General features: G+C 44.2%; 1 protein-coding gene across 4 annotated transcripts; it reads left to right on the forward strand.

The window, feature by feature from the left end:
* Window positions 1-39,164: 39,164 nt before the first annotated feature.
* AP1S2 (adaptor related protein complex 1 subunit sigma 2) lies at window positions 39,165-119,179 on the forward strand. Of its 4 annotated transcripts, none has more exons than XR_003942027.1 (6): window positions 39,165-39,272; window positions 44,968-45,146; window positions 55,108-55,216; window positions 57,629-57,766; window positions 72,932-73,027; window positions 117,775-119,179. XR_003942027.1 is itself a non-coding variant. In XM_030202311.1 (5 exons), the coding sequence occupies exons 2-5, from the start codon at window positions 44,968-44,970 to the stop codon at window positions 117,820-117,822; spliced, it is 474 nt and encodes a 157-aa protein (XP_030058171.1). In that variant the 5' UTR covers window positions 39,165-39,272; the 3' UTR covers window positions 117,823-119,179. The 4 variants fall into 4 exon arrangements, 2 of the variants coding, with proteins under 2 accessions (XP_030058171.1, XP_030058172.1); XR_003942028.1 differs by lacking the exon at window positions 117,775-119,179 and adding an exon at window positions 85,553-85,808; XM_030202311.1 differs by lacking the exon at window positions 72,932-73,027.
* Window positions 119,180-121,396: the final 2,217 nt, after the last annotated feature.

Raw genomic sequence — 121,396 nt, forward strand, 5'->3', positions numbered from 1 at the left:
GCTAAGTGGCTCATTTTCAAAAGAGAAAAATGTCCAAAAAGCGATATAAATCTGTATTTGGATGTTTTTCTCACAAGACCGTCCAAATTGCTATTTTGGAAACTAATTTTTAGACGTGCGTTCAAATCACAAGGAGGCGTGTCAGGGGCGGGATCTGGGCGTTCCTTACACTTGGATGTTTTTCTGCCATAATGGAACGAAACAAAAACAACCAGGGCTGTAAGTTGGATATTTTGGTCTAGACCTGTTTTATTAACGAACTAGTGGAACCATGCCCGTTTCCTCAACAATGAAACGGGCCCTAGGAAGGCTGTCATGTAAGCTTTTTTTTTTTCTCTCTCCCCTGCCCTCCCCTCCATGTCCAGTGATTCTTCCCTCCCCTCACCTCCATGTCCAGAGATTCTCCTCTTCCCTGCCCTCCCATCTGTGTCCCGCGATTCTCTCCTCTACTGTCCTCCCATCCCATCCATGTCCATCAATTCTCCTCTGCCCTTCCCTTCCTCCCTTCCCTAGATGTCCCGCGATTCTCTCCTCCTCTGACCTCCCATCCCATCCATGTCCATCAATTCTCCTCTGCCCTTCCCTCCCTCCCTCCCTCCCTCCCTCCCCTCGATGTCCCACGATTCTCTCCTCTACTGTCCTCCCATCCCATCCCTTCCCTTCCCTTCCTCCCTCCCTCCCTCCCCTCGATTTGTACCTGAACGTTCTCTGGCTGGCTGGCACTGGCTTCCCTTTCCTCTCACTGTTCCGCCCTCTGACGTCATTACATTTTGACGCGAGGGCGGGGCAATGAGTGGTTATGGATGTTACGAACCCAGGCATCCAGACGTAGAACGCTGGAGGTGCAAATTATTATATAGGATAAGCCACAAATTCTGATTTAGACGTCATATCGAAAATGCCCCTCTATGTACGTAGTAATTTTTAAAAGGAGGGGCAAGTTGGGGGTGGAGAATGGGAGTGAACATGCTAATCCGCTAGCACATCTATATTACCACTTCGCTAACTAGTTCGCGCATTCATAATGCTGGAGCCCTTGGTGATTCCTAAATAGGAGGGGGTAAGTCCCGTGGTCATTGTTTAAATGGCCGCATGCTAATGCTAGAAATGCAAACGAAAACAAAAAAATTCTCTTATAGAATAAATTGTGAACAGTGTTAGAAAATAAGGAGGAAAAAGCCTCAAGAAGCTCCCAGCTAGAAAAAGCAGGAGCAGGACAACTTCATCATTGGCAAAAAAAAAAAACCTCCCTAAAAGTGACAGCATATAGAAAATAACAGTCTCTTCTAAATTCTCTTCAGTAGTGTATAAAGCAAATCTTAAGCCATTATTTGTACTTAGCTGTATAATCCTTCCTTCCTCCAAAAAAAACAGACCGAGACCAATGGAAGCCAGCGTTTCGTCTAGCTGCATCAGGGTCTAACGGCCAAAAATGTTAAACTCCTTTCTTCACTCCAGTGGCGCAGCTACATGGGGCCACGGGGGCCTGGGCCCCCCCAAATTTCCTCCCGGCCCCTGGTTTTGCTGGCAGACGTCCCCAACCCCCACCAGCTGAAGCCTTGTCCAGCGCCGGTCTCCGGCGCTGCTGAGTTGCCTGCCCTGCTCTCACTTCCCTCTCACGTCCTGCACGCTCCTTTCAATTAAATTGAGCATGCTCAGTTTCACTTAAAGGAGCGTGCGGGACGTGAGGAGGAAGAGAGAGCAGGGCAGGCAATGCACAGGTGCCTCAACCCAGGCCTAAATACCTGCGCCTGTGAGGAACAGATCGGATGTATTCCATAATAGAGTGCATAGTTTTTTTTTTAAACGCCCATTCCACACCCATGGCCACACCCCTTTTCAGCTGCATGCATTCAAATTAGAGGAGTAAGGGAAGGTCACCCTGATTCCCTCCAGCAGTCATCTGGTCATTTAGGGCACTTTTTGTGACTTATTTTTTTTACTAAAACAGGTCTAGGTCAAAATGTCCAACCTACATATGAGTTTATCTTGTTGGGCAGACTAGATGGACCATGCAGGTCTTTTTCAGCCATCATCTACTATGTTACTATAGCCCTGGATGTTTTCGTTTTGTTCCATTATGACAGAAAAACGTCCAAGTGTTAGGAACACCCAGATCTTCCACTTAACACGCCCACGACACGCCCCTTGTGAGAACGCACTTCTGACGGACTTCATAGAAAAATGTCTAAAAACTGGTTTCAAAAATACCAATTTGAATGTTTTTGTGAGACAAACGTCCAAATGCAGATTTATGCCACTTTTCGGACGTTTTTCTCTTTTGCAAATGAGCTCCATAGTAACTTATTATTATTATTATTATTAACATTTGTATAGCGCTACCAGACGCACGCAGCGCTGAACACCTGACATAGAGAGACAGTCCCTGCTTAACAGAGCTTACAATCTAAAAATAATACAGGCAGACAAGACAATTAAGGGCGAGGGAAGTACTGGGTGAGAAGGAACACGGATAGGGGAATTGAGTAGTGGTTAGGAGCCAAAACATTCCATCTAGAATCTCCAATAGTAGCAACATTCCATGTAGAATCTCAATAGTAGCAACATTCTATGTTCCACTGCACTAACCACTAGGCTACTCCTCCACTACCAACATTCCATGTAGAAGCCTGCCCTTGCAGATCAGCAATGCAGGCGCGCAGGCTTCTGTTTCTGTGAGTCTGACGTCCTGCACATGGAACGTTATTATTATTATTAACATTTGTATAGTGCTATCAGGCACACGTAGCGCTGAACACCTGACACAGAGAGCCAGTCCCTGCTCGATAGAGCTTACAATCTAAAAATACAGACAGACAAGACAATTAAGGGCGAGGAAAGTACTGGGTGAGAAGGAACAAGGAGAGGGGAATTGAATAGTGGGTAGGAGCCAAAATCTTCCATCTAGTATCTCCAATAGTAGCAACATTCCATGTTCCACTGCACTAACCAGTGGGCTACTCCTCCACTAGCAACGTTCCATCTAGAAGCCTGCCCTTGCGGATCAGCAACGCGGCCGCGCAGGCTTCTGTTTCTGTGAGTCTGACGTCCTGCACAGAAACAGAAGCCTGCGCGGCCGCGTTGCTCATCTGCAAGGGCAGGCTTCTACATGGAATGTTATTATTATTAACATTTGTATAGCGCTACCAGACGCACGCAGCGCTGAACACCTGACATAGAGAGACAGTCCCTGCTCAATAGAGCTTACAATCTAAAAATAATACAGACAGACAAGACAATTAAGGGCGAGGGAAGTACTGGGTGAGAAGGAACAAGGGGAGGCAATTGAGTAGTAGCTAGGAGCCAAAAGCAGTGGTGAAACTTATGGAACTTTATAGGTCTAAGTACTTTGAAAACGAGCCCTATAGTATGTCCCATATTCTTTCTGCTTGTCCTTCATTTCTCCTTTGACCTCCTTTATTGTTGACTTAATACGATCCTCTGTAATTCTTAAGAGCTGAGAACATTTCCTTGAATAGGTATATTATCAGGTTCATCGAGTTCCTTTCTGTATCAGGTTTCTCTTTATATATATTCATTAAATGCAAATTTAAAAAAAAAAGAAATATATCCAGACTTAAAAGTCATCCTTTATAAAATCCATTTACATTCCCTCTTCCTTCCTTACTTTGGAAGCAATATTATAAGGTATCTTTGCACTTAAAACAGAATTTGATATGCAGAAATTATCTTTCATAAAATTGGCTGGGGTATAGGTGCCTATATTTACATTAGATGTGAGTTTCTCTGATCTGGTCAGAGGCATTCCTGGGGACAGGGTTTGCATTTATACATATATTTCACAAAATATGCATAGACATAAACTAAAAAGGCAAATGTCTGTGTGCCTCAGAGCAGGTGTAAACCAAGTTCAAGTTTCACGCTTTCAAACAGTACAAAGACCAGGGGACACTCAATGAAATTACATGGAAATACTTTTAAAACAAATAGGAGGAAATATTTTTTTCATTCAAAGAATAGTTAAGGATCTAAGAAAAGCCATACTGGATCAGACCAATGGTCCATCTAACCCTACATCCTGCTTCCAACAGTGTCCAGGTCACAAGTAGCTAGCAGAAACCCAAATAGTGGCAACATTCCATGTAGAATTTCAGATAGTAGCAACTTTCCATGTAGAACCCCAAAGAGTAGCAACATTCCATGTAGAACCCCAAAGAGTAGCAACATTCCATGTAGAATCTCAAATAGTAGCAACATTCCATGTAGAACCCCAAAGAATAGCAACATTCCATGCTACCAATCCCGGGGCAAGCTTCCCCCATCTCCATCTCAATAACAGACTATGGACTTTTCCTCCAGGAACTTGTTCAAACTTTTTAAAACCCAGATATGATAACTGCTGTTACCACATCCTCTGGCAGCGAAGTTCCACAGCTTTGAGTGAAAAAATATTTCCTCCTATTTGTTTTGAAAGTATTTCCATGTAACTTCATTGAGTGTCGCCTGGTCTTTGTACTTTCTGAAAGAGTAAATAATCGATTAAATCATGATTTTGTAGACCTCAATCATATTCCCCCTCAACTCTCTTTTCCTAGCTGAAGAGCCGTAACCTCTTTAGCCTTTCCTCATATGGGAGGAGTTCCATCCCCTTTATCATTTTGGTCACTCTTCTTTGAACTGTTTCTAATTCTGCTCTGGAACTTGTTGTTGGAGAATGTGGTATCAGCAGTTAGAGTATCTGGGTTTAAAAAAAGGTTTGGCCAAGTTCCTGAAGGAAAAGTCTATAAGCTGCTATTAAGATAGAAATGGGGAAAGCTACTGCTTATCCCGGGATCGATTGCATGGAATGTTGCTACTATTTGGGATTCTGTCAGGTTCCTGTGACCTGGATTGGCCACTGTTGGAAGTAGGATCCTAGGCTACATGGACAATTGGTCTGAGCCAATATGGCTATTCTTATGTTCTTATGTAACTTTATTTAAAATTTGATATGACCTTCTGAGCAGTTTACAATACAATAATCAAAAAGTAAGAAAAGAACGCCAAAAGCCAAAATAGGAAAGAATAGGTATAAAAACAGAGACAGATATGCAACATAAAACCAACCATATCATAGCATCTCATCTCATTTCATATCGTATCATATCATATCATATCTGGTGCTAGGCAACCTGGCCCTATCTGATGAGCCAATGACCTCTAAGGGCCCCTTTTACAAGGGCGCAGTAGGGTTACTGCTCGGGTAGTGCGTGCTGTGATGAGATTAGTTCACAAGTCCCTAATAAGACGCAAAAGCCACCAAGACTACAATACCCAGAACCCCTTGTGAGACTGGGCATGGAATCTTAGCAAAGAAAAGGGGTGGCCATTTTCCACAGCCTCCACTAGAGGGAGTAGGAGGGAGGAAGCTCAGTACCCCTGGCTGAGAAAGCAGTATTTGATTCCTCCGAGGTGTGGTGAGCAGAGGGAGGAATTCCTTAAGGCTCTCAGGGGTCCTTTTACAAAGGCACTGCAAAATGGCTTGCGGTAGTGTTGATGCGGGTGTTGATGCGGGTTTTGGGTTTTGCCAAAAATGGGATGTGCAGCGAAAAAAACTTGCTGCGCATCCATTTTGGGTCTGAGACCTTACCGCCAGCCATTGACCTAGCGGTAAAGACTCACTTGGTAATCGGGCAGTAATGACTTGCATGCGCCAAATGCCACTTGGCGTGCATCCGTTATGCGCGCCCGAAATGAAAAAATATTTTTCAGATGCGCGTATCGGACGCACACCAAAAATGAAATTGCCGCAAGAGCCACGCGATAGTCAGGCAGTAACTCCATTTTGGCGCATGTTGGGCGCGCATAGATGCTTACGCGGCTTAGTAAAAGGACCCCTTAGAGAACAAGAAGCACAGAGAGATGGCTCTGAGGGAGCAGAACCCATGGAGTACTCGGAGGAGGGGAAGGATGTGCCTCGGGAACTGTCAGAGGAGCCGGCAGTAATGGATTGGATAACTACAGAACAAGAGAACTCCAGCAAGTAGAGTTGGGGGGGAGGGGGGGCACAGGAGAATATATGCTCTGTAGTGGGAGGTGATCTGCCAGCCCTTGTTGCTGAAGGCCTACTGGGGTGAACTGGAGAAGTGAAAGTGATTGCTTGTTACTATTCTTGCTGACTTGATGAACTTACTAAGATAAACTGTTTGAACGCACTGAGAAAAATGGGAATTGTGTGAATTGTCACCAGGGCCCCAGCAGCCCAGGAGCTTATAAACTGTTGGAAAGAAGGAGCTCTCTCAGATAATTACTTGTGAACTTTTTGTTTGTGCATAACCCATGACAATCGCGCGAACAAGTGGAATTCAACTCAGGTGGAACCAGTGGCGTTCCTGGCCTGGATGGCACCCGGGGCGGAGCGCCGATGCGCCCCCCCTGGGTGCAGCGCGCCCCCCACTAGATGACACCTCCCCCCTCCGGTGAAATGACACCCCCCCGGGTGCACGCCGCGGGGGGGGGGGGGTGCTGCGGCGCGTGCCTGCTCCTCTGAGTTCGTTAAACTTCGTTCGTTCGCTGCAGCTCCCTCTGCCCCGGAACAGGAAGTAACCTGTTCCAGGGCAGAGGGAGCTGCAGCGAACGAGCGAAGTTTAGCGAACTCGGAGGAGCAGGGGCGTGCCGCAGCACCCCCCCCCCCCCGCGGCGTGCACCCGGGGCGGACTGCCCCCACCGCCCCCCCCCCCCTTGGTACGCCACTGGGTGAACCCTGCCCTGAGGTGGCTGGGGTCAATTCCTTTGTCTTGCATCAGCCGGATTGCCATTTTAACAATAATAATAGTGTCATAATTTTCTTTTTTCTGAAAGGCATGCCTGGACAAGTTTTAAAAGTAGCATTGAGTACTGTATATTCTGTACCACAGGCCTGGCATAATTATTTATTTATTTAGATTTTGTTCACACCTTTTTCAGTAGTAGCTCAAGGTGAGTTACATTCAGGTACTCTGGATATTTTCACAATCTAAGTTTGTACCTGAGGCAATGGAGGGTTAAGTGACTTGCCCAAGATCACAAGGAGCAGCAGTGGGATTTGAACCAACCACCTCTGGATCGCAAGACTGGTGCTCTAAACACTAGGCCACTCCTCCACTATAGTAATGGCCCATGTAGAATCTCAAATAGTAGCAACAGAATTTCAAATAGTAGCAACATTCCACCTAGACCAACATTCCATGTAGAATCTCAGATAATATCAACATTCCATATAGAATCTCAAATAGTAGCAACATTCCATGTAAAATTTCAGATAGTAGCAACAGAATCTCAAATAATTTATTTGGATTTTGCTCACAACTTTTTCAGTAGTAGCTCAAGGTGAGTTACATTCAGGTACTCTGGATATTTCTCTGTCCCAGGAGGACTCACAATCTAAGCTTGTACCTGAGGCAATGGAGGGTTAGGTGACTTGCCCAAGATCACAAGGAGCAGCAGTGGGATTTGAACCGGCCACCTCTGGATCGCAAGACTGGTGCTCTAAACACTAGGCCACTCCTCTACCCCAAAGAATCTTGTTACTCTTTGGGGTTCTACATGAAATGTTGCTACACTTTGAAATTCTGCATGGAATCTTGTTATTCTTTAGAATTCTAGAATCTTTATTTATTTATTTAGATTTTGCTCACACCTTTTTCAGTAGTAGCTCAAAGTGAGTTACATTCAGGTTCTCTGGATATTTCTTTGTCCCAGGAGGGCTAACAATCTGTGTTTGTACCTGAGGCAATGGAGGGTTAAATGACTTGCCAAAGATCACAAGGAGCAGCAATGGGATCACAAGCAGCAGCAGTGGGATTTGAACTGGCCACCTCTAGATTGCAAGATCAGTGCTCTAACCACTAGACCACTCAAGCACTGCAATGCACCAGTTATGTTGTGGCAGGGACTTATACCCCTACGGTGAGAACGTATATGTTGTGTGTGTGTGGGGGGGGGGGGGGGTAAATTATCTATCCAGTGAACACCTATTTTAAATTTTGTGTACTGGGGGATGTTGAATTGGTGTTTACTAGTTAAAACCGAAAATCAGAAGCCATAATTATTGCTTAAGAAAAAGTACTCATCCGAATTTACCATCCACTTTTATCCGCACATGTATGTATGTAGTTTTCATTATGCAAGACTACACGTGTACTTCCTCCTCCACTCTCCCACCTATGACCCCTAATCCTATGGGTAAATTACACATTGTGGGGCAGCAGGAATGCTGTTATCCTCATACAGGGTTGATAATAATAAAAGCTCATTCCCGCCGTAGCAAAACTGCTTTCAGTACAGAAATGGTTTTGAAAATTGTCCTCCCGGAGGGTTATTTTAAAATTCATTTCTATGGGTGACACAGTGCTGCATCTGTGGAAATGGACTTTGTCAAGATAGCGTAGCCTGTATATGGGCAAAAACATGCTATCCTAGAACCAGTGGCATTCCTAGGCTGGCTGACACCTGGGGCGGATCGCCGATGCGCCCCCCCCCTGGCGAAATTACACCCCCCCCCCCGGATGCAACGCGAACCCCCCCCCCGGCGAAATTACCCCCCCCCCCGGGTGCAGTGCGCCCCCCCCTGGCGAAATTACCCCCCCCCCCGGGTGCAGTGCGACCCCCCCTGGCGAAATTACACCCCCCCCGGGTGCAGCGTGACCTCCCCCGGCGAAATTACCCCCCCTGGTGCAGTGCGACCCCCCCCTGGTGAAATTACCCCCCCCCCCTGGTGCAGTGCGACCCCCCTCTGGTGAAATTACACCCCCCCCGGGTGCATTTTTACCTGCTGGGGGGAGAGTGCCGCGTGCTTATTGGCCGAGTCCGCTCGTTCCCTCCCTGCTGCTCCCTCTGCCCCAGAACAGGAAGTAACCTGTTCCGCGCAGAGGGAGCAGCAGGGAGGGAACGAGCGTACTCGGCCAACAGGCGCGCGGCACCCCCCCCAGCGGCGTGCACCTGGGGCGGACTGCCCCCACCGCCCCCCCCCCCCCTTGGTACGCCATAATTTTACCCAAAGGGTTGAAGAGGCCTTTTCAGGGCAGCACCACCAGACATCCCCAATTTCAGACCTTAGTCCCTGATTTCTTCGTGTTTGGCAACCATCTACCCTTGAGTTTAGTAATAGGGACAGAGGTGCCATATTGATAGTTTGCCATTGCTCCATTTGCCTCCCCTAACGTGGTCCAGCATATCCCCTTTCTCTGATGTCAGCCCCTCCCCTCAAACGTCCCTTGCGGCTCCCGGCTCCTATCCTCTGCTCAAGCACAGCTAACATAGTAACATAGTAACATAGTAGATGACGGCAGAAAAAGACCTGCACGGTCCATCCAGTCTGCCCAACAAGATAACTCATATTTTTGATTTGTACCTGTGCCCTTCAGGGCACAGACCGTATAAGTCTGCCCAGCACTATCCCCGCCTCCCAACCACCTGCCCCTCCTCCCAACCACCAGCTCTGGCACAGACCGTATAAGTCTGCCCAGCACTATTCTCACCTCCCAACCACCAGCCCTGCCTCCCAACCACCGCTCTGGCACAGACCGTATAAGTCTGCCCAGCACTATCCCCGCCTCCCAACCACCAGCCCCGCCTCCCGATCTTGACTAAGCTCCTGAGGATCCATTCCTTCGGCACAGGATTCCTTTATGCTTATCCCACGCATGTTTGAATTCCGTTACCGTTTTCATTTCCACCACCTCCCGTGGGAGGGCATTCCAAGCATCCACTACTCTCTCCGTGAAAAAATACTTCCTGACATTTTTCTTGAGTCTGCCCCCCTTCAATCTCATTTCATGTCCTCTCGTTCTACCACCTTCCCATCTCTGGAAAAGGTTCGTTTGCGGATTAATTAATTCCTGTTGGGTTCTTCTCCTATGGCAACAGGAAGTGTACATCAGAGGGGGCGGGACCCAGCAGAGGCGCACATTGTGCTTGAGCAGAGGATCTGCATCATACCGCTGTACTTTGTAATGCTGACACAAGAGAAAAGGATCTGGGAGCCACAAACAGAGGGACCAGAGACAGGGGACTGGAAGCGGGTGGGGGTGGGGGGGGGGGAGAGAATTAGATGCTGGGCCAGAAGTGGGAAGAGAGAGAGGTGCAAGTGCTAGACTGGGTTGGGAAGTGGAGGTAGAGATGGAGATGGCTGGACAGGAAGGGGGGAGAACAGAGAACTACTACTTATCATTTCTATAGTGCTACTGGACGTACGCAGCGCTGTACACTTGAACATGAAGGGACAGTCCCTGCTCGACAGAGCTTACAATCTAATTAGGACAGACAAACAGGCCAGATAAGGGACAAGGACAAAGAGTAGCAAGATTCCGGAATCCCAAAGACTACTACTACTACTTATCATTTCTATAGCGCTACTAGACGTACGCAGCACTGTACACTTGAACATGAAGAGACAGTCCCTGCTCGACAGAGCTTACAATCTAATTAGGACAGACAAACAGGACAAACAAGAGATAAGGGAATATTAAAGTGAGGATGATAAAATAAGGGTTCTGAACAAGTGAATAAGGGTTAGGAGTTGAAAGCAGCATCAAAAAGGTGGGCTTTTAGCTTAGATTTGAAGACGGCCAGAGATGGAGCTTGACGTACTGGTTCAGGAAGTCTATTCCAGGCATATGGTGCAGCAAGATAAAAGGAACGGAGTCTGGAATTAGCGGTGGAGGAGAAGGGTGCAGATAAGAGAGATATACCCATTGAACAGCATTCCTGGGGAAGAATGTAGGGCGAGATGAGAGTGGAGAGTGGAGAGGTACTGAGGAGCTGCAGAGTGAATGCACTTATAGGTCAATAAGAGAAGTTTGAACTGTATGCGGAAATGGATAGGAAGCCAGTGAAGTGACTTGAGGAGAGGGCTAATATGAGCTTAACGACACTGGCGGAATATTAGTCGTGCAGCAGAATTTGGAACAGATTGAAGAGGAGAGAGATGGCTAAGTGGGAGACCTTTGAGAAGCAAGTTGCAATAGTCTAAGCGAGAGGTGATAAGAGTTTGGATGAGGGTTCTGGTAGTTTGCTCAGAAAGCAAAGGGTGAATTTTGCTGATATTATAGAGAAAGAAGCAACAGGTTTTAGCAGTCTGTTGAATATGTGCAGAGAAGGAGAGGGAGGAGTTGAAGATGACCCCAAGGTTACGAGCTGATGAGACAGGAAGGATGAGAGTGTTATCCACAGAAACAGAGAATGGGATAACACTCGCATCCTTCCTGAGAGAGACGTGTAGATGGATGGACTGAAAGGGGATAGGAGAGAGAGAGGTGGAGATGGCTGGGCTTACTGGGAGGGCAGAGAAAGATAAAGCTAACTGGACTGGAAAGGGGTAGTAAGCCACATTGAGCCTGCCGTGAGTGGGAAAGCGCGGGGTACAAATGTAACAAAAATAAAAAAAAATAAAAATAGAAGAGAGAGAGAGAGAAGGGGGGCTGGCTGAACTGAAAGAGAGGAGAAGGAGAGAGAGAGGTGAAGATTATAATTTTTATGGTGGAAAATTGCCATGGGAAGGGCCCCCCCCTTACCTAACACCAGCCTTCCCTGCACAGGTTTCCCAGATTAGCAAGCCAAAAATCTGGTAATCGTCATACTTTACCAAGAGTAGAGGGAGACAATAGGGTAATGTTTGAAAATATATATGTATCAGTGGGTGTTAATTATGTGTAGATACTTTTCCTTTGGCCAATGCCGTAGCGAGGGCAGCTGACACCCGGGGCGGGTTGCCGCTGCGTACCCCCCCTCCCAGGTGCAGCATGGCGCAGCCCCCCCCATCAGCGCGCACCACCCCCGGAGCGCATTCTTACTGCCATACGAAAGCAGGGGGCAGGTGGGAACGCCGATCCGCCCTGAGTGCACGTCGCTGGGAGCTGCATCGGCTCCGCTGGTTCCCTACTCTTTCTGCCCCGGAACAGGAAGTAACCTGTTCCGGGGCAGAGGGAGCAGGGAACCAGCGGCGCCGACACCCCCCCCCCCCCCAGTGGCGTGCACCCAGGGCAGACCGCCCCACCTTCCTATGCCACTGCCTTTGGCATCTTTCAGAGTGAAGGTATGCATATATTTTCACTTTGAAAATTAGCACAAAATATGCACGTGAAAAGTACTTGCAGTCTTGCGGACATTGCACCTATTTCGGAATCACGTGGAGGGGCATAATTGAAAGGGGCGCCCATGTTTTCCTGAGGACGTCCTCGCAGGATGTCCCGGTTAAGGGGCGGGGAAACCCGTATTATCGAAACAAGATGGGCGTCCATCTTTCGTTTCGATAATACGGTCGGGGACGCCCAAATCCTGAAATTTAGGTCGTCCTTAGAGATGGTCGTCCCTAGACTTGGTCGTTTCTGATTTTCGGCGATAATGGAAACCGAGGACGCACATCTTAGAAACGACCAAATGCAAGCCTTTTGGTCGCGGGAGCAGCCAGCATTCGTAGTGCACTGGTCCCCCTGACATGCCAGGACACCAACCGGGCACCCTAGGGGGCACTGCAGTGGACTTCAGAAAAAGCTCCCAGGTATATAGCTCCCTTACCGTGTGTGCTGAGCCCCCCCCCAAAACAAATCCCCCCCAAACCTATTACCCACAACTGTACACCACTACCATAGCCCTAAGGGGTGTACATGTGGGTACAGTGGGTTTCTGGTGGGTTTTGAAGGGCTCACATTTACCACCACAAGTGTAACAGGTAGGGGGGGGGAATGGGCCTCAGTCTGCCTGCCTGAAGTGCACTGCACCCACTAAAACTGCTCCAGGGACCTGCATACTGCTGTCATGGAGCTAGGTATAACATTTGAGGCTGGCAAAAAATATTTTTAAAAGTTTTTTTGAGGGTGGGAGGGGGTTAGTGACCACTGGGGGAGCAAGGGGAGGTCATCCCCGATTCCCTCCGGTGGTTATCTGGTCAGTTTGGGCACCTTTTCATGGCTTGGTCATAACAAAAAAATGGACCAAGTAAAGTCACCCAAGTGCTCGTCAGGGACGCCCTTTTTTTCCATTATGGGTCAAGGATGCCCATGTTAGGCACGCCCAAGTCCCGCCTCTGACACACCTCCGGGAACTTTGGTCGTCCCCGCTATGGAAAGCAGTTGGGGACGACCAAAACCGGCTTTTGATTATGCCGATTTTGGCGACCCTGGGACAAGGACGCCCATCTCCCAATTTGTGCCGAAAGATGGGTGTCCTTCTCTCTTGAAAATAAGCCTGAAAGTTACCACAGGGAAGACAATTTTATTAATAAATCACCTTGGAAAATATACACACATATTTACACCTGCATACATTCATTGTTCATAAAGCATATATATAAATCTCTCCCCTGCCCCATTCCCCCCCCCCCCCCCCCCCCCCCCGGGAACACCTTCATTCAGGTCAAATAATCTTCTACATGCACAGGGCATAAGTTTAAGAATGTATTTATCTGTTGAAAAGGGGTGGGGGGGGTTTCAAATTACTTGCCTTGCACCCTCATGATCAAAAGCCCCGCGCTGTTCCAAACAGCGCTCTAAAATAGCGCTGGAACTGCACGGGGCTTTACTGCACCGATGATCAGAGATAATGCATGCAAATTTAAGCAGCGCAATTATCTCTGATCATGGGGTAGAAGTGGGGGCAAATTGTGCCTGAGCATGCGCTCAGCACAATCCTCCCGCACTTGTTTGACAGGTCTGGGCTGCCAAAATCCCAAACCTGTCAAACACAGGGTCTGGAGGTCCATGGGACCACCAGGCCCTGACTACCCCTGCCCCGAACCCCACAAACCCCCAGAAAAAAAACTCCCTGGTGGTCCAGTGGCCATGGCCGCCGACGCCGCCGGTCAGCCGCCCCCCTTCCTCCCTCCCAGCGAGTGACAGGGGTGGGCGGACCTCCAGACCACCCCAACTCCCAGAGTTGTCTGCCGCCGAATCCCTGGTAAAAATAACCCCGAACCCCCTCCCGGCCCCCCCTACCTTAGTGGGAGGAGGGACGCAGCCTGCCTCCCTCCTTTTCCTTCGACGCCGCAAAATAGTGGCACCCAGCCCTGCCCAGTGCATCCTGGGATGCGCTGGGCGGGGCTACACACCATATAAGGGAGAAACTCCCTTATATGGTGTGTAGCCCCAAGTCACGAGTGCCTAATTTTCAAAGGAACAGTAAGTTTCGTGGAATATAATGTGCAGATAGTAGATTTGAAAATATAAAGCTGTGCACGTTATTTCCAAACCTCTCCAAAACGCATTCTCAGGAATCCCTCTCCTCAGTCTGGCTGAAAATACCCGTTGTATGGGACCCTTTGCATATGTCTAGCCTGTTTGAGTGAGGGCAACTTTCAGTCAGTTTACCTGGTGAAATCACTGTTTACCCTGAAAATGGCTTTGAAAATTGCTTCGTGTAAAACAACAGCAATGCTTCCTTCCAGAACTATAACACTATTCTTAAATATTTCATTTATGCACTCCTGGCAGACTTCAATTCATGCTAAAATGCATTGTGCTGTACTTCCAATATCAGAGACACATTTCAGTGATTCGTCATCTGGGGGTTGCAGAAAAATAATCATCTCTTTTCCGCTCTCCCTCCAGAGGCCTGGATATCAAGAAACCGATGAAGTTTGCTTCTAGCAAGTCCTTGGAACTTTTGAAATTTGTTTCTGCAAGGAATTCAGAGAAATCGTTTTATCAGCTGCATAATATCGCTTCCGCCATCCACCTTCTCAGCTCCACTTCTCTCAAGATCCTTATTCATGCTCCGGCTTCGTGTCTTGATAATTGAAATTCTATGTTATCGTCTTCACAAAACTTTCATTCTTATTTGTACCCAGACTGCTGCTGTTTATCGCCTTACCTCTTTCCAAAATCAAGCCACCTCACTTTCGTTCCCTGCGTACTTCATTCACCACGTCTTTCATTAAATATCTCATTCAAAATGATTCCTCCGTTTTTGCAAAACTCTGTGGACTGCTTACGATGAAGCTCTCCAACCATTTCGGTTCATTATCCTTCCTGTTCCTTTTAGCTTTCTAATATCTTTCTTCCCTCAGTCCCAGTTTGTAACTGAAATAGTAGGTAGGTGGCAGATGCTTCTCTGTTGCTGCATACCTGCACTTTCTGTCGGAAATGACCTTGTAGTAGGGAAAGGACAAACTCTTTCATTCTATAAGGCTGCAGATCCCTAACTAGCCTGAAAACCCCAAATAAGTATTGCCACACTGGGTCAGACCAAAGGCCCATTAAGCCCAGGATCCTGTTTCCAACAGTGGCCAATCCAGGTCACAAATACCTGGCAAGATCCCCAAAACGTTCAATACATTTTATGCTGCTTATCCCAGAAATAAGCAGTGGATTTTCCCCAAGTCAATTTAATAATGGTCTATATGGACTTTTCCTTTAGGAAGCCGTCCAGACATTTTTTTTTAAACCCCGCTAAGCTAACCGCCTTTACCTCATTCTCTGGCAACGAATTCCAGCGTTTAATTACACGTTGAGTGAAGAAATATTTTCTCCAATTTGTATTAAATTTACTACTTTGTAGCTTCATCGCGTGCCCCCTAGTATTTTTGGAAAGCGTAAACAGACGCTTCATGTCTACCCATTCCATTCCACTCTATCATATCTCCCCTCAGCCATCTTTTCTCCAAGCTGAAGAGCCCTAGACGCTTGAACTGCTATGGATTTACAGCCTGTCTCACTAACACAGACTGCCCAATAATTACCGTGGATTCTTTTGGATTCGTAATAAGTAAATGAAAACCTTTATTAGAGGAGCTAAATTCTACAATGATTAGGATATATACAATGGTTAGCACATATGCAAACAATGATTAGAGACAATCATAAACAATCATTACATCACTGGTCTAAGCAATGCAAAGAGTTCTTAGACCAGGAAAGAAACAATAATTACAAGATACATACAACATCACTGGTCTCCATCATCCAGGCTCTTATCATCAGCTGGGGGGGGGGGTGGGCGTTATAGCGTCCTCGGCCGATAATGGAAAGAAGAAGGGCGTCGCTGACGAACACTTGGCCGACTTTACTTGGTCCTTTTTTTTTTACGACTAAGCCACAAAAATGTGCCCTAAATGACCAGATGACCACCGGAGGAAATCGGGGATGACCTCCCCCTAGTCCCCCAGTGGTCACTAACCACCTCCCACCCTAAAAAAATGTTAAAATATTTTTTCCAGCCTATATGCCAGCCTCAAATATCATACCCAGCTCTATGACAGCAGTATGCAGGTCCCTGGAGCAGTTTTAGTGGGTACTGCAGTGCACTTCAGGCAGGCGGACCCAGGCCCATCCCTCCCCCTACCTGTTAAACTTGTGGTGGTAAATGTGAGCCCTCCAAAACCCACCAGAAACCCACTGTACCCACATCTAGGTGCCCCCCTTCATCCCTAAGGGCTATGGTAGTAGTGTACAGTTGTGGGGAGTGGGTTTTGGGGGGGCTCAGCACACAAGGTAAGGGAGCTATGTACCTGGGAGCTTTTTCTGAAGTCCACTGCAGTGCCCCCTAGGGTGCCCAGTTGGTGTCCTGGCATGTCAGAGGGACCAGTGCACTACGAATGCTGGCTCCTCCCACAACCAAAGGGCTTGCATTTGGTTGTTTCTGAGATGGGCGTCCTCGGGTTCCATTATCGCCAAAAATCGGGGACGACCCTCTCTAGGGACGACCATCTCTAAGGTTGACCTAAATGTTAAGATTTGGGCGTCCCCAACCGTGTTATCGAAATGAAAGATGGCCGCCCATCTTGTTTCGATAATACGGGTTTCCCCGCCCTCAGGAAAACTTGGGCACCTTGTTCGATTATGCCCCTCCACGTCTCTTAACTAGAAGAAATATGTGGTGATGACAATATCTTTGTTTTATTTACATTTAATTTCAAACAGTTTGCTTTTCATCCAGCTAATCACAACAGTCAGAATTAAACTCAATTTATCAAAAATATTTCTAATCTTATTAATTGGTAATTATTTTTTCCTTCTTGAGTTTGCAGGAAATTTAGGGGACCTTTTTACTAAGGCATGCACAAACGTGGCCAGTGCTGGTGCATGTTTTGGATGAGTGCTGGTCCTTTTCCTGAGTGCGCCTGGAAAAAAAAGGGGATTTTTTAATGTGCCGGAAAATGGATGTGCGGCAAAATGACAACCAGCATGCGTCCATTTTCGGCATCAGACCTTAACACCGCCCATTGAAGGTCTCATGCGCTAACCGGGCAGTAAGCGTGCAGCATGCACCAATATTTTCTACAGCGTGTTTTGGGCGTGCGCCAAAAATAGAATTACCGCCCAGGGAACATGGTAGCCAGGTGGTAGTGCCAATTTGATGCGTGTTGGACACGTGTAGGCCAGGGGCGTAGCCAGACTTCGGTGGGAGGGGGGTCCAGATCCTGAGGTGAGGGGGCACATTTTAGCCCCCCGCCATTGCCGACACCCCCCCGCCGCCGCTGACCGCCCCCACAATTACCGACACTCCCCACCATTGCTCACCCCTCCCCCCACCGCCGCCGCCACCACCAACAAATTTCACCCCCCCTGCTGATGACCCTTTTGACCCCCCCCCGCCGCCAACCCTCCCCCGCCGTCGCCATTGCCCACCTTTGCTGGCGGGGGACCCCAACCCCCCCAGCCGAGGTCCTCTTCTTCCTTCGTTCTGTTTCTGAGTCTGATGTGCTGCACGTTGTACGTGCAGGACGCCAGACTCAGAAACAGAACAAAGGAAGAAGAGGACCTCGGCTGGCGGGGCTTGGGCGTCCCCTGCCAGCAAAGGTAGCAGACAGCGACGGCGGGTTGGCGGCGGGAGGGGGGTCAAGAGGGTCATCGGCAGGGGCGGGTCCAGGGCCAAATCTATGGGGCCCCAGGCCCCCGTGGCCCCACGTAGCTACGCCCCTGGTGTAGGCGCCTACGTGCTTTGGTAAAAGGGCCCTCAATCATTACTTAAGAAACAAGTTTCAAAACTGTATAAAAGAAAACTGATTTACAGTTTTCTTTATTATTATTTTTTTAACCTAATCCTTAAACCTGGCCTAGGGGTTCTGGTGTTAAATGAGTTGTGCCATGAAATGGGAGGAAATGCTTTAGAAAACAGACCTTTCTGTGTCTCTGAGAATATAGTCCAGTGAAGCAAATCTAAGCCCAAAATACATCAATTACTACCCAAAAATGTATCTGTTGAAGATGTACTGTAAGATTATTAAGCTTCAAGCACTGCTGGAGCTCTTCGTGCAGAGCTAATTCTTATCAATTGCTCTGCAAAGCTAATTAGTATTAGTAAAGCAAAAGCAAACCAAGGGGATATCAGGACCCAGCAAATAAGATTTCTTATTTATCAACAACGTAAGTAGATTCTACCACATTTATTTGGCTTAAGGTATTGCTACTTTAAAATGCCATGCTGTAATTAAATGCTAGATTTGCTGACTGCATAGTACATCAGCCAGCAAAACATCCTTTCTCAATCACTTTTAAATAATTTAAGGGCTGAAATGTCTGTTGTTCCTGCTCATTGCGTCTTGGTGTTACACTCCAAGGATGCCCCGTCCTTGACACTTAATTATCAGCTCGGTTTTGAAAGGATTTTCAATGGAATTATACCTTATTAATTGCAGCCATGCTGTTTTGTTTTACTAGAAGCATTTGCAACACTCCGGTCTGATAAACTTCTACAAGAAATAATGGAAAGTTGAACATGTCTCCAGCATTCAGCATTAGAGAATGGCACGGGGACAAAGTTTGTTCCCGTCCCTGTGGGTTCTGTCTCCGTCCCCACAGGTCCTGTCTCCATCCCCGCCCCGTGGGCTCTGTCCTCATCTATAGAAGCCTTAAACACTTATGATTTTATATTTAAATCTTTTTATAAAAGTATAAAAAGGAACAATATGCTGTGCAACTGTTGTGTATAAATTACAAATAGAAAACAATAATAACCGTAATACTACTACTACTTAACATTTCTAGAGCGCTACTAGGGTTACGCAGCACTGTACAATTTAACAAAGAGAGACAGTCCCTGCTCAAAGAGCTTACAATCTAATAGATAAGAGTGAGACAAATATAGGACAATCAAGCCATTGTGACATCACTGATGAGGTTGGCTCTTAGGCATTGGTGGAATGAGGCATTATGACATCACAGTATCAGAAGTGAGTCAAATACAGGCAATCAAACCATGTGACATCACTGGAGGTTGGCACTTAGGCATTGGTGGAATGAGGCATTATGACATCACAGTATCAGAAGTGAGTCAAATACAGGGCAATCAAACCATATGACATCACAGTATCAGAAGTGAGTCAAATACAGGCAATCAAACCATGTGACATCACTGATGAGGTTGGCTCTTAGGCATTGGTGGAATGAGGCATTATGACATCACAATCTCAGCTCTGGTTAAATCACTGCTATATGTAATACTACTACTACTACTACTACTTAACATTTCTAGAGCGCTACTAGGGTTACGCAGCGCTGTACAATTTAACAAAGAGAGACAGCCCCTGCTCAAAGAGCTTACAATCTAATAGATAAGAGTGAGACAAATATAGGACAATCAAGCCATTGTGACATCACTGATGAGGTTGGCTCTTAGGCATTGGTGGAATGAGGCATTATGACATCACAATCTCAGCTCTGGTTAAATCACTGCTATATGTAATACTACTACTACTACTTAACATTTCTAGAGCGCTACTAGGGTTACGCAGCGCTGTACAATTTAACAAAGAGAGACAGTCCCTGCTCAAAGAGCTTACAATCTAATAGACAAGTGAACGGTCGGTCCGATAGGGGCGTTACAATCATTAGTACTCAGTCATCTAGACTACTGCAACTCACTCTACGCTGGCTGCAAAGAGCAAATACTCAAAAAACTCCAGACAGCCCAGAACACGGCAGCCAGACTCATATTTGGAAAATCAAAATACGAAAGTTCAAAACCCTTATGAGAGAAGCTACACTGGCTCCCACTCAAAGAACGCATCACGTTCAAAGTATGTACCTTAGTACATAAAGAGGCATATTTTCAAAGCACTTAGCCTTCCAAAGTTCCATAGAAACCTATGGAACTTTGGAAGGCTAAGTGCTTTGAAAATATGCCTCACAATCATCCATGGTGATGCCCCAGCCTACATGTCAGACCTGATAGACCTACCATCCAGGAATGCTAAAAGATCATCTCGCACATTCCTTAATCTTCATTTCCCCAACTGTAAAGGCCTAAAATATAAATTAATGCACGCATCAACCTTTTCCTATATGAGCATGCAACTCTGGAACGCATTGCCACGCAACCTAAAAGCGACCTATGAACTGACCAACTTCCGCAAACTACTAAAGACCCACCTCTTCGACAAGATATACCACAAAGATCAAAACATGTGAAACTCCCACATATATCCAGAAATGTCAATAATGCCTTCTATTATATTACTATATTACTAGTAGTGGATGCTTGGAATGCCCTCCCGCGGGAGGTGGTGGAAATGAAAACGGTAACAGAATTCAAACACGCGTGGGATAAACATAAAGGAATCCTATTCAGAAGGAATGGATCCTAAGGAGCTTAGCCGAGATTGGGTGGCAGAGCCAGCCGGTGGTGGGAGGCGAGGATAGTGCTGGGCAGACTTATACGGTCTGTGCCAGAGCCGGTGGTGGGAGGCGGGGCTGGTGGTTGGGAGGCGGGGATAGTGCTGGGCAGACTTGTACGGTCTGTGCCAGAGCCGGTGGTTGAGAGGCGGGGCTGGTGGTTGGAAGGCGGGGGATAGTGCTGGGCAGACTTATACAGTCTGTGCCAGAGCCGGTGGTGGGAGGCAGGGCTGGTGGATGGGAGGCGGGGATAGTGCTGGGCGGACTTATACGGTCTGTGCCAGAGCCGGTGGTGGGAGGTGGGACTGGTGGTTGGGAGGCAGGGATAGTGCTGGGCAGACGTTTTACGGTCTGTGCCCTGAAGAGGACAGGTACAAATCAAAGTAGGGTATACACAAAAAGTAGCACATATGAGTTTGTCTTGTTGGGCAGACTGGATGGACCATGCAGGTCTTTTTCTGCCGTCATTTACTATGTTACATTACCATGCAACCCAAAATCCTTCTGTAACACTAAATGTCTATTCTCTTCTCATTTCCTCTATCCATGATGTACTGTAAGCCACATTGAGCCTGCAAAGAGGCGGGAAAATGTGGGATACAAATGCAATAAATAAATAAATAAAATAATAACCCTCCTTCCCACCACCACCCTATACCCTTCCAACTAGAAAATGACACGGGGACAAAGTTTGTCCTAGTCCCTGTGGGCTCTGTCTCCATCCCCACCCCATCCCTGTGGGCTCTGTCTCCATCCCTACCCCATCCCTGTGGGATCTGTCCCCGTCCCCATCCCCGCGGTTACTGCGGTTCCCCGTCCCCGTGTCACTCTCTATTCAGCATATTAAAAAAAATTTCAAAACAGTGTGCAAATATGTATAAGAATAAACATACACAGTGCATAAATATTCATGGCTGAGAGCAACGAATATGTAAAAAGTCATGAAAGCTATTGCAAATGAGTTTCTTTCCTATTGTTTTCCTTTAATTGAAGAGAATGAATTTGGTGAATGATAAGAAAGCCCTTATCTTCATGAATAAAAGCTCTGCCTATTAATAATGGATCATCATCCCATTCTTTCTAAATATTTTTCTACTGCTCCAATCTGTTGAATGTATTTTTGATTAACGACACATTAAGGGGTCCTTTTACTAAGGTGCGCTGAAAATGGCCTGCGATAGTGTAGGCGCATGTTTTGAGCGCACACACATCCGTTTTTCAGTGCGCCTGCAAAAAAAAATGCCTTTTTAAAATTTTTTGATGGACGTGCGGCAAAATCAAAATTGGCACGCGTCCATTTTGGGTCTGAGACCTTACCGCCAGCCATTGACCTAGCAGTAAAGTCTCATGTGGTAACCGGGTGGTAATGACCTATGCGCGTCAAATGCCACTTGGCGTGTGTCCAATAAACGCATCCGAAAATAAATAAATATTTTTCAGACACAACCGCCAAAAATGAAATTACTGCAAGAGCCACGTGGTAGCTGGATGGTAACTCCATTTTGGCACACATTGGGCGCACGTAGACGCTTACGCGGCTTAGTAAAAGGGCCCCATAATGAGTTACTGCTTAAATTACAGTTAATTTACAGTTTTATAATAGTTTTCAGGAATATTTACTGGAATTCCACTAGAATTGCTGCATGATTGTATTATTTCTGCCTAATCAGAATTACTGCTTACCTTGACTATATATATATATATATATATATATATTGTAAAGTGGATCCTCTTTCCTCCTGGGTTGCAGCTCTTCCAAGAAAAAACAAAACAAAAAAAAAACACACTCCTGTATGGCTCCCCTTTTCTCAAAAACAAATATAAGGAAGCTTTTTATTGAATAGGAGGAACGTCCTTCCTTCTCTCAATTGCTTCTCCAACACAACAAACACTGCTACACCGTGCAGACTTCAACCGCTGCTTTCTCTCCCGGTCCCCTGGAGAGTAGCAGGAAAAAGAAAAAAAAAACACTCAGCGCAATTCAGCCCTGGTTTGCAAACACAGTTCAATTTTTAGCCAAGCTTCAAAACACAGCTCAGTCCAGCTAGGCTTTAAAAAACACAGTTCAATTTGAGCCAGGCTTTTTAACCACAGCTCAGTCCAGCCAGGTTTTCCAAAACACAGTTCAATTGGAGCCAGGCTTTTTAACCACAGCTCAATCCAGCCAGGCTTTCCAAAACACAGTTCAATTTGAGCCAGGCTTTTTAAACACAGCTCACTCAGTCCAGCCAGGCTTTTAAAACACAGTAATGGCTCTGCGCGGGCTCAAAGCCTAGGGTCCCACCCTCTTGGTCAGTCATACTCCTACCTGACCTCCTCCCGCTTGACCCGGCTTGGCCCCGCTACTTCCTTGGCTTTCGCTGAGCCAGAGCTGAAAAGTCCATCGGCTCTTCCAGGGTGTTCTCCAGTTCAGTCAACTCCATAGGGCAAGGCTCACTCTCCCCCTCTCGCTCCTCAGGAGCCCAATCCATATTCTCCTCGCCCCGCCCTTCTCCCAGCTGCTCACCCTTTCTTTCATTAAAGCTCTTTTGTGGCTCTTCTTTCTCCACCCACCTGTTCCACCACCTCTTCCACCAGGTTGGAGAATCAGCCTTATTCCTTCCCCTGCGGCCCTCCTCTGGAGACTCCTGGGAATGCACATCATTTCTCTTATCCCCAGGCTCCCTTAGGGCATGCTGGGAGTTGTAGTTCTTTATTTCTAGTTTTTTTCTCGGGAATGCCTGCCTATAACGGGGGTATTCTGGCCTATCCCAGGGTTCCTTTGGGGCCTGTCCTACATACTCTTTACAATATATATATATATATATAAACTTTCAGCAGAACTGGAGAGAGATCACGCTGCATTTTTGAGTTACTGCCCACTTCTCATTGATGTTTCTGTCTACACTTTTTCTTCATTCTCAGAAGACTTGCTGAGACCAGTTAACCATCCAGAAAATCACCTGGAGAATCTGCACAGCCTGAGCCACCAGTCAGTGGCAACAAAAAGCTTTGCCTTTCAAATATTTTATTTTGAGGAAATCTTCCTGAGGCACAACAGGGAGGAATCCACAATCAGATAGAGGAGAACTAGTTTATTTTATCTAGACCACAAACATGGCACACAACTTTAGCAAGTCACTGAAGGAAAGGGGAAAGGGAAAAGGGACTTGATATACCGCCTTTCTGAGGTTTTTGCAACTACATTCAAAGCGGTTTACACTAGCAACATTCCATACGTGCAGGACATCAGACTCATAGAAACAGAAGCCTGCGCGGCCGCGTTGCTGATCTGCAAGGGCAAGCTTCTACATGGAATGTTGCTAGTGGAATAGCAACATTCCATGTAGAATCTCAAATAGTAGCAAAGGAATCTCAATAGTAGCAACATTCCATCTAGAATCTCAACTAGGGAAAGGGAAATGGGACTTGATATACCGCCTTTCTGAGGTTTTTGCAACTACATTCAAAGTGGTTTACATATATTCAGGTACTTATTTTGTACCAGGGGCAATGGAGGGTTAAGTGACTTGCCCAGAGTCAGAAGGAGCTGCAGTGGGAATCGAACTCAGTTCCCCAGGATCAAAGTCCACTGCACTAACCACTAGGCTACTTCCTCCACTAGCAACAGTCCATGCAGAAGCTTGCCCTTGTAGATCAGCAATATGGCCGCGCAGGCTTCTGTTTCTGTGAGTCTGCGCAGCTGCGTTCTGCAAAGGCAGGCTTCTACATGGAATGTTGCTGGAATGTTGCTAGTGGAACATTAACATTCCATGTAGAATCTCCAATAGTAGCAACAGAATCTCAATAGTAGCAACATTCCATCTGGAATCTCCAATAGTAGCAATAGCAACTTTCCATGTAGAATCTCAAATAGGGAAAGGGAAATGGGACTTGATATACCGCCTTTCTGAGGTTTTTACAACTACATTCAAAGCGGTTTACATATATTCAGGTACTTATTTTGTACCAGGGGCAATGGAGGGTTAAGTGACTTGCCCAGAGTCACAAGGAGCTGCAGTGGGAATCGAACTCAGTTCCCCAGGATTAGGGTTACCATATTTTGTCCTCTCAAAAAGAGGGCACATCATGCCCCGCCCTCGTCCCGCCCCTTTCACATCCTCACCCCACCCCCTGTCACATATTCCCCTCCCCCCGGTTCACATATTCCCCACCCCCCCATCACCTCCCCTCCCCCGGGTCACCTCCCCTCCCCTCCCCTTCCTTACTATCTACTGCCCTGGTGGTCTAGTGACCTCTTCGGGGCAGGAAAGAGCCCCCTCTTTCCTGCTCGGAGCTCTGTCCTTGCCCTGCATCCTGTTGCTGTGATGGTCTCAGGATTCAAAATGGCTGCCGAGAGTTGAAGTCTCGCGAGGCCGCTTCAACTGTCGGCGGCCATTTTGAATCCCGAGACTGTCACAGCAACAGGATGCAGGGCAAGGGCAGCAGTCCAGGCAGGAAAGAGGGGGCTCTTTCCTGCCCCAAAGAGGTCACTAGACCACCAGGGCAGTAGATAGTAAGTAAGGGTGTTTGGGAGGCGGGGCTAGTGCTGAGCAAGACTTCTACGGTCTGTGCCCTGAAAATGGCAGATACAAATCAAGGTAAGGTATACACAAGAAGTAGCACATATGAGTTTATCTTGTTGGGCAGACTGGATGGACCGTGCAGGTCTTTTTCTGCCGTCATCTACTATGCTACTATGTAAAATGGAGTCTCTATATTAGAGAAAGACAAAAGGTACTAGAAGCATAGATCTGGACATTATTTCATCTACTGAACTTCCGAGTATTTCAGTAATATTTAAGAAATCAGAAGGTAAATCTACAGCAGAGACCTCACAAGGCAAATCCACCTTAGCAGGAATATAATACATCTTTTGAAGGGGAGGTAATGCAGCATCAGAAAAATGAAATATTTCTTTTAAGAATCTATAAAATAGATCCTTCGGAGATACTGTCAACATCTGAGGAAAATTCAAAAGCCTTAAGTTCCATTGTCTGGTGTAATTATCAAAATTTGCTGCCTTTTCATGAAGAATCACCTTTTCCTGAATAAGAGAACAGGTTTGTTCACCTGTTGGACTTGAAGACCCAAATTCTCAGTTTTCACCTTGGATGCTGTAAACCCCTCCTCCAAAGTCTCATCCTCCTCGATCTATCCGCCGCTTTTGACACTGTCAATCATGACTTACTTCTTGCCACACTGTCCTCATTTGGGTTCCAGGGCTCTGTCCTCTCCTGGTTCTCCTCCTATCTCTCCCACCGCACCTTCAAAGAGTGAACTCTCATGGATCTTCCTCCACCCCCATCCCCTTATCTGTTGGTGTTCCCCAGGGATCTGTCCTTGGACCCCTTCTCTTCTCAATCTACACCTCTTCCCTGGGCTCCCTGATCTCATCTCATGGTTTTCAGTATCATCTTTATGCTGACGACACCCAGCTATATCTCTCCACACCAGACATCACTGCGGAGACCCAGGCCAAGGTATCAGCCTGCTTATCCGACATTGCTACCTGGATGTCCAACCGCCACCTGAAGCTGAACATGTCCAAGACCGAGCTCCTCGTCTTTCCTCCCAAACCCACTTCTCCTCTTCCTCCACTCTCTATCTCTGTTGATAACACCCTCATCCTCCCCGTCCCATCTGCCCGCAACCTCGGAGTCATCTTCGACTCCTCCCTCTCCTTCTCTGCGCATATCCAACAGACTGCCAAGACCTGTCGCTTCTTCCTCTTCAACATCAGCAAAATTCGCCCTTTCCTCTCTGAGCACACCACACGAAGTCTCGTCCACGCTCTCATTACCTCTCGCCTCGACTACTGCAACTTACTTCTCACTGGCCTCCCCCTTAGCCATCTATCCCCCCTTCAATCCGTTCAGAACGCTGCCGCACGTCTTATATTCCGCCAGAACTGATATACTCATATCACCCCTCTCCTCAAGTCACTTCACTGGCTTCCAATCAGATACCGCATACAATTCAAGCTTCTCCTCCTTACCTACAAATGCACCCGGTCTGCGGCTCCTCACTACCTCTGTACCCTCATCTCCCCCTATGTTCCCGCCCGTAACCTCCGCTCACAGGACAAATCCCTCCTTTCAGTACCCTTCTCCACCACTGCCAACTCCAGGCTACTACTACTACTACTATTTAGCATTTCTATAGCGCTACAAGGCGTACGCAGCGCTGCACAAACATAGAAGAAAGACAGTCCCTGCTCGAAGAGCTTACAATCTAATAGACAAAAAATAAAGTAATCAAATCAATTAATGTGTACAGGAAGGAGGAGAGGAGGGTAGGTAGAGGCGAGTGGTTACAAGTGGTTATGAGTCAAAAGCAATGTTAAAGAGGCTCCGCTCATTCTGCCTTGCCTCACCCTTTGCCTGGAACAATCTTCCTCAACCCCTATGCCAAGCTCCCTCCCTACCCATTTTCAAATCTCTGCTTAAAACTTACCTCTTCAATGCTGTGTTCGGCACCTAACCTTTCGTGAAATATAGTATTCCCTATCAGACGGACTCCACACTTGTCTTTAGATTGTACACCTGTCTTTTAGATTGTAAGCTCCTTGAGCAGGGACTGTCCTTCTATGTTAAATTGTACAGCGCTGCGTAACCCTAGTAGCGCTTTAGAAATGTTAAGTAGTAGTATGCTGATGACACCCAACTGTATCTCTCCACACCAGACATCACCGCGGAGACCCAGGCAAAGGTATCGGCCTGCTTATCCGACATTGCTGCCTGGATGTCCAACCGCCACCTGAAACTGAACATGTCCAAGACCGAGCTTATCGTCTTAGTAGTAGTAGTTCATCTGAACAGTAGGGACAATTCCAGAACAGACTTTGTAAACAGATTCCAAAGCTTGCCAAATAGAGTTGAGTGTCACTTGTGCAAGTTTAACCAAAGAGGGGACAGTAACCTCCACCATCCCTGCTTGAAGCACGTTTTGAGTCTCTGAAACTAATGCCACTTCAGCTTGCACCGGAGCTGTCTAACCCACAGCAGAAGCACTAGGCGGTAGAGGCCCACCCACAGTCACGCTCTCCAACGCCACTCTCACGGGGATGCACATTACAACTGCCATCGTACCTTGCTGACTTGGTGGCTCTCTCTGACCTATGGGGCTAAGTGAAACATCACCCCCGAGACTTGGCTCTTCCCTCACACCCAAGTCAGCCGGGACGACCCATGAGGCTGCCTGCATGAAGCCAGTGATCTCTGGTTGGCTAGTCGGGAGGGTCTGAGTCAGACGAGCAGATGCAGATATCTTTCCTTTCCTCTTCAGCATAAGGCAAGATATTTTTATTGCAGATAGAGGTAGAAAATTCACTAAGCAAACTGGAGTACTCAACCACGCTTACCACTAGGACGCCAGCTTGCCTCACTTGTGACCCTGTCAAAACTGTCAAGATGGCAATCCAGCTGATGCAAGATAAAGGAATGTGAGCAACCATGATAAGGGGAAAGGGAAATGGGACTTGATATACCGCATTTCTGAGGTTTTTGCAACTACATTCATAGTAACATAGTAGATGACGGCAGAAAAAGACCACGGTCCATCCAGTCTGCCCAACAAGATAAACTCATATGTGCTACTTTTTGTGTATACCCTACCTTGATTTGTACCTGTCCTCTTCAGGGCACAGACCGTATAAGTCTGCCCAGCACTATCCCCGCCTCCCAACCACCAGCCCCGCCTCCCACCACCGGCTCTGGCACAGACCGTATAAGTCTGCCCAGCACTATCCCCGCCTCCCAACACCGGCTCTGCCACATCGGCTAAGCTCCTGAGGATCCATTTCTTCTGAACAGGATTCCTTTATGTTTATCCCACGCATGTTTGAATTCCGTTACCATTTTCATTTCCACCACCTCCCGCGGGAGGGCATTCCAAGCATCCACCACTCTCTCCATGAAAAAATACTTCCTGACATTTTTCTTGAGTCTGCCCCCCTTCAATCTCATTTCATGTCCTCTCATTCTACCGCCTTCCCATCTCTGGAAAAGGTTTGTTTGCGGATTAATACCTTTCAAATATTTGAACGTCTGTATCATATCACCCCTGTTTCTCCTTCAAAGCGGTTTACATATATTCAGGTACTTATTTTGTACCAGGGGCAATGGAGGGTTAAGTGACTTGCCCAGAGTCACAAGGAACTGTAGTGGGAATGAACTCAGTTCCCCAGGATCAAAGTCTACTGCACTAACCACTAGGACACTCCTCCACTAGCAACATGTAGAAGCCTGCCCTTGCAGATCAGCAATGCAGCCGTGCAGGCTTCTGTTTCTGTGAGTCTGATGTCCTGCACGTACGTCAGACTCACAGAAACAGAAGCCTGCGCAGCCACATTGCTGATCGGCAAGGGTAGGCTTCTACATGGAATGTTGCTAGTGGAATAGCAACATTAACATTCCATGTAGAATCTCAAATAGTAGCAAAGGAATCTCAATAGTAGCAACATTCCATCTAGAATCTCAACTAGGGAAATGGAAATGGGACTTGATATACCGCCTCTCTGAGGTTTTTTGCAACTACATTCAAAGCAGTTTACATAGTATATACAGGTACTTATTTGTACACTGTGACTGCACTAACTATTAGGCTACTTCTCCACTCCAGATTTATTTTACCTGGGTAAATGGCATTGAAAACTGTCCTTTCCCTTGACAATTGGCTCATTCATTCTGTAACATTTAGGAATAATGTTTGTTGATTCTGTCTCTCTGCAGACATTCAGAAAAGGGGAACCCTATTAGAAAAACTATCACAACATTTGAAAAGAAGTTTTATATAGCATTTCAATCTGTAAATAGTGCAAGTAATTCACAATGGGTCTGACAATGGATACCAAATTACATTTTAAATGCTCACTTGTAGTCATCAGCCTTTTTTGTGTGCATGAAACACAATGGAATAATGGCTGTGGCTTATTTATAGATCGGCTAGGAAATAAAATGTGCAGGGAAAAGCACAGAGTAAATGCAGTTTCATCCAACTGGCTGGTATTCTTTTAAATGCAACATAATTACAGGTTTTTAGTCCATTGTTTTTAGAGGTCAATATTTAAAACGCATAAGTGCTGTTCACTGTCATATCTGTTCATAAAGACAGTTAATAAATCCGAAAAGATTGTACATGAGAAAGAAGTGGTTATGATTTTGAAAATGATAATAGACCAGAAATTTTGAATAATAAAATTAATATTATTATAGATGATTAATATCGAGATTATTGTTTTTCCCAGAGTTCCGGGTATGACTCCTAAAGTTTTCCTCAGAAATATTTCCTCAAATTATTACTTTAAAAGGAGTGAAGCCTGTGAAAACTGGGATTACTTTAATCAGTGGGATCTGAATTAGAGACTTAAGTATATGTATTGTTAAATAACTTCTGGTTTTTAAAAGAGAAACAATGTAATCAGATGTATTAATTGGATGTATTATCCAGATGTAATATTGGATAATAAGTATGTTTTCAATGAAATGATTTGACTATACACCCTATTGGCCTTGAAGAAGCCAACCAGATGATCAATGTGGAATAATGAATTAGACGAGTAATATCTGGGGATAATCATGTTAATACCACGGGGGTTTTTTTTCTGTTTACTGTTTAATTGATCTCCTTATCTTGTTTCACTCTCCCTATTTAGTGGTCTAAGGAAGAGAATTACCTGACTGAAATAATTCCTACATATTACTTTCTCTGTATTTCCAGCAAGTTATTTTATCGCTTGTAAAAATTGAAATGGTTATAAATAAAAAATTTTAAAAAATAAATCCAAATAAATAAATACATTTTCAATAGTGAGGGACAGGCAAGCTGTGCAGGACTCCAGGGAACCTGCCTTCCCCTAGCCCAGTGGTTCCCAAGCCTGGTCCTGGAGGCACCCCAGCCAGTCAGGTATTCAGGATATCCACAATGAATATTCATGAGAGAGATTTGCATGCACTGCCTCCACAGCATGCAGATCTCTCTCGTGAATATTCATTGTGAAAATCCTGAAAACCGGACTGGCTGGGGTGCCTCCAGGATGAGGTTTGGGAACCACTGCCCTAGCTAATGACTGAAAACATATTATTGAAGCACCACCTCCCACTGGTAGCAATGCAGCATTGCAGCCTGAGGACTCCTGCTCAGCTTCAAGGGAACAGTGCTACCAGCATTGAATATCTGGGGCTAATTTGGCATGGGCTAGTTGCCAGAGCTTTTGCAGGCCCCAGCTGATAAGTATATGGTCCCTCTTTTGATGTCTGCTCTCTCTTCCTACCCTCCAAAAACAATGACAGACACAATTACCCCCACTTCCCCATGAAAAGCAAGCCCCCCCCCCCTCCACAATATTGAGAATACCTGCCCATTCCCTGGTACTCCAGTGGAGAAATGGGCAGCAGCTATATCCATTTACTCCTGCTCACTGTGGCAGCCTCCAAAAAATGGCAGCCTTGAATTCTATCAGCAGCCTCATGATACATCGAAGTACCGCAAAGATGTGGTGGCCATTTTTGAGAGGGACCACCAGGGAATGGGCAGGTAAGCTCGATAACATTCGGTGGGCTTGCTGTTCCGGGGAGGGAGGCTGGGGAAGGAAGAGGATTCAATGGGGGGGGGGGGGGGAGTCTTGCCTTGGATCTAGGGGGTGGGAGGGGGAGTAGGCATCAGATGGGGGGGGGGTCTCTGACATTATTCCGGGGTAGGAGTGGGGGGTAGGAGAGGTATTATGCTGTGCTGCTGGGGATGAGGGTGGGAGGGAAGAAGAGGGGATTGGAAGGGGTGGGTGTACATGTTCTTTGGGGTTGTGAGAGAGGGAGGAGGGATCGGAAATGGAGTTGTCAAGATCCAAAAGGTTAACTGGATACCGGCAGATATTCGGATCGGTGTCCGGTTGCTTTGCCCGCATAAAGTTAGGACTGCCTTTTTTTTTGGCCTAATTATATGCAGTTCTTCAGCTGGTTATTAGATTAAAAATCTCTGCTAACCAGTTAGCTTTCCGCTCTGCCCTGACTCCACCTCTGCACTGCGCCATCCATAATCTAGCTGGTTTCGGCGTGGGTGGTTAGAGGAGATATTCAGAGGCACTGTCCAGTTACTGGACAGAAAACAGGGGGTAGGGTTAAATGGCCATTTTTCTCAATCAAGGATGGTGAATAGTGCAGTGTCGCAGGGATCCATACCGGGACCAGTACTATTTAACACATTTATAAGTGATCTGGAAATTGCAATGACAGGTGATTAAATTTGCAGATGAAATAAAACTACCCAAGGTCGTTAAAATACGTGTGAACTGTGAAAAATTGCAGGAAGGCCAGAGGAAATTGGAAGACTGGACATCCAAATGGCAGATGAAATTTAATGTGGACAAATGCAAAATGATGCGCATTGGGAAGAATAACCCAAATCACAGTTACCTGATGCTAGGATCCACTTTAGGAGTTAGAACTCGAGAAAAAGATCTAGGTGTCATTGTAGATAACCACTACTAAACATACAAAAAATCCACTGCCGCAAAATGACAATCATCAAACTGCATGTAACACAATATAATGTACAGCAGGAAAAAGGCCTCAAAGAGCTTACAAAGAGCTTCTCTGTGCATATCCAGCAGATAGCCAAGACCTGTCGCTTCTTCCTCTATAACATTAGCAAAATTCGCCCTTTCCTCTCTGAGCACACCACCCGAACTCTCATCCACTCTCTCATTACCTCTCGCCTTGACTACTGCAACCTACTCCTCACTGGCCTCCCACTTAGCCATCAATCCCCCCTTCAGTCCGTTCAGAACTCTGCTGCTCGTCTTATCTTCCACCTGGACCGATAACGCTCATATCACCCCTCTCCTCAAGTCACTTCACTGGCTTCCGATCAGGTACCGCATACAGTTCAAGCTTCTCCTACTAACCTACAAATGCACTCGATCTGCAGCCCCTCCTTACCTCTCTACCCTCATCTCCCCTTACGTTCCTACCCGTAACCTCCGCTCTCAAGACAAATCCTTCCTTTCAGTACCCTTCTCCACCACCGCCAACTCCAGGCTCCGCCCTTTCTGTCTCGCCTCTCCCCATGCTTGGAATAAACTCCCTGAGCCCATACGCCAGGCCCCCTCCCTGCCCATCTTCAAATCTTTGCTCAAAGCCCACCTCTTCAATGTCGCCTTCGTCACCTAACCACCATACCTCTATCCAGGAAATCTAGACTGCCTCAATCTTGATTGACTGCACTTTTTGTCCTTTAGATTGTAAGCTCCTTTGAGCAGGGACTGTCCTTCTTTGTTAAACTGTACAGCGCTGCGTAACCCTAGTAGCGCTCTAGAAATGTTTAGTAGTAGTAGTTGTTGTTAAAGCTATAACGAATCAAAAGATCCTGCTTTCATCATTGGCCAAAAAAACCTTCTGATATAACGTATTTCCTGCTGTTTTAGCTAGTCTCAGATCAACTAGTCAATTTTGTAAATAATTTCCAATATACAGAAATGTAATTAGCACCATCACTTATCTTTCAAGTTGGTGCTTCTGGACCGCGTTGCCCAAATTAGTGGAGTATCAAAAGGTTTTTTTTGGCCAATGATGAAAGCAGGATCTTTTGATTCGTTATTGCTTTAACAAAAACTACTACTACTTAACATTTCTAGAGCGCTACTAGGGTTACGCAGCGCTGTACAAATTAACAAAGAAGGACAGTCCCTGCTCAAAGGAGCTTACAATCTAAAGGACGAAATGTCAAGTTGGGGCAGTCTAGATTTCCTGAGTAGAGGTGTAGTGGTTAGGTGCCGAAGAAATAATGAGATCATCAATATTTACTTTAAAGATAGTCTCATTCCGTTGCAATATGGTTTGAGCCTTAATAACATCTGAGTTTAGGGAGTTTAGAATGATGCAAGACCAAATTCTAGTAGTGAAACAATGTTACCCAACAAAGCAGGTAACAGAGAAGGGTTAACCTTAAACTGGTCAATATTCAAAGCGATTTAAATGGCCAGGAGAGGCTCCTGGCCCTTTAAATTGCCTCTCGGGCAATAATGATCTCATTATTTCTAAGGTACAAAGACAAATGCAGTTCAACACCTATCCACGAGATGGCACCTAATACTTGGGAAAATCTATTGCACAATTTTCTGAAGTTGAAGCATCTATTTGAATGGACCAAGCAGTGAAGTGCAATTTTTTTTTTGTTACATTTGTACCCCGAGCTTTCCCACTCATGGCAGCCTCAATGCGGCTTACATATACAGGTACTTATTTGTACCTGGTTTGGCCATGTTCCTTTATTTCCATTTATACATGGAAAACACCTCCATGAGAGGCTGGTACATACAACACTGACAAAAAAATATGTGAGACGACAGGACAAAGATAACAAATAATGGTGCCGTTATCCGTATCAAACATTCTAATTGCCAGATTTCTCTAAGTCTGCGTTTTTTAACCAGTGTGCCTATAGCACATTGGTGTGTCGCACGTCTTATCTACCGCGTGAACCGATACTCTCATATCACCCAGTTCAAGCTTCTCCTATTGACCTTCAAGTGCACTCAATCTGCAGCCCCCCATTACCTCTCTACCCTCCTCTCCCCGTATGTTCCCATCCGTAACCTCCGCTCTAAGAACAAATCACTCCTATCTGTACCCTTCTCCACCACTGCTAACTCCAGACTCCGCCCCTTCTGCCTCGCATCACCTTATGCCTGGAACAGACTTCCCGAGCCCATACGCCATGCGCCCTCCCTGACCATTTTCAAGTCCTTACTCAAAGCCCATCTCTTCTCCCTTGCTTTTGGCGCCTAACCACCTTCCCCATTCATGATACCTACACTTACTATATAGTTTGTTACCTTTAGATTGTAAGCTCTCTTGAGCAGGGACTGTCCTTCCCCATGTTTAAACTTGTACAGCGCTGCGTAACCCTGGCAGCGCTATAGAAATGCTAAGTAGTAGTAGTAGTAGTGCTGCAGGAGTTGAGGCTCATTTATTAGTAGGGCTAACTTAATTTGTGCCGGAACAGAGCACGTCTTTTAAAAGTTTCCTTGTCTCTTGCGGTCGGTGCCAGCGAGCAGCGATTCACACAACCTGCTTGCGCCAACCCTGGAGCCTTCTCTCTGATGTGACTTCCTGCTTTCACATAAGTAGGAAGTTAGGTCAGAGAGAAGGCTCCGGGGGTTGGCACGAACAGGCTGTATGAATCGCTGCTCGTTGCTGCTGACCACTGGAGACAAGAAGGTACATGGGGGGTGGGGGGGGGGGAAGAGAGACAAGGGAAGATGCTTGATCGCTGGCTGGAGAGGGAACAGGAGGGAGTAATACTGAACTATTTGTGAGGGTGGAAGGGGGGGGGAGAAAGAGAAGGTAAATGCTGGACTGTGGGGAGGGGGAGAAGGTAAAATGCTGGACCATGTGTGGGTGGGGAGGTGTGGGGGGAGGGGAGTAGAAGGTAAAATGCTGGGCCACTTGTGGAGGTGTGTCTTGACAATTTTAGCGCCATGTAAGTGTGCCGTGAGATGGTGGACATTTTTTTTCTTTTTACAGTTTTTTTTTTTTTTTTTTTTACTAATTGCAATACATCTTGTGGTTCAATATGCCTTTAAATCCCCTAGAGCTTTCTCCCTCTCTTAGGGGACTTTGACTTTTCAACAAGAACGTTGTATGTCGGGAGCCTGGTTAGACTCATTATTAACTTTCAAACCTCAGATTTGTGCCATAGTTAAGCGGTCACATATTACCAGGCATAGGATTCGTTCTGTTAAGTTATCTATCATCAGCAGTTTTGAATGCCCTCTTATATTTGTTGATCTTGGCCAAGATTAATGATTATAACTCTCCATATAACGATCTTCCTAATTTGTCAATCTCTCAGCTAAAATTAATTCACAACACGGCTGTCAAGTTGCTTATGGGAGTTCATAAATATAATCATGTCTCCCTCCCTTCTTACCAGCACAACGTTGACTCCCGGTCACCTACCATATGAAGTTCAAAATCCTTTTTTCTTTCGTTTATTTACTTACTGTATTTATTAGACTACTGTTTGTCAGAACAAAACAAGGGCAGTGTAAAGATCCAAGCAATAAGCTGTAAACAACAGGGAGAATGTATATAAAATTGCAACCAAAGGGGAGCTGGCCACAGAGGACTTCGCTATGCATCAGGAAATAACAAGAGAATACTCTGGAAAAGAAAAAAAAAACACTTGGGACTCCAGAATTATAATTACTCCTGGGAAAAAACCAGGAGGTCACACCTTTTTAAAATTTCTTGCAGGAATTTTCAAGATACATATCGACCAGAAGGCAATTCCACAATGAAGGTAGCCAGGCAGCAAACAGCAGAGTTGTGAGAGTAATCCAGGTGTAATTTAAATATAGAAGGAATAACAAGGTAGTTTGCATGAGAAGACCTGAGCATCTGTTGAGGACTGTAAGAAATGAGAGAAGATACCAGCAGGTTCATTTTTGAAAGAAATGGACGTCCATCTTCCGACATAAATCGGAACATTGATGTCCATCTCCCAGGGACATCCATATCGATATAATTGAAACCTGATTTTGGACGTCTCCAACTGCAGTCCTTCGCAAGGACGTCCAAATTTTAATGGGGCATGTCGGAGGCATGGTGAAGGCGGGACATGGGCATGCCTAAGACTTGGACGTCTTTGAGCCATAATCGAAAAAAGCAAGGATGTCCTAAAATAAAACTTGGATGTTTTCACTCGGATGTGTTTTTTTTTTACGAATAAGGCACAAAAAGGTGCCAGAAATGACCAGATGACCACCAGAGGGAATCGGGGATGACCTCCCGTTACTCCCCCAGTGGTCACTAACCCTCTCCCACCCTCAAAAAACATCTTTAAAAATATTTTGTGCCAGCCTCTATGCCAACCTCAGATGTCATACTCAGGTCCATGACAGCGCATGCAGATCCCTGGAGCAGATTTAGTGGGTGCAGTGCACTTCGGACAGGTGGACCCAGGTCCACCCCCCCACCTGTTATATTTGTGGAGGAAAGAGCGAGCCCTCCAAAACCCACCACAAACCCACTATACCCACATCTAGGTGCCCCCCTTCACCCATAAGGGCTATGATAGTGATGTACAGTTGGGGGTAGTGGGTTGGGGGGGGGGGTTGGGGGGCTCAGCACACATGGTAAGGGAGCTATGTACCTGGGAGCAATTTATGAAGTCCACTGCAGTGCCCCCTAGGGTGCTCGGTTGGTGTTCTGGCATGTGAGGGGGACCCGTGTACTAGAAATGCTGGCTCCTCCCACGTCCAAATGGCTTGCATTTGGACATTTTTGACATGAATGTCTTTGGTTTCGAAAATCGCCGAAAGTCAAAGACGTCCACGTCTAGGGATGTCCAAATTCAAGGACGTCCTTGGTATTTTCAAAATGAAAGATGGACGTCCATCTTTTTTTTTAAATACGGTTTTCCCGCCCCCGGATCTGGACGTTTTATAAAGACGTCCAAATCCAAACATAGACGTTTCTTTTGAAAATGCCCCTCCAGGTGTGCTTAAGGAGAGAACAGGGTGAAGGATACACATTATCCCCGTCAACTTCTAAGCAGCTTGTAGATGCAAGAGAAAAAAAACACAGTTTGAAGTGCCTGTATACAAATGCTAGAAGCCTAAAAAATAAGATGAGAGAGTTAGAGGATTTAGCACTAAGGGGGTCTTTTACTAAAGCTTAGCTCGAGATATGTGCAGCAGGGCCCAAAGGAATCAAATGGGCCCTGCTGCAGATAACTCAAGCTAAGCTTTAGTAAAAGACCCACTAAATGATGAGGTAAATATAGGTATCTCAGAGACTTGGTGGAAGGGACACTGTGTTAACAGGGTACAAATTATATTGCAACTAGTAAAAAAGGCCCATTTCTGACACAAATGAAACGGGCGCTAGCAAGGTTTTCCTCGGAGTGTGTATGTTTGAGAGAGTGTATGTGAGAGTGACTGTGTGAGAGAGAGAGTGTATGTGAGAGTGACTGTGTGAGAGAGAGAGTGAATGTGCGAGTGTGTGTGTGTGAGAGAGAGAGTGAGTCTGGGTGCGAGTGTGTCTGTAGAGAGTGTGTGTGTGAGAATGAGAGTGTGTGCAAGTGCGTATGTGAGACACAGTGTGTGAGAGAGAGAGTGTGTTTCACACAGATACAGTGTGTGCGAGAGAGAGAGTGTGTGTGAGACACAGACTCTCTGTGAGACTGAGTGTACGAGACCAAGAGAGTGTGTGAGTGACTGTGTGACACATAGAGAGTGAATGTGATACAGTGTGAGACATTCAGAGTGTGTGAGAGACAGTGTGTGAGAGTGAGAGAGAAAGACATTGACTGTGTGTGTGTGTGAGAGAGAGAGAGAGAGAGAGAGAGAGAGAGAGAGAGAGAGAGAGAGAGAGAGAGAGTGTGTAACAGAGATACCTCCCCCCCTCTGGTGTCAGCCCCCCCCCCCTCTCTCTCTGGTGTCTGAACAGGACGCTGAGCTCTGGCTGTGCTTCAAGGAACTGACCAATCCTATTTAATAGAATGCACCTCCAACATTCTGAAGCCGAGAAACCTCGTGTGGTTGGTCACTTCTGCTTATGACGAACCCGGAAGTACGTGATGTCAATTCAGGAGATGGATACAGAGAGCAGGAATGCCTCAGCCATGCAGTCAGCTTCAGAATGTTGGAGGTGTGTTTTATTATACAGGATGATAGAGGGGATCAAATTATTACTATTTCACAGGGGAGTGTTGAATAATGAAAGAAGGGCTTCCTTTATGCAGAAGTTCTGTCCAGAGTCTAAATGTGCCAACATTGTATGAACTTGGTGGCTATAGTGTACTGAACTCAACTGGACAAAGTTGATTATGTTGAGTGGAAAATAAATCTGTTGGTTCAGGCTGTTTGCTATGTGAATATTCCATCACTGTTATATTATTGCTACCAAGTATTACATATTAAGGGCATTCGCGTTAAACTTTGTTTTAATTGTTTATCCAGCCCTCACATGCACAGGGTTTTGCTTTATTAAACCCAAAGGTGAATTCTATACTTCCTCTGTGTATGTTGCACAAGCCGGCATGTTTGAAAATATAAGTGAATCAAATAAAAAAAAATGCTACTAACAACAAAGAACAACAACGTGGCTAGAGCAGCTTATAGCTCTTTTGAGCAGGGACTGTCTGTCTTCATGTTTGAATGTACAGCGCTGCGTGAGGCTGGTAGCGCTTTAGAAATGTTGAGTAGTAGTAGTAGTAACTACTGAAGACCCATATAATCAGAACTGTCTTACAATATTCTGCTTGCTCTACCATTATCAAGTTTTATCCTTATCATATTGCCCAAGATCCTTCTATAACACAAAATGTCTATTTTCTAATGTATTTCCACCATTCATGATGTATTGTAAGCCACATTGAGCCTTCAAAGAGATGGGAAAATGTAGGATGCAAGTCCTTCTTTGTTAAACTGTACAGCGCTGCGTAACCCTAGTAGCGCTTTAGAAATGTTTAGTAGTAGTAGTAGTAGTAGTTTGCTTGCTTTGTTTTGGGTGAACGGGGCTGACGGCTGCGCGGAGGAGAGGAAAAGGGAGATTGGCCGATTGGCTTCAGCTTCTCGACGTCATGGCGGCTCCTGTTCTAGACTCAATCTACCCTCCTCAGTGACGTCACCCGCGACGCGTACGTCGCCTAGCGGTCGTCGCCGCCGTGGAAGCCAGCTGATTGTAGTCAGTGCAGCAGCTGCAGCAACAACGGACGTGTCGCGCGGCCAGCGACTCCCCCGCTCCCCACAGCAACGGCAGCGCGGTGAGTTCTTTCTTGCCGCTCGGTATTTCCCCCCCGGCCCCCCTCACTCTGAACCCCTGCCTGCGGTCGTTTGTTCCCCCCTCCGTCTTCTTGAGTCGGGACCACCTCGTTGGCTCCCGTCAGCCTCCTTTGTTTCTGGCTGTGCCAGGCCCCACCGAGGCAGAGAAAGGGTCGGCGGGTTTCCCATAAGACTGTGCGAGGGGAAGGGGCGCCGGCGCTGAACTCGTCCGCCTGGAAGGAGTAACATAGTGACATAGTAGATGACGGCAGAAAAAGACCTGCACGGTCCATTCAGTCTGCCCAACAAGTAGATGACGGCAGAAAAAGCCCTGCACGGTCCATTCAGTCTGTCCAACATAGTAACATAGTAGATGACGGCAGAAAAAGACCTGCACGGTCCATTCAGGCTGCCCAACAAGTAGATGACGGCAGATAAAGCCCTGCACGGTCCATTCAGTCTGTCCAACATAGTAACATAGTAGATGACGGCAGAAAAAGACCTGCACGGTCCATTCAGGCTGCCCAACAAGTAGATGACGGCAGATAAAGCCCTGCACGGTCCATTCAGTCTGTCCAACATAGTAACATAGTAGATGACGGCAGAAAAAGCCCTGCACGGTCCATTCAGTCTGTCCAACATAGTAACATAGTAGATGACGGCAGAAAAAGACCTGCACGGTCCATTCAGGCTGCCCAACAAGTAGATGACGGCAGATAAAGCCCTGCACGGTCCATTCAGTCTGTCCAACATAGTAACATAGTAGATGACGACAGAAAAAGACCTGCACGGTCCATTCAGGCTGCCCAACAAGTAGATGACGGCAGATAAAGCCCTGCACGGTCCATTCAGTCTGTCCAACATAGTAACATAGTAGATGACGGCAGAAAAAGCCCTGCACGGTCCATTCAGTCTGTCCAACATAGTAACATAGTAGATGACGGCAGAAAAAGACCTGCACGGTCCATTCAGGCTGCCCAACAAGTAGATGACGGCAGATAAAGCCCTGCACGGTCCATTCAGTCTGTCCAACATAGTAACATAGTAGATGACGGCAGAAAAAGACCTGCACGGTCCATTCAGTCTGTCCAACATAGTAACATAGTAGATGACGGCAGAAAAAGCCCTGCACGGTCCATTCAGTCTGTCCAACATAGTAACATAGTAGATGACGGCAGAAAAAGACCTGCACGGTCCATTCAGTCTGTCCAACATAGTAACATAGTAGATGACGGCAGAAAAAGACCTGCACGGTCCATTCAGGCAGCCCAACAAGTAGATGACGGCAGATAAAGCCCTGCACGGTCCATTCAGTCTGTCCAACATAGTAACATAGTAGATGACGGCAGAAAAAGACCTGCACGGTCCATTCAGTCTGTCCAACATAGTAACATAGTAGATGACGGCAGAAAAAGACCTGCACGGTCCATTCAGTCTGTCCAACATAGTAACATAGTAGATGACGGCAGAAAAAGACCTGCACGGTCCATTCAGGCTGCCCAACAAGTAGATGACGGCAGATAAAGCCCTGCACGGTCCATTCAGTCTGTCCAACATAGTAACATAGTAGATGACGGCAGAAAAAGACCTGCACGGTCCATTCAGTCTGTCCAACATAGTAACATAGTAGATGACGGCAGAAAAAGACCTGCACGGTCCATTCAGGCTGCCCAACAAGTAGATGACGGCAGATAAAGCCCTGCACGGTCCATTCAGTCTGTCCAACATAGTAACATAGTAGATGACGGCAGAAAAAGACCTGCACGGTCCATTCAGTCTGTCCAACATAGTAACATAGTAGATGACGGCAGAAAAAGACCTGCACGGTCCATTCAGTCTGTCCAACATAGTAACATAGTAGATGACGGCAGAAAAAGACCTGCACGGTCCATTCAGTCTGTCCAACATAGTAACATAGTAGATGACGGCAGAAAAAGACCTGCACGGTCCATTCAGGCTGCCCAACAAGTAGATGACGGCAGATAAAGCCCTGCACGGTCCATTCAGTCTGTCCAACATAGTAACATAGTAGATGACGGCAGAAAAAGACCTGCACGGTCCATTCAGTCTGTCCAACATAGTAACATAGTAGATGACGGCAGATAAAGCCCTGCACGGTCCATTCAGTCTGTCCAACATAGTAACATAGTAGATGACGGCAGAAAAAGACCTGCACGGTCCATTCAGTCTGTCCAACATAGTAACATAGTAGATGACGGCAGAAAAAGACCTGCACGGTCCATTCAGTCTGTCCAACATAGTAACATAGTAGATGACGGCAGAAAAAGACCTGCACGGTCCATTCAGGCTGCCCAACAAGTAGATGACGGCAGATAAAGCCCTGCACGGTCCATTCAGTCTGTCCAACATAGTAACATAGTAGATGACGGCAGAAAAAGACCTGCACGGTCCATTCAGTCTGTCCAACATAGTAACATAGTAGATGACGGCAGAAAAAGACCTGCACGGTCCATTCAGTCTGTCCAACATAGTAACATAGTAGATGACGGCAGAAAAAGACCTGCACGGTCCATTCAGGCTGCCCAACAAGTAGATGACGGCAGATAAAGCCCTGCACGGTCCATTCAGTCTGTCCAACATAGTAACATAGTAGATGACGGCAGAAAAAGACCTGCACGGTCCATTCAGTCTGTCCAACATAGTAACATAGTAGATGACGGCAGAAAAAGACCTGCACGGTCCATTCAGTCTGTCCAACATAGTAACATAGTAGATGACGGCAGAAAAAGACCTGCACGGTCCATTCAGTCTGTCCAACATAGTAACATAGTAGATGACGGCAGAAAAAGACCTGCACGGTCCATTCAGGCTGCCCAACAAGTAGATGACGGCAGAAAAAGCCCTGCACGGTCCATTCAGTCTGTCCAACATAGTAACATAGTAGATGACGGCAGAAAAAGACCTGCACGGTCCATTCAGTCTGTCCAACATAGTAACATAGTAGATGACGGCAGAAAAAGACCTGCACGGTCCATTCAGTCTGTCCAACATAGTAACATAGTAGATGACGGCAGAAAAAGACCTGCACGGTCCATTCAGGCTGCCCAACAAGTAGATGACGGCAGATAAAGCCCTGCACGGTCCATTCAGTCTGTCCAACATAGTAACATAGTAGATGACGGCAGAAAAAGACCTGCACGGTCCATTCAGTCTGTCCAACATAGTAACATAGTAGATGACGGCAGAAAAAGACCTGCACGGTCCATTCAGGCTGCCCAACAAGTAGATGACGGCAGAAAAAAAAGACCTGCACGGTCCATCCAGTCTGCCCAACAAGATTTATTTATTGCATGTGTGTCCCACATTTTCCCACCTCTTTGCAGGCGCAGTGTGGCTTACAATACATCATGATCAGTGGAAATATAATAGGAAATAGGCATTTAGTGTTATAGAAGGATCTTGGACAACATAATAATGAAAAAACATAATAGTTGTATAACTACTACTTAACATTTCTAGAGCGCTACTAGGGTTACGCAGCGCTGTACAGTTTAACAAAGAAGGACAGTCCCTGCTCGGAAGAGCTTACAATCTAAAGGATGAAATGTCAAGTTGGGGCAGTCTAGATTTCCTGGATAGAGTTAGAGTTAGAAAATAGACACTTAGTGTTATAGAAGGATCTTGGACAACATGATAATGAAAAAAGCAGAATAGTAGTATAACAAGAAGGATTTTGGGTAACATGATAATGATATAACGTGATAGTAGTATAGTGGGTTGGAAATAGAGAGCTGCATGGCTTCCGTCCCCGCGGGAATCCCGCGGAACCCGCAGGATTCCCGCGGGGACGGAGGCAGTTCCTGCGGGGTTCCCGCGGGGATGGAAGCAGTTCTGCGGGGTTCCCGTGGGGACGGAGGCAGTTCCTGCGGGGTTCCCGCGGGGATGGAACCAGTTCTGTGGGCTTCCCGTGGAAGTGTAAGCTGCACCTGCACCAGCCTCTCATCTACCGAATACCAATTTATTTGAGTGCTGTCTCCTCCTCCTCCTTCTCTTCTTCCTTGCTTTACTAGCATAAATGTGGAAAGTCTTCCATTAAGGAGGTGGTAGAGTCACAAATGATGACGGAATTCAAAAAGGCGTGCTAACCTTAAATGGCTGCATGTGTGTGGATATTTCAAGTGACAGATGGTGACTCTGGCTGTGATGAACTAGAGCTGATACCTGGCAGACTTGTATGGTCTGTGTCTCATACATGGCAATCTGGTGTAGGATGGGCTGGAAAGGGCTTAGACAGCAACTTCAGTGGCTGGAACATGAAGACAGTGCTGGACAGACTTTTATGGTCTGTGTCCCACAAATGAGAACATGAATAGGCTGGAGTGGGCTTCGATGGCAACTCCAGCAGTTGGAACATAAGGTTGGGGCCAGATAGACTTCTGTGGTCTTTGTTCCAGAAACACGAAAGAAAGACCATAATCAAGTATATAATATCACACTCGTTGATTTAATGATGAATTGATCATGAGTGTGACTATTGGGCAGAGTGGATGGACCGTTCAGGTCTATTTGCTGTCACTTACTATGTTACTATTAATCCTCTTTGCTCCCAGGCTGGTGCACAGACCTCAGCTCTGACACAGGCACGAGAATCAGTTGTCACCTGACCTACTGGTGTGTGCATGTGGCGACCTCTCAGCACACACTGCCAGTGAATCAGAGACAAATCTTACATGTGCGCACCAGAGTGTTCCAAGTTCCAACTTCCGTTCCTTCCTTGCCTACAGTGCTGTGGCTCAAATCCAGAGAGAGACTGAGGGAGCTGACTGGAACTTTCTTTTATGTACTATTAAATTCTTACGGGGATGGGTGGGGATGGGCTAAATTCTTGCGGGGACGGGTGGGGACGGGTTAAATTCTTGCGGGGACGGGTTGGGATGTTTTAAATTTTTGCGGGGATGGGTGGGGATGGGTAAGATTCCAGTGGGGATGGGTGGGGACGGGTAAGATTCCAGCAGGGACGGGCGGGGATGGGTAAGATTTCTGTCCCCGTGCAACTCTCTAGTTGGAAACTAAGAATGTTGTACTGGTTTAGCTATATGTTTATCTATTTATTTATTCAATAGGATTTATTTTACTGCCTCTTTGAAGAAATATATGACGGCAGAAAAAGACCTGCACGGTCCATCCAGTCTGCCCAACAAGATAAACTCATATGTCAACCGACAACACCTCGATGCTCTACCGAGAGTAATAGTGACCTCCAGGGAATGGATCCTCAGAAGCTTAGCTGAGATTAGGTGGCAGAGCCGGTGGTGGGAGGGGGGCTGGTGGTTGGGAGGCGAGGATATTGCTGGCCAGACTTATACGGTCTGTCCCAGAGCTGGTGGTTGGGATGCAGGGATGGTGCTGGGCAGACTTATACGGTCTGTGCCAGAGCCAGTGGTGGGAGGTGGGGATAGTGCTGGGCAGACTTATATGGTCTGTGCCAGAACTGGTGGTTGGGAGGCGAGGATATTGCTGGGCAGACTTATACAAATCAAAGTAAGGTATACACAAAAAGTAGCACATATGAGTTTATCTTGTTGGGCAGACTGGATGGACCGTGCAGGTCTTCTTCTGCCGTCATCTACTATGTTACTATGTTACATCTGCCCTCCTCCCCCACCCCCTGGTATTGGCGTATATGTATTATTTTTCCAACGTTTAAATGTTCCTCTCCCTTTGCCCCTGTTGCAGATGCAGTTCATGCTGCTTTTCAGCCGTCAGGGCAAGCTGCGGCTTCAGAAGTGGTATGTGCCCCTGTCGGATAAGGAGAAGAAGAAGATCACCAGGGAGCTGGTCCAAACAGTGTTAGCCCGCAAGCCCAAGATGTGCAGCTTCCTCGAGTGGAGGGACCTCAAAATCATCTACAAAAGGTGGGGGCTGTGGGTGGCCTGGGCACAGTGAAATGGACCTTTAAGCTCATCATTGATCACTTGTAATACTACTATTACTAATCATTTCTATAGCACTACTAGAAGTATGCAGCGCTGTACACATTATATGCAGCTATGTTCTGTGTCCCTAGAGGGCTCACAATCATAAGTTTTTGTACCTGGGGCAGTGGAGGGTTAAGTGACTTGCCCAGAGTCACAAGGAGCTGCAGTGGGACTTGAACCCAAGTCACCAGGATCAAAGCCCACTGCACTAACCATCAGGCTATTTCTCCACTAAGCTGCAATCGTGTGAGGCAGATTTATTGTTTATCTATGTGTTTGGATTGTGTTTAGATATTATCAGATGTAACAATAGCAGACACAAAATCCTTTCACCCTGTTTTTGCATATATCCATTTGTTTCTGATATATTATGCTTTGTTACCACCGGGTGGCTACGTTTAGCTTTTCTCCTTTCAGTTAGTGTTCACAAATGCACTTTTGTTTGGCAGCCTTTTTTTAAAGGGGCAGATGCACCAAAGTCCTGCTAAAAGCACCTCAGTAAAAATTACCAAGTTGGAAATAGCGAGTGATGCTCAAAAGAAACGTGATGCAAATGAGCTGCTTGGAAAAAACAGCCAGCAGCTTGGCAAGAGGGAAGCAAATCGATCACCCGATCATGCACAGAACAGCTAGTGTGGCTGCTCTTTGCATGCTATAGACGTCTTTCATGCATGCATATAAGCTGTGTGTATGAAAGCAGTATGTAACTTTTTGGTTTTTTTTCAAACTTTTTTTTTTATCGCCACCACAGCTCCAGAGCTTGCTGTATTGTGGAGTTCAGTACTGCCTATCCCCTGGATTCTATACTGTAAACGGGACCGCTGCGCCAGTAGGGGGAGGAAGGAAGTCTCCTCCCCAGGATTAATCCAAGCCCCACAAATTGCCACCAGCAGATACTTTCAAATATTCTTTTCTTTTTATTTTTGTTTCCAAGTTACAACCAAAAGCTTCAGTCCAGCCCTGGGGTTAGGGCTGCCCCAGGCAGGGTAGTGCTGCCCCTCACCCAGCAATCCAAAGTCTCTGACCGTTCTTGAGGGCTGCAATAGTCCCCTTTGGAAATACTTCCTTTTCACAGTACGTATCACAAGCAGTGCTGGCCCCAAAGTACGTATCACAAGCTGTGCTGGCCCAAAGCAAAATTGTTCCCTTCTGTCCAACCAGGGTTTCCAGCTCCCACAGTTCTTACACAACAAACAGGAGCAGCTGGGGAACCAGGCTTATAACTCTTCCAGTCCTCTGCCCTTCCCCCACAGCAAACAGTTCAAATCAAAACAGGCTTCTTCCTTACAACAGGTTTTAAATCAAAACTTTTAAACACATAGCTTTCCCCCTTTAGGTGCTACCTTCCTCAGGGCTCTCCAGCTCCCATTCCATCCTCCTTCTGCTTCTTGCTCAGCAGCCTTAACCCCCTCCTCCACCTGCTTCTCACCCCACCCTTCCCTCTACAGGTGGGAGGCATCATGTATTGATTAGGGAGCCAGGGAACTGGGCTTCTTCCTTCTCCCTCCCTCTTGTGGTCAGAGTTGGTATATACCCATCTTGTCTATCCCTGGGGCTCCCTTTTCTGGGACGGGGCAGTGCATTCTGGGAGACGTAGTTCAGGATTTTGTTGTTTCATTTTGTACCTCTGGGCTCTCCTTGTCACAATATATAGTGCCTGAAAATCTGTGCGGAAACCGAAGCGTCTTCTGTAACAGTGCACATAACTTAATTGGTTAACTAGCTGATCAGCGCTGTTAATTAGATGTTAACAAGCAATTAGCAGTAATTGGCATTCATTGAGATTTATGTGCACAACTCTCTAAGGGCCCTGTAAGCCGCGCTGTAGGCATGCTAACTTTTTACCATGTGGTAACAATAGAGACACCCATTATATTCCTGTGGGTGTCTCTAGCATTAGTGTGCGCTAAAAAGTTTGCATGCCCTTCCTAAGTGAATTCTGTAACGTGGTGCAGCTAAATTCTAAGTCGCATAGTTGAAAAGGGTGCATGGGCATTTCTAGGTTCTGTGCGTTAGAAAATACCCAATCTGCGCCTAATTAGGCATTGGAATTTACGCCAAGTAAAACGTGGCCTAAATGTACGCAACTAAATTTGGTCGCTGCGAGCCGCTTGGTGTATTCTATATACCGCATGGAAACTCGAGTCTGGTCTATAAAATTTAGGCGTGCTTTAAAGAATACGCCTAGGCATAACTTTTTTCCGCACAGATTTTTCAGGCTTCATACATAGAATTTAGCACTATATGCCTTTTTTTTTTAAATTTTATATAGAAATATATTTATTGTCATCATAAGCAAAAATAAAGGCATATACTGCAGCACTGAAATCCATAATACAGCATTGCAAATAACAAAGCAAGCTCTGGAGCACTTACAAAAACATTCTGACTATAACTCTCCCCTTTCCCAAATTCCCCCCAACTCCCCTATCTTCTTCTCTGCCCGATCCCCTCCTAACACGAGGGAATGCAAAAACTTGGAGGTTTAATTAAAACAATATTAACTTCACAAGTTTGCTATTGATTTCAATAGCGATTTATATTGTTTAGGTGTCACCAATATGGCGGCTGTGCAGGGGAGAAGGGGGGGGCAGCTTCAACTTTTTGACGTTGTGCTGTCACCTGTCTCCATTAAATCTCCTTGGGCAGGAGCAACGCCTACTCTCTCCTCTGGGATGCACTGGGAGGTGCTAAGCACCATTTAAGGGAAAAAAACTCTATATGGTGCTTAGTCCTTCCCAGTGAATTCCAGGATGCACTGGGCAGGGGCTGAGTGCCACCAAGGAGGTTTGATAACAGGAGATGGCATGAGCTTATCTTGCTCATTATATGGGCAGAAGCTAGTGGGTGCAGCATGCCGCCATCTTGGTTTGTCCAAAACAGTTGCAAATTAGATTTTACTTTCTCTCTGTTAGGAGGGGATTGGTGGTGGTGGTGGGGGGATATAAGGGGAGTTGTGGGAGTGGGGGGTTTGAGGGGTCTGTAAAGGAGGGAAGCAAATAAGCCGCTGCCTACACCGCTGTTGTCACCAGGCTGGGCTCCAACGCCTTATGGGGAGGGGAGGTGGTTCGGGTCTCTAGACCACCGTAGTTTGAGTTGAGCTGGGGGAAGGGCATGAAAGGGGGTCTACTGGACCACCAGCGATTTCTGGTTGTTGGGGGGGGGGGCTAGGAGTTGGGAGGTTTTAAAGGTTTGGGTAGGGGGGTTGGGATCTGCTGGACCATCTGGAGTCTGAAAGGTTTTTGGGGGGGGGGGGGGGGTCAGGAGGGGACTGATCATCCATGGACATACCCACAGTGCTTGTGGACTTGCGCCAGGAATGATTGGACTCTTTTACTGTCCAATGCTGAAAACTAACTGTGCATATAATTTGCATACTGTTAGTGTTTGAGCATTGGTCAGTAATTCTGACTGTGTTTTTCTGGCACTGTTCTCTACAATACTGGGCCTCTTGAGTATCTATTTTGTTGTAAACCAGTGGTTCTCAACCTTTGTTCTGTTGTGACAGTGTTAGTGTGTGACACTGAACACTAAAATTCACAGCTGAACAACAATGACAACAACAAAAAAAAACTCTTAAATATTTCATTGTTAAAAATGACGAAAGGTAAAATATTCTTAAACAGAATTTACTTTTATTTTAACATGTAAAAGAGTTATTAAGAAATCTGAGACTGATGTAGTATTTCCATATAGGATTGTATAGTAGGCAATTCATAATAAATTAATTGTGCAATATTATAAAAATGCACTTGCCTTTTTTTATTATTAATATATTTCATTCATTCTAGGATCTATGTAGCTTATCATACAAAAGAAATATATTTTCAAATTCATTCATTCTAGAGTCTATGCAGCTTGTTATACAAAACAAATATATTTTATTCTGTTATCTCAGTAACAGCCGACAGAAAATCTTTCTACCGCCAGATGCTATGAAGTAACACAAAATCTGCAAATACTCGGAAATTATGTAGCAAACAGAAGATGTGGACAACAGACCTGCAGCATTTCTATTTGGGACTGATGGCAGTAGAATAGTCAAACAGAAAAAGGAACCAGTTATGGGTATTTCAAGGGACACAACAGTGTGCCCAGACACACTGGTTGTGAACCACTGCTGTAGGCTGTAATAGACATAGGGTCACAAGCATCTTCAAACGCTATAGGCACGTTAATAGCTTAGATATTGATGGACTTTGGGGTGTGGCATTGCAACTGAAAGGGAAAGGAGTCAAATGTTTGGAATGGTTTTATATCTTAGTTAACACTATCCTGTTAATATATTGTTCGGTAATGCCAAAGTTACTGTTCACTGGGCCAGCCCAGCCATTAGGTAGAAGCTAGTCGGTTGCCTAGGGCAGCAGCAGCATGGGAGGGGAAGGGGGCAAAAAGCACCTGCAGTCAAAGGAAAACAGACACCTAAACTCAAAGAGCCTTCTGTTCCTACTACCCTGTTTCCCCGAAAGTAAGACCTAGTAGAGGTTTTCCTGAATTGGTAGATATAAGGCCTCCCCCGAAAGTAAGACCTAGCAAATTTTTGTTTGAAAGCAGGGCCACTGAGAACCGGACAAGGCCGCCCCCCCACCTGAGGTCGCCGGCCCCCCCCTCCACCCACCCTCCGTCGCTCCCGGAACTAACCTTAAACGCCTCCTTTCACCTTCGCAGCAAGCAGCAGGGCAGACCTCTCCTTCCTTCCGTGCCCCACCCTCGCGGACGTTACATCAGGCGAGGGTGGGACACGGAAGGGAGTGGCCTGCCTTGCTGCGAAGGTGAAAGGAGGCGTTTAAGGTTAGTTCCGGGAGCGACGGAGGGCGGGCCAACCCCGATATTTCCCCGAAAAATAAGACAGCCCCTGAAAATAAGACCTAGTGCATTTTGGGGGGCAAAAATTAATATAGGACAGTGTCTTATTTTCGGGGAAACACGGTATATTGTAATAAATCGTCATGGAGATTATATAGGGCTCTTTTGCTGCTTTTCTAACCATTTTAATAGGATACACTCATCATGAAAGCAAAACATTTGATTGATAAATTTCAGCTGATATTCTGCTGTATCTACACATATTCTCCGATACCTCAAAAATTGAGAAAAAGGAATGTTGATATGGAAACAGTATGGATTAATACTCTCGTAATGTAACAGTGAGTTCCTATCTGTTGATTTAGAAAAAACATTTTATCTTTCAGCTCTCTTAACATCCAAAAAAGTAAACTCTAGATTCTTCTATAGCTGAATGACAACCATTCAAATACTGCACAAAACGAAGCAGTATTTCTACAGACCTATACCACAGAAATGATGTCATCTATAAACCATATTCATTCCTGAAACCCAGAGAAAAATGTGGATACATAATCCCATTCTTTTTCACAATGGGTCATGAAAACATTGGCTGTTGTAAGGCAGAAGCCACCCCCATAGCTGCTCCTGCTTTTTGTTGATAATTATTATTATTATTTATTGCACTTGTATCCCACATTTTCCCACCTATTTGCAGGCTCAATGTGGCTTGCAAAGATCTGTTATGGCATCGCTGTAACAGAGGAGAAATACATTTGGTGTTACAGAGTGATAAAAGAGGACAGGAGGATCAGGTTAAGTAGCTACACCGTGATACATTTTGAGTAAAGGAGTGTAAAGGGTTGTGGTCTACTCGTTATGGGTTTTCGTAGTAAGCTTTATTAAAGAGAGAGGTTTTCAAAGTTTTGCGGAAGGTGTTTAGTTCGTTGATCGTTTCCAAGTGGGTTGGTAGTGCATTCCACATCTTCGTGCCTATGTAAGAGAAGCTGGACGTATGTGTTAGTTTATATTTGACCCCTTTACAGCTGGGGAAGTGTAGGTTGGGAAAGGTGCGGGAGGATCGTTTAGCATTTCTGGGTGGAAGGTCCACGAGGTCTAGCATGTAGGTCGGGGCGTCTCCATGAATGATTTTATGAATAATCGTGCATATCTTTTTCATAATCCTTGGAGTAACAATCGACCGCCACCTTACACTTGAAACTCACGCGAACAACACAACAAAAAAGATGTTCTTCTCCATGTGGAAGCTGAAAAGAATAAAACCATTCTTTCCAAGATTTGTCTTCCGCAACCTGGTACAATCACTCGTATTAAGCCATCTGGATTACTGCAACTCATTATACGCAGGCTGCAAAGAACAAGTAATGAGAAAACTTCAGACAGCCCAGAATACAGCAGCCAGACTCATCTTCGGAAAACCAAAATACGAAAGCGCAGCACCATTACGCGAGAAACTACACTGGCTCCCACTCAGGGAACGTGTCACCTTTAAAATATGCACATTAGTGCACAAAATCATTCACGGTGAAGCCCCTGCATACATGTCTGACTTGGTAGACCTGCCACCCAGAAACGCCAAAAAATCATCCAGAACTTTCTTCAACCTCCACTTCCCTAAGTGCAAAGGCATAAAGTATAAAGGACTACATGCATCAACCTTCTCCTACAAGAGCACGCAACTCTGGAACGCACTGCCATGCGGCCTGAGAGCGGTCTATGAGTTGACAGACTTCCGCAAACGATTGAAGACCTATCTCTTTGACAAAACATACCGCAAGGATCAAAACATATAAATCCCATATACATCATAACAATGCCTCAAGATATTACCCCACGCACTCCACGTCCTCATACTCTCTCCCATTCAATATCTACCCACAGATAAAAACTGTCTACCCCATCGCTCACTTGCTATTATTCGATCAGCGTAGTAATTCCCCTACACCATATCCTTTAGTTTCTACGCCCCAAAGGCGACTGATCTGACTCTGTCTTCCTTAACTATTCACAATGTAACCCATAATCGTAATGTAATGTAAGAAACTGTATTTCCATCATTTACAATGTATTGTAAGCCACACTGAGCCCGCAAATAGGTGGGAAAATGTGGGATACAAATGCAACTAAATAAATAAATAAATAAAATATCTTGAACGTAGTACGTTCTTTCAGTGGGAGCCAGTGTAGGTTCTTTCTTAGGGGTTTTGCACTTTCATATTTTGTTTTTCCAAATATGAGTCTGGCTGCAGTGTTCTGGGCTGTCTGGAGTTTCTTGATGGTCTGTTCTTTACAGCCAGTGTAGAGTGAGTTGCAGTAATCCAGGTGGCTTAGTACTAGGGATTGCACCAGGTTTCGAAAAATGGCTCTTGGGAAGAAAGGCTTAACTCTTTTGAGTTTCCACATGGAGTGGAACATCTTCTTCGTTGTATTCTTCACGTGGTTTTCAAGTGTGAGATTTCGGTCAATGGTGACTCCCAGAATTTACAGATTGTTTGAGATGGGGAGGGAAAAGTTAGGGGTGGATAAGGTGGTGAATTTATTTGTATTGTGATGTGAGTATGAGACATTGTGTTTTTTCTGCATTGAGTTTTAATTGGAATGCATCCGCCCAGGAGTGCATGATTTGGAAGCTGATCATTATTCTGACAGTTCTCATGATCTCCATTTGAACCGCTTCATTCTTGTTCTCGCAAGTTCCTCACATATAAGATAGTGTTCTTAATAGCACTTACTTCTGCCAGAAGAGTCGGCGAGCTGCAAGCCCTTGTAGCAGACTGTCTTTACACCAGCTTCTACCACAATAGGGTTGTGCTCTGAACCCACCCCAAATTCCTAAAGCATTAATTATTATTTATTATTATTTATTGCATTTGTACCCCACATTTTCCCACCTTTTTGCAGGCTCAATGTGGCTTACAGAATGTTGTTATGATACAGTCGTTACATGTTCTTAGATACATTACATGATCTTAAATACTGTCAATAATAAGCTGAAGGTATGAGGTGGTTTAGATGGAGATGTCGTATGAGAGGTGTTTTTGATGTGTTTGGGTAGTTTAAGGGATGATTTATATCCTTAAGGGTGTCTTTTGTAGGCTTTGTTGAAGAGATGTGTCTTCAAAGATTTGCGAAAGCTGGTTAGATTATTCATGGTTTTCAGTGCCATAGGTAGTGCGTTCCATAACTGTGTAATGGCGTTCCATCTCAATCAATCCATTGTACTACTGGTCATCTTCTCTAAGCCACACTAATCCTGGAGAAGCAGCACTGCATGCCTTAGACTACAAGCACGCTCTAGCTTATCTCTTATCTGGAGCGTATAAAACCTCCCAGCTCTTTTGTATCCTTCAATCCTAACAGATTAGAGATTCCCATCACCAAACGTACTATCTCCACTTGACTGCAGACGATCTTCTACATGTATGCTCAGGCTGGGCTGACCCTTCATGGCCATGTCACCACTCACAATGTAAGAGCCATAGCAGCTTCAGTAGCCCATTTCCGCTCTGCCTCCATTGAAGACATTTGCAAGGCGGCAACGTGGTCTTCTGTCCACACTTTCACTGCTCACTACTGTCTGCAGCAGCATTCCAGGTGGGATAGCCAGTTTGGACAAATAGTTGTGTAGAATCTTTTTGCTACTTAAAAGCCAACTCCGCCCTTTGACCCTTTTTATTTCCCACCAGGCTTACTCTCTCTTTAATTGCAGAAACAGGTTTATATTGTGAGCTTGGTAGCTAGTGAGTCCCACATGTGAGACTATTATGCCTGCTTGTCCTCAAAGAAAGCTAAGTTACATACCTGTAGCAGGTGTTCTCCAAGGACAGCAGGCATATATTCTCACATACCTCCCCTTGGAGTTGTCTTCTTAGCTTTAGTACTGTATTGCTGGTCCCATGTTCCAGCGTCAGGCAGGAAGGCACCCACGCGTGCGCCGTGGGGGCAATGCCTCAAAAGATTTAAAGTGACGGTGCATTTGGCAGTGTCCGCACCAGGCTTCTTGGATGATGTCACCCACATGTGAAATTATGTGCCTGCTGCCCTCGGGGGAGCATTTGCTACAGGTAAATAACTTCCCTTCCCTGAGGTTCACCTTAGTTCTTGGTTATTTCTCTCTGGTTGTTGTTCAGCGTTCTTGTATCTTATACTTGATGAAAAATAGAGCTGGATAACACCCACAAACAAAAGAATGGTAATTTGGGGGGAGGGGGGGGGGGGTTCTTTTACTAATCTTTAGTAAAAGACCCTCAATATCTTTAATGGGAGAAAACTCAGTTGCTAGATGTGAAATTCATCTGCCTGACGCTGTTCGAGCTGCTTGTGAACTTTTTTAAGTAATTCCTCATGTCTCTGAAACAAACACAAGCCAAAACATGGCCACATCGGGTAGATGAATTTCACATCTAGCAACTGAGTTTTCTCCCATTTATTACCATACTGCTTTTGTTTGTATGTGTGTATTGTCCAACTCTGTTCTTAATCTGTGTACCATTTGTTGGGTTTTGGCCTCTCTTATGCTTAACTTACTTCTTATCCGTATGTGTGCAGCAGAGGTGTGCACAGGCAAAAATGTTTTCGATTTTTCTGATTTAATATTTTTTAATGTGTTAAATCACTTTTACACTGAATAAACTTAGGGTGCAACTGAGTTCACACTAATACTTAATATGTAATATCATTTGCTCAATGTACTTTTTATTTGTTTCTGTCCTGTGCCTTACCCTTAATCTATTTTGTATCCGCATGTACATTATCATTCTTGCTCTTAGTATATGTTTCTTTTTTTATGTAGTCATTGTGCCTTCCCCTCGGATAACGTAGAATATCAAATGCATATATTTTCAGTTGCCTAAAAATTTGGCCAATATACTACAAGTACTTATCAAATACTGACTTTGTTAATTCCTTCTGTACTTTGAGCTGAAGACCTGACATATTATGGGCTTCATTTACTAATGTGCCTTTTAAGGCGCAATCATACAAGCCTCATTCTCAGTAAAGCCTATTTACACAATATGAGCTTAATACATACTAATGTTTGGTAAACTAAAAGTACTGGAAAGTTATGTTAAGCATGGGCTTTGTTTTTCAGATATGCCAGCTTATACTTTTGCTGTGCTATTGAAGATCAGGACAATGAGCTAATAACCTTGGAAATAATTCATCGTTATGTGGAACTTCTGGACAAGTATTTTGGCAGCGTGAGTTCTTACTTAATACTGTAGATATTGCTCTGTTGCAGATAAGATTAAGTAGTGGTAGGTTTGTGAGTGTTTAAAAAGTTTAGTAGTATTGTGTTAAAGATAAATGCCAAAAATCAGCTAAAATGTTCTGGTGTTTTCCTTAAAAATTTTAAAGATTGACTGGTACAGACAGATTGCATAATTAAAACATTCTCAACCAAGGGTATGCTTGCATCTGTTCTGGCTTATGGAAGATTTGGTAGTGCAAAGCAATGGAAGTAACCACCTGCTCCTTTCAACCTTATTCCCTAGCACAGGGGTGGGCAACCACTGGCCTTGAGGTCTACAACCCAGTTGGGTTTTCAACATTTCCACAATGAATATGCAACAGATTAATTTGCTTGTACCACTTCCATTGTATGTAAATAGATCTCATGCATATTCATTGTGGAAATCTTGAAAACCTAACTGGATTGTGGCCCTCGAACTGTGGTTGCCCACACCTACCCTAGCAGTACAGGATGGAAAGAGGTAACATAGTAGATGACGGCAGAAAAAGACCTGCACGGTCCATCCAGTCTGCCCAACAAGATAACTCATATTTGCTGCTTTTTGTGTATACCCTACTTTGATTTGTACCTGTGCTCTTCAGGGCACAGACCGTATAAGTCTGCCCAGCACTATCCCCGCCTCCCAACCACCAGCCCCGCCTCCCAACCACCGGCTCTGGCACAGACCGTATAAGTCTGCCCAGCACTATCCTCGCCTCCCAACCACCAGCCCTGCCTCCCAACCACCGGCTCTGGCACAGACCGTATAAGTCTGCCCAGCACTATCCCCGCCTCCCAACCACCAGCCCCGCCTCCCACGGATGGAAAGAGGTGGTGGCACTGGCTGAATTCCTCTGTATTGGCTGAGAATGCCACAGCAGCTACATCTTTAGTGGTGGAATAATTAAACTGGTGGGGATGAATTTGGATTTGAGGGGAAAGGGGGCAAAGAATATTGGGATTGTGCCTTATGAAGTGAGAAGTGAAGGCCAAGAAGCATTGGTCATCCTTAATACATGGTGCCGGGGGGGCCAATAGTTAAAAAAAAAAATCAGCATTAATTAAAGAGTTGGCGATAAGAACCACTGCATGTATTCTCTTCCAGGCATTACAAAGAATTATAATGCCTGCTGTGTTTATTGAGAGAGGGATTGTGTGATTCTCTGAATATGTTCAGATATTTTTGTCAGGATGCTAGATGGGGTGCCTTCAAAAGCCTTACAAAAATCGATGGAGAAACTATCTAGACCGGGTGATTTACCAAGGGGGCAAGGTCTTAATTACAAATACAACCTCCAAAGGCATGATAAGGGTCATCTAACATTTGCTGTAATTGTGTGGATAGGGTAGGTAGATGTATTTCTGCAAATATTGCTGAATATCTGTTTTTTGGATGACAGCATTCTTAGCATATAATCTTCTATAAAAGTCTCCTTTGGATCTGGTTATCTTTTCTAAATAACGCCCCCTTTCCCTCCTTAATCTTAAGGATGTTGTTGCTTGTTTGGTGTTTCTTCAGTTTATTTACAAAGAACAAAGACCTTTCATATGGTCGTTGCATTGCGCTAGCCTGCCTTCCATTTCCTCTTGTCTTTCTGTAAGTTCCCCCCACTTCCTTTTTTTTTTTTTTTTTGAATCTTCCAAAGCGTCCTTCAGCTCTTGTCTAACCAGTTTGATTTCTGATAACCATTTGACCATCTGTTCTGCTAATTGCCTGCCCCAAGAGCACAAGTCGTTACCCATGTCTAAGTCGCGTAGTGCCATTTTAGAGTCAGCGCGAACTGAGTTCAGTACCTTGCTGGCAGGTTAATCCTTCTGAGAAGCAGTTGATTTACTCAGTTTGGATCTTTTATGGAAAGTCACTAAATTCAATGAAGGAAAGAGGCCAAATAACCAAAGGAGATAAAGTTGGTTTTTTGCAAATTATGTTGCATTAAAAAAAAAAAGAGCAAAGCCCAAACAGAGCTTCAGCTCAGGGCTGCCGTTTCTGAGACTGATATTGCTTCTCCCACAGAGTATGTGTGTGCGCGCGCGCGCTTAATAACTCTTCCTTTCCAGGTATTTTTTGTACAGAATTATGTAAATGCTTAAGTTCCCTTTCACAAAGCAATGCCACCAATTAGCAAGCGCTGAGTGGGAGGAAGCCCATGGAAATTGAATGGGCTTCTTGGCATTCAGTGCACCTTTAATCAGTAGTGCCGCTTTGTAAAAGGAGCCCTTAGTATATGGTCATCTGAAAGAGCACTTTTCTGGCATGTTTTAGCAAGCAGTTGTATGAACAATAGAGGCTTGTCATGGGATTTGCTGTCTTGAATAGGTATTAGATTTCTTTTCCTCATGCCAAATGTGCTGTACTGTTTACATCTACTTTGCATTTCAGGTATGTGAACTTGATATCATCTTTAATTTTGAGAAAGCATATTTTATTCTGGATGAGTTTCTGCTGGGAGGAGAAGTTCAAGAGACCTCTAAGAAGAATGTTCTGAAAGCCATCGAGCAGGCAGATCTGTTACAGGAGGTAAGAACACAATCACTGTAGTCTGAGCACCAGCATGTTTTGCTTGGGATACAAAGCTCTGTTCTGTTTTAACCCTTACGTACAGTAGATGGAGAAACTGCTTTTAGTATGCATGGCATGCCGTTTTCACCTTTAAAGCTCTAACATGTAACCTCTTGCCTTGTTTTCCTCTTAGTATAAAGCTCATAATAATTTTGTTTGTCTTATTCAGTTTTAGAAATGTTTGAACATGCCATATGTTGTCTTTGGTTTTTTTTTAAATGTTAGAATGTGAACAGATTTAGGTGTTTTGTCACTTTTTTAATATTTACCTCATTGAATAATAGTTTCTTGATCTTTAGTCAAGTTGTTAATTGTCTTCAGTTTTGTGTTTCCTCTGTCGTATATCTGATGTCTATGTGCTTTTTACTGTTTCATTGCTGAAATCCAGAAGCTAGACTCTCTTTGAGGCTTTTTCCAGGTATAGTTAATTAACACTAACTATTCTAACGGCTCTGTTTAGTATTGCTGCTAATGTACTAAGGTGGCTAATATTGTAGCTTATTTAGGCCATAGAAATGCATAGTATAATAGGGAAAACATTTCTCAGAGATAATGCTTGTTTATTTTTTAAACGTGTAACTTAACATTTTGAAATTACTTTGTGACCTCAATATGTGCATTGGAGAAGTGTGTCATCAAATCAATCAAAGCATTTTATTTTCAGTGATACTATGCTACCAAATAGTGGAGTATTTTCTATATGCAGTATACTCATCAGGAATTAAAAGGTGGTCCCTAATTGGAGGGAGTTCCAAATCTTATGCTTTTTTTTCCAAATTTCTCTTTCCACAGCTAGTTGCATATTAATCCTTCTCCATTGGGTTTACATTTAATGCAGTTAATGAAGAGTTAAATGTCTTTCAAGGCAAAGGTGCATTTATTTCTGAATTCAGCTGAAATTATGGGATCATCACATTTAAAAACAAAAGTAAAACAACAAGTTACTGTATAGTTTAGAGATAAAACAGAACATTTTTCCGATTTTTGGAATCCATTGGAAAATTTAGTCTTCCTTAATTTTCTGACAGTGTTCTGTTCTAAGAGGCAGGCAGTTCAGTCAGAATAAGGGATGGCAAATGTTGAATGACATTCTACAACTTCATAGGCTAGCAAAATGTTAATTGAGCATTAACTGTACATCTTGTATTTTCCAAGTGACTTAACTTAATAAATGGAGAGTTTAAGTGCAAGAGTTGCAAATAAAATCTGGCTATCCAAATTGCACAGAATGTGCCCCTCTCCTACCAGGATGAGAAATGCATATATTACAAGTAGATGACATTTGAACACTCCAATTATTTTAATGTTTGGATGTTGTAGTAAATTACCATAGAAACTTTCAGTTCAGTTGTTGAACGTATTAAGTATTCCCTGTATGATATGTCTGAGCCTCGAAGGAGTTGTTAAAATGTTTTTCACCAGATCATTATGTCCACAATTCAATATTGCTACACTTCAATGTGGTATACATTAAGCTTCTCCAAGATCCATGGTACATATGTGATGAGATTTTATTAATTCTCCGAGGACAAGCAGGCTGCTTGTTCTGACATGTGGGTCGACGTCCACGTCGGCACAGGAATCGGCAAATTTTTGCAAGCAAAAAAGTAAAGTTTTGCCAGAGTTTTCTGGCGCGCGCACCGTGCATGCGCGGACGACTTCCCGCCCGTCACGTGAGCTTGCCTCCTCAGTTTTTTCTTGTTCATGGCGGAGAGACAGCGTACTTTGGTTCATCTCTTCGTTTTTTTGGCCCAGGAAGAGTCTTTCCACGATTTATCTTTATATTTCTACTTTCTTTTTGTCATTTCTTTAAAAAAAACAACAACAAATAAATAAAATTTACCTTTCCATATTTTTCTTAGTTTTAGACCCCTTTTTTAAGTTTTCTTTCTTTTTCTAAGCGGACGTGTTTTACCCCTTTTCTTTTGTGCCTTTCCTCTTTTCAAGGGCACAATCGCGTCTTTTGATTTTGCCGAAGCTGTTTTTCCTTCTATGTCATCGAAGACACCCAGTGGCTTCAAGTGTTGTACGTGGTGCAGCCGAACTATCTCGGGTACCGATACCCACGCCTGGTGTATCCATGCCTTGGGCCAGATCATAGCCCCGCCGCTTGTAGTCTGTGTCTTCGTATGAAGAAACGGACCGTCTCGAGAAGCCCAACGAGAGAATCATTTTGGGGCTCAGTCTGGTTCTTCGACATTGACATCGGTTCCGAGGTTGTCGGCGTCGACAGGAGGATTGACGTCGGGAGGGAAGGTAATGGCTAATGAGAGACGCGCTGGGAGCAGTGAGGTGTCGAGTGTTATGCAGGCCCCCTGGGACCGGCCTTCATCGGACCCAGCCCTGAGGAGACATGAGGATTCCACGTCCTCATCGGTACCGAGGAGTCTCGATGACAGGCGTCGAGCGAAGGTGAAGAAGCACCGTTGTCGTTCTCCTTCGACACACGGTACTGGGAGCTCTGGGGCATCGAGAGAGTCGGCACCCGAGAAACGTCGGCAACGAGAGGATCGCTCCCCCTTGGTAAAGGAGGTGCCGATGCGTCGGTCTTCCAGTAGCCTGGTACCTGCCCCTGAGGCTCCACGGATTCTGACACCGCCTGTTCCACCGATCCCGCAGCCTTCTCCGATGGCGGCTCTCGATGAGCACGTCCGGGCCTTGTTTCCAGAACTTCTGGAGGGATCGCTATGTCAGTCAGCTTCGGTGTTGGGGTGCTTGTGCCTTCTCTACCATCTGCTGCAGCGGTTTCTGGCCCTTTACCTGTGGTGAGGTCCCCGACTACGATGCTGCCTGCGGCATCGACGTCGGCTGCCACCCAGGTCGACTCCCCTTCGACGTCGGTGGAGGGAGCTTTGCCGCAGTCGGACCAGGCATCGGCCTCTTGGCATCGCCATAGAGGACATCGTTCCTCGGCGTTGAGGCAGGTCCAGTGTCGAAGCACCTTAACTCAGGTTTTATCCGACACTGAGCAGGAGTGTTCGTGGGAGTCGGATGATCCCAGGTACTTCTCTTCTGATGAGTCCTTTAGGATTCCCTCTGATCCTTCTCCTCCGCAAGAAAGGAGACAATCTCCACCGGAAAGTCTGTCCTTTTCCTCTTTTGTCCGGGAAATGGCTATGGCTATTCCCTTCCCTGTGGAGGTTGAGGATGAACCCAGGACTGAGATGCTCGAGGTCTTGGATTATTCTTCTCCACCTAAAGAGGCTGTGACAGTTCCTCTGCATAAGGTACTGAAAGAAGTCCTTATGCGAAACTGGTCAACCCCTCTGTCTGGTCCCGTGGTGCCGAAAAAAAGCTGAATCTCAGTATCGGATCCACGGTGAACTTGAGTTGATGAGGTCTCAGTTACCCCACAATTCCATGGTGGTGGACTCCGCCCTCAAGAGAGCCAGGAGTACTAGAGACTATGCTTCGGCACCCCCAGGCAGAGAAGCTAGGGCTCTTGATTCTTTTGGGAGGAAGACATATCAGGCTGCTATGCTCGCTGCCAAGATCCAGTCATACCAGCTCTTCATGAGCGTACACTTGCGGGACTCGATACGTCAATTGTCCATCTTGTCCAGTTTAGCCTGGGTAACACATGATTGCAAAGCTGTGGACAAGTCAGTGGTAGACAAAACAGGAACAGTATCAGACAATGCAAAAACAGGGTCAGAATCTGTTTCTACTGTAGCTACGGTCAGGGTAGTGTCGACAACAGGAGTCTCGTCAGGAGTAGAGATAACCAACTGGGCTAAATCATCAACCAGATTGTTACCGTCGACCTCAGGGTGCTGAAGACGGATGCATCCAACCAGGAGTGTGGAGCTCATTTAGATGGGCTTTCACGTTGCCTAACCAAATTGTACTCATTCAAATGATCAATCGGGTTATGATGTATTATGTCAACAAGCGGGGGGGGGGGGGGTACATGATCTTACCTTCTGTGTCAGGAGGCCATTGGGATGTGGAACTGGGCCGTCCAGTACAGGATAGTTTTCGGAGCCATGTATCTGGTGGGAAAACTCAACAGCCTGGCCAACAGACTGAACATGAATGGTTTCTCAGCATGGCTCTCCCTCCATTGATCTCTTTGCCGCTCATTACAATCACAAAGTCCCTCAGTACTGCTACAGGCTTAAGTCACACATCAGACTGGCAACGGATGCCTTTTTCCTTCATTGGGGGACAGGTCTTCTGTATTCATATTCTCCCATCCCTCTTGTAGGGAAGACTGCTGAAACGCAAGCAAGATCTGGGAATCATGATCCTGATCGTCCCGGGGTGTGTTGGCTCTCCTGAAGGGTGTCTCCAGGGTCTTACTGGCTTCCAGGAAATATTCTACTAGGAGGTCTTATACTTTTCAAATGGAGGAGGTTTGCCATCTGGTATGAGGGCAATGCCCTAGATTCTTTTTTCTTGCTGTACACAGAACTTGCTTGAATACCTTCTGCACCACTCCGAGTCTGGTCTCAAGACCAACTCTGTAAGGGTTCACTTCGGTGTAATTAGTGCATACCATCACCATGTAGAAGATGAGCCCATCTTTGGACAACCTCTAGTTGTTTGATTCATATGAGGTTTGTTTTTGTCAAAGCCCCCTGTCAAACCTCTACCTGTGTCATGGGACCTCAAAATTGTCCTTACCCAGCTGATAGCTCCTTTTGAGCCACTGGATTCCTGTTATCTGAAGTACTTGACCTGAATGCTCTTGTTTTTAATGATGGTTACTTCAGCTCACAGGGGCAGTGAGCTTCAGGTCATAGTAGTGGATCCACCTTACACAAAGTTTCATCATAACAGAGTAGTTCTCTGCACTCACTCTGTTTCTTTCTAAGGTGGTGTCGGAATTCCATCTTAACCAATCAAGTTGTCCTGCCAACATTCTTCCCCAGACCTCATGCCAATCCTTTCAAAAGTGCACTGCACACCTTGGATTGCAAGCAAGCCTTGGCCTTCTACCAGGGGTGGACTAAGCCCTATAGAGAGTCCACTCAACTTTTTTGTTTGTTTTGATCCCAACAGGATCGGGGTAGCCATCAGTAAACACACTCTTTCGATTTGGCTGGCAGACTGCACCTCTTTCACTTATGCCCAGGCTGGGCTGACTAGAGGGCCATGTCACGGCTGATAACGTCAGCCATGGCTGCGTTAGTATCTCACTTGAGCTCAACCTCCATTGAAGAGATTTGGAAGGCCGAAATGTGGTCTTCAGTCCACATATTCATATCCCACTACTGCCTTGAGCAGAACATCTGATGCGACAGCCGGTTTAGTCACAGTCCTGCAGAATTTGTTTAGGGTCTAGAATTCAAACTCCACCATCCTAGGCCCGTTTTATTCTCTTCCATGATGCACCTTCACAAACAGTGTGTAAATAGTTTCAGATTAATTGACCACCTCGGCCTCACTGTTGTGAGTCCCTATCAACCTCATGTTTTCGGTGAGCTAGGGATTCCCACAAGTGAGATTAATATGGCCTGCATGTCATCGGAGAAAGCGAAATTACTTACCTGTTGCAGGTATTCTCCAAGGACAACAGGCCAATTATTCTCACATACTCTCCCACCTCTCCTAGAAGTTGAATTTGTTTTTTTGTTATATTTCAGTACTGCTGGTCATGCACTCGCGAGTTGGGCGGAAAGGCACCTGTGCATGTGTGGTGAGAGCACTGCTTTAAGATCTTGAAGGGAAAGTATGCTGGGCTGTGTTTCCGCACTGGGCTCTGTGGAAAATGTCACTCACGTGTGAGAATAATTCCCTGCTGTCCTCAGAGATTACTTACTACACGTAAGTAACTTCACTTTCTCAGCAGCTGCACCATGGGGGCATATACACATTTTGGTGCAAACTGTTTTACATCATTCTAAGGGCATTTCTCTCCTCTCCATAACTGCTGGAAACCCATATCTTTCCTTTACCTGGTAATAAAAATAATTAGTCTTGCTCTACAGGCGAGAAAATAACTACCTTTTTGCGTTGTATCCCAAAATGTTTTGTGCCCATGTGAAAAATGTTTTGATAAAAGGCCTTTGTGTATATTCGCTACAGAACCATAATTGTGGCTGATCCTACATCAAGAAAACTATTGGGCCTTTCTGTTGGTCTTTGCAGCATAGTCCTCTATTTTGTGATATGCTAACAAGAAATCTGTAGTCTAGATTTTTTTGGCATAAAAAAATATCCCTATGTTTAGTAATAAGGTTCTACAAGTTTTGAAAGGATGGTATTCAGTGTACCTGTTTACGCACTGATGTTTGCATAGAGTGCTGGATGTTGGAAATTGTGCAATTCTCTTTAAAATACTATGAGGCCTTCAAGGGCTTGCAGCAGTATAAGTTGACATTGTGTTGACACAGTGGCCATATTCTGAGTTTGCAGTCAAATGCACTTTCTTGAGTATCTATTACTATTCTGTGGTCCTGTAAAAACTTGCTTATTTTAAGCATTAGATTATTTGGTGATTCTGGATGTCATGTCACATTTTGGAATCTTGATTCCCCCTTTTTTCTTGGGCAACAGTTTTTAATGGCATGAACTTGTTAAGGGCTGGAAGTAAGAACTGGAAATAAAGTCAAATAATTCTGGGATTGCAGAAAGTCACTCCAATTAATTTTACAACCACCTCAAAGACAATATTGATCAGATCACATTTCAGTATAAATATGCTATAGATATTTGCATTCACTTGGAATCTTAGAGGGACTTTGTAAACAAGGTTAAGCTAAATTATCTTTGCAAGCAATACATTAGGACTTACTATAGTTGACTAAACTGCTTTTTGTAGATTGGATAGGTGGAGTGTTGACGTTTAGAATCCAAATTTGTTTCCTGATGATGGCAATGACTCTTCTTATTGTTTATGGTTTGTTTTTTTTTTAGCACAGCTTAGTGCTGTAGGTAACATAGTACAGTATAAGTCATATGGTGCCAGAACAGTGATGCCACAATAATCATAATCGGTCCTTGGACCCATTTTTTAAAAACATTTTTATAAGCAATATTGCAGAAGCACTGTCTAGAAAAGTTTGCCTCTTTGTGGATGATATAAAAATCTGCAATAGGGAATAGGTATTCTGGAAAATGTGGTTAACATGAGGGATCTAGCGAAGCCTGACGAATAGTCTAGAATTTGGCAAATAAGATTGAATTTTAAAAAAATGCAGGGTCATGCGTTTGGTCATAGCATTGAGCTTCTCTACAATGGATGTTGCTTGCAGATTCCTGGCTATGATACTCAGATCTTTGTTATGATATGGAGGAAAGGTTTGCTGGTGTAGAGAGGATCTCTTTGGCAGCAAGGTCAAGAAGGCAGCTTCCCAGTCCACTTTTGGACCTGCCTTTTCTAGGGGTTATGCATTTGGAGAGCAAAGGAGGCCCTACTATGCTCTGAAAACATTGGAGGCATATTTTCAAAGCACTTAGTTAGCCTTCCAAAGTTCCATAGAAACCTAAGGCTAAGTGCTTTGAAAATATGCCTCTTGGTATGCTTCACTCTTGCTCCAGACACTTCAGGAATCTTGCTCTAATCTCAGAAAGCAAAGAGTCCAAAACCCACAACCTGCTACCTGGCCAAAATCCAGAATAGTGGTGTTGCTCTAGGAGAACACAGCCAAGGTTCCAGTATCTATTTGGACAACCTTAAAATAAGGGACACTAAGATTTTATACAGACCGTTGCCCCCCCCCCCCCCCCCCCTATAATCTCTGAATGTTTGGTTCTAAAAAAGTTTCTAGCAAGGATACAAATTTTTGCCCATCTGTAATCCCTCCAAATTGCCAAACACGAGTATTTTGATCAAATCCTTAACGTCAAGAAATACTTAGAGAGCTCTCTTCCCTCCTACAATTCAGTGTGATCAAACCAGCTCCACCAGTGATAGCAAGCAGGGGGTTTAAAATATTTCTTGATCACATAGAAAATGGAAAATGTTTCCCTGGGTACCTTAATTTCCTTTCTTCAAAAAGATTGGCCTCTAGTCACAGAGGTACATTTGTTACTGGAAGTATCTCAGGTTTGTAATAATGAAACACCACTTTGGTACCATGATCAGCTATTCAGCCTGGCATCAGCTCCATGTGTGTTCATGAAATCTCTACCCATGGTATCCATGTATCTGCATAGGCTGGGAGTGCATGTGTTTGCCTATCTGGATGATTGTCTGGTCAAGAGCCTCTCTCAGAAAAGGAGTCCAGATATCATGGATATAACCTTCCAAGTACTGGAGTTGCCATGGTTCATTATAAATGACCCAGTCACATTTGAGTCCAAATTTGGGGTTCTCAGATGAGGCCTCTGGCTATACCCAACCAGTCAGGTTTTCAGGATACCCACAATGAATATGCAAGAGATAGATTTGAATACAGCAAAGGCAGTACATGCAAATTTTGCATATATATTCATTGTGGATAACTTGAAAACCAGACTGGTTTAGTGTATCCAGAGGACTGGGTTGAGAACCTGTGCTTCAAATAGATGGAACCACCACGCTGGTTTATTTGGTTTGGCAGATCTTTGACAGCAGACAGTTTGGAGAAAGTTGAGATTGTTGGGCAGGCTATCCTGGGATGCCTTACTCCTAATTTGGGAAGTTTTCAGTACATGTATCTTCTCATACTACTGATAGAGAAGATTATTTTGAAGCTCAAGTAGGATCAGGGGGCCATAACATAAGAAAACATAGTTAATTATGTACTATCTTGACCGGTTAGTTCTTGGCCGTTTATAAGTAAAACTTTGATAAATACAATCCAATCCAATTAAAGTAATAAACAGAAATGAATCATAATGAGCAATAACACGTTAAGAACCCTCATTTAAATATTTTGCATATAGCTTGTTTTAAAAAATTTGCAAAAGGTACATTTTTATTCTAATCTAAGGATTAATAAGGAATTCCATAGTAGCACTGCTGATCCATGCAATAGACTCTTAATACTAATTTAAAAGCTGAATTAACAGGAAGTCCTGTTCCATTCAAGTGCAAATCTCATAAAACATGAGAATTTGACAATCGAATCGGAGCCAAACCATTTAATATTTTGAATGATAAATGTAAGACTTTAAATTCAGTTCTGGCTACGATGGAGAGCCAGTGTCATTGTAATAAAGCAAAGGCTCTATAGAATTTAGATTTAGATAAAAATAAGCTTTGCAGTAATGTTTTGAAATAATTGGATTCTCAAGGATCTTTTTGGTAGCCCTGAATACAGTGGGTTACAATAGTCAAGATTTGATGAGTGCTATACAATCCTTTGAAGACCATGGTGTCTTAGTGAAAGGGTTATGCGAAGGTTTGGTTTTCCTCTTCAAGCTATATCCATACTGAAACCTATTAGACTAGGGAATTCCTCAACACTTACTTAAGATTGGGGAACAATGCATTCCAATGTCAGGTCTGTAGCCCTCACAGCCTGGATGTTTACAGAGGTTGGCTGGAAGAAGCACAATAGAAGTTTACTATATTTTGGCAGCTCTGTTGTATAACTTTTTAAATGCTTCTTTAAAAGTATGGAGTTGTTCCCGGAGGATTGGAGAAGGGTGGATGTGATCCCTCTCCACAGAAGTGGAAGTAAGGAGGTGTTTTGGAGCTTCAGGCCCGATAGCCACACCTCTGTGGTGAGTAAATTAATGGAAATACTTTTAAAACAGAGTACAGTGAGGTTTCAGGACTCCAGTGGATTGCAAGACCTGAGGAATCGTGGTTTTATTAGAGGTAGGTCTCGTCGGAGAAATCTTTCTTTGGGTGACCAGACAGCTGGATTGAGGCAAAGTGCTATATGTGGTATACTTAGATTTAGCAAAGCCTTTGACATGGTTTCACACAGAGGAATTATAAATAAACTGAGTGCCGTTGGTATGGGCTCTAAAAGTGACTGGGTTAGAAACTGGTTAAGTGGAAGGTGACAGAGGGTAGTAGTAAATGGTGCTCACGCTGAGGAAAGGGATGGTACCAGTGGTGTGCCACACAAATCACTCTATGGCCTGGCTCTTTTTAACATTTTTGTAAGCGATATTGCAGAAGGGTTGTCTGATAAGGTTTGCCTCTTTGGTCTTATCCTCAAAATATGTAATATAGTATACACACTTTATGGTGGTATGGATAGTGTGAGGAGGAACCTAGCAAAGCTTGAATGGTGTGGAATTTGGCAGCTAAGATATAATGCTAAAAAAAAAATGCAAGGTCATGGATTTGGGCTGCAAAAACCCGAGGGAATGATACAGTGTAGGGAGTGAAGTACTGTGTGCATGAAAGTACAGAACTTGGGGTGGTTATATCTGATAATCTTAAGGTGTCCAAACAGGTAGAAAAGGTGATGGCAAAAGTTAGGGTGCATAGGGAGAGGAATGGCCAGCAGGAAAGAGAAGGTGGTACAGTGCTTCTGTGTAAGTCTCTGATGAGACCCTTTCTAGAGCACTGTGTACAAATCTGGAGACCACACCTTCAAAAAAAGATATAAACAAGATAGAGTTGGCCCAAAGGTCTTTACCATAAAGCATCTGGGGACAGACTTAAAGATCTCAATATGTATATTTTGGAAGAAAGGTAGGAGAGAAGATATTTCTTTTTCTGTTCTAGGAGAGATTCCATTGTATGGTCTTATGGTTTTGAGTGGAAGCTTTGTCTAGTGCCAGGGTCCATGGTCCTCGGGCCACAACACAGTTGGGTTTTCAAGATTTCCACAGTGTATATGTATGAGATCTATTGCATACAATGGAAGCAGTACACGCAAATCAATCTTGTGCATATTCATTATAGAAATCTTGAAAAACTTACTGGGTGGTGGCCCTCAGACTGCTGTTGCCTATCCCTGGTCTAGTGTGGGAGGGACTCCCTAGACCCTTTTTCCTGTCCCACACAAAAAGTACTTGAATATCTACTTCATATCTGAGTCGTTTAAAAACAGTTCATTAAGGTACACCATAATGCAATTGGCACTCATCACTACCATGCAGATGAGAAACTTATCTCTGTACAGCTTCTGGTTTGTTTTATGTGAGGCTTCCTTGTGTTCAAGTCTCTTATCAAGCCACCTACTGGTTCTTGGTATCTTAAATGTTTTTACCAACTGATTAAAGCTACTGTTTGATCCACTGAACTCAAGTTTCAAGTTCTAGTAAACTTATAAGCTTGGACTTTCTATCCTGCATACTGGACAGCCATCTAGGCAGCGTACAGCCTAAAGTAGGGAAAAAAGTGTAGTGCAGTGCGACAGACAGGACTATGTGAGACAGAAGTAGAATTGCAATTTTGGAAGGTCTCATTTTTGGTAATAGTAACTTCAGCATTCAGAATTATTTGATTACACACCTTACTAGGGTACTCACGGTGTGGTATAAAATACAAGCTTATTTAGAAATTCAAATCAATGATTGCCCTACCTACCATTTATTTATTTATTATTTATTTCGATTTTGCTGACACCTTTTTCAGTAGTAGCTCAAGGTGAGTTACATTCAGGTACTCTGTTTGTACCTGAGGCAATGGAGGGTTAAGTGACTTGCCCAAGATCACAAGGAGCAGCAGTGGGGTTTGAACCGGCCACCTCTGGATTGCAAGACCGGTGCTCTAACCACTAGGCTACTCCTCCACTCCATTGATTTAGTCAAACTTGAGAAACTGAAGGATTTGTTGGTTTTATGTTTAGGGGGGGGGGTTACGTTTGGCAGGCTCAATGCGGCTTACATGGGGCAATGGAGGGTTAAGTGACTTGCCCAGAGTCACAAGGAGCTGCCTGTGCCTGAAGTGGGAATTGAACTCAGTTCCTCAGGACCAAAGTCCACCACCCTAACCACTAGGCCACTCCTCCACTGTTGCTACTATTTGAGATTCTACATGGTATGTTGCTATTCCATTAGCAACATTCCATGTAGAAGTCGGCCCTTGCAGATCACCAAAGTGGCCGCGCAGTCTTCTGCTTCTGTGAGTCTGACGTCCTGCACATACATTCCGTGTAGAATCTCCAATAGTAGCAACATTCCATGTAGAATCTCCAATAGTATCTATTTTCTTTTTGTTACATTTGTACCCCGCGCTTTCCCACTCATGGCAGGCTCAATGCGGCTTACATGGGGCAATGGAGGGTTAAGTGACTTGCCCAGAGTCCCAGTAGCAACATTCCATGTAGAAGTCGGCCCTTGCAGATCACCAATGTGGCCGCGCAGGCTTCTGCTTCTGTGAGTCTGACGTCACAACCATATAAAAAGCCATATTTTGACAAAGCTTCCTATAATCTGGTTCTGCATGGATCTGTAAAGGCAACATATTCCACAATCGTGGACCAAAGAACACATATCCTCTTTATGTAGTTCATTATGGCGCCTAAAAATTATGTACCTTTATCTTTCAAATACTAAATGGCACAGCTCCAGACTATATAGAAACATTGAAACATGACGGCAGGTAAAGGCCATATGGGTCTGCTCATCCTCTTTTTCCTAAGCAATCCCACATGCTTATCCCATGCCTTTTTAAATTCTGACACAGTCCTTGACTCCACAAACTCCACCGTTAATAAACTTACCTCATAGTTTCTTGCCTCATACTTAGTGTTTCTATCTCAGACTATACCTCCCAAAAAGTGATCTACATAACTGTTCACTCTGCAGACTTCACTTACCTAGGAACCAAATGGTGGAATTCCTTATCACCCAAAATAAGAAATATACAGGAATATGCTAGATTCTGCAAAATCCTCAAATCGTTTCTATTCAAACAAACCCTCACAAAGAACAACCATATCTCAAACAATTAATTATTACCTGAATTGGTTATTACTCTATTTACCATTAACTTTCTCTTTTCTTCATGTACAATTTCTCATTCATAACAGATTTTCTAAATGTTAAACATCCATAGCTATCCCAGTATGTTTATGATATTGTGTTGTAAAATTGGATTCTTACAACAAATTACTTTCTTATGCATTATTCTTCGTTATGTATTCTATACTGTTTATTGTAAGCTACATTGAACTCAGACTTGTTTGGGATAATGTGAAATATAAATGTCACAAATAAAATAAACAGGAGAAAAATCACAAGAGGAAAACAGACGAGGCCAGGTTAAGGAAGAGAGGTGGGACACTACAGTAGAAAGGCACGGAGTGATTGTCAGACTTAGCAATCAATGGAGATTAGTAAACACAATGACGATCCCTAATTTGGGAATGAGAGTCCATATGTAATTGCTGACACAGGAGCTGTCTGGAGCAGTTCCAGAGTCTCTCAGCACTATAGAGTGACATTTGTGGGTTCTCAAGTTACAGTCAAACTAAAGCTGCTTGCAAGAAGATGTGGATAAAACCCTAGAGGGAATAGAACCGGAAACCGTCGAATGAAGAGTAGCATCCTAGGTGTTGACTTGGGGACAACAAAGGAAGGGACACAAAGCAGTCAGGAAACGAGGAGAAAAATGGGGCAATGACAGAGGGTCATTAGATTTAAAGATCCTGATGGTGACAGGTGGTCTTGTAGGAGGGAAGCAGCAATACAAAAACAAGGCAGTAAACTACCTCAAATGTTTACCAAAAAGGAGGTGTATAAACTTTTTAAAATTTGTGTCATCGTTATCAGCTGGCCCTGTAAACATCTTTCACAAAAGTTTTATATCTTGGTGCATTCTCAGCCTACTACATCTTTGATAGGAGTAGCCTAGTGGTTAGAGCACCAGCCTTGAGATCCAGAGGTACCCTGTTCAAATCCCACTGCTGCTCCTTGTGATCTTGGCCAAGTCACATTACCTCAGGTACAAAATTAGAATGTGAACCCTCCAAGGACAGCAAAAATGCCCAGTCTACCTGAATGTAACTCACCTTGATCTACTACTGAAAAAGGTGTGAGCAAAATCTAAATAAATAAAAAAATAAAATGTACAATAATTTCTTGATTTCTGAAAAGACTTCCTCTTTATCTGCCGTCACTTACTGTGTTACTATGTCAAAACACCATTACAGATACCTTTTGTTGCCATGGGACTTGGGGTTCGTACCTCATCATTAAACTGCTTTTGAGCCAGTGGAGTCCACTCAAGACCTGGAAAGTGCATTTACTAGTAGCAGTTACTTTGGCTAAAGAATTTGTGAACTTCAAGCCTTGTTCACCGATGTATCATACATTCAGTTTCATCTCAAGGTGTTTTCATGTTAATGTGGAAATAGTGCTTCTTGTGTTTTGCTCTATACCTTATAGGTATCCTCATGGGAAATCCCACACTGTGGTTTTCAAAAGAACTGAATCAGAAAATCTGTGTAGCTGTACTTCCTTCATCTTGACTTAATTTGGATATTCCTGTAGCCAGCTGAACTTTTGAAAATGTCAGAGCCACTGCATCTACTATGACTGCTTTGAAATCTGCTTTGCTGGACACTAACGCAAGGCAGTAACTTGGTTTTTACATCATATCTTCATTTCACACCACTGTTCGGACCAGTCCACATTCAGAGACATAGTAGTGTTTGGTTGCGCTGTGCAACCAGTGTCTTTGTAGCATTGGCAATTTTTGCATCTTTGACTGGGCTGCTCTTGGGCAATAGATAAACCTACAACTAAACTGAGCAACCGCTTGTGTACCTGACTCAGTCCTGCTCATTGATGGAAAAGCATTGGCTTCTCACTTATAATAATTGTTTTTTCGTAGATAACGGGATTGATCAGCCACACAATACCTCCCACCCCACAGAGGGGGTAACATTCATTTTTGATCTGTGGAACTGAGAGGACTGCTGTTTGCAGGAATGGCCAGGCATACTCAACACTTACACTAGTTCTGAGCTCTGGGAGAGCCATACTGTCCTGGTGCTGTTGAATGACCTTCCCCATTTATTTGTCTGATCAATCCTGCTGTCTAAGGAAAACACAGGTTAAAGGTGAAAAATTGATTATATTCATTGTTTTATGTGTGTAGGAGTGTTTATAACACGTAAAAGTGTAGTAGAAGTGATGTTAAAAAAAAACCTATTTTGGTTGTTAAGCATTTGTCTAGTAGCTCTCCTTTAGCTTTTTGGTATACAAAATCCGACTGAGGGAAAATGCAATAGTTAGAAGTATATGGAAGGTTTTTTTCTTATTTTGTGCATTGTGAAATTTGAACAAATAATATTAGAAGTTACTTTTTCACCTTACTGCTTGGTTTTATATTTGTAGAGCCAGAATGAAGACTGGGGAGGTTTGTCTGAGGATATCTTATGATAAAAGAGCGATCTTAAGGCACTAGCCTTTTGACCTCCTTCTAAAGAATTGGTACAGTAATTACTAAATTTATCATTTTGGTGGCATGGTTGAAATGGGATGCTATGTGGTAATGGTTGCACGTTAAATGAATTTGAAACCCTTGCTTGAGGGCAACGTGCAAGGTGTTGGGCATAACCGCCTGCAATGTTGCATGATGGTACGTAGTGCTCTAGCGCTTTTAACTTTTCCTTTTCTTTTCTTACTAACGGCATCAGTTGGTAGTTGGTTGGATTAGTCATTGCTGACATTTTACTCTAGTTGCCTGTTGGAAATCAGGGTAATACGATATATAAATGGAAAGCTTTAGCTTTGCTACAGTGTGTGTGTGTGTGTGTATGTGTGTGTGTGTGAGAGAGAGAGAGCGATCTCTGTCCAATACACACACTTTTAGGGGGAAGGAGTGGGGAAGTTCCACTTAAAGAAGGAATGTAAAAGCTGTTGTATTGCTTTCACTTCAATATATTGTCCATAACTTGTATTTAAGTGCCGTGTGTTTTGGCAAGGTCATGTATGATTACATTTGTGGCACTACTACAATTGAGAAGAGAAAAAGGTAAGCAATTGTAATTTCAAAATCTGTCCATATTCAAGCCTTACTATCACGTTAGCTATTTTTAGTTCATATTTCCCACTTTATGCCCAGAAACTCAGTGAATTACATTATAAAAACCAATGATCATATAGGTATAATATAGTACAGTACAATTAACATACTGATTTAAAAAGACAGGTCATCCGACATCCCAACCACGTTCATGGAACAAATTCCACATTTATGTAAACCCTTACCGTTTCCCTGTCAGAGATCATCATTCTTCATCCTTCTCACCTATATAAACCTCAGTTGCAGATAACCTCATTCTACATAGAATGTAGAGACTGTAATAGAGACCTCCAGATCAAGACATTCTTAGTTCTGATGGTATTTTAGAAAAGGATCTGCTGAGGGAGTCTTTTCTGAAATAACCTGTAACAATGCACACATTTGCCAGCACATAGAGCCAGGCGCAGGCCAGTTTCTGAAAACACATGTTGAAAAAAGGGATGATACAGATCTGGCAGCTAACACATGAAGGTGTTGGAACTTTCACATGGAGGGGTGATTTCTCAACTTCTGTGTGCAGCTGCCCCATTTAACAACCCTACACATATAAGTGCCATCAATTAAGTAGTGAAGCTACAATTTTAACATGGTTTAATTTTGGAGGCAGAAATAAACCATATAGGATTAAGGCAGTTACTCCCTTAATCCCCTGTGTGAAGCCCCTGGCCAAAAAGAGCACTTTTTAAAAAACTTGTGCCTGCCTTTTAACTGGTGGAAGTTTTCCCCTATATCCGTGTATTCCATTTGTAACATGGAGAATACATATGTAGATTTTAGTCCTGTGCAAACCTCTGCTATTCTTTGCATGGTAACATAGTAGATGACGGCAGAAAAAGATCTGCATGGTCCATCCAGTCTGCCCAACAAGATAAACTCATATGTGCTATTTTTTGTGTATACCCTACCTCGATTTGTACCTGTCCTTTTCAGGGCACAGACCGTATAAGTCTGCCCAGCACTATCCCCGCCTCCCGCCACTGGCTCTTGGCTAAGCTCCTTAGGATCCATTCCTTCTGAACAGGATTTCTTTATGTTTATCCCACGCGTGCTTGAATTCTGTTACTGTTTTCATTTCCACCACCTCCCGCGGGAGGGCATTCCAAGCATCCACTACTCTCTCCATGAAAAAATAGTTCCTGACATTTTTCTTGAGTCTGCCCCCTTCAGTTTCATTTCATGTCCTCTCGTTCTACCTCCTTCGCCTCTCCGGAAAAGGTTCGTTTGCGGATTAATACTTTTCAAATATTTGAACGTCTGTATCATATCACCCCTGTTTCTCCTTTCTTCCAGAATATACATGTTCAGGTCATCAAGTCTCTCCTCATACGTCTTGTAACGCAAATCCCTTACCATTCTCATAGCTTTTCTTTGCACTGCTTCAATTCTTTTTACATCCTTCGCAAGGTACGGCCTCCAAAACTGAACACAATACTCTAGGTGGGGCCTCACCAACAACTTATACAGGGGCATCAACACCTCCTTTCTTCTGCTGGTCACACCTCTCTCTATACAGCCTAACAACCTTCTAGCTACGGCCACCGCCTTGTCACACTGTTTCGTCGCCTTCAGATCCTCAGATACTATCACCCCAAGATCCCTCTCCCCGTCCGTTCCTATCAGACTCTCCCCGCCTAACACATACGTCTCCCAAGGATTTCTATTCCCTAAGTGCATCACTTTGCATTTCTTCGCATTGAATTTTAATTGCATGGTGTTGATCTTCATTTGTAAATAGTGATTTCTGAAATTGGTATTTGCATGTCTGTGCAATATACATAATAACAGCATTTAAATTATATATGTGGCTATATCTCAGAAATGACTTTAGCCTGATAACATATTAGTGGTGTTTATTGTTATGTTATCTGCTATCTTATACTCAAACACCAAATTAAAATCTTGCCCCTCTTGTTTGGTTTGGCTGTGGTTAAAAATATTTGGGGGAGGGGCAGGGACAGTTCATTTTCTCAGATGAAAAAGGAACTTTTGGGAGGAAATAAATGACTTGGGATGCATGTTTGGGTTGACTTATTAATGATTCAAATCATCTGTATATACCTCCGGTTTCATAAATCTACAGTAAAGCTTCAGAAACATACATGAATTTTGAATATTCTGAAGATATATGTATGTTTCAGCAAGAGTAGAATAAGACTCTTTTTATCCGAGACCTCCTAGAATCTTTGAACATTGGCTTCCTATTTATAAATGAAACTTGTCTCATGGAGACTGAAAGCCCACTCATTCAGACCAGATTGGTCTGCTTCTCCTATATAGACTCCTGGGCTAAGGTAGAATACTTACTAGCCAGGGCCATCTCATCCATGCAGACCCAATTCTCCAGACTTATCATCTTAAGTGACCTAAACCTACATCTAGAAGAGGATGATATATCATCAATGTGCGCAACTTTAAATTACTCTTGGAAATGAGTGATCGCAAACTATTTACCAAAGGTGCTACCCATGTATTTTATTTTATTGCATTTGTATCCCACATTTTTCCACCTCTTTGCAGGCTCAATGTGGCTCATCATGGATAATGGAAAAGAGAAGAGAAAAGACATTTGTTGTTACAGAAGTATTTTGGGTTGCATGGTAATGGAATACATGATAGTGATATAACAGAAGGCATTATTAACATTTCTGGATAAATGTGGGAGTTAGGACCACACCCTAGACCTTCTCACCTCTTATCCCCCAAGCACAATCAGTTCTTTCCATTCGAAAGCTATTCCTTAGTCTAATCTCTACCTATTAGATTTTACCATTGATATGTGCCTCCCCCCCCCCCCCCCCCCCCCCCCCCATCCAAACATAATCCTCACAAAGTGATATACACCAGAGGGAAAGTAAATGATTCCTTCTTCTGGTTCACCCTTGGTAAGTCTGTCACTACCTGGAGCCCAACACAAAAATCTGTTAAATCTTTCTGCAATAACAACGTAAGATCAATCCTAGACAAAATTACTCGCATCACTACCAAATGGGTCAGAGCAAGCAGAGACTCCCCATGGTTCTCCGATGAGCTAGCCAAACAAAAACGAGAATGCTGCCAATTAGAAAAACACCAGAGAAAGAGTTGCCTGACCGCCAACAAAGCATCTTGTTAAAGTGCATTTCGCCTCTACAAATCAGAGGTAGCCAGGGCCAGGCGTAACTACTACAGCACTTTAATAGGCCAAGATTCCCCAAACAACAAAAAGCTCTTCACTTTAGTAAGAAAGCTAATGGCCACCTCTGTTCCGGGTAAGACACAGCATGTTATTCCACCAGCTCATGACTTAGCAGACTTCTTTGCAAATAAGATCATCCAAAGCCAGTCTTACAGACGACAAAACTCTTGCCTCAACACTATGTGCAAAAACTACTGTATGTCCTACTCACGAAGCTGTCTGACCAAACATGAACCTTGTTCCAATCATTCACACAGTAGGCACTGATGTCGCTATTGTTGAAATTTGCACGATCTCACTGTATCCTTGACTGCCGCCCCACATCTTTACTTCAATTGATCCCAACTGATGTAGTGAGATGGCTGACTGACAGGCTCAGTGACCTCTTAGAAATGGGCTCACTACTCCAAGACATGGGCAAAATAGTTCTGACACCTTTGTTGAAGGTCGCAGGCCTTGACCCGACCTCTGCTGCTAACTATCACCCTGTAGCTAGCATTCCCCTTTTTACGAAGATATTGGAAACGTATGTCGCTAGACAACTCTCCTTATACCTGGAAAGATTTTCAGTCCTACACTGCTCACAATTTGGTTTCAGACCAGCACATAACACAGAATCCCTGCTACTTACCCTAACTATTTATGTCATCATAAGTACATAGGTATTTCCATACTGGGACAGACCGAAGGTCCATCAAGTCTAGCATCCTGTTTCCAACCGTGGCCAATCCAGGTCAAACAACATCTGTGCAAGGGACACCAGGTTATTCTTCAATTTGACATAACAGCAGCTTTTGACATCGTTGACCATACACTGCTCCTAGGACAATTAGACCAAATTGGCATCTTGGGTTCCGTTCTCAGCTGGTTCAGGGAATTTTTTTCAACAGAAGCTATGCTGTCAAACAAAAACCACTTCTCTCCCAGCTCTGGCATTCAGAGTGTGAAATCACACAAGACACTCTTACCAATCACACCAAAATACCCAGTGTACCTAAGTCACCTTCAGCTACTACTGAAAAAGATGTGAGTAAAATTCAAATAAATAAATATTCAACGTCTTCATGTACTTGCTGTGCTCTTCACACCTGGGCCTAGGCAAACTCCTGTTATTATATGCTGACGATATTCTGCTCCTCTTACCGATATCCCAGCCTACCCTAGATATAACTCAGTAACTGCCTGAGTAAATGCCATCCAGAACTGGGCCAGTACAAACAAACTAAAACTGAACCCACACAAGACCAAGACCTTATGGTTCCATAACCCAGGAGTTCAAGTCCCAACCTCAATAACAATAGGAGCTGATAAGACACTTGAAGTAGAATCTGAAACAAAAGTCCTTGGAGTGCTTATTGACTCTTCCTTATCCTTCTCTCCCCACATCAACCAGCTATGGAGGACTACACTGTTCAAAATGAGGCAGCTCTGACTGGTACATTTACTCTTCGACCAGAAAGCCTTCTCACTGCTGGTTCAAATGATTATCTTATTTCACCTGGACTACTGCAATGTCAATACAGAACACCTCAGCAAGACTAATTTTCAGATTAAGCAAATACAAAAGTGTCTCATCTTACCTGGTCAAATTACATTGGCTCCCGATGACTGAGCGAATCAGGTTCAAAGCCGCATGTTTTATCTTCCAGATCCTCTATGACGTTACGTCCAGCCTATTGATTGAACTATCATTACTAAGCATGGCTCACTCAAAGAGACTGAAAGACCAACTGTTCATCTCCCCTCAGTCTTGGAAAGGATCTAAATTCATGAAAGCCTTCAGCTCACTTTTCCTTGTAATCGGAACCTCGATGGGGAATTCTCTACCCATTGGAATCAGAACAGAGAATGTCTACCTCAGCTTCAGAAGGAAGCTAAAAACTCACGTGTTCCCTAAACCTACTGCTAAACTTACACCATCGTGCCGAGACCTACAATCTCCTGACCCATAGATTTTCCCTCTTCTACAACACTGTTTTGCCTTGATTAGAGCTGTCCATTGTAACCTAAATCATGGAAAACCGCACTAAACACTGTCCAGGGGATATCGGCATTAAAGCCTGACTTCCCCCACTCCTCGGATAGCCCATTGGGCAGCTTGGGCTATTTTTGGGCTCCTTTTGGGCGTGGTTTGAGCTGGGATATTTCCTGTTCTCATAAACATAATTTTATTGCATCATTTTTTTTATTTTTTTTTTAGGTTAAGCCATCTGATTTTAGGATGAAAGCTGTTCAAACATAAAGAGAAACATTTGCAGGGTTAATTCTAGCTTCTTGCTCACCACCATCTTCTGCTTCCTAGCTATGTGTTGCAGCATGATATTTTTAGCACTCTCAATATTTTCTTGTAATTGATATTAATCTATCTTTTTTTTTTTTTGTTACATTTGTACCCCGCGCTTTCCCACTCATGGCAGGCTCAATGCGGCTTACATGGGGCAATGGAGGGTTAAGTGACTTGCCCAGAGTCACAAGGAGCTGCCTGTGCCTGAAGTGGGAATTTAACTCAGTTCCCCAGGACCAAAGTCCACCACCCTAACCACTAGGCCACTCCTCCACTGTTGCTACTATTTGAGATTCTACATGGAATGTTGTTATTCCACTAGCAACATTCCATGTAGAAGTCGGCCCTTGCAGATCACCAATGTGGCCGCACAGGCTTCTGCTTCTGTGAGTCTGACGTCCTGCACGTACGTGCAGGACGTCAGACTCAGAAACAGAAGCCTGCGCAGCCTTCTACATGGAATGTTGCTAGTGGAATAGCAACATTCCGTGTAGAATCTCCAATAGTAGCAACATTCCGTGTAGAATCTCCAATAGTATCTATTTTATTTATGTTACATTTGTACCCCGCGCTTTCCCACTCATGGCAGGCTCAATGCGGCTTACATGGGGCAATGGAGGGTTAAGTGACTTGCCCAGAGTCGCAAGGAGCTGCCTGAAGTGGGAATCGAACTCAGTTCCTCAGGATCAGAGTCCACCACCCTAACCACTAGGCCACTCTCCACTGTTGCTACTATTTGAGATTCTACATGGAATGTTGCTATTCCACTAGCAACATTCCATGTAGAAGTCGGCCCTTGCAGATCACCAATGTGGCCGCGCAGGCTTCTGCTTCTGTGAGTCTGACGTACGTGCAGGACGTCAGACTCACAGAAACAGAAGCCTGCGCAGCCTTCTACATGGAATGTTGCTAGTGGAATAGCAACATTCCATGTAGAATCTCCAATAGTAGCAACAGAATCTCAATAGTAGCAACATTCCATGTAGAATCTCCAATAGTAGCAACATTCCATGTAGAATCTCCACTAGTATCTATTTTATTTTTGTTACATTTGTACCCTGCGCTTTCCCACTCATGGCAGGCTCAATGCGGCTTACATGGGGCAATGGAGGGTTAAGTGACTTGCCCAGAGTCACAAGGAGCTGCCTGTGCCTGAAGTGGGAATCAAACTCAGTTCCCCAGGACCAAAGTCCACCACCCTAACCACTAAGCCACTCCTCCACTATCATCACCCATAATCAACTATGAAATAAGATTATGACCTGATTGCAGCTTATGCAGTCTTTTATGCTTTAAAGAGCCAGTTTTGAGAAAGGCATTGAATATTCTTGAAAGCAGAAATTTTATGTGATACAAGTCTGGCCAGGGAATACTATCTGAAGAGATTGATATTGATGAGAAATGCATTTCTGGGTAAGTTTCAGAGGAGGGGGGGTAAGCAGCTGAAGAGGCAACCTTTGGAATAAGGAACAGAATAATTGGACATCAGAACCTGGGAGGGGAGAAGGGGAGATGAGAAGGTTGAAGGACTGCATGGGAAGGAGGGTGGGGAGTGCATGGGGAGAATATTTTCATTTTTTTTGTATTCAAACTGATCATTTTCAGTTTAGTGCATGTTCTTTTGGTAGTCAATGCTATTAGAGCATACAAAATGAAGTAGCATGTCGTTTAATGAAACTAAAATGCACATATGTGAAGAGGTGAGAAGGCTTGCACCCTTGAGAGTGTTGGGTGGAGGTAATTAGAGGGCTGCACTGGGCTGGGAAGTGTGGACTCACCAAGGATAGTTTATTCCTTCCATCACATTCTCCTCCCCCACCAAAGAGTCGTTGAAGGGATCAAGTTTTTTTTTTTGTTTTTTTTTGTTACATTTGTACCCCGCGCTTTCCCACTCACGGCAGGCTCAATGCGGCTTACATGGGGCAATGGAGGGTTAAGTGACTTGCCTGTGCCTGAAATGGGAATCAAACTCAGTTCCTCAGGACCAAAGTCCACCACCCTAACCACTAGGCCACTCCTCCACTGTTGCTACTATTTGAGATTCTACATGGAATGTTGCTATTCCACTAGCAACATTCCATGTAGAAGTCGGCCCTTGCAGATCACCAATGTGGCCGCGCAGGCTTCTGCTTCTGTGAGTCTGACGTCCTGCACATACGTGCAGGACGTCAGACTCACAGAAACAGAAGCCTGCGCAGCCTTCTACATGGAATGTTGCTAGTGGAATAGCAACATTCCATGTAGAATCTCCAATAGTAGCAACATTCCATGTAGAATCTCCAATAGTATCTATTTTATTTTTGTTACAGTTGTACCCTGCGCTTTCCCACTCATGGCAGGCTCAATGCGGCTTACATGGGGCAATGGAGGGTTAAGTGACTTGCCCAGAGGTCACAAGGAGCTGCCTGTGCCTGGTGGGAATCGAACTCAGTTCCTCAGGACCAAAGTCCACCACCCTAACCACTAGGCCACTCCTCCACTCCAATCAATCTTCAAATTTTAGAACCTCTGGGAAACATTGTATTCATCATGTTGCTGGCCTGCATAGGATTGGAGCATGCTCTGTAGTGCTGTCTGATTCCAAGTAACGCTGGAAATATTTATGATTTGTGTTGCCATTAGCTATGGCCAGACATGCCGAACTGCAAGCTTGTGCTCATTCCTCTCAACAAGGACAATACTCCCTGTATAAGCTGGTTGTGCCTCTGGAGTTGCACACCATTGCTGTGTGATGCTGAGATTTTGTCTGTTTAAGGTATAGTGATATTTTTTTTCCTGCCTTGGTAATAGTAATTGCATTTATTTTATTTGTATTTACAAAGGATTTGTTGTACTGCCTGTTACAAGATGCTGCTATCACTGTTGGGTTGTATAAGCAGGGCATTAACTCTCATGTTGTACAGATTCTCATCTTAGCCAAACCAGGGGCGTATCTGAACTTCAACGGTAGGGGGGGCCAAAGCCGAGGAGAGGGGGCACATTTTAGCCCCCCCCCCCCGGCGGCACTGACCCCCCCCCCCCCCCCGCTGAAGACGAAGACGACGACGACGACGCCACCACTCCCCCCCCCGCCCGACTACTTTAAACCCCCCCTCCTCCCGCCGTCGCGCCTCCCCTCCCTTTGCTGGCGGGGGCTGGCCCGCCAGCCGAAGTCTCCGTCCTTCCTTCCGTCACTCTGCCGTCATGCCTCACTTCCCTTTGCTGGCGGGGGACCCCCGCCAGTTGAAGTCTCCGTCCTTCCTTCGTTTGGGTTTGGTGGTTTCTGACGTCCTGCACGTTGTACGTGCGTGCTTGCAGGACGTCAGAAACCACCAATCTCAAACAAAGGAAGGAAGGAAGGACGGAGACTTCGGCTGGCGGGGGTTGGGGTCCCCCGCCAGCAAAGGGAGGTGAGGTGCAACAGCGGAGTGACGGCAGGAGGAGGGGGGTTGAGAGTGTCATTGGTAAGGGGGTCCAGGGGCAAATCTGCGGGGGCCAGGCCCCTGTGGCCCCATAGCAGATACGCCCCTGAGCCAAACGTTCAAGACGAGACTGTTCTCAGCTCACAACTCAGACTCTGAGCTTGGATCTTAAGTTGAAATGCCTCTGTTCTACTATGTCAGAATTGTGTTATAGCTAAATTACTCAAACTATGACTGGGCAGTATGCAGTAAGAGAACATGAGGAATAATTCCTATACATGTATGTAGATCAGTGTATGTGCAAATCCCAGCTAACCTTTGATCAGACTACCCACAAATGATAGAATTCTTAATTGAGCTACAGTATTAAAAAAGAAAAGCAAAACGTTTTAGTTTAGTTTATTGTAATTTAATACACTGCCTTTCATAGAATCAAAGTGGCTTACAATTGATTAAAAACATAAAAACAATGAAGAAGTTTTTAAAAAGCCAGAAAATTAGAGGAAAGAATAGATGTGGCTTACGTCTTCATTATTTCTTTTTTTATAGTTGCGCAATAATTGGTGTTTGGTAGAAAAGAGAAAATTGATGTCTGTGCACCTCAAAATGGGAAAGCGAGTTCAATTTCTGGGGAACTTGCAGTGCATCATTAAATGGCAGGCTCATTCGGTGGTAGTGCAATGCTCTGACGCGCAGAAGGTCTTCAACTCAAGCCCAGAAACAATCTTCCATTACCCAGTTAGCCGGGGCTAGGGGTTGCAGTTGAGGCAGGGTGGCCTAGTCATTGTTCAAAAGCTAGATTTAGGGCCCATGGTTGAAGAGCTCTAGAAGGAACCCTAGTGAACAGTGCAGGTGGAGAGAGTAAATAAAATGAGTGAAATCTCTAGGTGGTTGTGAATGGTTCCAGCAGAGCTGTAAGTACAAAGGACTAGAAAGAAATTACTAGGTAAAAAAAATAAGACCCTAAATACGGGCCTTTGCTCTAGAGTTGAGTACTGTTAACTGAAGCTGCATGTCTAATGTGGCACCTTTTCCCTAATAGCAGAAGTAAGATGCTAATTATTTGTGTAATCCATTTTAAAGTATAGATGATTATTGTATTTAAATTTTGCCACATATGTCTGGTCATTTCAGCTCATGTATTGCTTGCATTTAGGCATATTTTCAAAGCACTTTGGGAGGCTAAGTTCCATAGGTTTCTATGGAACTTTGGGAGGCTAAGTGCTTTGAAAATAAGCCTGATTGTATTCTAAGTTTTTAAAAAAGTGAGAATTTCTAAAGGACAACAGATAAAAATGTAATATCTACAGTGTTTTTTTCCCCCTGTTTTTGTTTGATAGGATATCAGTACTTAGCATATGTCCTGGAGAGACACCTAGCCAGTTGGGTTTTCAGGTTATTACAGTAAATGTGCATATGAGGACTGCATGCAACAAGTATCGGATATATGCAGATTTCTCATTCATATTCATTGCAATAATCCTGAAAACACAGCTAGCTAGATTTCTCTTTTGGAGTTGGTTGAGAAACACTGGTCTAGAGGCAATTGTCCCTTAAAATCTGTGTTCATATCTGGAACTAAAGTAGTGTGAAGCTTTCCAAACGTAACTTGCTAAAGAATTTTTTTTTTTCGTTCTCCATGCCATACACAACTGTTTCTGGTTCACTGTACAGTTGCAGTTCTTTAGAAGCACTACAGTTTATATTTAAAATAAATCATAAAAGAAGGGCTGGCAGCAAGGAGGGGATTGGTCTGTATCTTCCAGCTAGGATGGTATCATTAGCATGACATTAAGGGATTCTTTTACTAAGCTGCAGTAAATAAATGGCCTTAGCGCACACCCTTATGTGGGTTTTTCCCATGCCCATAGACCATTTTCTCTGTGGATGTAAAGAGCTATTTTCCATTTTTTCAGTATATTACTCCTTCCAGAATTCTGCTTGACTGCAGAGTGCAGAATTTGCGCAGAATTCAGCATTTTCCTGCAGAATCTGTGGGGCCGCAGTAAAAGATGGACCCCCTCTCGCCCAACTCTCTGCCCACTGTCGCCCAGTCTACCTGTGCATTCCCTGGTGGTCTAGTGGCCTCTTCAGGGGGCTGGAAAGAACCCCACTCTTCCTGCTGTGCTGCCGCTGCTCTCTTGCTGATGCAGTGCTTTTTTGAAATGGTTGCCGAGACTTCAGGCGGTAATCTTGAAGTCTCTGTGACATTTTTTGAAAAAGCACGGCACCAGGAAGAGAGCAGCGGCAATGGGGCAAGAAAGTGGGGGGTTCTTTCCTGCCCCCAAAGAGGTACTCCCGCTGCAGATTCTACTTCTCCTACCTCAGATGTGTGTGGGGGTGTCTGGAGGGGGGAAGGGTGCAGCTATTTAAAAAAAAGGGGGGCATTTAGCGGGTGGTTAAAAAAAAAGATGCTGTGGATGGGAGGGGGCTATAAAAAAGGATTCTGTGGGTGAGAGGGGGCTGTCAAAAAGGGACATATTGCGGGTTGGTGGATGGGAGGGAGGGGCTGCAAAAAATTTGAAAATTTTGTGTACAGAATTTGTAAACTGCAGAATTTTGAATTTTTTGGGGCCGAACCTTAATTTTTTTGGCATAGAATTCCAGCAGGAGTAATATATGGTTGTGCACTTATATTAGCATTAGTGTGTGCATTCATTCTCAAAAATTACTGCCATCTGTTTTTGAGGTGGTAAAAGTTTCCATGCTTAGCACACGCAAATGACAAAACTAACACAGAACACTTCAGCGTATCCTGTATTAGGCCATTGTTGCTGTGTCAAGTGCATGTTAGCACCTAGCACAGCTTAGTAAAAGGGTCCCTGAAAGGAGGAAGATAAAAATGGCAGCAAAACCAGTCAATTTTACTATATCTTCAGTAGGGGGGTCAGTTGGGAATGAGCAGGAGATCTAGAGAAATAAGAAACGGAATTTCTTCTGCATGTAATGACTGCAGTAAAGAGGTTGCTATAATAATGACTCTACTGAAAAGTCCTGTTAGTGGATAATTACTGTGAAGATGTTTGGGTTTTTTTAAGATTGTAAAGACATTATACATTTCTTTTTTTAGCAACGTCATGAATACTTTAATGTCCCCGTGTACTAAATGACAGTACACATGATGCATGCAGACTTTGAGAGGCGATAGAGAGCTGACTTACTCATGGCAGAGCATGGTCCTGGACTTGCTGAATCCAACTATCTTTGGCAGAATAGAATCTGCCGCAGCCATTGTCTTCACTACTCTTCTCTGCTTACAGTGTGATTTTGTGTTGTTGTTTTTTTCTTTTGTTTTAGTAATGTTAGAGAATGACACGGGGACAAAGGTTGCCCTGCCCCCACAGGTTCTGTCCTTTCCTGTAGAAGCCTCAAACAATTATCTATTATAATAAAACTCACCTCCAATTCTGAAGCTCACTGAAGCTCACAGTGTGACAGGGAAACAGTGAAGCCCTGTAGTGTTGTAGCCTGTCAGTACCACTCACTCTCACTCTCACTCATACACCCGCCCTCAGCCACGCCCCTTCCGGACATAATTCGCGACCCCAACATTCTAATGAAGCCACTCCAGCTCCATCGACTTCCGTGAAGGGTTCGTGGCATTCGTGGTGGTGAAGCCTCTCGCCTGAGCATCTGTCCATCTGTCAGTCACGCCCTCACGTCCAACGTCATAATGTTCACGGAGCAACGATTACGTCGACGGCGGAGCTACAACGATGAAAGAACGAAACGGGACGGCAACGGAGCAGTAAGGTGACACGCCACCTCCTCTCTCTACCCCCCCCCCCCCCCACCCAAGGACGCACCGTCCCCTCTCCACCTGCCGCTGCCGACGTCGCCGTTTCCCCTCTACAGCCACCCACGAGATCGACGCTTCTCCTCTCCAACCCCCAGGTCGCCTTTTCCATTCGCCACGCCCCTCCCCACTTCCATGCTTCCCCCCTCCCTCCGCCTGCGAGGTCGCTGCTTCCCCTCTGCACCCCCCCCCACCAAGGTCGCTTCTTTCAAATTCCACCCCACCTGCGTTCCCCACTTCTCCTCTCAAACTAGCCCCCGAGGTTGCCGTTTCCCATCTCTACCCTCCCCCCTCGAGGATCGCCGCTTATCAGCAAAACAAAGGAAAAAAACCCACACGCTGACTTCAACCCTTGCCTGTCAGTTCACAACTTCCTCTTGCTGCTATGGGGACAGAAACAGGAGAGAGCACCTGCAGCAGCACAGCAGACAATCAATGCCTGAATGCTGCTGCATGCACTGCCAGCACATAACACAGAGGAAGGAGGGGGCAAGGGGGAGGGTGGGCTGCTGAGTGCGGTGGTGAGGGGAGGGGGACGAGGAGGCGCACAGAAGTGAAAGGGGAATGCAACCCTTCCTTGAAACACTCACACATGCACACAAACAGACACACACACTTTCAAACACATACAATCACTCTGAGGGGGGGAGGGTGGCCTGCAACTTGCAGGGTGAAGGGGCCGCTGACAGCAGGGGGAACAAGAGGCCACCATAGGGGCACCGCAGGCTGCACGGGGCAGGGGAAACACAGATTCCCCAGGTTGCCTTCCTTGCTTACAATGCTCTACATTGCCTTACCGGCTCCACTACACTCTACAAACAGAGGGGAGGGAGGACCACATCCAACTCGCAGCGGAGGGGGGGAACCTTGCTAGCGCCCGTTTCATTTCATAGTGAAACGGGCCTTTTTTACTAGTGATTTTATATTTAAATCTTTATTAAAGTATAAAAAGGAACAATATGCTGTGAAACTGTTGTGTATAAATTACAAATAGAAAACAATAATAACAGTGAGCAGCTAAGATAACCTTCCTCACCACGACCGTCTACCCTTCCAACCCCACCAATAGCTAATTTCCACTACCCCAAGGAATCCTAATCCACCCTATTAAAATGTCCAGGGGTACAAAATACAACCTGTTCTGTATGCTCTAGAGGACAGAAATATGCCTTCTGAAGCACTGTTATGATTTTTTAATCTGTGGATGAATAAGAAGTCATCAACAATCTTGGGATTCAGTCTAGCTCTCCTCTCTTCCACAGTCCCTCCTGCAATAGAGGATGAGTTCTTAGAAGATGTGCTGTACTTGCAAAATTTGCTAGCTGTGGCCAGCATGTTTGCTTGTTTTTCCAAAAAAATCGAAATATCGTTGTCTGCATCACTCAAACATAAGTAACAGTCCACTTCATTAACAGGCTTTAAAGTAGAAAATGACACGGGGACAAAGTTTGTCCCCATCTCCGTCCCCATGGGATCTGTCCCCATCCCCGTGGTTACCGCGGGTCCCCATCTCCGTGTCATTCTCTAAATAATGTCTCCCATTTGGTTTAGCATGTTCTTGTTTGCATCAGCTAGTCTTGTGTTCAACCTGTTCTTTCCTAATTAAGTAATTTAAATCTATATTATTTAAGTGTAGACATAATAATTTATTAAAACTTTATATTATAAAGTCATATGTTTTAGAAAAAAATATAGTAATAATTTTTAGGTTTTGTTAATGTAAAAAGTATTACCGAGAATCACTTTCAAAATTTTAAACTCAAGTACTTCAATCATCAAATCAAAGGGCAATAGAGCGTCTTTGCTGCGGGAGTAAAAAGCCTCAGAACCTTCTCCTCCACACTCATGGGGAGGTTTTTTTTTATGCCTATGACGTCAAGTTTACTCCAGAAGATCCTGCCACTGAGTGGGGGGGGGGGGGGGGGGAGGGGTGAATTCTGAGACTGATTCCTCCCACAGCTCTTTGATTCAGTGATTGAAGTACTTGAGTTTAATATTTTGAAAGAGTGATTCTCAGTGATATTCTGTCTTCCATCCTGTGCATATATTTTGATTAATGTAAAAAGTATTTACAAATGTGTATATTTACACAAGTTTGTATGTGGTCTGATATTTTGTTCGTACCATGCCAAAATTTATATGTAACATGTGAATTCATCAGTTGGTGATACTTCTGAGGTTTGTTTTTATGGGTTATGCCTAGCTATTGGTTGCAATTTATGAAGATCAATGAGTTTTTAATGAGTGAAATTTTATTTCCTATATATACTATATATTGAGGGTTTTATCCAGTTTCCTGGTGGGAGTGGTTTTGTTTGGAGACCAAGGTGAGCTAAGAATGTAATTCTCTACACTACAGTCAAAGGTTTTCACTGATGAAATGTCATTAATGACACGGGACTTTTGAGAGATAAGTGGAGAGGGAAAGGGCTGTGATTGTAGACAGTATTTCTACAGCTGCTGCTGTCAGTCATCTAAGAAATTAGAGTCTTACTTTTAATAGTCTTAATGGGGAGTTACACTCGATAATGCCCCGTATCCATTTCACCTTTTTATATGAACTTCTGAAAATGTAAAAAGCTCTCTTCCTTAGCGTCTTCAAAGGATTAGTCCATATTTGTGGGTTGTGCCCGTCTACCAGCAGGTGGAGAGAGAGCAAATTAGAACTTTGCCATATAAGACTGCTGTGCAGTAGGTTCCATTTAGTATCTCTCTATCTAGGGTTACCATATTTTGTCCCCCAAAAAGGAGGACACATGCCCCGCCCCACCACACACCCTCGCTCCATCCCCTGCCACACCCTCGCTCTGCCCCCTGTCACATTTTCCCCTCCCCCCTGTCACATACCCCGTCACCCCCCTCCCCTTACCTTACTACTGCCCTGGTGGTCTAGTCCCCCTCTTTCCTGCACAGAGCGCTGCCCTGCATGCATCCTTCCTGTTGCTGATCCTCGGCGCCGAGTCAAAATGGTCGCCGAGAGTTGAAGTCTCGTGAGGTCACTTCAACTCTCGGCGGCCATTTTGAATTGACTCTGAGGATCAGCAACAGGAAGGATGCATGCAGGGCAGCGCTCCAGGTAGGAAAGAGGCGGAAGAGGTCACTAGACCACCAGGGCACTAGTAAGTAAGTAAGGGGAGGGGAGGCTAGCAATCTGCCCGTTTGTCCAGATTTCCAGACAAACGGGCAGATTGGCAAAACCCGTCCGGTTGCCCGGACATGTCCTCAAAAAGAGGACATGTCCGGGTAAATCCGGACATATGGTAATCCTATCTCTATCTCCGGCAGGCAGTAGAACCTGACTGTGCAGCTGTGACTCAGGTTCCTGTGAAGGGTTCCTGTTTCCTTTCTGAGGTTTCAGTTGAGTTTCTGGGGTAAAGGCTTTATAAATTTGTCTTCTGGGTGTAAACCTCTCCCCTCCACCACCTCTTCCTTTTCCTGTGGTGGGCTTCAACTGAGCTTCTGGGACAAAGGCTTTCTCTCTTAGCCTTTTGGGTGTAAACCTGGTGTTGCCAGGTCCCTTCCATCCCCCGTCCCCCCAGCTCCCCTCTGCCGCTTCTCCTGCCTTTTTTTAAAACCAGTAATACTTTTTGAGTCTGCGATTTCTCTTTGTAGAGACGTTATTTGGGGAGTATTCTCTGCCAAGGAATTTTACTGTAGTGCTTTGTGCCTGGGAGCTAGAAATCACCTCTTTCTTCACTGCAGTGAGTTATTCAGATTTTACTTACGGTTGCAGAATTGGTTAAATGCTGTTCCCAGTGTGGGAGCCAGCAAACAAAATCAGGGCTGTGTGCATGTATATTAGGTTTCTGAAAGTGCCCGTTTAGTGTTCCCATATTCATAAATACTTTTCATTTCGAGAGCTCGAGTCCCCTCAGTTTTTTGACAGAAAAAAAAAATCCCACACTGAAAGTTTTCCTCACTTAATTTATAGAAATTTCCTTTTGTTACCAGAATTCTATTTATATTGACAGTACAGGTATTCCTTTTTTCAGCATCTTTTACAAAGGAATTTAGTATAGTCAAGCATGGTACTATTGGCTCTATGTTTCTATGAGACGTTTTACATGTCAAGTTTGTTTTTCTGAGGCTAGTGCACTGGGGGGGGGGGGGGGGGGGAGGTAGGGATGTCTCTGGTCTCCATGGTAACCATTAAAGAGTGGGACATCAGTGCTGCTGTGCTGGGATTTTCTCCAGGGGCAATGTTAGTGCTTTGAGAAGCAGAAAAGTTTATTCTGGAAGGTGATTGGTTTTCAACCTAAAGGTCACAGGATGAATCTCTCCATAAAGTTGGTTAACAAATCCAAATAAATAAGGCTGCTCTATGCATAATATTAGAAGCTATGGAACTCAGCTCGGTTTCAAATGGGGCATATTTTATTTCATTCTCCCATATTGCTTGCCTTGACAAGCAGTTCGTTACATGGTTGGGACAGCTAACACTGTGCTACAGTGCTAAAGGTTAGCTGTGTTGGTTTTGCACTGCAGCTTTGGTCTCTGATATTGCACACCGACACTGGGCAAAACTATTACATACCAGCTGCAGCCACCACTGTTTCAGTGGCACCACTAGCTGTATGCTGTAGTGCCTCTAAATGTTTCTATTGCTCTTTTCCGCCTTTGCGTTTTATTGGACAGCTAGCGATATTACAGAGCTACTTCAATGTAGAGAAATAGCTTAATGGTTAAAGAAGCCAGCTGAGTGAGCACAGAGATCGAGGTTGCTGGTTCCAGTGCCACTGCAGCTTGCCATCGATAGTGCACAGTCATTTTCTTCTACACTATCTAGCTGTGGCTGTCAGCTACACTAGTTAGCTCCAATGCACAGCCATGCCAGCCAATTCTTGACACACTCAGCAAGAAGATGGCTGTGGCTTGGGTATTGGCTTCTAAGTCGCATTTCACAAGCTACAATTTAGAGATAAACATCTGTTTGGCAAAGATGTGGAGAAGTTAGTTAAAGACATGTTTGGACCAGTTTTGCTGTCTGTTGTGAGGGCAAGCCTAAAGATTCTTTTAAATCCTCTCAGTCTCATCTTAGGTTTCATGAGGCCAAGTGCTACAGACCAGGCAAATCTAACTTTTAAGGTTCCCACTTCAAAAAAGACGAGCCTTCTTTCATGCTGACAGAAATAACTTTGCTTAAAACTCTGTCTACCAGTGCCTCCCACACCTCCCAACGATGGGGTCTTGGTTCACTACTCAGGATTCATCGTAGCAGGGCAGATTCTATGAGGAGTGGACCAAAATTACTTTAGATCAATGTGTCCTGGAAATATTAAAGCAGGGTTACGAATTGGAGTTCTGCCGTTCCAGTGCAGATTTTTTCTTGGAATCTCCATGCAAGGTTCCAGCCCAGATGTCAAGCAGTTCAAGCCACCATGCAAACGCTTCTTCATTTAGGCACAGTAGAGCCTGGCCCTAGATGTGACTGGGGAACAGGAAGTTATTCCATTTACTTTGTATTTCTGAAGAAGGGAGATTCCTTCCATCTGGGTCTGGATTTCATGAGTCAATAGAGTGTTAAAGGTTTAATATTCACATTGTTCCCAATTACAGTCTGTAATAGTTTCAGTCCTGGATCTCAAGGAAGCCTACTTTCATATTCTCATTAAGACCTCCCCACGGAAGATTTCTGTGATTTTCAATCCTTGGAAGACATTATCAATTTATGGCATTGCCATTCAGCCTTTCCACATTACCAAGGACATTTTTGCAAGGTCATGGTAGTAGTGGCAGCCTTCCATTGAAGTGATAGAATTCAGGTTATCCATACCTCATCGTCTGGCTGATTTGTGACTCTTCCTATTAAAAGAGTCTGCAAATTTCATCCAAGATAGCTTCTCTTCTTCAGTCCTTTGGATTGGTAATCAGTTTCTCCAAGAGTCAGTCATAACACAAATCTTGGAGTGTCTGGGAGTAATATTTGTCATAGGATTAGGGAAGGCATTTCTTCTTGTTGCTCATCAGCAAAAGATTCACACCCAAGTTAGGATCTACTTTCCCTTCCATATCCCAGGGTCTGGAACTATGTTTCAAGGTCTGGGCACAATGACCTCTACCTTGGATGTTCTTCCATGGGCCAGATTCCACATCAGACCACTTCAGCGGTCCTTTCTCATTTGTTTGCCTCCATATCTCTTGGACCCTCCAAGCCAAACTGAGCCTCAACTGGTGGAATTGGTGCACCCTTCCTCTGACAATTCAGAATTGGTTTGTAGTCACAACAGATGCCAACTTATTGGGCTGGTGGGCAAAAACAACAGCCTGGTCAACAGACTGAGCAGGGTCATGCAACTGCACGAGTGGTCTCTCAACATGGGTGTCTCCTGGGAGATCTTCCGAGAGTAGGGCACTCCCTCGGTGGATCTCTCTGCCACGCAACATCAATCACAAATTCTCTCAGTTCTGCTCCAGGCCCAGGGCACACTAGCGACGGATGCCTTCCTTCTTCATTGGGGGACGGGACTTCTGTATGCGTATCCTCTCATACCCTTTGTGGGTAAGACTTTGCTGACACTCAAGCAAGACTGAGGGACCATGATTCTGATTGCACTTTTCTGGCCTCGACAGATCTTCTGGAGTTATCTTCAGAAGAACCGTGGAGATTAGAGAGTTTTCCAACTTTCATTACATAGAACGAGGGCTCTCTTCTAATTCCAACCTCCCCTCATAGCCTGGATGTTGAGAGCCTAGAATTTGCTTCTCTGCTTCTTCCTGAGGGTGTTTCCTGGGTTTTGCTAGCTTCCAGGAAAAATTTGACCAAGAGGTGTTACTCTTATTTTTAAATGGAGGTGGTTTGCAGTCTGGTGTGAGGGTAAGGCATTGGATCCTATTTCATGCCCTACACAAACCCTGCTTGAAAACCTTCTACACCTTTCCGAGTCTGGTCTTAAGATCAACTCTGTAAAAGTTCACCTCAGTGAACTTATCAATGTGCAGAAGGTAAGCCCATCTCTGGACAGCCTCTAGTTGTTTCACTTCATGAGAGGTTTGCTTGTGTCAAAGCCTCCCGTCAAACCTTCGCCAGTGTCATGGGACCTCAGCGTTGTCCTCACCCAGCTGATGAAATCTCCTTTCAAGCCACTGGGTTTCTGTCATCTGAAGTACTTGACCGGGAAGGTCATTTTCTTGGTGGCTGTTACTTCAGCTCTGTGTCAGTGAGCTTCTATTCTTTGTGGTAGATTACCTTATACTAAGTTTCATCATCATAAAGTAGTCCTCCGCATGCACCCTAAGTTCATGCCTAAGGTTGTGTTGGAGTTCCATCTGAACCAGTCAATTGTCTTGCCAACATTCTTTCCCCGACCTCATGCCCTTTCTGGTGAGAGCGCATTGCACACCTTGGACTGGTGTTTTACTTGGAGCGGACAAAGCCCCAGAGGTGATCGATCCAGCTTTTTGTATTTGGATCCCAATAGGATGGAGGCCATAATTGGGGAAATGCATAATCTCTAATTGGCTGGCAGATTGCATTTCTTTCACTTATGCCCAGGTTGGGCTGACCCTGGAGGGTCATGACGAGGTTCACAATGTCAGAGCCATGGCTGCATCAGTAGCCCACTTGTGGTCAGCCACCATTGAAGAAATTTGCAAGGCTGCAATGTGGTCTTCAGTCCACATATTCACATCTCACTACTGCCTTGAGCAGGATACCTTACGCAATAGTTCTGTTCCAGGCTGCATTCTCACATAGTTTGTACATAGTTTCAAGTTAATTTTTGTTATGTCCTCGCTGTTGCGAGGCCTGTTGACCTGCATTGGTTGATTTTGGTGAGCCTGGTAGCTAGGGATTCCCACAAGAATTATGGCCTGTTTGTCTTCAGAGAAAGTGAAGATAATTACCTGTAGCAGATATTCTCTGAGGACCTCAAGCCTTATAGTCTCTTAATCCCTCCCACCTCCCCTTAGAGTTGTCTCCTGATTTTTTACTTTTTGTATGCTATAGTATGATACTGCAGGTACCGTGTTCTCGCAGCTGGCGGGAAGGCAGTCACGCATGTGCAGTGGAGCGTGGCTCGTGCTCCACAATGCTCTTTCAAGCTTGCAGTAAGCGCCAGACTGGGCAACACAAGTCCACCCGTGAGAATATAAGGCCTGTAGTCCTCTGAGAATACCCACTACAGGTAACTATCTTTGCTCTATTTACCTGTGGAGGTGCTTGTAAAATAACCCCCTTAATTTATCACTGATCTTATGTTGAAAAAGTACATGTAACCTGCATATTGGAAATGCTCAGTATTGTTGCAACTTTTTGAAACTATAGCTTATTGTATTGTTTGGATAATCTCTGCAGATGTCTAGCTAAAATTAACATTTTATCTTCAAAATATTTACCACATTCTGAAATATATGTAAATAAGATCATAGGGGTAATTTTCCATGTTTTCTTTAACAAAATACGCTATGTAAGTACATGTGTTAGCTTTCATTCTTCTACACTAGTGGGCTTAATATGGTGTGCATGGAAAAGTGTTTCTCTACCCCACCCCCTTTTTTTAATCTATTTACAGCTTCTTCCTTTAAATGACCTAGCTAAAAATATTTTCCTGGCATTTCTCAAATAAAAATATCGCATGCATTTTGGTCTGCTGTGTCCTTTTGTTTCATTGAGTTGGATAAGATGTATTCCATTTCTTGGCCTGTGTGCCAGTCCGTCTTTAGATTCTGTGTACCGTGTTAGCTGGTAATAGGTGCTTATTAAATAAGCAGTAATAACTGAGAACATTTATAGCTAGACTTAATATGTAAGTGTTTAGATTCATCTGTCTACTGCATGACCAAACATGCTAGGAAATGACATTAAAATACGAATTTGCATATTTTGCATTAGCAGCAAATATTTATTAATAATAATTAGTTTTTATATACCATTACAACTGAAAGCTGTAGACAGTTTACAATTTTTGATTAAAACATAAAAGACATTAAGAATTTAAAATCATAGCTGAAACTTCATTATCATTAGTGTTTAAAAATACAACTTTCTAAATCTTAATAATATAACTTCTAATTTCTAAGGGTAAGAAATTACAAAGGGTTGGAGACTACATTATTCTTATAAGATGACTCTAGCTTAGTAAAGGACCCTGGTGGAAGATCAAACTTATGTAAAAGTACTAAACGAGTAGACGTGAGGGTAGGTCAAGTCCTCAGAGGAATTAAATATGACTGGCAATCTCCTTACATCAGTTTGAAAGCAAAATAATTATAATTTTAATTTGGGCCTCTGCCTGCAACAGTGTCATGATTCAAAAATAAAGAAAAAGAAATATAGGGCATCATTTAAGATAAAAATTTTCAATTGGGGGTACACACAAGGTCTCTCTATCAGTTATTTATCTTCCCTTTACCCAAACCAGTCCAGAACCAAGTGGGTTATATCTGTTAACTAGCGGATGGAGGCAGAAGAGGTAGGTAGGCAAGTAGGCCAGCTTCTGACTCAGTGGTTCTGGGTGCCAGTAGAACACGGGGTTTCCTGATGGTGGAATTTAGCGCCTTTCTATTTAACCTGAAGATTTAGCTGGAGCTCAGGTGAAGCTCTGTGGTACTGTGGTCTCTTGCCCCCCATCCCCCCCCCCCCCCCCCCCCCCATTGCTGCTTCTCTGCTAGCTGGAGCTCAGGTGACACTCTGTGGTAGTGTGTCCTCTTGCGCACCCCCCCTCCCCCAAAATTATTATGTCTCTATGTGGCAGTTATTTAGCAGCTAAAGCAAGGCTAAGGGTTACAGGAGTTTCCTGTATGGTGAGACGCTACTGATTGAGAAGAATTTTTGTTTCATACTTTTAGTAGGTAAGTAATACCACCAGCTTTCTGTAGGCTTTTGATTCCAACTGTTGAGTGCGGGACAGCTCGTGTTTTGCTCTGTCCTGAATATATATATATATATATATATGTATGTGGTTTCTGGGGGGGGGGGGGGGGGTTGTTTGTTTCCTTTGTATTTGGATTGTTTTGCCAAGGGAAGAACATTTCTCCGAGGACCAGCAGCCAATTATATTTTCACAGCTGAGTGATGTCATCTGGCAGAGCCCAGTGCAGACACTGACTAGTGAGATTAATATAGAACTTTCTAGCAGGGTCCCACCATGCATGCCTTTCTGGTGCCTTCCCCGCAACATGTAAGCGTGGGTCCCTGTGTCTTCATTTTTCCACAGAGCAGTGCGTACTTTTCTCTAATTTGCAGTTCCTTCCTGTGTGGGTATTTTTGTCCCTTTCGTGGTTATTTTCCTTTCCTCTTTATTTTGTTTCCCTTTAACTTTTGTAGTGTTTTTGCCTCTTAAAGTTTACTTTCTTTTTTGCTAGTTGCTAAACCCGCCCATTTAGGCTGGAGCACCAACCTCAATTTGAATGCTGTCCCCCTTTTTATGTACATGGTTGAGGAGTTTAATTTGGCCACGATTCTTTTCTCAATGTCCAAGGAGACCCCCCCCCCCCCCCCCCGTTTCTTCTAAAGGTGTGCCTAATGTAATCGTATACTTTCCATGATGAACACGCAATCTTAGTGCATCGAGTGCCTTGGGCTTGACCGTGAGCCTAATTCTTATTCTCTCTGTTTTGCAAATGAAGTTGAGGACACAAAGGGCACGGCAGGTCCAGCAGTAGAGACGTTTTTGGCTCCTCGAAGGCTGATCCATTGACATCTGCACCAGAAGCATGGAACTTGATGGCTGCAAAGTCTTAACTACTACTGGGAGTACACTGGCATCGAGAAGGCCAAGAAGCATCGTCATCGGTCACCCTCGACGCATGGTGCTGGGAGCGCCGGAGCATTGAAGGCACCCGAGAAGCATCGATGCTGGGAGGACCGTACCCCCTCCATACAGGAGGTACTGATGCATTGGTCTCCCAGAAGACAAGACCAGCTTCCATATTGACCCCGGCAGCTCTGCAACCTGCACCTGACTCGGCACCCCAGCTTTTCCCAGTGTAGACCCTTGATGAGCGCATCCAGGCCTTGCTTCCTGAGCTGTTGGATGGCCTAATGCCATGTGCATTGGCATCATGGGTGCTTGTGCCTACCCTGTTTACTGTTGCGGCTCCGCTTGGCCCTCACCCTTTGGTGCTGCCTCCGACACCAATACCGCATGTGGCTCCAGTGTCGACTGTCACCCAAGCCAGCACTTCCTCAATGTTGGTGGAGGAAGCTTCGCTGGAGACGAGGCGGGAACTGACTTTTTGATGCCATTTTCAAGGGCATGGTTCCTCCACGTCGAGGCAGGTTCAGTCTCGACACTCCCATCAGGAGGTATTGTCTCACACCGAGGAGGAGCACTCATGGGATTCAGAGGAGGATCCAGGGTACTTTTCCATGGATGAGTCCTATGTAATTCCCTCTGAACCCTCCCCTCCACCTGAAAGAAGAAAGTCTACTCCAGAGAGCCTTTCATTCCCTTCCTTTGTTAAGGAAATGTCTGATGCTGTTCCCTTTCCATTGGAAGTGGAGGACGAGCCCAGGGTGAAGATGCTTGAGGTACTGGACTATACGTCTCCTCCTAGGGAGGCAGTGACTGTCCCTCTCCACGAGGTACTCCAGGAAGTCCTCATTAGGAATTGGGAGTCCCTTCTGTCGTTCCCCGTGATGCCCAAGAAGATTGACACACAGTATCAGATCCACAGTGCACCTGGTTTTGATAAGCCTTAATTGCCTTACAATTCCATGGTGGTGGAATCCGCTCTCAAAAGAGCCAGAAGTTCCAGGGACTATGCTTCAGCGCCCCCAGGTGGAGAAGCTATAACCACGGATTCTTTTGGGAGGAAGATGTACCAGGTTTCAATGCTCTTCTCCCAAATACAATCATACCACTCAAGATGACCTTACAAAAACTGGAAGACTGTTCGTCCAAATGGTAGATGAAATTTAATGTGGACAAATGCAAAGTGTTGCATGTTGGGAAGAATAATTTGAATCATAGTTACCTGATGCCAGGGTCCACCTTAGGAGTCAGCATTCAAGAAAAACATTTAGGTGTCATTGTGGACATCTATGCTGAAATCTTATGCCCAGTGTGTGTTAGCACCCAAAAAAGCAAACGTGATGCTAGCAATTATTCAGAAAGGGATGCAAAATAAACCCAAGAATATTATGTCGCCTCTTTCGCTCAATAGTGCGACCTCACAGAGTATTGCATTCAATTCTGGTCGCTGTATCTCAAAAAAGATATAGCGGAATTAGAAAAGGTTCATAAAAGAGCAACCAAAATGATAAAGGAGATGGACCTCGTCCCATATTACGTCCAGACTCTCTGGAATGAGCGTGGTGATGCGCAGACTCTCATGTCTCTGTGTGTTTGACCTGGAACAGACTGTTCAGGAGAGGTTAGCCAACTTGCCCTGCTAAGGGGACAGCTTATTTGAAGAGAAAGTGGAAGAGGTCGCTGACCTCATTAAAAAGCACACTGATACTATCCACACACTCTCTTGGCAATCTCCATCTGCATCTTCAACAAGATTTTCGACTGGGTAGAGGCACAGGTCCTACTACTTTCAAAGGTGTAGGTACCAGCCTTCTGCTCTGTCTACTCCGGCAACTCTGAGTCTCCGTGCAAGGCCTCGCTAGCCCCGTCACCAGAAATCCTAGCTGGCTCCCCAGTCAAAGCAGAGCACTGGCTTTTGACTGGCTGCAGCAGAACATAGCCATGCAAAGGGTATTCATTCTGGACGACCTACCAGTCAGAGAGAGGCTCATTTTTTTACCACCACAGATGGCCCCTTAAAACCTCCGACCAGTAGGTGCTTCAAATAATGCATTGCGGGTACGCTGTAAATTGGTGTCAGTGTCCTCCAAATTGCTCACCGAGAGCATCTTACATCAGCACTTAGCACAAGCAAGTACTTGTACAGGAAATTTCTGCCCTTCTGCAGGTCCGAGCAGTCAAACCCAGGGGAGGAGGGGCAGGGATTCTATTCCATGTACTTTCTTGTGATCAAGAAAATTGAGGGATTCTGGCACATCCTAGACTTCAGGACCCTGAGCAAATTTCTGGTGAAAGAAAAGTTCAGGATGATTTCTCTGGGCACCCTGCTTCCTCTCATTCAGGAAAATGATTGGCTATTCTCTCTGGACTTAAAGATTGCCTTTACCCATATTTCAGTTTTTCTCAGTCACAGGAGGTATCTCAGATTCCGGGTAGGGAAATGCCATTTCCAGTATTGCGTTTTGCCATTTGGTCTAGTGTGTGCACCCAGAATTTTTACCAAGTGCCTGGCGGTAGTCACAGCATATCTTCACAATCTGGGAGTGTATGTGTCGTCCTACCTGGACGATTGGCTGGTAAGGAACACATCCCACAAGGGAGCAATCATGTCAATGTGGTTGACTGTTTGGGTGCTAGAGCTACAGGGGTTTGTCATAAATTATCCTATCTCGATCCAGTACGACAGTTGGAGTACATTAGAGCCCTGCTAGACACAGCGCAGGCTCGGGCCATCCTTCCTGTAGCAAGAGCGGATACCTTAATATCGCGTGCCTCGTAGCTCTGCAGCAGCCAGCAGGTTTCAGCTCAGCACATGTTGAGACTGATAGGCTACATGATCTCCATAATGCATGTTACTTCCATTTGAGAAAGCTCATGTGGATGGTATTTCTGGTGCCAGTCACTTCAGCTCGCAGAGTCAGTGAGTTCCAAGCTCTAGTAGCTCACCCACTATATATTAAATTTCATCACAACAAGAGTAGTCCTCTGCATGCACCACAATTTCCTTCCTAAGTTCGTGTCAGAGTTCCATCTTAACCAGTCAGTTTTTCCAACATTTTTCCCCAGATCTCATGCCCATCCTGGCAAAAGTGTACTACATACATTAGACTTCAAGCGAGTCTTGGCATTCTATTTGTAGCAGGCTAAAGCCCATAGACAGTCCTCCCAGCTTTTCATTTCTTTTGACCCCAACAGGTTGGGAATGGCCATTGGCAAATGCACACTTTCAAATTGAATAGCAGACTGCATCTCCTTTGCTTATGCCTGGACAGGGCTGATTCTTGAGGGACATGTCACGGCTCAGAATTTTAGAGCCATGGATGTGTAAGTTGTCCACTTGAGATCAGCCTCCATAGAGGAGATTTGCAAGGCTGCAATGTGATCTTCAGTCCACACATTCACATCCCACTAAGGTTTGGATCAGGGCACCCAACGTGATAGGCAGGCAGTTCTGCAGAATTTGTTCAGTGTCTAGAATCCAACTCCACCCTCCTAGTTCCTATTTTATTCTGTTCCAGGCTGCACCTACACTTAGTATATATATAGTCGAGCTTTTAGTCTTGACATTTCGACACTCCATTATCCTAGCTTTCTTGTTTTTGGTGAGCCTGATAGGTAGGGATTCCCACATGTGAGAATAACATGACCTGCTTGTCCTCGGGGGAAAACAAAGATACTTACCTGTAGCTGGTGTTCTCCAAGGACAGCAGGCCGCTTATTCTCACATACTCCCACCTCCCTTAGGAGTTGTTTTTGGTTGTACTCTTTATGCTTTTCACCTGACTAGGGGACCCATGCTCAAGCGTTGGGCAGGAAGGCACCAGCGCATGCATGGTGAGATTCTACTAGAACTTTCTCTAGTTCTAGTGAACCAGCGTCCGTTGGATGACGTAACCCACAGGTGAGAATAAGCGGCCTGCTGTCCTCAGAGAACACCAGCTACAGGTAAGTATCTTTACTTTATCTACCGGCAGCAACAGGTTACACTCTTTCTCGTTCCGGACTCTTAGCTACATCGGCAGCTCTCTCAAGTACTATCTGTCTATTATTACTGTTTGTACTTTTCATTTGAAGTAAATGTTTTTACCAGGCACTAGAAAACAAAGCTTACTGCATCATTTTTTAATTATGCAAATCCCAATTTCTATAGTAGTCTACCAGCTCTTTAACAGGACTGGTCCAAGGTATTAAGTGCCCTAGGCAAGACCTTTCCCCCAGTATTTTGATAGTTACATTCAAAAAGGAGAATTATGTCAAGATTGTCCCTCCAAAATGTATAATTGGACATCATACTTTAAACTTTATTTCATATTTTGGTGTGCATTTATATATAGATATGAGGGCAGTTTCGAAAAGCCATTGATGTAAGCAAATGGACTGTTTTGAAATTGCCCATTTTTCTCGCAGGGTAAAGGTACGTGCTGATTCTTTTGACTTTGTCTAGCTGTCAAGAGCTGTTTTTCTTTGACTGCAGCTGTTTTTGCCAGTTTACAGGAGATGTAACCCTGGGTAATTGCTCAGTCTGTCTACTGGTTAAATTGGTCCAGCTGTTTGGGTTTGTAATTAATGTTGTCCCTTGAAGATGAGGCAGACACTGCTAGAGCTGGGTGATTGCTAAAGTGCTATACATTTTAGTGATTATTTCCAAAAAGATTTTTTTCCTCCTGACTGCTGTAAAGCTGTGTTCCTTCAGACTCCTCATTGCTGCCTTCACTAAGAGAAAGGGCTCTTCAGTTAAAAGCCACAATTCTGTACTGCAATGCCATGGATAGCTAAGAACTAGCCTGCTTTTACACTCTTGAATATGTAAAAAATAATGTTTCCTTGGCCTGTTACTGAGTCCTGACAAGGCACCTACACAGGTTTTAGCTGGGAAGGATGGATTCTTTGAGAGGTCAGCACACCTGCCAACATCCTGCACCTCTGCCATTCAAATCAGCCGAGATGTTTCACAGCCCAAGCACTGTCTGTAGAAAATCTTTGCATAGGTGCTAGTCACTTTTGTTCATAGTATATGCAGCAGTCATTCTAGTAACTTTACTTTCTATAAATATTTCATTGGCAGTGCTTGCTGTGTTTCATATTTGTGAAACTTTCAGGTGGTACTTAATTTGTTGTTTTCATTTCTTTGTTTATACAGCAGCGTGGTGCCCACCCAGTGATGGCAACGTATCAGATGCTTGGATAGTAGCTATGGTAGCATGAGAAACACAAATTGATTTTCATGATCAGTGGTAACAAAGGGATCTTGCAACCTGAGGGTCACATTGAGGGCATTAGATTTGATTTAGAAAAGGTTTTTCTCATGGGCACAAAATGGGTAGGCAGATATTTCAGGGTCGAACGTAGCGTTAGGGTTGACATAAAAAAACCATTTCAGTTTGAGTTGTAGTTTTAAGACAAAACGTATATGCAATTTTGATATTTGGTCATTTGATCTGGCACTGTGTTTTGACCACCATACGGCTTCTTATGCCACAGGCATTTAGGTAAACATTACAATAGGAGAGTTTTTTTTGAAGGTGTGCTTCTTAATATAATCTTTCTTTTCCTTGCTTTATGCCATGCCTTGTTTTAGGATGCTAAAGTAAGTTTTCTTTAATACTGTATGAGCACCATTAAAGTATGATTCTGCTTTCATAAGAAGATACAGTATCCCTTTTCTGAAAGAAATAAGGTTTCAGAGAATGCACATCCATACTTTTAAACCGTACAACTTGGCCAGGATTAATCTGACTTGCATAAGACAACTCTGGGAAGCATTTCTCTCTCTCCTCCATGTGATTCAACCTGCTTTTTGTGAACAAGATTAGCTCTTTCAATATGTGTCCTCTTAATACAGATTCTTTCTATCTAGAAGCTGATATATTAAGCTGAAGAAATGATAGGTCATCCATGCAGATAAACCCAGTGGAGAAATGCCGTTTTCCTATGAAGTTTTTTTTTTTTACAAAAACTTAAGCAATTCCTCATTGAGCTAAAGTTAGTGTTTTGCAAATTCCAGTCAGAGATATTTTTTGTGTAATTTTACTGTGCACCAATCGTTAATGAGCTGGTTTACAAAGTTTTTCATACAATTACTCAATTTAATTTAAATGTTCATACGCATAAACCTATGTTTGCAAAGCTGAAAAATGTAGCAAAGTCATTTTCATGGGCTGAAATGGAAAATAAGGTGTGCAATCTCAAATACACACTATTTCACATTTTACCACACACAGAGTCGTATTTTCAAAGCACTTACATTTACACAATTGGGACTGTCCTTCTATGTTAAATTGTACAGCGCTGCGTAACCCTAGTAGCGCTTTAGAAATGTCAAGTAGTAGTAGTAAGTCTAAGTGCTTTGAAAATACGCCTCAAAGAAGATTAAAAGTTTGCTCCCGTTGCATCGGCCTAAGTATTCATATGCAAGATCCTACCAACTAAGTACGTTTACCCACCTAACCCGGAACTTTTAAGCACAGGTCCAATATATTTTCACTGAAGCAAGTTGTAGTTAAACAGTAATACTGCATAACCTGATCCTGTCAAAAGCCAGCCCTGTGGCACAGGCCATTCCAGTGTGTGTGTAGGGAGAGGGGTTGGTAATGGGTTAAGATCCTTCATTCCTCAGAGCCTACAGAATTGGATTTATTATTATTAGCCACCTTTATGAAGAGATTCAGCTAAGGTGGTGTACAGCAGGCATAGCTTGACATAAACTTACATTGTGTTAACAGCATTATCAGTAGTTATATGACCAAATGTAAGCATAAAATACATTTGACTAGGTAAACTTGGTGACAGGGTGTCGCAGAGGTCACACGCAGGGGCTGGGAAGGGAGAGAAGAGAGCAGACATTTACTTTTGGCCATTCCTGCCAATCATTGAGCAGTAATGAGGGTGCACCATACTGAAGGCATCACTCCAGCCAACTGAGGTTCCTGTGAGCTATCAGGGAAAACCAAGTTATTTACCTTTAGCAGATGTTCTGTATGGACAACAGGATACTAGTCCTCACTGTATAGTCACATCACTGACAAATCCCAGTGGGTGAACGCTTCTTCAGCAGGATTCATTGAAGTTTTTGAGAAGGCTCACCATACCCGCATGCCACTTAACATACTGTGCAAGACCACCTCAGTCTTTATACAAGCTTAGATGAGAAGAGAGCTTCTTGCAGAGGTGGGAAGGGTATGTGAGGATTTGTATCCTGCTGTGTATGGAGAACACTTCTTATAGGCAAATGACTTGGGTTTCTCTAAGGACAAGCATCATAGCAAGTCCTTACAACACTCTAATTACAAGCTGCTTTCAACAGAAAAAAGATTAAAATAAACAACATGGAATATGCTGTATGAATTATACATCAGCATTATTTCGGTGGCAAACCCCAGAGAGGTTTGGCCAATCTGGAGGACAGACTGGCCAAACTACTGTGGAATCGGGAATCTCTTTTTAAACAGTAATGTGATGTGACTACATGGACAGAAATCCATGATGTAGCTTTCCAGATTTCCTCCCTGGAGCCTGATCTCAAGTGGGCCTCTGATGCAACTGTAGTTCTGTCATTATGAGATACTAAATCAATCTTGTCAAGCCAGCCTGGGTATAAGTGAAGGGAATGGAGTGCATTTGATGATGACAATCCATAGTTGGAGTCAAAAGAAAGAAAACATTGCCTGGGTTTTCTAAGGGTTTTAGTCTTCTCCAAGTTGAAGGCTAACGTTCTCTTGTAATCCAGTGTGTGCAATGTGCTTTCACCTTTGTGGGCATGAGGCCTAGGGAAATATATTGGCAGAATGTTTGCCTGATTAAGATGGAAATCTGAGAAAATCCTAATGAAGAAATTAGGATGAGCCTGAAGAACTATCCTGTTATAAAGCTTAGTATAATTTGGATTACTTACTACAGACTGGAGTTCACTTAATCTGTGTGCACAAGTTTCTGTCACCAAATAGGACTTTGTAGGTCAGGTACTTCACAGGTATTGAGTGGCTCAAAAGGAGCTTTCATCAGCTAGGTTAACACACCACAACAATTTGGCTAGAACAAATCAAGGTCAAGTATACATATGTTGTATCCTGTCGTACCATGTGCTATGGGTTTATCTTGTTAGGGAGACTGGATGGACCGTACAGGTCTTTATCTGCCATCATCTACTATGTTACTATATGTAACACAGAGATACCATATATCAACATAGAAAGATCTAAGCAGTTTACAATGGAAACAAGCCCATAAAAAGTAGTAAAGAAAGCCATATAGGACAGAAAACATACACTCGCCCAAGGTCATTCGTCCAAGGGGGGAGGAGGGGGATGGGGGGGGGGACAAGCTATAAACCAAGAGTCATACCAGCGATTAAAGAGACAGGAACATTAACAGAAGGCCTGCTGGAAGAAATGGGCTTTCAAAAGGGATTTAAACCTTTTAAAGGATTGTTCAGAATGTATTGTTCTCGGAAGACTGTTCCAAAGGGAAGGCGCCAGATAAGAGAAAGCTGGATAACGAGTTCATGTGTTTGGTTATTCCCAACCCTAGTCATATAACAATCTGTTGGAATCCAAGGACCTGAGTTGGTGGGCAGGGGTGTAAAGCGGGACTAAATTTGAGAGATACAAAGGATTCCCAGAATAGTATAATTTGGGGCTCATTTTCAAAGCACTTAGACATACAAAGTACCATAGTAACCTGTGGTACTTTGTGTGCCTAAGTGCTTTGAAAATGAGCACTGTCCTCTTTATTAAGCACTAAGTCCAGTATGGCCCCATCCCACGTGGGTTCTGTTACCAACTGCTGGAATAGTTTCCCCTGTAGAGAATCCAGAATCTCCCTGCTTCTAAAAGACCCCACAATAGGGATGCCCCAGTCAACAGCTGGCATGTTAAATTCACCTATTAGTACTTCTTCCTCTTTAACAGCTATATTTTGAATGCCTTTAATTAAATCTCTGTCCATTTCAAGAAGGCCTGTACATCACACCAATGCAAATACATTTGCCATTCTCTCTTTCCAGATTCACCCACAGTGCCTCTTCCTTACTGTGTAGGCCCTGCAGTTGTGTGGCTTTAATATGACATTTATCCAAGTAGTGTATAGTTCTCAGTTAAATAAAAGCCTAGTCAAAAATAAAGGAAGGAAAAAGCCTCAACGAACTGCAAAAACTTTACCCTTAAGAACTAAAACAATTCATCATCGGCATAAACCTTCCTCTGCTGCCAACAAAGTATATGTGAAAATTTTAGGGCTGCTCACCCATAAAAAAGGTTACATGCATGGCTGATCGCGATTCAAATGTTTAATCGCGCGCTGTGTCCTCGCATTTTCATCTGTATAGTTCAAAATATAGACTGCAGATGTAATTTCTCAAATCTGACATACTGTACTTCGGTTACTAAACTGAAAATAAAATCATTTCTCTTACCTTTGTTGTCTGATGATTTTATTTTTCCAATCATCTTATTCCCTGTCTCTGGTTCTGTTCCTCTATCTGTGCTCTGAACTTTCATGGCCTCCTCCTCTCCTATTTCTTTTCTTTCCTCCTCCTCCTCTCTTCTTCACTTCTTCCCCTATAACATCTTTCACATTCAACTTTCTGCCATTTTTCTTTCTCCTTATATCTGTCTTGTTTCTGTCCCTTCCTTTCCCCTTCATCCATGGGTACCATCTCCTCTCTCCTTCGGTCTCTCCTCCCACCCCATGAGCACCATCTCCTCTCTTCTCCTTTTCCCTTCCTCTCTATGGGCACCATCTCATCCATCTCTCTTCTCTTCTCTTCTCTTCCCTTCCTCTCCTCTCTTTGGGCATCATCTCTCTTCTCTACCCTTCTCTTTCTCTATATAGGCAGCATCTCATGTCATTCCTTCCCTTCCGCTCCATTGGCACAATTTCGTTTCCCCTTCCCCGGGAGCTCCTGCAGCTTTTTCTCTCCAGCTGCCCCGCATTCTCTCCTAACCCCCAACGGTCTTTTCTGTTCTTTCCTACCACTCCGTGACTCTGACCCTTCCTCCTACATATATTTTTCTCTCCTACCACTGTCCCCCTCCCTCCCCGATGCTCCTTCAGCTTGTTCTCTCCTGTCCACCACACACCAACAGCCTTTTCTCTGCTGCCACAGCACTGTCTGGCATCTCATCCCACCCCCGCCACCCTCCGAACTTGCCTTGTGCACACGGTGGCATTAAGCACATGCTGCTCCATTCCTTTCTGTAACTGGAGCTCTCCCTCTCTAGCGTCCGACTCCTGCAGCAGGAAACAGGAAGTTTCATCAGAGAAGGCGGGACACTATAGAGGGAGGGCTCCGGTTAAAGAGAGGAATGGAGCAGCATGTGCTTAATGCCGCCATGTGTACAAGGCAAGTTCGGAGGTTGGCGGGCAGGAGAGAAAAGGCTGCTGGTGTACGGCGGCAGGTAGGAGAGAATAAGCTGCAGGAGCACCAGAGATGGAGGGGGCCAGCTGTAGGAGAGACCAGCATGACGCGATTAATCACGTTAAAATTATTATTGCAAGTTTAAAATTTTAACACATTAATTGTGTTAAAATGCGTTAAATGAACAGCCCTTGAAAATTTGTATCTAGTTTTAAAGATGCTTTCAATCAAAAGGTAAAAAATATATATGTGAGTGTTGCAGTGACTGATGGTGTGAAAAGTCAGTGACCGAATCACTCCACAGTAAACCGGTGACTGACGGTGGCCAGCGTTTCATAAACTGCTTCAAGGTCAGTGGTTTACTTTAGCTCCTAGTATCGGTTGCGTTTCAGTTAAGAACTGTACGCTATTTGGATATTGATATATAACTTATTCTCATCTCAGATTGTTATAGTTGATTCTAATTTAATATTCTCTTTAACATGTGCCACTCCCCCTCCCTTCCTACCTTGTCTTTCCTGAACAGATGATAGCCTGGTATAACTGTATCCCAGTCATAGTTCTCTGTGATCATCACTAAATCCAAATCAGCCTTTTCCTCAAGGTCTAAAACCTTATTTCCCATACTTTGGGCATTAATATATACTTTCCAGACGTTGCCCCTTTTTCCCATTTATGTAGAGGTATTTAATGCTTCACTTACGTGAGGGCGTGTACTTATCTGTAAGCGACTTGATTACATTACACTGTTTCTGCAAAATGGTGCACAGGCTTACCAGTACAATGCAGGGCTAAAGTTAAAACTCTCTGATCAAGGTATTTAAAAGAATCAAGCCAAAGTACTTGAAGAACAGGATCTTCCTTTATGCACCTCCACAGTCACAAAGGTCCTCTCAAGGAGTGTCCCCAACCATACCCTTGCTTCTCCAGAGTAGCCACCACACTGGAATGCACTCCCAGAAACATTTTTTCTTACACAAGACTATCTCGACTTAAGGAATTTGGTGAAAGCCTGACTCTTCCAAGCCTTTAATAGATGAAGCAATGAGCTATTCACAGACACAAGGAACTAAGGGGCCTTTTACAAAGGTGTACTGAAAAATTGCCTACGGTAGTGTAGACGCGTGTTATGGGCATGCACAGAATCATTTTTCAGCGCACCTGTGAAAAAATGCCTTTTAAAATTTTTGCTGAAAATGAACGTGCAGCAAAATGAAAATTGCTGTGCGTCCATTTTGGGTCTGAGACCTTACCGCCAGACCTTGACCTAGTGGTAAGGTCTCACGCGGTAACATAGTAGATGACGGCAGAAAAAGACCTGCATGGTCCATCCAGTCTGCCCACAAGATAAATTCATATGTGTATACCTTACCTTGATTTGTACCTGTCTTTTTCAGGGCACAGACCGTATAAGTCTGCCCAGCAGGATTCCCCGCCTCCCATCACCGGCTCTGGCACAGACCGTATAAGTCTGCCCTCCACTATCCTCGCCTCCCAACCACCAACCCCTCTTCCCCCCACCTGCTCCGCCACCCAATTTCGGATAAGCTTCTGAAGATCCATTCCTTCTGCACAGGATTCCGTTACCGTTTTCATCTCCACCACCTCCCGTGGGAGGGCATTCCAAGTATCTACCACTCTCTCTGTGAAAAAATACTTCCTGACATCTTTCCTGAGTCTGCCCCCCTTCAATCTCATTTCATGTCCTCTCGTTCTACCGGCATCCCATCTCCGGAAAAGATTTGTTTGCGGATTAATACCTTTCAAATATTTGAACGTCTGTTTTATATCACCCCTGTTCCTCTTTTCCTCCAGGGTATACATGTTCAGGTCAGCAAGCCTCTCTTCATACGTCTTGGAACGCAAATGCCATACCATTCTTGTAGCTTTTCTTTGCACCGCTTCCATTTTTTTTTAACATCCTTCGCAAGGTATGGCCTCCAGAACTGAACACAATACTCCAGGTGGGGCCTCACCAACGACCTTTACATGGGCATTAACACTTCCTTTCTTCTGCTGATCACACCTCTCTCTATACAGCATAGCAACCTTCTCGCCTTGTCACACTGTTTTGTCACCTTCAGATCCCCAAGATCCCTCTCCCCCTCAGTACCTATCAGACTCTCACCGCCTAACATATGTCTCATGGGTTTCTACTCCCTAAGTGCATCACTTTGCATTTCTTCGCATTGAATTTTAATTGCCAAACCTTAGACCATTCTTCTAGCTTCCTCAGATCCTTTTTCATGCTTTCCACTCCCTCCCGGGTGTCCACTCTGTTGCAAATCTTTGTATCATCCGCAAATAGGCAAACTTTTCCTTCTAACCCTTCGGCAGTGTCACTCACAAATATATTGAACAGAATCGGTAACTGGGCAGTAATGGTCTACGTGCGAAAAATGCCGATTACTACCCACGTGCCAGAAAATAAGAATATTTTCCAGCGCGCGTAGTGGACACGTGTCAAAAATAAAATTACCGCAAGGGCCACGCAGTAGCTGGGTGGTAACTCAAAATTGACATGCGTTAGGTGCGCATAGGTGCCCACGCAGCTTAGTAAAAGGGCCCCTAAAATTACATAAGTACATAAGCACCACCATACTGGAAAAAGACCAAGGGTCCATCAAGCCCAGCATCCTGTCTCTGACAGTGGCCAATCCAGGCTTCAAGAACCCGGCAACCCCCCCCCCCCCCCCCCCCCAAAAAAAAAAAACTTAATTCTTAATAATGTTCAATGGACTTTTCCCTCAGGAATCCATCCAAACCCCCTTTAAATTCCGTAAGGCCAGCTGCTGTCACTACATTTTCCGGCAACGAGTTCCAGAGTCTTAACTACAGGCTGAGTAAAGAAAAACTTTCTCCTGTTTGTTTTAAATCTACCGTATTCTAGCTTCATCTTGTGTCCCCTGGTTTTGTTGTTGTTTGAAAGTGTAAATAAACGCTTCACATCTGTCCGCTCTACTCCGCTCATTATCTTGTAGACTTCTATCATTATCACCCCTCGGCCGCCCTCAGGGAAGTCGTTCCATTCCCTTTATCATTTTCATCGTCCTTCTCTGCACCTTCTGCAATTACTTTATATCTTTTTTGAGATGCGGCGACCAGAATTGGACACAATATTCTAGGTGCGGTCGCACCATGGAGCGATACAACGGCATTATAACGTCCTCGTGTTTGTTTTCCATCCCTTTCCTAATAATACTCAACATTCTGTGCGCTTTCTTAGCCGCCGCAGCAGCACACTGAGCAGAAGTTTTTAACATCTTATCCACGGTGACATTTACTGCAGCAGAACTTGCCTACCACACACAGACCTTTTCTAACTCTGTGTGTAATTTTTCCTTATGTTAGTTATCCTTCGCACTCTTGCTACTGTTTCATCTGTCTATAGGTTCTAGCCCTGCTTACCCTGTATATTGTCTGTTAAGATGTTTATTGACATTGTAAATAGCGTACTGTGCTATAACATACTGTTATTTGAATATTATTATTGCTGTAATTGTTTATTGCTATACCTGGGTTATACTTGTACACTGTCTTGGGTGAATTTCTTTGAAAAGGCAATAAATAAATCCTAATGAATAGCTTGCCTTAGGTCAGGACCTACAAAAATAAATAGTTGCTGCTCGTTAGTCTTAACAGAATCGCAAGACCATTTTTAAGCTTTTGGAGTTCTGTCCTCAGTTATAGCCTACAGATGGAAAAAGTTGAAGACTATAGGGACTCCACACAACAGTGATTATCCTGCCAAGATCACCCCAAAATAACAAAGGATTCCAGACTAATACCTAAAGAGCTGTAGGTGGTGGCTGATGTGAGATTTCATGTGTCAACTATCAAGGAATAAATGAAATGGAAATAGGTGGTCATGGAAAGGGTGCTAAAAAGCCACTTATTTCCAAAAGAACTTCTGCCCACTTCAGATTCACCAAAATGCTTCTGAATAGCGTTGTCCGGATTGCTGTAGGGGTCTTTTCCTGCTCTCTCATCTTTGCTGGTCAGAGGCCTGGTGAGTCTGAACCATCTTTTCCTGATCTAATATGGATTCTGCAGCTGAGGCCTGAGTACATCAGAAACCAGCTTTCCTACAAAGGAAAACTACTACCTGGCATAGCTGTGCTGGCTTCATCCAAAGACATGTGCACATACATTAGCCTTTCAGTTATCTCCTGGGAAGGTGTGCAGGAGCATGACTTACAGAGACAGAGTCTCCAGGAGCATCTGTGAACCATGGAGGGCAGTTTGCTACCATCAGGCTTGTGACTGATAAGAGATTCTTTGCTGGAATCACATGACTGTGAATTCTGCTGGACAGAAGTACACCATTTGTGATTGGTTCATATGTGTCACCTGGACTGAGAGGGATGCCAGTGTTGGAGAAGAGAAGAAGATTGCATGGTGTATAATGCTCTTGCTGAGGAGCTAGAGACTATTTTTCCTATGAACTGTGATTCTTTGTGCTAAGAGCTCACAAGGACAAGTTCAGAAGCGGTTCTGTGGCTCTCTGTGAACTGAGTAACCAGCTGCACAGAGCAGGGACTTTGGACTATTCTTGATCTATCAGAGCTCGCAGGTAATCTGCTAGAGCCTAGAAGAGAAGCCGATTCATCACCCCTTTGAACCTACAGGACCTTAAGGGTGAGCTTGCAGGAATTTTTCTTCTAGCTCAGGGTTAGTTAGCTTTCGTCTTTGCCTGCAAATGGTTGGTTACAACAGGTCCTGTGGTTATTAGCCTAATACTGCTACTATTGGTCATCTTTTCTCAAGAAATTATAGTTGTATAGTTATATATATATATATCTACTATAATAAAACTCACCCTCAACGTTCTGAAGACAACGTTCTGAAGTCGCTCAGTCACTCCCTGAAGGGTTCATGGATTCATGGTGGTGAAGCCACAACACTGACCATGTCTCTCTGCCCCGCCCTCACATGACGGACCAATCAGAAAAAACACCCTCAACATTCTGAAACACAAAGGACCATCACAACACCGTTCCCAGGCAACACTAGGCAACGTAAGACGGATCAATCAGAGGAAACTACGTGACAATAAGGGAGGAGCATTCCCCAGCAGAATGGCTCATTATCTGTGCAGCACGGAGAGCACAGAACCACCGCTGGAACGAGAGAAGAATATTCCTGCTGTGGGTATGTGCAAAAATAGACCGGGGGGAGGGGAGAAACACTCACACACACACACACACAAAGCCACATGCTAGCGCCCGTTTCATTGGTTTCGGAAACGGGCCTTTTTTACTAGTATATATATATATATATATATATATATATAAAATAATCAGTATATTTTTGGAGGTGTACATAATATTATTTTTGTTGCATTTTGCTTGGCTGTATTGCTAATTATATTTATATATAATAAATAATATATTTCCACTTTGGCATTATTCCTTTCATTGGGAGTCAGCCTTATGCAAACCTAAAGGCCAGTTAGGTACTGATCATCACCTTTTGCCAAACAAGTCCTGAGTAATTACTGCATAAGTGATTTTCTGTCCACCTCTACATTACTGAGTCCAACAGTTGAGCCTTTTGTTCATAAAAACAAATGTTTTGTTTTGCAAAAATAAGAGAATAACTGCTACTCGATTGCAGCTCTGTCCCTTTGGCGTGGGGAGCCAGGAGACCTGGGGCAGTTGACCCACAGGCCCTGATGTTGATCCTTCTGAGAGGAGCTTGGGGAGCCAGGTGACCTAGGCAGCTAATCCCTAGGCCCTGGTGTTGATCCTCTCCCCCTCAGACCCATTCTCTTGCCTTCGTGATCCCTGCCGGCTCTGATCCTTGCCTTGCCCTGCCGCCAGCTTGCTCTGGCCTGTTCCAGTCCGCTGCTCTGCTCTCCTCTGCTTCTACTTCTCTCAATCCGTCTATTCCGGCTTGCTCTGGTCCTGCTGCTCTGCTGTCTTCTGCTCCAACTCGTCCCAGCTTATCTGTTCCAGCTTGTTCCTGACCTTCTGTCCAGCCAGTCCCAGTCTGTTCCAGCTTGGCCCAGCTTGTTCCAGTCCATCTGTTCCAGCTTGCTCCAGTCTGTCCGTTCCAGCTTGTTCCAGTCCGTCTGTTCCAGCGTGTCCCAGCCCTACTGCTCCGCTGTCTTCTGCTCCAACTTGTTCCAGCTTACTCCAGGCCGCCCGTTCCAGCTTGTTCCAGTCTGTCTATTCCATCCTGTTCCTGTCCGTCTGCTCCAGGCTCCAGACTGTTCCAGTCCATCTATTCCAGCCTGCTCCACTCAGCCTGTTCCAGCTTGTTCCAGTCCATCTTTTTAAGCAAGCTGTTCATAAAAGGAAGCCCTGACTGCCAAAGTTTAAAGGGTTCTGCATGGTGAAATGAGGCAAAACCATACCATACCATTCCTGCATTTGTATCCCACCTATTTCTACATAAGAATCAAAGTGGGTCATAAAATTAAGCCAAAAAGAAAAACTAATAATTCAACAGCCTATGATAAAGTGATTGAAAATTACTGGAGATACTTAGCTGAAGTTATTGCTGCTTCAAGAGGTACCACCATTTACTGAACAGAATTTTTATTATACTAGGGGCCCTTTTACTAAGCTGGAGCAAAAAGTGGCCTTAGCGCACCCTTGCAATGGGTTTTTCCATGCGTAAAGGTCCTTTTTGCTGTGGCCGTAAAATTGCAGCTTTTCCGGGGTTTTTTCTATTGATGGCCATATGCTAATGTTCAAACACCCAAAAGTGAATCAATGTGTAACAGACAAACTGTATCACATACTTTTTTTAAATACTAGAACTAAGTTTTTGAGATGTGTCACCGAATGTGCAGAGTTGATTTTGATATTGTTGCTGCGGACAAATTCCTGATTATGAAACTGGTTATATAGAAGAAAGTTAAGCACAGTTTGTTTTTAACATGCACATAAAAAGCATGAAAAAATAGTTTTTCATGTTTTTTGGCAAGGAGTTTTTTGGACCCGTGATTACATTGATTGCTGAAAATTAAAGACTGTGATCTGCCAGTGTCAGGGACGAGTGGAATCCTTTGCGATGTCTGAGGTCGTTTTCTCCTGCCTATATAGTATGTGATAACAGTTTGTCTTACATATTGGTTCACTTTTGGGTGCTTTTTAAGTTTGACGGTAAACTTGTATAGCCATTTTTGAGGAGTTCAAGAAAGTTTAAAATGTGTTAACGTTGCCAGTAGCATATGGCCATTAAAAAAAAGAACAAATTATTACTGCCATCCATTTTGTAGACGGTTAAGGGCTCATGTAACCACGCCCTATCTAGTTAGTATACGGTAATGTAGCTGCGCTGATTAACGCAGGAATGCTCCTGACACCCCCTCCCCAAAAAAAACAGAACATTTTTTTAATATGTAGATTAGCGTGTGCTAAAATAGCACTTACCGCGGGATACCTCGTCACCAAGTACGTGAAAGATTGACGGTTTTCTGATTTTATTTTATTTATTTATTTTTGTGAATTGATTATATGTTACACAGTTCTCTATGTAACTAATTGTTTATCTACTCTTGATTAGCGCTTGCCATGATGTATTGTTGTAAGCCACATTGAGTCTGCAAATAGGTGGGAAAATGTGAGATACAAATGCAACAAATAAATAAAGTAAATAAATAAATACCTGAGCTCGTCCCATGTTCCGCCATTTTAAACTGTTAGGCACACATTACACTTAATGAAGCATAGTGAAAGGGTTTTTGTCTGACTTGTTTAATCAGTGGGTTTATACTTCTCTTATCAGGGTTTAGATGATACTCTGAACATAAATGGATGCTAAACTGTGCTAAAATACAGACCATCCTAATGGGGCTAACAGATATTTAGTCTGCACTATAGCATAAAAGAGAACTTAGTTGCCTATATAATTAGTTTATTATTAATCTATTGTTGTAATTTATCTTGTGGCTCCATTCTGAACCACTGGTACTGTGTGTTTGGATCAGACCATAGGAGCCACTGAAGCCAAAAGACATGCACAACACTCTTGACCGCACTGGTTCCAACTCTATACTACTTTATTATCAGTGGCAGAATACTCCTAGTGAAACTGCAGGCTGGTGCAGATTGGAAGGGATACTGTATCAACGGTCTAGCCCCTGCTAAAATAAAAACACCAAATAGAATCAGTGGCATGAGCTTGCTCCATTAATTTGTCGTTTTTGTGGCTCATTCCTGCACGTATATTCTGTGTTGCAGTGTGTTCCATTGTTGTAACTTTTTTTCAGTTTTAAACTTTAAGCCACCTTGAGGGGCAGATGCACAAAGCCAAATCGGGCTTGCGGCGTCTCATTTAGACTTTTTAGCAAGTCTAAATGAAACATTATCGTGCAGCTAATTCACAGAGGCTTTTGGCCACTACTTTACCGTGACCACAAGTCCTGCGCTAATGAGCTCACTAGTATTAAAATGAGCTCATTACCAATTTCCCCACCAGTGCTGAAAAAAAAGTGGCGCACAGAAATCCCCCCTGCCCTAATGACTAAAACTACCGACAGCTCTGAGCTGTCGGAAGGGTCACTTCCCTACTTCCTGTCCTGTTTGTAGTGCCGTTTTTCCTTCCTCTGAGGAGAAATGGTTGTGCTGAGGTAAGGATGCAGTGATCACAGCTAAGAGAAAATGTAACTGCTGCCGATGAAGCATGTACAACCCAGCGAGGGCAGTTTAAGAGGACCCCCCCCCCCCCCCCCCCCGGAACATTCTGATCCCTTTACTAACCAACGCTCAACACTATTAGTGTGCATATAATTTGCATTCTGTTAGTGTTGAATATTGGTCGTTAAAAAAAAAGAGAAAAAAAAAATAAAGTGTTGTCTAGTGTTTTCCAGCACTGTAGAGAACAGCGCCAGAGTTCTGTGCATCTCCCCCTGAGTGAGTATAATGATGTACTATAATTTTAGGTAATACAGTTTTGATACTACAGCTTTATCAGAAATAAATTGCAAAAATCACAAGTCTATAACAAAATCCAAATCTGAAACAAAAAGTCATGGTTTTTTTAAGTTAAATTTTCAGAGCTTGTTTCTTTTTGGGGTTTTTTTTAAAGCAAGCTACATACACAAATTAGCTTTAAAATGCACTAAGGAAATTAGTTAACATAAGTGGTGGCTGCAGGGTCCCAGCTTACAAAAAGGAAAAAACAAAAATACAGCTGAATTTAGTGCACAAGCTTGCAATTGTAGACATGTAAGGGAAGCATTTAGCGATCTAGTTCTGATTTCTGGGAAGGAGAAATATTAAGGGGTCCTTTTACCAAGGTGCGCTGAAAAATGGCCTGCGGTAGTGTAGGCACATGTTTTGGGCGCGCACAGATCCATTTTTCAGCGCACCTGCAAAAAAAAAATGCCTTTTTAAAATTTTTGCCGAAAATGGACGTGCGGTAAAATAAAAATCGGCGCGTGTCCATTTTGGGTCCGAGAACTTACTGCCAGCCATCGACTTAGCGGTAAGGTCTCGGCCAGTAATGACCTACGTGCGTCAAATGCCACTACGCGCGCCAGAAAATAAAAATTATTTTTTGGACGCACATATCGGACGCGTGCCAAAAATGAAATTACCGCAAGAGCCATACGGTAGCCAGGCAGTAACTCTAAATTGGCGCGCATTGGGCACGCGTAGACGCTTATGTGGCTTAGTAAAAGGGCCCCTAAGTTTTTAGATGTGTTTCTCAACCCAGCAGCAGCGTACCAAGGGCGGGGCGGTGGGGGCGGTCCGCCCCGGGTGCATGCTACTGGGGGGGTGCCGCGCACCTGTCGGCTCCGCTGGTTCCATGCTCCCTCTGCCCTGGAACAGGTTACTTCCTGTTCCGGGGCAGAGGGAGCCAGCGGAGCCGAGAGCCGTGCAGCTGCTCCCCACAGCTAAAGAAGCACCCGGGGAGGGGGGGGGGGGTGCGCATCGGCGATCTGCCCCGGGTGGCAGCCGACCTAGGATCATCACTGCAACCCAGTCCTCAGTGGACAACCAGCCAGTCAGGTTTTCAGGATACCCACAATGAATAGGAGATAAATTTGCATGCACTGCCTCCTTAGTATGCAAATCTATCTCATGCATATTCATTATGGATATTCTGAAATCCTGACTGGCTGGGTGACTGATTTGAGGAATGCTGCTTTGGATAGCAAATGCCTGAATTTTTTATTATCTATGTTTGATTTCATTATTTGCGTTGTTTTGTTTTATGGTGGATTTTGTTGTATGGCTGTGGCTTTTTGTAGAATTTATTTTCAGTGGTCTTAATGCCCATGGATTTCTTTGATTTTTACCACCCCCATAGATTTATCTTGAATTATGTGCCCCGCCCTTTTTTTTTCCCTTCATAAGTTTTGTAATCATAGCCTTGCTAAGTTTGTGATCTGGCTTTTTAAAAATAACCTAATCTTGACCACTTCTAGATGACCATGAACCAGAAAATTACCCCGTTTACCACTATCTTGCTTTCTTTTCCCATCCTGCCAGGAAGCAGAGACCCCGCGGAGTGTGCTTGAAGAAATTGGACTGACATAGAAGCCTCTTCCCTGCTGGTGGTGATGTGTGAAGTCTCCACATTAAACTTTCACTGCCTTTATTTCAGTGTTTAGCTACTTGTGTAAGATGGTGTTGTCAGTATTACTGTTCTGTTCAGCTGCTTTTAGTCAGGCCTTCACCACAATGTAACAATGCAGTGGCTAATAAAGGGATACAAAATATTTGAAAAACGTTTAAGATGGGAGCTAGAATTATGATTATACTTAACATTGTCATTACATTTGAAAGAATTATCAAGGACAAAAGCCTTTAATGAGAGGGGGAGGATGCGGGCATTTTTTTTTGTATATTAATGTTCTGAAAATTGTGGCAACTTTGCCCTTGAACACACTTCTGTACCTAACGGTTGTACAGAGCAAGTGTTTTGGGTTTTTCTGTTTTTACTGTCATTGTACACTGTATGAGGTTTTGTACTAAATGTATTTCACATGATCACAGACAAGGACTCCAAAGGTGGGTGAATTATGCTTTACGTAACTATTACGTATTAGCTGAACTAACTGGGGGGGGAAATTCTGAACAGAAAAAAACTTAACGTGGTTACATGCAGCCAAAGATGTATTTGTCCATTTATCATTTGTTTACATAATCAAGAGTTAAAACAGTTTTTGCTTTTTACAGAAAGATAAAGGGATTAAAGTTTTTTTTGTGTTTACTGTTCTAAATGTAATGTTTTGTTCATTAAACCAAAGACATTTTGCTTTAGTTGTATATGTTAACCAGATCCGGCAGCCTTACCTCAGGTTATTGGATCTGCAAATATATAAGTTGACAGAAAACAATTGCCTACCACTGTAACACAAACTGAATAATTCAGGTTTTATGTAATTCCATTTCACTAGAGCAACCCTATGATTTACATTTTGAGTTCTGCTGTTGGTTCAATGAGACACACACACTGTGCTCTTTTCTTGATACAATTAAATTGGCTCCAGTTAAAGTCTCAGATCATTTTTAATGCATTTTTTTTTTCAGTGTGTCCACTGGTTTATACTTGGCCTTGTCTCTGCTGGGCTGGATTTAGCTTTGTTGTAACTGTGCCATCACGCTGCACGATCATAGTCTCTATTTGTAATAAATGTCAATTTTTACTCTATTTTTAGACTTATCTGTACTGTCCAGTCTTGTCAACGAATTACCAGAAAAGCATGTTTTGAAAGACATGGCGTAAGAGGTGTATTCCTGGCTGCCTGCCTGCCTGCCTGCAGTCACAGGTGCCATGTAATTGCCCACAGCAAGATGTAAGATTTCTTTAGAGCACCCAGCACACCTTTAAGGAAGATGTCTCTTTTGTAAAAGTCATGAGTAACACTGGTTTAAAATAATTTAAAAAAATGCAGCACTACACTGATTCAGGTAGATCTGCTTGTCACTTGAAGGCTTTTCTTCAGGGCAGTAATGTCAAATGGATTCATTTTGCGCATACAATGATGGTAATGAACCTCACTCCTAAGCCAAGATATGATGAATAGGATCCTAATCTCTCAAATTCACTAACCCTTGTTGTACTTGCATCATGTCAGAGTTTCCTTCTGGAGTTCATACCATAACAAAGAAAGGGATGGGGTTGTTGCCTTCTAGAGTTCATAACATATCTTATAGAAAGGGATGGTCGTAATCACACCATGCATTAAAGGCATCAAAAGAATCACAACCGGAGAAGAAAGCAACATCATTCGCTTAGTTGGAGAGCTCCCTAGTACCCCGCTCAATTTAACAATAATTAGCCATGCTGGAGATGATCTCTTACGCTCAACCGAGAGGTGAAACTGTCTTGATCACATACATGGTGAACCAAAAAACAAAAGTGGACATAAAAATTTATGCCTGCAGGTCTTCCAAGATGGCGGCTGTACAGGTGAAGCTGACTGACAGCCCTTGAGATATACTGCTAGAAGACTTTTTCTCCAGAAGAACATTTGTTTGTGAGTAAAGAGGCACTATGCTCGTGGAAAAAGGAGTTGAAATCTGAAATTGTGGGCCTTAAACAGGATTTATATGCTGATGTGGAAGGTCTGTATTAGAAGACAAATGAGATGGATTTGCATCTTAATGAGTTCAAAGAAAGGTTATTGAGCATGACCCGGATGTGTTAGAATTGCAGAAGCAGTGCACAGTTATGTAGACTAAGCAGGAAGATTTGCTGCTCAGTATCAAGGATGGAGAGAACCACGCTCGCTGGAACAATCTGAGGTTTCCACAGAGTCCCTGAGGCTCTACAGAACAGGATATGGCAGTTCTCAGGGGCAGGTTTAGTGAAGGGATATTGTTCTTGATATTCTGTCTCCCAGTGTTCAAGAAATAGTTAGGGATAGGTTGTCTGTTATATTCTCCTTAAAGTGGAGCTAGGACAGCCATTTGTACACCCTACTCAATATGGATCAGGGAGTCTTTTTTGAAACCATTAGCTTATACAAGATAAAAGCAGAGGGTGGATTAATACTTGGTGATGATTTTAATATGACTGAAAAAGTCAGCCATACTAGGCAAAAATCTGTCTTTTCTCAAGGTGGGATTTAGTGGCGTTTTACTCCAGGGTCCACACCTGGAGAGTGGGAAATGGATGATGACACTTCACAGAAATGACTGTCTTTACTTGTGTGTAATAAAGACTTGACGTGGCACGTTGTGTCAGCTAAATGTGACTGCCTCAGGAGTTTCTTGATGTAAGTATAGTAAACGTTTGGGGGTCCTTTTACTAAGCTGTAGTAAAAAGTGGCCTGTGGTTTTTGGGTGCGTACATAATTATTTTTCAGTGAGCCTATAAAAAATGCCCCCCCCCCCCCAAAATGGAAGTGCAGCAAAATTGCCGCGTGTCCATTTTGGGTCTCAAATCTTACCACCAGCTATAGACCTAGTGGTAAAGAATTTGGGCAGTAATAACCTACGTGTGTCAGATGCCACTTGAACTCCAGAAAAGAAAAAATTTTCAGATGCACGTAGTGAACGCATACCAAAAATGAAATTACCGCAAGAGCCACACGGTAAGTACATTTTGGAGCGCATTGGGAGCACATACACACTTACACATCATAATAAAGGTAAATCATGCCAAACGAATTTCATTGAATTCTTTGACTGGGTGACCAGGGAATTGAATCAAGGACATGCGATAGGTGTAATCCACATAGATTTCAGCAAAGCCTTTGACACAGTTCCTCACAGGAGGCTCGAATAAATTTGACAGGCTGAAGATAGGACCCACCGTGGTGTACTAGATTATGAGCTGTGTGACGGACAGATGCCAGAGGGTGGTGGTTAATGGAATTCGCTCGGATGAGGGAAAGGTGAGTAGCGGAGTGCCTCAGGGATTGGTGCTGGGACCGATTCTGTTCAATATATTTCTGAGTGACATTGCCGAAGGGTTAGAAGGTAAAGTTTGCCTTTTGCGGATGATACCAAGATTTGTAACAGAGTGGACACCCCGGCGGGAATGAAAAAGGAGCTGCAGAAGCTAAAAGAATGGTTTAATGTTTGGTAATTAAAATTCAAAGCTAAGAAATGCAAAGTGATGCATTTAGGGAGTAGACATCCACGGGAGACGTATGTGTTA

The sequence above is a fragment of the Microcaecilia unicolor genome, chromosome 4 (genome assembly GCF_901765095.1).
Source record: "Microcaecilia unicolor chromosome 4, aMicUni1.1, whole genome shotgun sequence".
Taxonomy (NCBI): domain Eukaryota; kingdom Metazoa; phylum Chordata; class Amphibia; order Gymnophiona; family Siphonopidae; genus Microcaecilia; species Microcaecilia unicolor.

Coding starts and splice junctions, on each gene's coding strand:
- AP1S2 (XM_030202311.1), top strand. CDS start 44,968: ATGCAGTTCATGCTGCTTTTCAGCCGTCAGGGCAAGCTGCGGCTTCAG. Junction 55,217..57,628: donor TGGACAAGTATTTTGGCAGC/GTGAGTTCTTAC, acceptor TTTGCATTTCAG/GTATGTGAACTTGATATCAT. Junction 57,767..117,774: donor AGGCAGATCTGTTACAGGAG/GTAAGAACACAA, acceptor CCATCCTGCCAG/GAAGCAGAGACCCCGCGGAG.